This window comes from Ostrea edulis, chromosome 5 (genome assembly GCF_947568905.1).
Source record: "Ostrea edulis chromosome 5, xbOstEdul1.1, whole genome shotgun sequence".
In the NCBI taxonomy this organism is placed as follows: domain Eukaryota; kingdom Metazoa; phylum Mollusca; class Bivalvia; order Ostreida; family Ostreidae; genus Ostrea; species Ostrea edulis.
In genome coordinates this window covers 59,586,019-59,693,518 of record NC_079168.1, presented here as the reverse complement: position 1 = coordinate 59,693,518, position 107,500 = coordinate 59,586,019, and the positions used below count along the sequence as shown (strand labels likewise).

General features: G+C 35.0%; 1 protein-coding gene and 1 long non-coding RNA gene across 2 annotated transcripts; one reads left to right on the top strand and one right to left on the bottom strand.

Moving 5' to 3' along the window:
• The first annotated feature begins 3,435 nt into the window (after positions 1-3,435).
• LOC125650872 (sodium channel protein type 4 subunit alpha B-like) lies at positions 3,436-85,424 on the top strand. The gene is made up of 34 exons (XM_048879427.2): positions 3,436-3,757; positions 11,998-12,069; positions 29,832-30,166; positions 32,939-33,072; positions 33,790-33,864; positions 34,005-34,133; positions 35,118-35,236; positions 41,507-41,740; positions 45,850-45,913; positions 46,012-46,156; positions 46,615-46,779; positions 49,218-49,244; positions 49,624-49,644; positions 51,002-51,190; positions 51,519-51,926; positions 53,884-53,977; positions 57,257-57,316; positions 58,711-58,958; positions 59,300-59,473; positions 60,844-61,182; positions 61,389-61,510; positions 63,786-63,979; positions 66,056-66,088; positions 68,223-68,257; positions 68,843-69,187; positions 69,294-69,467; positions 71,474-71,596; positions 71,841-72,104; positions 72,252-72,305; positions 72,764-72,901; positions 75,434-75,541; positions 78,105-78,375; positions 80,042-80,053; positions 82,048-85,424. The coding sequence occupies exons 3-34, from the start codon at positions 29,891-29,893 to the stop codon at positions 83,280-83,282; spliced, it is 6,009 nt and encodes a 2,002-aa protein (XP_048735384.2). The 5' UTR covers positions 3,436-3,757; positions 11,998-12,069; positions 29,832-29,890; the 3' UTR covers positions 83,283-85,424.
• Positions 37,016-38,326, bottom strand: LOC130054609 (uncharacterized). Its single transcript, XR_008802933.1, has 2 exons — positions 38,229-38,326; positions 37,016-37,356 (listed from the first exon to the last, which is right to left on the bottom strand). It is a non-coding gene; the product is annotated as an uncharacterized LOC130054609 (long non-coding RNA).
• Positions 85,425-107,500: the final 22,076 nt, after the last annotated feature.

Sequence of the window (107,500 nt, the reverse complement as noted above, 5' to 3'; positions counted from 1 at the left end):
TATCGGTCACCTGAGTACTACTTAAAAGTATCACTACTCCCACAGGCCTTATCGGTCACCTGAGTACTAGTTAAAAGTATCACTCTCCCAAGGGCTATGAAATCTAGAAAAAAAATTCCTGTTATGAATTTTAATGTTCAGCAACAGTATAAAACAAGATGTGTTCTTAAAACTTCAATGCTCTCAAAAGTGCATACACTGGTTTTACATAATATAATATTTGTTTCAACATTAAAAAATATGACTAATTTGGACCCATCCTAGAGTCAAAACCCTGGGATGTGAAATTCACCATATTTGTACATCCTTTTCCGCTATTCCTAAGTATGCATTTAGATTTTATACAGTATCAGCAAACTTAAAGAAATCCTTCAAATCGTTATTATAATTTTGACACCACCCTGAAAACAAACCCTTACCCCTTAGGATCATGGAATTTACAATTTTGGTAAAGGACTACTAAATATCCACTTAGTTTCAATTTAGTATCAATAGCACTAAAGATGTTATTCAAATGTTTTACACATAAACACTATATACTAAGTTTGGCCCCACCTTGGGGTCAGAACCCAAACCTCGAGGATCATGAAATTTACAATTTTGGTAGAGGCCTTCCTGCTCTACATCACTATGTATTTCGGTTTGTTGTTGGGGTTTTGGGTTGTTGTTTTTTTGTTTTTTTTTTTTTATACACATGTGTGGTTGTAGAGAAGATTTTTAAAAATTAGTTAATTTTGGGCAGTTTTCGCCCCGCTCCTAGAGCCCCAGGGGTGCTGGAGGCCTCAAATTTACAATCTATGTACACCTGTCCCAAAGATTGAAAAGAATTGGAAAGGTAGCTATCAAGAAAAAGTTATAAATTTCTATTGTTCAGACTGCCCATTTTGACCCCACCCTGATACCCCTAGGATCATCAAATTTACAATCTTGGTAAAGGACTAGCTGCTCTATATGAATATCCATTTAGTTTCAATTTAGACTGAATAGCATTAGAGAAAATGTTATTTAAGTGTTTAACACATAAACACTATATACTAAGTTTGACCCCGCCCTGGGGAAGAACCGCTACCCCAGGTACCATGAAATTTACAATTTTGTAAGAGGCCTTCCAGCTCTACATCATTATGCATTTAGTTTTTCTTTCACATTTGCGGTTGTAGAGAAGAAAATTGGTCAATTTTTGGGGAGCAGTATTTGCCCCAACCCTAGGGCTCCAAGAGTCCTGAAATTTTCAATTTATGCCCCCCTTGTTCCAAAGATGCTTCATACCATATTTTTAAAGAATTGGAATAGTAGTTATCATGAAGTTAAAAATGTTCAATTGTTAACGCACAACGACGACGGACAACAACTAATTCCAATAGGTCACCTGAGTAAAGTCAAATGACCTTTTAAAAATCCCACAATATGACAATAGTGTAGCTCAGGTGGAACTGATAATCAAATCATCCATTTTTGGCGTTCGTATATTGAATGTACAGACGAAAGTCCAAAGGTAAAGAAGCGGAATTAGTTTCACTCCTTTGCCTTCGCTTTCTTGCATTCCCGTGGGCATCCGGGTTAGAATAGGTCCTCAGTATCCCTTGCTTGTGAGAAGCGACTAAATGGGGCGGTCCTTCGGAAAAACCTAGCTGTCACAGCAGGTGTGGCACGATAAAAGATCCCTCCCTGCTCAAAGGCTGTAAGCGCCGAGCATAGGCCTAAGTTTTTGCAGCTTTTCACAGGCAATGGTGAAGTCTCCATAAGAGTGAAATATTCTCGAGTGGGGCGTTAAACAATATACATTCAATCAATTAATCGTAGTTGCGCTCCGTACCATCGTCGTCCTAAACGCGAAGAAGCGCGTGGCTTGATCAGAACACCATTGGTCTAGGGGACTGTCATCTTCTCTAGCCAAGGGTTCATGAGCCGCTCCGCTTCCCTAGAGCCAAGGGTTTACGATCTGCCCCGTTTTTCTAGAGAAGCGGAGCAGATCTAGCGAAGATGGGGCACTATGAACAATTATACAAGAAAAGCAATTTAAACACAATAGACTTTCACAATGATCTTGGTATTGAAGATGTTCCAAAACTTTCAAATAAAGAAAATAAAGAATCTGAAACACTAGAAGGTAACATTACTATTGAGGAAGCCTCCAATACCCTTTACAAAATGAAATCAAACAAATCCCCAGGATCTGATGGTTTTTCTGCTGAATTCTTCAAAATGTTTTGGAAGTATATTGGTCTTTTTGTAGTTAGGTCTATTAATTATGGGTACAAAAATAACAGTCTTTCTAGTACACAAAGACATGGTATTATTACATTGTTACCAAAAGGTGACAAGCCGAGACAATATTTGAAGAATTGGAGACCAATTACTTTGTTGAATACTGTGTATAAAATTGCATCGGGTTGTATTGCGAATAGAATGAAAAGATACTTAGACAAAATAATTAATCAAGATCAAACAGGTTTCATCCCCAACAGATATATTGGAGAAAATACAAGGCTTATTTATGATATAATGTACTATACTGAAGAAGCAAGATGCACTGAGAAGTCCATGAGTGTGCGTGCTGCAATTTCACAAATGAATTTTTTTTTATGAAACTCAAAAATTTATTTCGTATAAAAATGGTGAAAAGGAAAAGTTTGATGCCCAATGGAATCGATGGAACCTTCTGTTTTCTTAGCCTCTCTCTTCCTCTTCTTCTTTCTCTCTCAAATCCCACATACCCTCAGCTCATATGCTTTGTTCCTTTCTCTTTTTTTTTTCTTCTCTGGATATAACATGATTGTATATCTGATATACCGGTATGTGTACAAAAAAAAAAAATAAAAAAAAAAGAAAAAGATGGGGCACTATGAGCATTGAAGCTTATGGGAAAAAAAATGTACAAACAGTTGCAAACCAGGTTATTTTATTGAAATGAAAAATTTGCTTCAATTCTTAAAATATGTACAGTGGAGTTTATTTTTAGGAAGCTCTAAGTACCATCGTTCGTAAACTTGACAACGCATTGAAAATAATTTGATTTAAAATAAAGATATAGCTGCCGATCAAACAATCAATTCATCATTACTTTTAAAATCAATTGACACAGATTCATATTTCATAGTCTTTTTTCTGGATCAGCTTTCGAAACCCGTGTGTCATAGGTAAGGTATATTACGTGTTCAAAAGTAACTGGCACGACAACGCTTTATAATATCTATGCTATGACAGCTATTTCCTAGTTAGCATACTTAAGCAATTAATACAACGTACTATATTTACATCGTAAGCAGATAATATTTTGTCGTGACGAAATGTATATTCCTACATGGTAGGAAAATGCAATAGAACCTCCAGACATGGACTGAATCCTCCTCCTCTTATACATTATGTAACAAATACTTGATACATTGTATTCTCATTATTGCAATTTGAGAAAATGTGCTAAATCCAAAGCATATGCATTTGCAGTGTAGTAACATGTAGGATGCTTGCAACTAGGGCACTATAAACGCCGAAATGAAAGATTGTTTTGAAAACTCTGCTACTCTCGAGATGGAAATGTGAACTGTGCTCAACTGGGCAATGCTTGTCTATAAATTAGATCATGTGGATGAGAAAGATGCAGTAGCGTCCAGTGCACTGCAATGCAGTGTGTTACTCAAAGTTTTACTTTACAAGGGATAAATTATTTTTTCAGAATGGATTGATGTAGAATAAGGATTACACTTGAATGGCATTGTGTCATCGATTCGGGGTTTTACATCGACTTTTGATTAAAGTAAGATCTTTTTTATTCTTGGTGAATCACCGGTTGAATATTTTATGATATCATCAAAGGCATGACATTGAATTGTTTTATCAGATTAATAGTCTCTTGCAATATCTGTATAAGCTTTTTCTTATAGGACGTTCTATGACTTCCTACAGTCTCTCATGTTAAAAAAAACTATTTGGTATACGCCCTGTGTAAATTAATTAAAAGACTTTGTCATGAAATTCATCATCAAACAAGTGCTCGAAGAGTGATTTAGTACAGTAAAATGATCCTGATAATTCAGATATAAATTCCAATAAACCTTGATTATATTATCAAAGAGTGAATAATTAGACCGTTGAATTTCAAAGAGATCGAATCACGTTTTTATCCACGCTATGTTTCCATGTTTTACTAATTGTGCAATTTTCTATAGTGACTATTTACATAATGCATACAATTTTATTTCATAAGAATAAACTGTTACAATTAAATGGTTTATAGAAAAATTCTGATGAATAATCGCTAAATATTTCTGCTTAATAGTTGGGCAACTATATAATCTTCTATCAACTATTTTGTGTACTTTATTCATTACTAAAACAAATGCTCATCTTTTTCGCGTTTTTGCACTTTGTTTGAATACCGAACCCGACCGTTTAACGTTAATTGGTATCAGATCCAATGTACCACGGTTGGCTACAGGCGCTGTAATAAGTTTTGGCATGACCATGCTTGTTTCTATATACACATAGGGTACACTCCGCCGCTCTGCTGCCTTAATGACAACATGGCAATGTGTAATTTATTTACTATTACACGGATAAGTGGATCCAGGTGGGACTGAGAATTCTCGCACCTAATAACAATAAAACAGAATATGTTTTGCTCTCTCACACACACCGCAGACAAATAAAAAGGGGCATGTCTACACGTCGTTAGTTACTTAGCAATGTCCAGCGACAAATGATCACTCTAATGAATGTATTTCTGCCAGAACGTACTCGTGATGAAAAAGTGTCAAGGTCCCCCCCCCCCCCCCCCAAAAGCGGACTCTGTATACATATCACATCACATGATATATTATATACTTACATTTAAAGGTAGAAAAAGTATATGGACACAGTAATTTCTTCCATTTTCAAATATTGTTAACGTCTTTAAATTCGTATCTTAGTATTTCACGGTACCTTGTCCAAATCTATTTCCTCGCAGTTTAAATTGAATGGTTTTAATGCCCATTAGATACATAAATGTTATAGTTAGGTTCTATTTAGTGTAGTTTAGATTTTACAGTTTGGGTCTATAGTGGAAATACTGAAATCAAAACTTTAGTGAAAATAAAGTACTTGTTATTTACAGTACAACAATCAGAAGAAAATCAAGCATTAATTCAGTTCAATATTCGGCGCTTGTGAGTGTCTTGGCCAATACATGTAAGTTTATGGTTGATTGCCGAAACGTACATTATCTACAAATGGAGAGCTAATGCTTTATGGAGACGTATAGTTCGTGAAAAAAATACTATAAACTAGGATTTGACGTTGTTAAATTATTATCAGGACTCAGGACACAATGCGTGACCGTTATTAAACATTTTGTGATATATTAATTTGTGAATGAAGTAGTAATATTAACGGTTTAGAGGAACTAATCTCAGGTAACTGCGGTTAACTCCCATGTTTAATGAAACAATCGCAAAACGACACTCACAGGTATCAGCTTCAAGTTCGTGTGTAGTAATATTGTGAACATTGTTTTTTAATCATTCATGTGGTCGGAGAGATGGATGGTATGTCATTTTTCCGTTTTGTAACACTAAGGTGCACTATATGGTAGTGCTTCTGACATCCCGAATGGCGACAACAAAGCGCGTGACATACTGAATTGTTACATCTGTCAATTAAACATTATCATGAGTTATTCAATCGCAAAACTACTTGTATGTAGAAGCGACCTTGTTAATATACTAGTATCTTACTCCATTTGCCTTTAAAATCTATTTCATTGAAAATCATACAGCAAAAACATATTTTTATTCCTTCAATGAATTAGCCAATTTCGAATTCAGTTTACTAAATTTCTAATTACTCGCCATTTAACTCTTAGAATATTAGGGTCACCAGGTTTGACACATGGAGGTAGTTGAAAACGAGCGTTACTTTACAGTTGATTTTTTTTTTATCCCAGACTTTTAATTCTGACGGATATTGAACAAGTTATGAAACAAATACACTTGTGATATAACCATTCCATTGGTTGGGAAAGAAAATTATCTACATGTCGTGTTGGTGGAAGTTCGATTTTAAAATCTTTTTGAATTAATTTTATGAATATAGTCAAGAACCATATTGATTTCTCTCTTAGTGTTGAGCCATGAATTTCAGATCTAATCTAGAAAGCCAGCGAGACTCCTACGCATTGTACAATACGTGTAGCGCCCTGAAAATGAAAGATCTGGAAGGCAAGGTGTCATATAAGCCAACAAGTGTCGGAGATGGTAGCTACATGTAAATTGAATTGTTTTCTCCAGTTCTCTGTTTTGTTGCGAAACTTTTCTTCTCCATTAAACTTAACCTTTTGGAGAAAACTTTCTACATGATTAGCATCACATTGGTGTTCTTACTATGTAGAGAGAGGGAGAGAGAGAGAGAGAGAGAGAGAGAGAGAGAGAGATGCATGTAGATAGAGAAAAATCTACCTACGTCACATGATTTGACGATTTTTTTTTATTTCCGGGTTTGCTAAGAATCAGACGACTTCGTTCATTTAAACCATTTATTGGTTTTGATACCGTAATTAAGAGCCAGCGTTATTGGCGTGTGGCAGAGGGATGCACTGCAGATTTCGGGAAGAGGAGAAACAGGCACATACATGTAGCAACGTTTTTCAAGGATAGGGGAGGGGCATTCGGATGTTTAAGATTCTTGACAAGTAAATTGTTCTTTTGGTCGATATCCTAATACGCGCGTGTGTGTGTGGGGGTGGTGGTAATTAATTAATTGCACACTACTCATTATACATGTACCTCAAAACATATTACTTTCATTCATAACCTTGATTGCTGGGGGGGGGGGGGATTAGCATTCCATATATATTGCGTCAAAGATTTTTTTCCCAAACTTCGATTTCTTAGATTAGGGGGGGGGGGGGTACATGGATACAATTCATAACTTCGACCTTACCATTCACTTCTACACTTCTACGAGAATCACCAAATATATCTTTCATTTGCATATAGAAATAACAGAAAATGGTGGTGGTGAGGGGGAGCCCCTCTCCCTGATTCTACGTGCCTTGGAAGCATATCCATGTAATGTTCATTCTTTTCCTTTTGATGATTTCTAATAATTCAATCATTTTTATTCATGTTTAGAAAGGATCTCCATATTTATATCAACGACAAGCTTACATAGCCTTTGTAAGTTACTTTCACGGTAGAATGAATATGAAACACCCCTCTCTTGCAAAAATTTCCTCGGTTCGGTACTTGTATAGAGTCCAAGTCCCTGATAGGCGGAACATTCAATTATGTTAACGACGATAGACCGGAAACGACGGTGCCTAAACGCGATGGTGATTACAGCCAAGAATAAACACGGACATACAGAACTTAAAAACTCCCCTATTGTATTGTTAAATTTTCGGGACGACCTGTCCCTTCTTCAAGACAAACGGAAAAGTTTTATATAACTGAAATACGGTATGTACAATAAAGGCTAGCAAAACAGTGGCGCTTTTATACATATCTTACTCATGAAAAACTAATTTGTTTAATTCTTTCTAACTAATCTGTTTGTCCTTAGGAAGGGACAGAATCTCCCAAAAATGCTAGTGTTGTTGGTCATTTCAGTACTTTTTTTTTTTTTAAATATCTGTCCTTGCATCGGCTTTATGGATTTGACATTTTTAATTTAAGTACCTGTATCTGGTCTTGTTGGAACTCAATGCTTCTCTCTCTCTCTCTCTCTCTCTCTCTCTCTCTCTATATTCAAAGCTTGTGTACATAATTAGGAACTGTTCTGCATATGCGCAGCACAAGAAATCATTCGTATTCTAGCAATGACCCAGTGAGGACGTTCACGTGATATAAAGGTATTGTTTTCAGATACACCATCACAACAGGAGGAATGTTTGACTGTACCAAACTCGGTAAAAATCAATGAGACCTCGGGTTCTCCCGAGCAACCCCTCCCATGGGTATAATTAATGCGTTTTATTGAAATCGATGCATTGTTATTTGTGATTCGCCGACGGTTTTAAGTGTACTTCGTAGACAATACCAGTTAGCGCGTATACTCAACCGATGATACACTGTTGTAGACGTGGACAAAAATTGGGGGAATTTGATTTATAAATACTTAAATATGATCAGAGCTTAACAGCATTCTTTAAGTAAAAACCCCATTTCTGTCATCTCTTTCAATAATTATATAATTCCTAAAACTTGGTGTTTCCATAATGTATTCTAATTGGCAAGCTCCTATATGCATTGCAAATTCTATTGTATTTCTCCATCCATAATGCATGCCTTTTTACCCGATCAACACTTATTAAGGAACCATTGTCTTAGTATTGCACGATATGTCCAATCGAGTTATAGAAATAAGATACAATATGGCGGTCTGGGGAAAAGATCACGTGATCTGAACCTCGCTCATGTCACCCAAGAGAATTGAATAATTATTAAAACCTATTGATTTTCGTATTTAGGAGTCGCAGATAAGTATATTTGTATCGGCACACCACAAAAATGCGCAAATTAATCTCGGTCCAGTTTGATTTCGATGAATTAGAATTGTAGAAACGACGGTAAATGATGAAACATACAAATGTTGTAAAACTTAATTTTTGTTGGGTGTTTTGTTTTTATCGATGAACATCCATTACTGATTACTAAAAATTAACAATCAAGATTAAAATTTTGGTACTTAAATTTTTCCCTTTTCTTGCTTATATTTAAAGAATAAAATGTTAAGGAAAGTATTGCATTGTGAAGTAAATGTATTCCGTAATTTTAGCAGAAAGGATATGCTCCTTATTAGCAATCGATACTCTGAAGACTTCTGCCAACCTCTTTGGAATAGTTTGTAACGATAACGATATAATGAATGGGAATGTTGCATGCACTGGCCAGAAGCGAGAGAGAGAGTTCGGGCAACAAGAGCACGTGTTCGCCTGTTGAGACAGTATATTGTGTGCAAAGTCTACTTGGGTCGGTCCTGTAGTTCTCGATATGTTCCGAATCACTGTCGATAATGGTGGCCTAAGTCAGAATTATCAGACTTGTAGCATTTTATCACGAGATATTGGAACACATCCTTCTGAATTATTCACAACTGCCAATAACGAATGGACTTTGATTTTCCTCACCATTTCTCCATGAAGATAGGGAAATATCTTTGTTCACCAAGTTATTCATATTTTCCTGGAAAGTTTCTTATAAGGTGAAAATCTATTGCTACATTCATTCTTATTTGTCGACCGAAAATTACATGTACATACTCGCGTCACGAAACAGGTCTATATCACATGTATATGTAAGTGGATAGCAGATTCTTACACACGTACATGCTTAGAAAATGGTTAAATGAGTACAATGATAGTTTGCTCTTAAGTGAATTACATGTACTTCATATAAAACAAAGTAATTAAAACATTTTACTGTAATCATTGATTATCGTTATTTATCCGCAGAAGAATAAATTATTTGGATCATGTAGCGGGCAAATTGCCCTCTTTGTTTCATTACCGCTAGACAACTCTTAAGAAATTCTCCAATGAGAGGTACATGTATACCTCTCTCTGGACTTTGTCGTTTAAGTTTTCCCAACGGGACACACTGTGGAATATATTGACGTAAAGTAAGAGGGTTTTTCTTTTATTTCCGGACACATTGCAATAATCAAGGACCATTTCTGTAATATATTTCTCGGCTTCTTCGGTCCCTTGTATTACCCTTGATTAGTTCTGGTTTTGTGTTGTTTATGTCATAGTATCTGCAGTGATGTTTTAGTTCTGAAACACTACTGATATACATCTTGGTGAAGAATGAAGTTCGCTATCAGTATAATTGGACCCTAATTTTAGTGAATATATCTTTGTATAATTTTTTCGGTAAATAAAGTATGCGGAAGTACTTATGATTTTAGCAACGAATCATGAATTTACTATGTACATTGTGGCATTTCACACATGTGAAGTCGCCGCCATTTTCTTTCAACAAGACAAGAATCACTATATTTTCAAAAAGCTTTTCATATGCACGTTGTAGACATGGTGCTGTTCATCTTATCTACATGTATCTGCCTGTCAGTATTCTGTGGGTGAGATAAAAAAAAAAAAAAAGTACTATCAGACTTTGTACACATATTCCCATTTTTTATCAAGGTTGTAGATCAAAGGTTAAGCTTACATGGTGATTTTGTGAGCATGCAACAGAGACTATCAGTTTTTATATACATGTTCACAATTAGAAGTTGATAAAGTCAAAATCGAACTTACATGGGAATTGTTTTGGCACAAAGCAAGATAGAAACTACTAAAATGGCTAGGATAACCATCGGTCACGAGTTGCAGTATGGTATGGTGCGCTGTTTCTATGTGTATGTCTGTTGTTTATCTATTCCTCCATCAGTACCTTGTGGAAAGGATTAATGGAGTTCTAGTAAGGCTAGGTGTACATATATATTTCCCTAAAAAAATTCTCTTCATAACATCAAGTAGTTGTGCTTAGGATTGTCAGTGATGTGTGCATGTATACTGACATGCGATCCCTGGTATACATGTATACAACACACATCATTTGGATACATACTTCCACCCTACCCGGGTTTGAACTTACGATCTGCGGAACCAAATCTCTTATCAGCATGTAACCAGCGCGCTAGACCGTTCGACCATATAGGCAAACTTGCTTTTGATGACGATGGAATTCACGCCACATTGTCACATATTCATTGGAAATGGGACACAGTTATTTAACGTAAATTGAAGAGGATCATACACGATACGCATTGCATTTGAAATATTTTTTTATATAAAGCACCGAAATAGCAATGAACTCTTAAATAAATATAACTGCTCTATAAGTGAAGAAATATTTAATAGAAAAAAGCACAGAAAAAAGCACTTTATTTTCTCTGGATACACATTTCCGTCCTTACCCAGGCTTGAAATTACGACCTACGGAACCAAATGCGACCAACACGCTAGACCGCTCAACCATTTGGGCAAGTAAAAAACCCGATGCTTTTTTAATATATATAGATGTATAAAAGAATGGCATATTTGGATGTTAATCCTTTCCTTCATTATCTGCTGAATATACTGGGCAGACTTAATTTGCAGTGCGAGTGTGGCTGTTATGGGTTTTAAAAATAGTGGACTGAAGAATATGAATACAAATTAATTTGTAGTTCGGAATGATTTAAAATCGACTGGTTTCGTAATAATGAATCACACCCTGTAGTATATTATTGATAACCTAACTCCTGCACTACAATGGTAGTTCCTGTACTATAATTCACGAATTAATATTATATAATCTTACAGCTATGCGATATCACTTATGTAATAATCAATGAAGAGGTTCCATCCATAAACTGATGTTCTTACTCTATCTATAAGCAAAATGTATGGTCCACTGTAGAGAGGTCTTGCGTTTCTAATTGGGCGGTGTCGTTACATATTCTCGTGAGATTTGACGAGATGTCAAGAGTTCCCACACACCACGATAGCGTGACGCTACACAAGACTCCCGGCTATTTGAAGCAGCCTCAGATTGAATTAAAACCTAACTCTAAACAAGACAGATGACAGTTGCGTTCTTTTTAATGGTGGTTGTCTTCTTATCCACATTTTAAAGAAAAGATACATCTACATAACGTATAGGTCAATCATTGTTTCATAGGAAAACATGTCATCATTGATAAGTTGACAAATTTTTACAGTAAAGCATTCGTACTCTGTTACATATATTTCTTATCATTAACAACAGTCAGACCATGGGGTGTCTTTTTTGTTTTTTGAAATACTTCTTCTTGAAAGACTTCTGTTGGTTGCACATAAAGAGAACTTGATTAATTGTGAGGTCTGCTGTACTAGTACTTCCATAATGAAATTGACTGAGGTTAATGTATCTTTTTTTTCATTTTATATTTTTTAATATACTGTGTTATATGATTTGTTTAGTGAATCAAACAAACAAAATACCATTGTAATGAACTAAGTGATTATTCACATGAATGTTTCCATCTTTACAGATTCCGAAGATGACATAGTAACTGACTGTTAGAAACCATGCCCTTTTTACACGATTACAACAAACAATTCAGGTGTGTATGAATTTACCAATAAACCATGTTGTAAGATTTGTATCTAATGTAATAACAACAATTTCGTAATACGGAGAAAAGCTCGGACGGGCCTTCCGTTCGTCCTTGAAGCAAGGCTCTAAAGGTAACACGTACATGTATGTAAGAGATGAATTGAGGTAATCTCTATATACATTTCCTGAAAATTATGTGATCCATATGGGCGCCGCAATTTTGTTTTGTTCATTAGTTGCTTCTACAATTATTCGTGTTTTAATTTTGAATGCCAAAAATACAAGACTGACGTGTAATTTGTAATTCAAACATTCAGTTTGTTAAAAATTAATGGTATCATTATTATTGTTACAGTCTTTCGGCAATCATCAAATAGAAAAACAGTAACAGCGAGCGAAGCTCACGTTGCAACGAACTCGCTTTAATGATTACACATTTGAGTCATGTAGTTTGCAATTCATCAGCAATCGGATCACGAGCTCGTCCTTTTTCTGTAACTGGTAAGAAGACTCGGACGTGGATCGGCGCAAGAATTGCATCAAATCGATGCATTTCTTCGCCGGAAGCGCGCCCATGGATAAGGTTAAAATGTCAGAACCGAATCCCTGTACATGTATAATGTATTATTTAGATTTTCACCACAAATTCAGTTTTGGCATCATTAGCGTCTTATTCATTATATTTCATAAATATATAAGTGGAAATTGGTAGTGGTAGAATACCTTAAATATTAAAGATATGATCTTAGATGCATTTGAAAGCTCGCATTTCATATCGTAACATACGATTTTGACGTCATAGTTACATTTGTATACACATAGCAACTCGATCTACATACGAAGTTCATTTGCAATCGGAACTCCTCGAATGTCTCGCGCAATGGACATAGATTTCATTACATCCGAGATCTCAATCGGATCACACGCTCGTCTTTTTCCGTAATGTCGAACGCGCGAGACATTCGAGGAGTTCCGATTGGGTTCATTTGCGGTTACGGAAATAGTCGAGTAATTACAATTGCTTCCTCAGCTGAAAAATGACGAGTATTACCCGTAATGCTTCTGGTAAAATGTTGCCGCCATTGCGGTATACTTCATGGACAACCCGTAATCGTAACTACTCGGCTATTTCCGTAACCGCAAATGAACCTCGTATGTGGATCGACGCTACAGTATGTTGCCATGTGTACACAAATGTAACTATGACATCCCAATCGTACGTTACAAAATGAAACGAGAGCTTTCAGATGCATCTAAGATATCATACATATCTAAGGTATTCTACCACTATCATTTTCCACTTACAGTGAATAAGACAGCTGAAAATATAAATAACACATTATACAGGGATTCGGTTCTGGCCTTTTAACTTCATCCACGGGCGCGCCTCCGGCGAAGAAATGCATCGATTTGATGCATGCTTGCGCCGATCCACGTCCGAGTCTTCTTACCGGTTACGGAAAAGGACGAGTGCGTGATCCGATTGGGACAACCCCGTAGATAAAACAAATAAATAGTTTGGAAAGTACCATAAACGTTTTTAAATTCTAGAGAAGCTTTCTCATACCTTCGTACGTTTAGTTGCTGTTAGTAATTGCGTTGCAAGAAGTAAGGTTCTTCGCTCGACTCAATGGTCACACCGTAAAACATATTACGACTAAATAGAAGAACGAGTTCATGAGTTTCTTTAAATAAAATTTTACAATAGATTTAAGCTTACTTTTTTTTTTTCTTTTTTTTTTTACCTCTTTGGATTTGTTAGTTAATTTTGTTTAATTTTAACTGTCTTTAAAATACGGAACTTTCGGTATGTGCCGGAACGACCGATTATATTTGACGTTTATACACCACGGTCACGTGATAATAACCAATTGTAGGACAAAGTTGACATCGATACAAATGATGATTTGCTAGCAGGCGGTCCGTAAAGAGCTATGCGCAGTCCCATCATGACGACCCATTTTGGTGCTAAGCACCTGGGTGTAAATTAGATAGAAGGGAAAAGGTGTATCATTGGATGCATTAGATAGAAGGGAAAAGGTGTATCATTGGATGCAAGGCGTGAAGTTTTACCGATATTCTCAAGACATTCCCTAGATTTATTTCCCTCACCAACTCGCATATTTTAATCAAATGCATTTTCCTATAATAATGGTTGTAATGATTCCTTTCTTTCAAAGACAGCATTTAAATGCAGGAATTTGATAGCAATTGAAGAATGGCATGCTTGTTTACCTGGTTGTTATCGTAATCCGGAAGTGACATGCCCTACAAATGACGTTCAACGCGCGATAAAATTCCTCGAAAGTCCCGTATTTCGAGTGGGATCTATTGTTGTTGTTTATAATTGTTCAATTTGAAATAGAAGGAAAAGATCAAGGCTAAATGTGACGTCACAATGAACGGTGGTATATTTCCTGCGTTAAATGGATAGGCGGATCGTATAGTTATCCTCATGTATCCTCCTTTAATAGTTATATGTTACCGGGCGATTAGCGCAAGGGGAATTCCATAAATAATATATATTTTTGAATAAATTATAATTTACCATACTTAACGGAATTATGATTATCACTTGGGACACGCCAATGACCATTTCATGCTTCGCTCGATCTAACGGTCACACCTTATATACATACATACATACATACATACACACATATGAGGTCTTTCTCTTAGGTGTGAAATTCACCCAACTTCCCCAGCTTTTTTGGAGCGATTAGTTGATTGATTGAATATTGTTTAACGTCCTTCTCGAGAATATTTCACTCATATGGAGACGTCACCATTGCCGCTGAAGGGCTGCGAAATTTAGACCTATGCTCAACGCTTATGGCCTTTGAACAGGGAGAGATCTTTATCGTACCATGTCTGCTGTGGCACGGGACCTTGGTTTTTGGGTTGCTCCTTACGACAAGCAAGGGGTACTGAGGACCTATTCTAACCTGGATCCCCACGGGAATTTCTGGAGTGAAAAACAACAATAAATGTTCCAAGCACCTGCGTACTGATGCAGATGACAATGTTGTGTTACATAACAAAAGATCTATGAAATGAGTACATGTACTTTTAATATATTTAAGTGAATGTTATCCAAACTGAAGCATTCCAATCTTTTACTAACTCACATTTCCCCATTACTTATGCAATGTTGCAGCTGTAACACATTCTAATACCTAGCGCACCTTGGACAGGACAAAGGCCCGTCCAAGAAACCGAGCGCACCTCGGACAGGACAAAGGCCCGTCCAAGAAACAGGGCACCTCGGACAGGACAAAGGCCCGTCCAAGAAACAGGGTACCTCGGACAGGACAAAGGCCCGTCCAAGAAACCGAGCGCACCTCGGACAGGACAAAGGCCCGTCCAAGAAACCGAGCGCACTTCGGACAGGGCAAAGGCCCGTCCAAGAAAATGAGCGCACCTCGGACAGGACAAAGGCCTGTCAAAGAAACCGAGCGCACCTCAGACAAGACAAAGGCCCGTCAAAGAAACAGGGCTTTAAACATAATATGTGAAAGGGAATTAAAAACAAAAAACAAAATCGGCAAAAGAAAAGAGATAATCTCTACATACAGTCACTGAAAATTCTGTGAGGCAAATGGATATACTCGGCTGTCTCCGTTTTAATTCGTACGATGCCATACAAGGAGGTCTGAGTAATTGATTCATTAGTTGCTTAAACAGTTATACGAGTTTTTAATTTGATTGCCAAAAATACAAGACTCGGACGTGCAATATATAATTGAAGCACTTAATTTGTTCATGAATTGTATAATTATTATCGAGCAAAGCTCGAGCGGACAATGCTCTAAAGATAACACGTACAAGGAAAGAAATCAAAATCATCAAAAGAAAGGAGATCATCTCTACATACGTTAACTGAAATTTTCGTGATCCATATGGACAATCGAAAGTACTCGGCATGTGGGTGAGAAACTCTCGAGTGGGACGTTAAACAATACACAATCAATCAATCAGACAAGTGTTCTTATACCTTCATTCGTATTTGTTGTTGACATGACGCCACAATGTACTGCTCACGTCGACTGTGTTATTTATATTTCCTGCGTTAAACGAATAAGCGAAACAAATGCCTATAGTAAATGCGGATGTTACTGAGCGCTTAACGCCAGAGGAATTTTATGAATACATTTAGATCACCAGTCTGCTAATGAACGATGACATCCAAACAAAGAGTCTCAACGTGTACCATCACATGCTTTAGCATCCTCTCAAGCCTTAAGTAGTGGACCCTTTTCCTGTAACATCACATGCTTTAGCATCCCCTCAAGCCTTAAGTAGTGGACCCTTTTCCAGTTTCACATGAAAGCCAACTCAAAAACTATTTAATGTGGCATGGACACGATTTAAGCTGAAAATTTTCAAATTCTATTTTCCATTTTCATTGCTTATAATACTTAACTGAAGTATTCCTAATCGTCAACCAAATTTTGAATATCAGTCGTTGAGTTACAAGTGAGATACAGCACTCAAAATTCTTTGTTACTTAAACAAGGCTCGTGCTATGTTTTTGTTTACATATAGATTGCTCAATAGAAAATATCATGTTTAAAACAAACTTAGATGTGTCAAACACTAGAAAATAACTTTAACCCAAAGTGCTCTGGAAAAACGTCGCCGTCACTGCGGAACTATCATGTTTTACTAACCTAAAATTCGTTTTAAGGATAACTCCCACAAACAATACAAAATAGAGAGTTGGGCAAACACGGACCCCTGGATATACCAGAGGTGGGATAATTTACCGATTAAATGGGGCGGTCCTTCGGATGAGACCGCAAAAACCGAGGCCCGTGTCACAGATGATGTGGCACGATAAAGATCTCTCCCTACTCAAAGCCGTAAGTGCCGAGCATAGGCCTACATTTTGCAGCCCTTCACCGACAATGGTGACGTCTCCATATAAAATTCTCGAGAGGGACGTTAAACAATATTCCATCAATCTCCTGCTTTGAAAAATATAATCTGAAAGTTTCCTGACATAGTGCAAATTCAGGTTCGTTCAAATCATGGGCCCCGGGGGTAGGTTGGGGTCACAATAGGGAATGAAAGTTTTACATGGGAATAGATAAGGAAAATCTTTTAAAATATTCTCAAGAACCACTGAGCCAGAAAGAATAGCTGATATTGACATGAAAGCTTCCTGACATAGTACAGATTCGAATTTGTTCAAATCATGGCCCCAGGGGTAGGATGGGGCCACAATAGGGGATCAAAATTTTACATACTTATATATAATCTTCTTATCAAGAACCTTTGGGCCAAAGAAGTTTACATTTACATGAAAGCTTCTTGACATAGTGCAGATTCAAGTTTGTAAAAATCATGGTCCCCGGGGGTAGGTTGGGACCAATATAGGGACCAAAGTTTTACATGCAAATATATATGGAAAATCTATAGATATGGACCAAGGTGACTCGGGTAAGCGATGTGGCCCATGGGCCTCTTGTTTAATATTTACTGTGCCGATTTCTGACTGACTGGAATTTGATTGATTGAATATTGTTTAACGTCACTCTCGAGAATTTTTCACTCATATGGAGACGTCAACATTTCCGGTGAAGGGCTACCAAATTAAGGCCTATGCTCAGTACTTGCAGCCTTTGAGCAGTTTGAGATCTTTATCGTGCCACATCTGCTGCGACACGGGGCCTCGGTTTTTGTTGTCTCATCCAAAGGACCGCCCCATTTAATCGCCTCTTACGACAGCCAAGGACCTATTCTAATCCGGATCTCCTCGAGATTGGATTGATTGGGTATGAGATCATTACTATTTAACATATCGGGAATTTGACTGAACAAGTGAACTGTCATTGCATGTATCTTTACATGTAGCTGTAGTTAATAAGTACAGAGTATCATATATTTATATTCATACAAGTATTCTTATACCTTCGTGTGTTTTGTTGCTGTTGATAATATTGCTTTGTACGAAAGAAAAAATGGCGAAGCTATATGTAACGTCAATACACTATTTACATCAACTGCGTTTTATTTTCCGCGTTAAATGAATTGGCGGATCAAATGACTAAAGCCGTGTTGTAAGATGTTTGAAGGTCTCAACGGTCACACCATAAGACATCTTACTAATTTAACGGCAAAACATCCGTTTTACATGTTCCGCTAACGCGTTGCCGATAAAACTCCGTTTGCGAAAGTTGATTCAGCATTAACGGTCGAAAATAACAAATGACAAGGAATTAAGAAAACATTTTAATTAATGCAGGTTGATTTTAATTTTTGTGATGCCCTTCGTTTAACGTGTAAGGATCGCAAAATTATGTGTGGCCTTTGGGAAAAGTCCAATATGCTGATTTTTTAAATGCATGAGTTTTAGATATGCTGTAAAAACGCACTGCCGACGTTTCCCATTTTGCAGCGTGATGAATCCAATATAGATTTTTAAATTATGAAATTCAAAATCCCTTTACTGAACAAATCAATCAGAGCACAGGGTATGGTCGTATAACACGTGAGGGAAAAAACTGAAACTATATTATGGACTTATTATAAGCATACTATGTTTAGTTCTTCGGATTCGTGTGGTTAAGGTTGGAGATTAAATACATTTCAAGTAAAACCATGCGGTGTGTGATTTCGTTGAAGCCGATATAAATGCATCTGCAATGGAAACCATGCTCACGAACCATAACAAAAATCTAATAAGAGGGTAGAATGGTTCGTATTGGACAATGAGACTCGTATATAATCAATATAAACCATGTTTAGCTTGTGAGTATTCAATTGTGTCTATCGCTAACTGTTTTACCGAATATCGACAGTGACGCTCTCTATCACTCACACCAGTTTTGCCTTATCGGGAGCAGCATGGCCGAGTAAAAATAAGACTTTGTGTCATAGTAACGAAGCATCTGTATTATGCGTTGATTCTATCGAACGTTTCTGCACATCATATAATAAATGCTGGTTAAAGTCGATAGAACTGGAATTTCAGACTTGTTGGATCTGAACGGTACATAGACGCCCACTTTATGAAGACCAAAACTTAGAGCTTAAGGTTTCTAATGTAGATATAAGATGCAGAAAATTATATCAAATCAACTTGAAACGGGAAATTCAATTCTGTAAAATCATCTTATGATCACAAATGTTTATTTTGCACATCATTAACAATGTGTCGATTAGAATATGGAACTTGTCTGCTGTTTTCATAGATCCAAGCACAAATCGAGTACAAAGTAATAAAAACTGTAATTTGTTACATACATGTGATTTAATTTTTATTTGTATGCAGCAGCATCCAAGTTGTAGCTTATAATTCCATGTTATTTAATTGTTTTCGAGCCCAAGGACGACTGAAACTAATTACAGACCGCGCGTTCTGTTCTAATACGGGTTTCCAAACTGTACATGCGTTTCTGCTGAATTAATGTTTTCATTTCTCTGAGGGATTAATGTGAATGTTTTTTTTAAAAAGAAAAAACATATCCAAAATTGATGTAATACGTACTTAATTTGGGATTGAAGTTATTGGGCTTCGGGTTGTATAATCTCTAGAATAAATGAAGCATATCAACATATAGAAAATGTAATAAACATTAGAACTGTCAATTTGTACTGCGATTGTGTCGGGTTCATTTTTTCTTTCATTTTATTACTTTATATCTATTTTTTCATTCATGAAATACAAAAAGTGTATGCAGTGTTTTGTGGATGCAAGACTATTTTGCTGATTCTGACAACTAGTCCCATATTGAAGTGGTCTTGAGGTAAGGGGAGTTGCGTCTCACAAGTGAAAACTCCGAACATTTATAGGCCTTTTTAAGTAGTTATCCTTCTGCGAATGACTCCACATTTAAATCTTTGTCCTGAAGGGATGTACAAAATGCATACCATCAGTGTAGTCTGATAAAAAAAAAATGAATAGAATGACGTCTTTCATCTTCTGCGGCTTGATATATTTGACGCTTGCGTTAAGTTGTTTTCTTATTTTTTATTGTGACTCGATTTTAAATAAGAAAATGTAATCATCAATAATATGTGCCCCCTGTCTTAAGGTGGGCCACTCGTCCAATAAGATCGAAGTACAAAAGCCAACGAAATCCAATTCTTTTCCGTAGACTGCTATCTATACGGAGGCGCGGCTTAGACTGTCAAAATCAGTGAAAGAGAACGAAACGAAGTCTCTTTTATATTGTTTTGCTTTACCGTTTGCATATTGTTGTGTTTAATAATTGATTTTATCTTCCACAAAAATTATCAATCCCTTTGTTAGAATGCTAAGCATGGCAAAACTTCAATGAAATATAATATTTTGGGTTGTTTTAATTCGGCGGACTTGTCGCTCTGCTTTATCTATGAATTAACTGCTGTCTAAATGGTCCTTAATTTTAAAAAAAACGGGTGACGTCACATTTCCACGCTTGACTTCGCGTCCAGAGTATGATTAAATTGCTGTAAATTTAAAAGGAAACAGAAATCTTAATTTCTACTTACGTCCACTTTATTGCTGACCTCAGATTTAGCGTTGATGCAGAGTGCGATATTATTAGATGAATGCGAAATCAACAAGTAATGGAATCGTTTGTGCATAGGTGAATTCGGATTAAAGCAAACTACATATTTCATGTGCATCTATTTTTGGCAAGGACGATTTGACTTTCCGTGTGTAATTTACATATTAAGTTATAAAAGTGCGTCCAACTTAAGAAATGGTAAGTTCTAAATTTTATTAAAGTATTAGATAATTAGTTGTTTTTTTTAATTTTGGATAGCAATTAACGATTGAAAATATAGTAGCTATAGGTCCATGATGATTCTCTGGCGAGGGCTAAATATTTTAATCGGTGCATTGTTAAGATTCATATCTTATATCATTAAATGCAACTACAAAGCTTAAATTACAATTTACAACGCTATCTTGGGGAATCATCAACTGGTTTGATCTTACGTTTACAGAAGGGAATTATCCACACTAAGCTAAATACAAAATCTACTTCAGGACACTCCACATTCACATCGATGATTTATTACTAATTAAGACCAAATTAATAAAATTATACTCCGACGTGCACGTTGCTACAATTACTAACGCAATATTTATCTCTCACCAATCATAAAAATTCATATCTTCGACCTATGTTTTTAATGTAATGTGAAAATCTGCAACCCTTTGTGGAATAACTTTTCTGTGAATAAGAACCACCTCTTGCAAGTTTTACGGGAGCATTTTTGGTTTGTTTGTTATTCATCAATTCTGTTAGTGAAAAAAAAACTTTTGATAAATGAGACAGTTGTGGTTCGTATTTAACGTTTATTAATAACTGCCCGCTATTGTAACAAGAACCACTAACACTCAGTCCACTTGCAACATGGTCCATTGGAATCAACGAAATATGTCAATTTATCACGTTTATTGTCTGTGTACGATGTCATTATTGTGTGTATTATAAATATTTAATTAATCGTGATATTATGTTATTAGATTATACAATGCAAGGGAGGAATGCGATGTATACTGCGTGTATCATCTTATAGAAACGCATACCTGTCAAGGCAGTGTCTTCAACACGGGTGTAGATTTATGCGCATGTTAGAAAGAGCTTAGACATTTTAAAGAAGTCATGGTTTTTTCCGTATTGTTGCATGTTCAAGTCATTTTGTGCAGAAAACTGAATACTAGTGCTAGGGATTATATTGAAGTCTTGTCAAGATTCTCATAGAGCTACGATTCCTTACAGAAGAATGGTCTTTAATCTTCCCATAATTAAACTGTATTTTGACAGTTTCATGTCTAATCATGAGATATAAACTTCCAACAATGACATTAAAAGAAAAGTTCTTCTTGCTGAATGCTATTTTGCTAAACAACTTTGGTTCGCTATAGAAGACCAAGTACAAGCTTGCCAGCTTCAACACACAATTTTATTGGGTAATTTTTAAAATAGACCATTACTTGAATTAGAATATCTCATCATCTTCATTATTGAACAGTATACCCGGTACTATTGTATATGACAACTAATTAACTTTTTTCTGTAATGAGTGGAAAGTTGTTAAAGAATAAGGTAAAATAAAAACCAGTCATTCTTTCTATAGATTACTTTCGTCGATACAAAGAAGACAAATTCTGGGGTGTTTTTTTTTAGTCTTACACCTAAGGATGAGTCTTAAACAGATACAAAAGCAACATTGTGCAGGATACCCACCCTTACGTAATAGTCTGTTGGAGTTTACCTTATGTAATAAAGTTAATGAGTGATTACAAGACCCCGATAACCTGATTGGTTTGCAACAATGCATAATTTAAGAGGAGAATGGAAACAATGTCAAGGTGTAAACATCTAATATATCTGCGGATGACATTATTTATTTACATCCCGATACAAGGGATACAGTAAGTGGAACTAATCTAATTATTTCGATGTCTATATTTACCTTTAATGACAGTGATTAAGGCACTAATCAACCGGAACCTAATTAGCAAATCTTACACACCAGACCCCTATAGTCTGCAGAATAGCGCGAATATAGCATATACATAAAGTAAACGAAACACTGCACAAAACACTCTGGCAACAAAACACTCTTTTCTGAGCACAAAACACTCTTCGCTGGGCATAAAACACTCTTATCTGGGCATAAAGCACTCTTCTCTGATCACGCTGTTTAATCGTTTCCTAATTGCTATTGCTATTGCCTAGTACATATGTACGCATGGAATTTGAGTTTGCTGATTTGATTTAACAACTTACAATGATGTAATAAAGTTATGCAGGTGTATAAGTGTAAAACTAAAATTGTAATTTTCTCAAAAGGACCATCTGCAAAAAATGTCGGTGGTTTGGGTTTTTTTTTTTTTTACTTTAACAATCTTGTAAAAGAATTCATATACCAGGCATGAAATTCTTCCGGTCATGATCATTGTGTAAAACAATAAGGAAAAAACCCATATAAGTGACAGACTTAAAGAGCCATGTATGGAGTAATACTGAAATATAGACAATTTAATTTGCCGATCGATGACAGCTTTATTTCTTCGGTAAGGTTGTAACACATATACTTAAAAAATCTTGACATATTGAACGTATTCACTTAATTTTTAAAAAATATATTTCAATTTTGAATAGTCGCATTCCTAGTTATATTGTATATAGAGAAACATGTCGTGTCCCTCTATCTGTCAGTGTTTTCGAGATTGATATTCCACCCGGGGGGGGGGGGGGTGCTGAAAGTAAGAATGTAATTTTGTACAATTATAAGAATCCTTTGCTTTCATACATCAAGAATACATATACATGTATTCTTGATCAGTGCAAGGATAATTCTGGATGCAATTCCAGATTCCTCCTCTAAACCAGTATTTGAGAAACTTGGTTGGTTCACAGTTTATCAGCTAGTTGATTTACACAAATATATTTGATTATTTAAAAAAAAGTTGCGGTTTGGCTCCCGGTTATCTTCGTGATTTATTTTAATCCTCTGCTTCTTATCGTCTGCGTTGTGAACCAAATCATGATCTTCAATTACAAAGGTTTAACACGAGTATTCCTAACAGCTTTACAATACTCAGGTGTAAACCTCTGGAACAAACTACGACAACACATACAAATGTAAGGCTCTCTCAGTCTCAACATATAAAAATAATGTTGAGAAATACATCGTCAGCTGCCGCACCACTATTTAAACATACTTTTTTTCTTCTCGTATATAAATTCTATACATCACAATCTGGAATATCAAATATTGTTATTTGTAATTACTGATATTCAATTATATTAAGTGATATAGACTAAATCTTGTTACATAACCTTATCAGGCCACTTTCTTGAAATAATTCATCATCATTATTATTATTCATTTATATGTATGGAATAATCAGACCTTCATAAACATTAAATGGTTAAACGGTACTATTAAACAACGTCTACAGGATGAGTATAAATATACATGTGTATATATACACACATGGACAGTGATACAAGTAATTCCTCAATGGACCAGCTGATATATGATACCTTCAAAACATGTGTTGGACTTGAAGATATTTAGCTGTGTTGCATCAAAAAGTTAGAACAATATTAGATTTAGAACTGCAAATCCTAGTCTCCCAGTCGAGACATGAGAGGACTTGCCATATCTGTAATAAAGGTTAAGTAGTCGATGAACACACTATTGTCTAGTGTTGGGTTTTTTCCTGAATGTAGGAAGAAATATCTGCATAAAAAGTTTGGAGACAAACACGATTTTTACCAATTTTCCGTTTTATTGTCCATTGCTGACTCCACTGAATGAACAAAGTGTATAATTTTATATTAAAATCATACGAACATGGCTGTTTTCTCTGTTAACTCGCATTTCTCTTTTTCACGTGCACTAAGTATAATAATACCATATTTATATAGCACCCTTTTCATACACTATGTACGCAAAACTATGTTTGTTTGTATGTAATATTTTGCACCTTACGTACTTTTTTGTGGTTTGGGTGAAATAAATTGATTTGAGTTGAAAGCAGAATATATTTCTAACACGAGGATGGACTTTCTGATATTTCTGCTTCAAATATCCAAACCAGAATGAAATCAACGTGATATAGAAAAGGCACGTGTTTACTCTAGTCTTCTGTTAGTCGGTATTTTTTGTATTGTAATCGATTTCTGACTTGATCTACTGAGTATTGTGTATTCTTCAGTACGAATGCATGCTTCTAGAACATATACTATATTGATCGCTTTTCCATGTGAATGGACATCTGAAATCAGTGACACACGTTCCTATTCTTCTCTGTGAATGACATTGAGTTGAAATGTTAATTTAAAGATTTCGCTTTGCTTTATGCCTCTGACTTCCTATTTACAAATAATTTTTTAAACAAAACGTTTCGAATTTTGATACCAGCTTTGCACTTCTAAAATTTTGAATAGTTTTTATTGAAAAGTCTCTATAATACTTTTTCTTCTATGCTTGCGTGAAGAGACCATTCAAATTCAAATACATTTTCGGGATTTACTCTTTGTTACAATATACATATATGCACAATTTATATAAAGACATTGGCAACATAGAATGGAGTAAAGAGTCCTATCTTAATTGATATAGAGTGGTCAACACTTAACTATTCACAGATACAATATATCCATCATAAGAAAACAATGTTTATCACCAAAAAAATAAGTCTCAAAAATATCTTCACTTTTAAAAATATAATGAATTCAAACAAGCAATCTTTTCTAAGAAAATTGTGTTCCTTTATAAGAAATATTAATAAACTATGCTCCCCGACCCAATGACTACTCGAATCTAAAATTGCATATGTGGCCTATCTCGATACTCACGCATGCCTTAAAATATATTACCATCACTTTTATATAAAATATATGTACTAAATCTCTGTATACAATTGTGTAATTGTGATGAGAAATAAATTCAGTTCTTAATTGTTCTAATCTTTGAAAAATGGTTTTCTTAACATTCATGATAATTTATATATTCAATATGAACATGATCACATTTAATCATCACACATATATAAATGTATCGCGTGTTACACGCGTTGTCTCACCGTCAATTATCTAGACTTAGAGGTCATCCTCGCGGCGCTGTTGTACAATTTTTGTGATTACTGCTGCGATGGATAAGTTCTCTTTGGAGTCCAAAATAAATAATCAACAAGCCTTGGTAACTTGAATACTTTCCACATTTGCCGTCTGGTGGTCTCTGTCGCGAACGCTTCAGTTTTGCACTTTTGTTTCTGTAACGAAATGCAGTTTACGAGATTTGATTAACGAGAGAGAGAGAGAGAGAGAGAGAGAGAGAGAGAGAGAGAGAGAGAGAGGGGGGGGGTCATGATTTCTATTTCATTCTATTTCAAACTTTTACAAATGGGTAACTCTGTTGATTCATCGTACATATTTTATTTCATTTAGATATTACGCAATTTGTACGCGCGATTTCATTTTTCATGTTAAAATTGCAATAATTCCATACTATTGGCACATGTCATGTCATTGAAGAACGTGTATACATGTAATACTCATAACCGCCCTAAGGTAAAATAAAGCACAGAGAAATTCACTATACATGTACATGAATGCCCCCTTCTGTCCCAGACCAGAGTTGAATTCACGACATGCGTAATCACACTTTCAGCGCGTGACCAACACATTATATCGCTCGGCCATTTGGGCAAGTTGATGTCAGTTGCTTTCGATAACTTTGGAATATACTTGTTAAGCCATCACATGCTACACAGTAATTACTACGCTATCAAATGCTACACGGTAATTACTACGCTATCACATGCTACACATTAATTACTACACCATCACATGATGCACGGTAATTACTACCCTATCATATGATGCACGGTAATTACTACGCTATCACATGATGCACGGTAATTACTACACTATCACATGATGCACGGTAATTACTACACTATCACATGATGCACGGTAATTACTACCCTATCATATGATGCACGGTAATTACTACGCTATCACACGATGCACGGTAATTACTACGCTATCACATGATGCACGGTAATTACTACGCTATCACATGATGCACGGTAATTACTACGCTATCACATGATGCACGGTAATTACTACGCTATCACATGATGCACGGTAATTACTACGCTATCATATCACATGCCAATGTGCCAAGAGGGTAGTAAATGATACGCATTACATTTGAAATACTTTATAAAGGATATAGATTACAATTAACTCTTAATTAAACATTGCCCTAAGAGTATTTCATCACTTTCGCCTCAGTCCGGGGTTGAACCCAAGACTTGTGGAACAAAACCTAGCAGGTTATATATAGATACGTGCATACTTATAACATGCTACATGAATAATTTAATCATTGAAAAAATAAATTAGTTTGATTGTAAGAGTAAATAAATCAAAATGCGTTTCTAGGTAAAACTTCGTCAGATAGATAGTATGGTTTACACTATGACCCTTGAGCCTGGACGTGGCCACAAAAGTACGATTTGTCATATCAATATCCATCTCCATATACTGCATATTCAAGTTTTTTTCTTCAAAACATTACCCCAGGCTCGTGGTATGGTCACAGTGGGGTTTAAAGTCTTAGGGATGAATAAATATGTAAGCATCCATATGTAGTTTAGGTTCATGAGACCCAGGGCCACAATAGGATCATAGATATTCATAGAGATCTTTAAGAGTCTATTTCAAGAACCAAGTTGCACACGGTTAGTTAACTTTAACAGACAGTTAACTTCCCGTTAATGCTTACATTGATATAGAATTAACTAGATGTTAACTGTCAGTAATTGTCAGTTAAACTTGACTCACCTTCGAGCAACTCGACCCAGGTGAGTGTTGTGGTCTATGGACCTCTTATTTATATTTTGCATTGCAGCAAACGAAGCAAGAATCATTGACGAAATATGATTCTAGAGTCTCGATCTACAAAAGGTCAAAATTGAATTAGGCTATTGCTGCAAAAATACACAGAAAGTGTAAGAAAATAATTATGAAAAATAAATGGAAGCCGTATTATGTGTGCAAACCCTATCTCCCGGCGGTGAACGACTTTTATGATAATACATTTATGAATTTTTCATTTCCGAATATGACATTAGTATTGTACGTACAAGGTAGTCTCAGTGTGTCACGGTGGTTGTAAATGTCACAATATACAGGAGTGAAGACAAGCTTTATCTCAAGTCAATGCGTGTACACCAATTCTGAAAATTCAACTGAACAAACAAAATGCGTCGTTTAAATGTACATTATGCGAATGGAGAAACAGTTACCAATTCTATATATCCAACTTTGACTTTTCATGTCTTGAAACATGACATAATCAATATGATCCAGGTAGGCAATATGTTCAAAGTATGCATCAACTGCGTAACTCGGTGTATTGAGGAAAACAGTGTCTCCTTCGTTATACATGTATAGTGTTAGGGTCCACTTTCACACAAGGGGTGAAAAAGAGGTTACTTTTAACAAGACATTTAGCATCGGACAAGGCTGTATTTCAGTCCATTCATTTAGCATCGGACAAGGCTGTATTTCAGTCCATTCATTTAGCATCGGACAAGGCCGTATTTCATTCATGCACATGACAGCTCGTTCACGTGGTCTACATTTTACAGGTGTGTTTTTCAAACGAAGGGGCATTTTCAATTGCGAAAAGGTGAATTAATGCAAATTGGTTGGAACTTGTTACTTTGGAATTTTTATTCATTCCAATCTCTGTCACATTTCACATGATATTTACCTCCAGATATTATTAATATTTACCTTCAGTTATCATTAATAGAGAACGTCACTTGTTGATACATCCGTTGTAAGAAAATAGCATAGCCAGACAAATCAAAGGAATGTATTATCATCGTAAATATTTTCATATACAAATATGGAGTTTAGAAATGTCCAAATTTTGTAAAAGGCAGTATCAAATTTACATCATCGTTAAAAAAAATTTCTAGTTTTATCTTTAGTCTTCACAAGAATTTGTATTTTTTTTTTTTTTTAAATAATATTGGTTTTTAAAAAGTTTTAGCTCTTTTTAATTTCCAATCTAAATCTGTTACTGAAAATATACAATATCATGGATGAAGTTTTAATTTTATTTAACACCCAGGTGTAAACAAATTATGCGTAAATTTTAAAACACACATAATAATATAGGATTTCAATATGATATGAATAGTAAAGGGTGCCAAATTTTTGCACGAGTCGAATTTAAAAAAAATATTTCTTTGGCAAATTCACGACTTCATATTCTGTGTAAAAAGAAATGCAATTATGTAATCATCAAACAGTAATTTTGTTTATTGACGATTTTCACTGTGTTCTTGCGAGGCTTTCTGAGTATTGGTGAATACGAAATAAGGTAAGACGGTTAGGAAATTAAGGGTGTGTCATGTAAATTTCCTATTCAAGCCAGTGAAGGCATTGGGGACCTGCGGGGATTTACGTATTTGGATTATCCGGTGCATATTTGTGCCAGTTCTTCAATGGGGCATGAGGACACCTCATTGATTACAGTATTGCATTCCACATTTCATTGTTGCTTCCATAATGGCCACAATATGGCAGTTATTTCGTTGCGGTTCTGCAGCAATATTTCCCCCCAATCGGTTTGTTAAGTTGCACGCCTTGCTGATTTTAATTTCAAGTGTTGAAGATGATGTGTTCAGTACCATCGATAAAACCATCGCTAATTAACAAACGGAATGTAAATGCATCATTTTAGAAGGATAGTTTTTGAATAAAAGGTCGACTGAGGTCAGGTCAAGTGACTAGAATTGCTTTGTTCAAAACACGCGAAAGCATAGCCCTTGATGATATTGAAAAGCTAACATATTCACAAAAATGGGTTAAAAACGGCATTGACTTACAATTGTTTTCTGACGATTCGCTGATTTGATTTGAGAATTTGAACATTCAGTGACAATGCTCGGTTACCTGATCGGTTTAAAGTACACCCCCGTATAGAAATGTATTTAATCGTCAGATAACATGTGATTCCTTTTGTTTCAGGTTTGTTCAAGGGATAGCGATCCGTTCAGTTAATAAAGTAACACAGGGCACATTAAATAGGCTTTGTCATATAGTTATGTAAAATATTCATATCTCAATTTGTGGCCACAAAATAAAACATTCTATTTATTTTAGAAGCTAAACATGTGGGTAGGCCTACATAAACAATGTTTCTTTTGTCGGAATATTTATTATTAAAAAGCTAACTACATGTGCACGCTTTGATATATTTTGTATTTTCAATTCATTGTAGGTACTTCGATAAATGCACTTCATTAAATCGGTTGGAAAACTAAGTTGCGTACGACTAAAATGGAGGAAGAAGAATTTTTCAGGCTCTTGACCCCCCAGTCACTTGTACAAATAGATGAGCGGATTGCGGAAGAGAAAGCATTTAAGAAAGCAGAGAAACAGGCTCATGAGGAAGGCGAGGAGGAGGAACTAGCCGCCCATGAGGAAGAAGAACCAAAACCCAATCCAAAGTATGAAGCGGGGAAAAAGCTCCCCCTCTCAATGAAGGACCTGTTTCCGGTGGAGTATACCAGCAAACCTCTTGAAGACTTCGATGAATTTTACGAAACACAAAAAGTAAGACTTAATACCAAGTATTCGAGAGAGAAAAATCTTATACTTTTGAAATGAACAATGATATTTAATATAGAATACTGAAACTCTATCTTATCTTATATAATAAAGGAAATTTAGGATTGTCTTTGTGGCGTAGTGGATAATTCTTCTTGTGTTTTATTCAGATGATTATAAAGTTGCTCAGAATACATCACAAAACATAAATTCTAATGCAGCGTCCCTGTTGGTTGTCCTGACATATGATATATAGCTAGTAAAGACGACTCCAGCGTGTAATGCACAACACGTCTTATCCCGTGAACACTAGCGAACCCAGTGTTATGTATCAAAATATATAATTGGAACATCCATCACATGTTATCAATTAATAAATAAGAACATAATAAGAACAGCAGTGTGTTTTAACTCACATGCAATCATAAACTGGCTCTCGATCTTCTCAACACCAAACAGTATTTGTAGTGTTCTACCGTACATAAATACATATGACACCTGAAATCCATGTTCTTCTTGAAGTAGAGATATACATGTACCTTACTTTGATCAATCAATTAACTAATCTGCCAATCAATCAATCAATCATGTTATATTTAAGGAACAAAAATCTAGTTTGTTTTTATGGGTGTATGTAAACAATGGACGCATAAATATCTCATGTTTTCAGTGCTTTTGCATAATCTATATTACATACAAGCTAGACCTTTATTCCTCATTCAACTTAAGTTGAAAAGTCACTTGCATGTTCCGGTTTTTAGCTCACCTGAGCGGAAGGCTTAAGTGGGTTGTTGTGATAAAAATTTGCCCGGCGTTTGTTGTCGTTGTCGTCCTTGGCGTTAACTTTTCACAATTTCACCTTCTTCTCAAGAAACCCTTTGTGAATTTCAATCAAACTTGTCACAAATCAAAGGGGATTCAAGGTTTTTATTTCAAATGATTGATTGGGGTTTTACGCCGTTTTGGCAATATTTCAGCCATTTTGCGGCGGTTAACTAATTGAATTATGTTTGATTGTGAGTGTTTGTGTTTCCCTGACGACCCTAGTGAGCCTACTCTGTTTCGAACATCAGGGAAACGATCTTTTGCGTGCCAAAGGGGTTGTGATTCTTGACACGGGACACCCTTTAACGTCCCATCCGACGGATATAAAAGTTAAAAATATATAAACAGGTTAAAAAACAAAGAGGCATACCATCTTCCATGCATTCCAATTCTCCTGAACTATTTAAGGTAGGGTTGTCATATAATGTAAACAGATTTTTATGGCAAGACCTTTCATGGGATACCAAGGTTTTGATCTTGTGAGATTGACATTGAAGTCTGACATACTTTAAAAAACCCTGACTTATTAAATATTTCCTGAAGTATATATAAAATAGAACTTTCATATTTTGTATATATATATATATAAAGCACAAACAAACAATTATAACACCCAACCTTACGTTTACCCCTAGGATTTAAACGATACATGTGAAAATCAATTAATTAATATATAAAGCACTAAATAATCACAACTAGGTACTGAAAATTTTCGCCCCAGCCCGGGGTCGAACCAGCGTCGTACGGCACCCACCGCCTAGCAAGATTGTCAAACCAGTGCGTAAGTCCACTCGGCCACAACGACTTCCCTTGTGTGACACGAAGACGTTTAGTAAAGCTTTAGCGCTTACATTTCAAATCTTCAAAAGCTTATATATATATATATATATATATATATATATATATATATATATATATCTTATTGCAAGTCTTTACATTTCATACCATGGTCTTTGACCTTATGACCTTGGAGTTTGACTTACTTTAAAGAAAATATAACCTATTTGATATCTCCTAAACTATTTAATGAAAGGCTTTCATATTTTGTATATAGATTCTGTATGAAAAAACCTTGTGATACCTTGGTGTTTGACTCTGTGAACATGACCTTGGAGTATGACCTACTTTTAAAAAAAATCTTACCTATTCAATATCTTTTGAACTTTGTAAGGTAGAACTTTTATATTTTGTATATAGATTTCATACGGCAATACCATGATCTATGTGATCTTGACCTTCTCCCAGAACAGCAAGGTCATTGGTGTTGAGGCATCCCTATGTTGTGTGAAATCATGTTCAGTTATGTCAGGACCCTTCGAATATTTTTGGGAATAAAGATTGCATTTTTTTAAAATCACAACAGCTGAGTCAATGTGACTCAGGTAAGCGATGTGGCACATGGGCCTCTTGTTATCGAGAACTATGAAGAAAAGTTCAATGTTTACGAAACATTGCTTTATGTAAATGAAAAAATATACCGGTATATTTTCATTGTTTTTATATTCCATTATACAAACACTACTTCATACATTAATCTGTGAAATTCAAATTTTCGGAATATAAGCAATATTACATGTAGTGCATTTTACATTAAGAATTATCAACAATGAAATATCAATGGTTTATTGCTGATATAGGTACATGTAATTTTAAATAGACACATATATGTATGTATGATAAAATGTATTATATTTGACAAAAGATGTCACTTGCAACTACATGTACGTACAAAAGCTCAAATTCAATTATAGGCATAGATATGCTACAACATACAAACGTTTATACACTTAGTAAATGTTCAGAAGACATGCACGTACCCACAATACCCCCACCATCAAACACATCCAATTCCCTATCTATGATACTTTTCACTGAAAATTTTCCACATCATAATTACAACAGCAGAAACATGTTTCCTGTTAGGTTTTATCATGAACCTATTTTTTTCTATAGACTTTTGTGGTTGTGGGAAAGGACATGTCCATTTCCAGATTCAGCGCCACGAATGCCTGCTATCTTCTCAGTCCCTTCAACCCGCTGAGGAGAGGCGCCCTCTACGTCCTAGTTCATCCATATCCTTTTCCAATGTAGTTGTTTTCAGAATAACACACGTTGTTCTCAAAAACCCAAACTGCATTTGTTGATTTATCTGACTAAATTTGTACGATTTCGAGTCAGTCCGTCCTCTCGTGACTGCTCACCAATCACTATCGTTTTTATCGTTTAAGATATGGAAGTGTTAACCGTTGCGACGACAATTTATCAAGAAGTCATTGCTCTTCGGGGTAAAGGAAAGCGTATTAAGAACGTTGGAGCATTTTACACATTTACACATGCAGTGTGCCATTAAAACAAACCAGGATCAGACCTTAACGTAAATACTTTGTTCAGTGTATTAGTGACATTGACAATCATTGTCAATTGTGTTTTCATGGCCCTTACTGGGATCGAAATCGAGACCGTGGAGTAAGTTAGATGTGCCTGCCGTGTACGTAATTTATCCTTGTTCCAGTTGATGTGTGAGTGACTACATGTTGTCCATTTGGCGCCTTTGCTGCCAAATGAGCGCATATTTGCGAAAAGTGGAAGAAGAAAAAAACACTAACGAATTCAGATTGACTTAGAACCGAAAAGTTGTGATGCATGTTCATGTGTTGTTCCGTTGTATTGTAGTTTTAAAAGACAATGTGTTACTGTCCATTTTCAGAATAAGTGACAAGTACACATTAACAGCGTATCTTTGTTGTTATATGTACGTCTTGACTTATCTAACAGTTTGCCTTAACTTTTCATACATTATTCAGCGCTTTAATCATCATCACCATTATTGTAAACTGCGCTTTCATGGCCATGACTGAACAACCATTCGATTGGATAGAGTAAGTATAAATTCATTTATAAAAGTTTTACATCTGTGTAAGTTTTTTTTAATTTCGATATACAGCCACAGATAAATGCATACACTTTTGAAACAAGAAATATTTATAATCAATCAATCAATCAATTTTTGTCATGACAGGTATGTCTTCACTGGTGTCTACACGATGGAGGCCTTCATAAAAATCACCGCTCGAGGATTCATAATCAATGATTTTACCTACCTGAGAGATCCGTGGAACTGGCTTGATTTCGCCGTCATTTCCTTGGCGTATGTGTATCACGTTTTATACATAGATGATTGTCACAAAAATTATATGCATTCAAATTATTGAAAAACATAACCCTACAAAACTGCACACCTCCATACACAAGATGACGGATTGTAACTATTACACGGAGCGCACGTTCCGTTTAGTTATGAAACTACTTGTGTGCAGATTATTATAAAATCACGATAGTTTGATACCTTGAATTCATACTTTATTTTAAAGGACTGTATTACCAGAAAAGTTCTATGGTGGTTGATACGATGGATTTCCCCCGTTTTTTGATAAGGGCAGACAACTCTTTCATAGATTGATGTACACCATGATTCGTATAACTCAGCAACATATACATAAGAACTTCATTAAGTACTATCATACAGTGGATATCTTAATCACTTATCTTGGGTCAAGATGAGATGGTTTATATAATATAATAATTTGTTACTTGTTTTGCTGTTCACGTGCACCCTTTTCACATTTCTGAATAGCCAGCACCACGATTTGCACATTTTCATTTCTCTGTAACTTGAAATTCTATGTTAACATCAAATTTTCTATTTATAATCTTGCTATCTAGATTCCGTGTTGGAAGAACGAAATCAGTGTCAAAGAATTTCAATGATTAAAATCTATAACAGGGACTATTTCATGAGATTGATGTATGTAAAGAAAATATTAACTTCATTTTTGCGAATAATGACTACTTTAGACCACAAGCCGATTAAAGCATGCGTACTTTGACAATGAAAAGAGCAATCTTATTATACATGACAATACTGGTACTTTTCTCTAACACTATAATACTACTACTCTGTACAATATGTATATAAATTAGATTTTCCAATTTACATGTACTCTAATAATAATAGTTGGTAAATGGCGACCCTGTCTCCGCTCAGGATCTCTAGCTAGAGTGGTTGTTTGATCAGTATCTCTGTCTTTTCCATTCTTTTCACTTTTTCTTCTACTTGTTTTTCCACTGTTAGGTACGTTGAAACTCTCATAATTCAACCGCTTGAGTTAACGAAGGACGGTCTGGGAAATTTAGCTGCACTACGGACATTTCGAGTGCTCAGAGCACTTAAAACTGTAGCTGTTATTCCAGGTAATTTATGTCAAATATTGTCTTATCTATATGTCATGTAAACCATGTTACCTTTTCATCACTAGGTATGTAACCGAGGTGGTAGATCTAGGAAATTTATCAGCTCTCAGGACCTTCAGGGTATTGCGTGCCCTAAAAACAGTCGCTGTTATACCAGGTGAAAATTGCACGTTAGACGTGACTTTGGTTTTTTACTCACGACAGAAAGCACACACTAAAGTAAATCGTTTTAAACCACTAACATCACGAAAGATATGTGTTTTTATGTGTTTTTTTTTCTCGAAATCAGCACTAATTATTTTGAGTTTTCAGTAAAGTGATCCTAACTCGCAGCTATACATGTTTCTTGAATAGTATATTTCATTTGATACTGGAATTCGGGTATTTTATGAATTACTAGTTAGAGAAAAATATGTTGTGATTTTTCACAATTGGTGCAGATTTGGTTCAATCTAATGATAGATGTTAAATTAAAATAGTATTTGGAAGAGGTTAATTTCAAACAAAAAAACCCTTTGATATGAATGCTTTTTTTGCTATATATAGTTGTGACACACTGAAAACCTAAACTAGTCAGTTTGACAAAGTAACATGGTCATTTTGACTGTCCTCTAGATGACAATGTCTTTCATCATTTTGACTATGTATATGGTCGTTTTGACTAATAAATTAGTCATATAATGAACATGTTGACTATACTTTTTAATCAAAATGACTATCATGAATTAGTCAAATTGATTGAATAAAAAGTCATAATGACTAATGAAACTAGTCAATCTTGACTATATCGATTTGTCAATATGATTATATTTAACAGTCATCACGACTAGTCCTGAATTGTCAAATTGACAATTAAAGGTTGGTCAATTTGACCAATATCTGTAGTCAATATGACCAAGCAAAAGGTCACTTTGACTATTTATGTAGTCAATGACACCTTCACAGCCAATTACACCCTTGTTGAAGACCTTGTGGAGACCTCTTTTTTGAATACCCTCTAATTTTGTTGTGGATGGAGTGCAGTCTCTGGCATTTACCCTGTGTTTTTTCACTTTCGTAATTAATCCATTGATTATATGTCAGTATCTCTAAGGAATGACCATGCTACTGTTTCCTTGTGTCTTTTTCATTCAGATTCCAATCAATTTATTTGAATTTACAGATTAATTCCTGTTGTCCAAGATTTAGCTTAAAGTATTGTTTTCCTGTAAACAATTTTTTGCTTGTTTTGTCATGTTTGGTTTGGAATTGCCATCCTTTAGAAATGGTGACTTTTACTGCATTAAAGTTTTACAACTGGGACTGCTTAACTCATAGTTAAACTACATTCAGCTCACAGAGTTTGAGAACAATACATATGATATTCTTTCATTCAAACCAAAAGGAACCAGGGTTATTAACTTATCTGTGAAGTTAATCCAGATAGTACCTTTAACACTATAAATTATATGATGAACAAAAACCTGACAAAAGAAAGGCGCAAATGAAACAGATGACTTCATCTCTGCTTTTCATGGAAGAAAATAAGAAAACATTATATGTTTTTTTTCTATAGATAAGGTTGATTTTTGCCTTTTCTGAATAATTTCACATCTTTTATTCAGGGCCTTTTATAGCTTGCTTTATGGTATGTGTTTTTGCCTATCATTGAAGACTTTGTTGTGACCTATAGAAGTTATATTGTTTGTTGCTTGGCATTTGATGGAAGGCTGTCTCATTGGCAATCATACCATATCTCCAATTGTTATATCTGTTGGCTGTCAAAATCGTACACAAAAATAAGAGCTAATTTATTTTTATTCATAAATTTTCTCTTCTCCACTTTTATTCTTTTAAAGTCAGTTTAGCTCTTGGTTCAGCATGGCAGTAACATTTAGGATCTTTCGATCCAGAGGAGCTTCATCATCCAAGTTGATGAAAACTCTTTGACAGAAGAGCAAAGTCTTTTCCAATTTCTTAGGATAAGCCAAGTTGAAGGCATAAATTGCCATCAACAGTCCAACTAAAGCAGTCGGGAAATCTGCTGATCTGCAGACTATAACGTTTTCCACTGTCACTTTGAAGGAATCATGTTCACGGGATAATGTATCCCCCTCTTTACAAATGACAATCCTTTGAGGCTGAAAAAGAACAAAAGGTTTAAAACATTTTCATTCAACAAAACTTTGTTACAACCAACACAAATGATTCAAGTATGACGTTTTGCAAATACCATACTGTCCCTCATTCCTGTGTTAAAATAATAGTCTGAAGAATTTTAACAATATACCAGTTAACTTTAAGCTATAAACTGACACAATATGAAAAAGAAAAGATATGGGGTAAGCGTCAGGGAGACCACACTCTATCCACGAGAAAAAACAGAACAAAACGACTTCTCCCTATCGTCTGCTTATGTCTACATGTCGTATTAAAGATCCAGTGACCCGAAACATCCTCGATACCTGTCCCTACTTATCGAAAGCAACGGAAGTTTGCATCGAGTGACACGACGCCTACCGGAGCTCTCCATATAATCACTGGGGTGTTCCGAATGCATACGATAAATCTAGAGAAGTCTAAGTTGAAATAAGCACTAAATTTAAATTGAATTTAGAAAACGAATGTCGTTGGATCTTTTTCCAACATAGATCTCGCCAGAAACCGGTAGGCAGAGAGTAGAAATTGTTAAAAACAAGCCGTGAATCGAGGGCCCCCTAGAAATCCAAGATGGCGAGTGTCGTCCCTTTACTTTTTTTAATGTACACATGATACACCTTTTTTAAAAACCTCTAAAAAAGCGGATTTTGGTGGTGGATTTTATTTATATAATTTAATATTCGGACACAAATCATGCAAAACTTCAATTTATTATTCGGGAACAAATAATACAAAACTTCAATATCTGACAACCGAGCCCCTGTGAGGTAAACTATCAAACAACGCATGTGAAACAAGGTTTCAGGAGAACATCAAAATAAGTAAAAAAGCACTTCAAACAAAAAATACTCACCAAAATGATAATATAGAGAATTCTTCTATTGTTTTTAAATCTTCACTTGACCCACTTGCTTCGAGTATGACTTCTATGTCTGATTTCTTTGTCTAACTGCAACCACGCCCAAAATACCGCCAAAAGCCGCACACGCATTTGATCATTTGATTGGCTAACTGCTGACTATCAGCATGGTCAATTTGACAAGACAAATTAATCACGGATTATCCTTACTAACCGCTTGGTCAAAATGACTAACTGGTTGGTCATATCCTTATCTGACTACCCAGCAGCGAGAATTTGATCATGCAGATTGTCATTTTGACAACTTTAGGTTTTCAGTGCATGAATGAAGCGCATTTTGACACATTTTTGTATTTTCTTGTTTTGCCAACATTATTTTGAATGTCTTTGTAATACATGATTATATTTCACTAATATCACCAGGGTAATATTGTTTAACATGTTTTACAAATGATCAAGCTCAATCCATATATCATTACTATTGAAAATAGTCTTATATGTGAATTTCTCAAGCTTTTCTAAAATATCTGCATGCAATATACTAACACCATTCATTAGTCATAAAAATACATGTAACGATAGTTCTATAATTCTAGATTTATAAATTCATTTCAAGAATATGCATACAGACTAACATATGGTTATGGATTTTGAGTTTTAATACCCCCAGCTTGCATTTATAAATCAAAGTGGAGGCTGAATGTTATACTGAAGTGACTCTATTTTCTCATTTTTGTAAAGATGTCTTGTATATTTTTACAAAGTGGATTTCTAGGGACATAATACAATTTTTTCAATTCCAAAATAAAATGATACTTTACTTCGACATTAAGCTCATTAAGAGGGTGGATTATGAGGATACACAAGTTCATCCGTATCAGTCAATATGACAATACATATCAATCGGATCACGCGCTCGTCCTTTTCCGTAACCATTTACGGAAATAGCCGAGTAGTTACGATTGAATACATATGCATATTCTGTTCTAATACTCTGAAAGGAAAATGAAAGTAACACTAACAGTGATAAACGTTGTCATCTTTACATTGACATTACATCGTCAAGCAAGCAATTTTCTGTTCGTACATCACTTATTTATGTGGCATGACCATGGCTTGCACGCTTTTTGATTCAACTTTAAGGCCCTCGATGATTGGGCAGCAAGTAACAGTGGCGTAGCTTCCATTGAGGCAACCGAGGCAGCTGCCTCGGTTTAAAAAAAACACCTTTTACGTTGTTAAAATGTCGATAGCTTCTGGGGGGCACAACCCCCCCCCCCCCCCGACCCCCTGCCTGGGTAATATTCGAACCCAAGCTACGCCTATGAGTAACACCGTTCCAATATAATGTCTGACATCCTTTCATATGATATTTACATATATATTATCATTTCTTCAAAAATATTTTACTTTATTTAAATGAAAACACTTTCTTTGAAAGTAATGTCTTTCCTACGGAAGCCTGTTGAGACCAATATACATGTAAAGAAAGTTTTTTTTTTATTACGTTAAACGCTATAACCGAGGGGCAATCGTTTTGACTGTTTCCCTAGTAGGCATGAAATATTTGTTTTATTACCTAATCTGCTAATGGGCAACAGTTTCTCACGTGACCGGGCAACAGTTCGTCACGTGATCGTGAAACAGTTCGTTATGTGACCGGGAAGCAGATCGTCACGTGATCGGGTAATAGTAGATCACGTGATGAACTCTTTCACCCCTTCTCATTTTGTGTACCATTCTCTGCTAATTAAAGTTGGAAAACAGAAAAAAAATGTAATATCAATTTTTATTATATAGCGTCGTCATTCGTGCTTCGGCGTTCTAATAGTTTGCGCTTAATCGTAATCTTTTAAATGCAATAAAGATTTTTCGTTTAAACGCAATAATGTTTTTACGTTTAAACGCAATGATTATAATAATAATTTTTTATGTATTGATGATTAGGTAATAAAATTTTGGTACGTAGCGTGGTCATTCGCGCTACGATTTGCAACAATTGTTACATACCTTGCTGCAGATGGCAACGGTATAGTATATAAATATTGCATGTAGTTGAGGGTAACATTGAAAATTTTCACCCCGAGAAAACCATTGTCAACCGAGGCGTCATGGTCTTGTAGATCAAGGTCTTTAAAGGTAATTTTGAAAAGGTTATGGTCACTCAACACATATAAATGTTCCTTATTTCAACAGTTTTTAATATAAAAGTTCCCATCTCATAGACTAGTCATTGATGATCAAAAAAATTCCTTGGCACATGGTGCTTTTGGACAAAGGCCATTGCGAGGGTAACTGGGGCATAGTATTAACCGAGAGAAAATGCCAACAATTGTTTTATAATATGATTGAATAATTTAAAACATCGAAACTGGCTATTAAAGCTTACAAAAAGATACCTGATCGGCTACCAGTAGTTGAAAATGAATAGAGACGCGAATTAATGTTTATCATATGACTAGATAATTTAAAACATCAGATCCGGCTACTAAAACATATAGACCAAGCAATACCTGTAGGGTCATCTTTAGATCGTAGTTGATGTTACTACATGATTCAACAATTTTTACTCGAGTTTGCGATACAAACCACCCTTTTTATTTTGTAATTCTAGTCAAGATAGTCAAAAGTGAGAAGAGGCGCGTGTTTCAATTGAGTGACCAAAATGTTTCAACTTCGAAATTCCTAATTTATTTTTGGCCCGATATTGGAGAAATCAAATGTGATTGTTCACTTCGAAGGCACGTAAAGGTGAACATAGCATTCTATTTTATCCAAGGTACTTAGATTTCAGCCACACACACACACACACACACACACACATTATATATATATATATATATATATATATATATATATATATATATATATATATATATATAAAGCCATATTTACGATTTACTTTAGCATTGTTTATTTGATTAACTTTTAAGGACCGATTGGCGTGGTTTTTTTTAATTATAAATTATATGTATCTTATCGTCAAAGACAAGTACTAGAAGTTGGTCAATAATAAAACAAATTCATTTCTGACGAATAACTTTCAAATAGGTCTAATTCAACTATAAACAGTAGTAGAAAATAACATAAATACCCTTTATTGATGAAAATTGAGTGTTTATATGCAATCTTTAAAAAGTCGATGGTAAGTAAAACATTTCCCCCCTAAACGGACACTACTATATATAGTATTCATGAGTATCTCCGATGAAAATGCAATTTACCAATTCTTGTAATATTTCATTTAAAATTTTGCCCTGATTTTTCTCCAGGCTTGAAGACCATCGTTGGTGCCTTACTGGAGGCGGTGCGGCGACTGCGGGACGTCATGATTTTAACTGTTTTTATGCTCTCAATTTTTGCCTTAGTCGGTATGCAATTATATAAGGGTACTCTCAGACAGAAATGTGTCACTTTTGCCAACTTCACGTACGACAATACAACCGAAGGCAATGAGACTTTCAAGACTTTTGACGAGGCGTGGTTAGAATATGCCATGGACACAGGTTAGAGATTATGTTCATGTACATGTAGCTAGTAGGGTTTCATCTCTGTTCATTTACCTTATCCATTCTGTAAACTGAAACAAGAGGACCATGGGCCTTAACCGTCACCCGAGTATGCACATTTTTGGTCTTTAAAAATCACCCGTGTTACCTTTGTGCTATTTATACTTCTCCATTTTCATACTTTTTACTAGATGATAGATATATTGGTATCACTATCATACACAAATAAGAGAGCACGTTTCATCACATCACAGCAAAATGCAATTTTCTATTTGAGTACGAAAAGATCATTTGTTTAATGCATCTCGCCAATGAATTTAAAATTTTTTTGTTGTTGTTTCATATACTGTTATAATTTCCTTTATCAAATGTTGAAAACTTTTTGACAATAGTGCTCAGTATGTCCTAGAGTAAATATGTTTTGAAACGTTTTGCATTTTTATACCCCCCCCCCCCCAACGAAGTTCTGTGAATCACTCTGTCTGTCTGTCTTTCTGTCTGTCTGTCCGTCCGTCCGTCTGTCTGTCTGTGCAGATTCGTGTCCGGGCCATAACTTCTTTGTTCTTTGACTTAGGCATACCATATTTGGCACACAGGTAGATCACAATGAGAAAATGTGTCGAGTACTTTCATGACCTCTATATGACCTTGACCTTTGACCTCAAGGTCAAAATTAAAGGTTTTTACAATGGATTCGTGTCCGGTCCATAACTTCTTTGTTCTTTGACATAGGCATACCATATTTGACACATGAGTGTATCACAATGAGACGATGTGTCATGTACCTTCATGACCTCCATATGACCTTGACCTCAAGGTCAAAATTAAAGGTTTTTACAATGGATTCGTGTCCGGGCCATGACTTCTTTGGTCTTTGACATGGGCATATCATATTTGACACATGAGTGTATCACCATGAGACGATGTGTGGAGTACCTTCATGACCTCTATATGACCTTGAACTTTGACCTCAATGGCAAAATTGTTTATCGGGTTTTGACATAGTCATACCGTAAGACATGGGTGTATCACCATGAGACTATTCATCATGTACATTCATGACCTCTTTATGACCTTGAACTTTGATCTCAAGGTCAAAATTATAGGTTTATGCCATGGATTTGTGTTCTGACTATATCTTCCATTTTCTTCTACAAAGGCATACCATATTTTTACACTCAGAAAAGAGGTAATTTATACCTATTAACAACACCCTTTGGGAGATTGGGGTAAGTGCGGGGGGGGTGTGTGTATTCTTAGTGAGCATTGCTCACAGTACATCTTGTTAACATTTGACTAAGACCTATACTGGTTAATAAAGGTATAAGATATTCAAGGATATGATAGGCCAATGCATCTAGAGGTGCAGAAATGTTTTTGTTTTTAGGGTTAGGGTACATTTGGGGGGGGGGGGTTCAAAGAGGGGTGGGGTTTAACATAGAATTCTGTGGGAAAACATTAATTCCAAAATCCGACAGATATAACTTGGCAAATATGGCAGAGTCCTGGGGTCTTCGGAAATGAAAAGAGAATGACAGGGCCTACAAATTAGTATCAATGTCAAGTGACCCCAGTAAACTTGACCTCTGACCATGAACATAAAAACTGGTATAACTTTAAACCGGGACTAATAGCAACATGGGATCTTCAGAAATGACAAGAGGATGACAGAAACTACAAACTAGTATCAAGGTCAAGTGAATCCAGCGATCTTGACCCCTGACCATAGAGCATAAAATTTGTATTACTAAAGAACTAGATCTGTTAGAGACATGGGATCTTCAGAAAATATGAAAGGATGATGGGATCTACAAGTTAGTGTCCCGTGGGAATCCGGGTTAGACTAGATCCTCAGTACCCCTTGCTTATAGTAAGAGGCGACTAAATGGGGCGGTCTTTTGGATGACACCGTAAAAACCGAGGCCTCGTGTGACAGCAGGTGTGGTACGATGAAGAACCCTCCCTGCTCAATGGCCGTAAACACCAAGCATAGACCTAAATTTTGCAGCCCTTCACTGGCATTGGTGACGTCTCTATATGAGTGAAAAATTCTCGAGAGGGACGTTAAACAATATACAATCAATCATACAAATTAGTAACAAGGTCATGTAACACCAGTGACCTTGACCTCTGACTTTGAACATACAAACTGATATTAACTTTAGAACTGGAATTGATATACATTGAATCTTCAGAAATGATAGGAGGATAAGATCGACAAACTAGAATCAAGATTAAGTGACCTTGACCTTAGATCATAAAGTTGGCATTACTTAAGAACTAGGTCTGATAAAGAGATGGGATCTTCAGGAATAATAAAAGGATGATGGGATATACAAATTGGTATCAAGGTCAAGTGACTCCAGTAACCTTGAACATTAATCTTGTATAACTTTAAGACTGGGACTGAAAGAGTAAATGATGAGAGGATGTTGGGACCAACAAACTAAGATCAAGTTCAAGTGAAAAGTGGAGATTTTTTGAAAAATTTCAAAATCAAAGTCTTCGTTATCTAGATTTGTCAAATGAAGTTAAAATTGGCTTGGATTTTCTCAAGGGAGGAAAATAGCAGTACTCAGCCACTTTTATACAGCTAGTACTTTGTTTGGGAGACTTCATGATCGGCATATTATAATCATATCTTGTTTTTAATAGAGGGCTCATTTCTCATTATAATAATGCTAAACGTTTGACTTCTTGATGCCCAGAAGTAAAGGTTTACTAAGATAAAGAACAGTGATCAATATCATAATTCCTTTTACGAATACAATATTAATTAAAGAGTTGGACAAACACGGACCCCTGGACATACCAGAGGTGGGATAGGTGACCTAAGTCGTTAAAACAGGTAGTGAGAGTTCCATCGCCAAACGTTCGGCATCATGTGTGAATGTCACAGGTCCTCTGAGATGACCTTAAAAATGGATGTCCCGTGTCACAGTAGGTGTGGCACGCTAAAGAACACTCAATTCTTCAATGGCCGTAAGCGCCGAGCAAAGGCCAAAATCTAAATTTGAAGCATTTCACCAGTCTTGGTGATGTCTCCATATGAGTGGAAAATTCTCGAGAGGGACGTTAAATAAGATACAATCAATCGATCAATCGGGTGGTACGTACTTTTGAGTTGTGTCTTGTCTGATACGTGATACTTCTCTTATACTTTTTATCCATTCTGACAAAGAGTCAAGCTCCTCTTCTTGATACTTAACCTCATCGTCTGGCATATTCATACTATAATAGAGATTAAGTTCTGTCGCCAATTGAAAAACCGGGGTTCTTTGAAGTTAGGACCTTTGAAAATAAGTTATTTCAGGTACTCATTTTCAACTATATCGACCTCACCAGTAAAGTCCAGCTGGACTATAGTTGAAAGAACACGAAGGTGGATTACGTAAAAGATGGACTATATCTACGCACTGTAAAAAAAAAATTGTATGAAATTAAAAAAGGTTGATTGCAGTGGTAGAAGTATATTTGTAGGAAATACGGAGTGAAGACTTGAACTTTGCTGGAATACAAGACTGAACATTTTTAACGAAGAATGTTCCTTATGGTGTATCTATTCCTGTGTTAGTAAATTTAAGTTTAATGAACTGAAGACATGATTCAGAGGGAGTATCATCCATAACCCGCCGTGGTGTAAAGAGACCCTGAAGAGCAACATCCACAATCATAGAATATAGTCATAAAACATAGTCTTTATTCTGGTGTTGCAAAATCAAAGTATGGACTACCTTATTATATTCGTGTCAATAGTGAAACTGCTTGTTGTTCAGGAGTAAAGATACATGTATTTAAAGATTACATTAATTTTGATGGTTTTGGCACACCCCTCAGGTTCCAGGGAGGCAGACACCATGAAATTCAATTTTTTTGTTCCCATTGATTCATAGATGTTATATACCGAAAATACGTTCAAATCAGTTCAGTCTTTCCAGAGAAAAAGTTGAAAATGTTCAAAACTTTACGACCAACGCACGACGACGAACGAAAACAGATTGCAACAGGTCATCTGAGTGACTCAGGTGACCTAACAAATGAAATTAATATTTGCAGTATTTACATTACAGTTCGTATAAAAATTGTATCTATATATATATTTATAGAAAATTGGAAAAAGGTGGATGGGTCTGATGATTTTCTTGTTTGTGGCAATGCATCAGGAGCAGGGTAAATATTAAAATCTATCATAATTACTGCATATTATTTAAGCTAAGAAATTAAACATCGACCACATTTAAATTGATGATGCTTATTCAATATTTTAGACAGTGTCCACCTTCGTATGTTTGTATTAACGATACCCACTCGAACCCAAACTCTAACTTTACTCACTTTGACAACTTTGGGACTGCCCTTCTATGTACATTCCGTTTGATGACACAGGACTATTGGGAAAACCTTTATCAAATTGTAAGTATATTTTTTGAATTATTTAATTTGATGATTAATTTTTCGATCAAAATATATATCGCAGGACGTTGTTGGTCGTGTTCAATAATTCTCGGGCTGTATGATTTTAATGGGAAAATTAAATCGATCCATGGAATTTCGGCCAGTTTCTGCAAGAAACTAGATCCTTCTCTCAAATTAAAGGTTTTCTTTAAATCTAGTGTAAACAGTCGTGTTACTTACTCTGAAGTCACTGTGTGAATTTCTAAACTGGACATACTGTTGGAAACAGATGATTTCATAGATTGTAGACACTTTGAAAAAGAGCCTTTGGGTGATTCTCCAACTTTTTCAAATGCTAATTACATTATGTACAATTTGTAGTAAATTGAATTTCTTCTAGGGGAGAGGATATACAGTATAAGCCAGCAGCACAACTTACTCGATGCTTTAAATATTGTTTTACATATTGTTTACAGACATTGAGAGCCGAGGGCCCCTACCATTCCGCCTATTTTATAATTGTGATACTGCTGGGGTCGTTCTACCTAGTGAATCTTATATTAGCTATTGTCGCCATGTCTTATGACGAAACCCAGAAACAGGACCAGGCCGATGCTGATGAAGAGGAGGAGGAACGAAAAGTAAGGGAATCAGCCTCACAAAAAAGCACTTAAGTAGCAGTCTGTTTAAGAATCATGCAAAAGAAGTTTTACTGATGAAAAGAATTGATATTTTGTTCAATAGTTGGCCCTGGGAAGTTTTGAAATAGCAATGAACTTATATATATATATATACATGTATATATATGTATGTATATATATATATATATATATATATATATATATATATATATAATTTGTTTGAACAGGAAATTAACAGGAACATTTTAAGTAGACCTTTATCTGGTTTGTGGTATGGCGGCATTCGAATAAAATATATTGAATCTTTTCTGTCAAATATAATGCATTATCACAATATCCACGATATACAACCATATTACTTAGAAATTAACTTTTTTGTGTCGGCTCATTTAGGATAAATCATACTATTTTGCATGATTCTTAGCTGGATTGCTAGTTAAATTTTAAAATGATTTTCAACCGTCATCTAAAACCTGGATTTTTATGACCGATATCAACATCAACAAACTATCATTATCAGGTAGTTTACTTATCACTGTGTTGATATCACTGTAGGTAATAACAGATATACAGGTAACAATTGCCTTGTACTTTGGAGAGAAAAAAAGGAACATCGCAAAAAATATTGGTTTGAAATTATTTGACTCGGTGGGCATAGTAGTATTTTGATAAATTGTGAAAACGAGAAGCAATAGTTGTGTTTCAATATGGAGTGCCACATTGTTTCTGCCTCAAGATGGCGTGTTTAGTTAGTTTGTGTAGCATGTAATGGGGATATAGTTACCTCTTAATTACAAGCAAAACTACTAGACACCGTACACACACACAACCATATGTTTACTGAAAGGAACTCCCGGTATGAGTTCATTTAGAAAGGTTTTGTTACAGACTATATTTAGTGGCAGATGGATTTCTAAAAGAATGCTAAAACTCAATTTTGGATTTGACAGTGAAGTTTTCAATTTTGAAACTGATTATGAGTGTTTTGATTGTCTTTATGTGGGTGTTATATGATTCCATTAATGTCGTGAAAGAATTTCTGATGAACGTAATTACGTATATGCGTCAATAAGAAACAAATGCTAACTTTCGTTATGTCTAAAATGCCATTGGTTTTTGTGATAAGCTCTAGTAATATTTCATGAAACTGTAAAACGAGAAGACAATGTTCATTATAAATTTATATTTAGTTTTCGCATGCTGAATTCCTTAAATAAACATATATAATGATGCTGTAATATGTCCCAGTTCTTCCTTCATTAAAACATTGTTTTGGAATACGTTACATTGAATTTCACTAGTATTCTATATTTGGGTAAATGTTTAAGTCTCGTTCTAGATACCCCTTTCAAGACTGACATGATTACATATCGTTTCACAGATTAAGTTCCCTTGCTCAGTCATACATGTAGGTATCCCACGTTTTCTCTGACTGAGATAAGGGTATTTTCCCATTGTTTGTGGAAGAAATACTAAATTTTTGTAATATTTACACTTGGCAATCGTTTTCAATAATTTTTTTTTTTTTAAAAATTGCCACTCAGCTTGACATGATAACAATAGTAATTTATTAAACAACTAAGAAAGGTCTATGCTGTTTGCATAAGTGGGTATATAGAAGGATGAGGTACGTTCTGAATAATGGCTTCGGTGATTATACAAATTATCGAATGTGTCCATTGTTTATGTACCCCTAGAATACAAATAAATGAGACATTTATTCCTGAAGTAAATTCAATTCGATGTAGCCTAGATCTTCTTATAGTGAAATAACACTACCATCATCTTTCTATTCCTCACCTTGTTTCTTCTTTGAATTATATTTATTCAATATAATAGGCTGCTCACGTGACTATCTTTGTAGTTTTTGTGGGATATTATGACACGCGCCAACAACCAAAGGCTTCAAAATCAGGGTTCATGTTCACATCAATATTCTAGAAAATGAAAAAAATAAAATAATATACATGTATATCAATTATGACAAATATCAGTGTCATATTAATTTTGAAACGGAGTTACCGTGGTATATCAGGAAAAGTTATGATTGGTTTAAAGCTTGTTTGATTATGTAAAGCTGCCATTTTTCCGTTTAGACAGTCTGCTATTTGATCAAGAGATCCCCCTTTTATAAATGTATATAGCAATTATGCAAACATTATCAGATTGCTTTAAAAGGTATCTCCTATTCAGTAATATTTTGTATTTATTTTAAGTGCAGACAGGTTCATTTCGATAGGTTCTAACCCGCAAAATCCCACTTGGATTTCAATTTTATTTTCAAAGATCAAATATTGGCTTCATTTTAATTTCAGTAATATAATTTTCACTGCTTCATACTTTGTAAATTCTGTTGTTGTTTGTTTATTTTTAGTTCATTCAGCTCATTTCATGTATTATTTTTAGTTCATTCAGCTCATTTCATGTATTATTTTTAGGATGATAAATCTTGTGATCATTCCAGCGTAAGTAACAGAAGTCCCGCTTATAGTGACGTCACAAACAGTGTATAGTCATGTCTGTTAGTACTAACATATGATAGAGTCCAGAAATTTTGAGAGCTCTCCAGGAAGTAAAATAGCAACCATGTAGTACAATTAATGTGGTGTGGGAAACATCCTATTTAGAAGATTAACCAACTCACAATATGGAATGATTAAAATTATCCAAGGTATTACTACATGTACATTGTAGCGAGAGATCTATGTCTGCTCGTGTAAGAAGATGGCGTTTGTACTTGTTATTGTATAAATGGAGTTATATATGCATGGGTAGATTTTGGGCAATAGAGAAAGAATTTATTTTATCTACTTCAAAATCATATGAGAAACATTGTTATTATAGAAGGCATTGCAAATCCATGCGGTAAGTAATCGCACCGCGCACGGATGGAAAATCCAAATCCGATATACACACGATTGCAAACTTTATATTCAGATATTACTTATTCAAAATATATAGCTATACTTTTCTATATACTAATTTGTCCGAACTGGTCTGGCATGGTGGTATTTTTCATAATTATGCATGCTTAAACGTGTAAAGCTTGTGGAGTATGAAATCCAAACTTCATAGTCGAACACCATGAGAAAAATATTTTGAACCTGTTGCATACATTGGACGATCCTTTTGGCAAACATATTTCAACTGTAGAATTCTTTCTCTGTTTATAGTTTTATACTCATACATTTTTTTCTTATGCATACAAGTTTACTTCACCTTAGCTAAAGGGTCAAGTGAGCTTTTCTTATGAAGTTTTATTAATTGTTTATCTACCGCCCTATTGGTATGTTTTCTAGACTCTTTATAGAAAGTTATAGGCGTAATGACCAAAATATCCTTTGATTAAGGGAATAAGAATTGTAAAATTCAAAAGCCATGGATACGTATTGCAAAATCATTTGGCCATGAATTACACAACTTTCATAAAACTCATATCGTGAAATGTACGAATTAGAAGAAACACACCATGGACTGCGAAACATGCGGACTTCCTCACTTCTATTTCCCAGGGAACAGGATTACGCATTGTGAAAATTAAAGTTTTATAAACGTTCCTCCAACTTCGAAGACAGTATGTATTAAAAAAAATAGGGAAAACATGAGATCAGAAAGGCAACAATTAGATGTGCATGCATCATCATTTATTGTACATCAGATGTGTTCAAATTATAAGACCGGGGCCGGCTGAAACTGCACTACAATGTACTTAGTATATTTGGTAGAATAGAATTTTTTTTAAAAATCTCATGGAGAAGGGTACACTTCACATTTATTTTGATTCAAGGTCTTCAAAACAAAACTCTCGCCATAGCTTTGGGTTCACATTGAAAGGTGAAGCAGGGCATCAAATATGAGCGTTATGACCCATATACAGTAACTCTTATTTCTTATATAGGCACACTTCAAAAATTTGATATGCACGTTTGTGTTTTAAACCTTTCCATTCTAATAACAGTTCTCCAAAATAAAAAATCAATTTGATATTCCTCTGACCTTTAAACCTCGTTGTCACAAACCCCCGAAATTCTAACAAATTTGCCAACTATGTTTGTACCGTTTAATACTGCGCAGATACCAAATTCAATGCAAAGTTATCTTCGACATATATAAATGGCTGCTATCAAAATAACAGGAATTGTTTAGTATACGTATATTAGACTTGAGATGTAATATTCACATTTCATTAAAGATAGTAAACCTGTTGATTTTATGTACACAGATTCAACAAACTATACACGATGGTCTAAGGGAGGATTATGAAGAATATTTGGCAGAGAAGGCTTCCCAAGCCAAGAGCCAATCGGAGACATCATTGAGTGACCATGGCAATGATGACAATGCAGACAAATTCAGCATAAGATCTAACAAACCAGACGAAAATGGACAATTTCTCAATGTCAGTAAAAAGGTAATGTTAGATGGGCTGGCCCTGTGGTGACGGTCAAGTAACTATCGTACCAAAATTACTAACGATAACATTTTAATAATAGTTTGTTCTTCCCCTCACACAACACATGGTTAGTTTGTTTTGAAAATTTTGCATGGATCCTGCACCAAAGTAGCAATCAGAAAAAGAAAAGAAAATTAGCTTTGAATGATGAATTAACAATACATGTTTTAATGTGTGGTGCTCCTCGCCTATTAATTTTATGCATAGAGCACAGCAGAACCAGGCGCTAATGCATCGTCCTAGTTGGCTTCCGGCTTTGTTGACTGTGTATGTGCATTTTTTGCAGCAACCTAGCTTGAGTTTACCCGGCACTCCATTTGTGCGGCGAAACACTAAGAAGGCCAAATACAATGCAAATCATGGTGACCATCAACCTTTAATGCTGGACAATCTACCTTATATAGACGACCCAAATGCCGTTACTCCATGTTCGGATGACCTAACAATGAATTTGACCTATAGACAATTTGTTGCGTCAAGAAGAGGTAGCTATGCGTCATTGTTGAAACGCACTGGCTCCTCTAGGCGCAGTAGTTTCGCGTCACGTGATAGTAGACGATCCCTTCCAAAGTCACCTCGGTCTCCATTAGAAAAACCCGGGAAATTAGATACCCCGTGGGACTGGAAAAAACCAAAGGACAGCTCTCATTTACATCCTCTTGACGCGGGGGATCGTGGTAAACATGTCGAGAATGTAAGTTTGGAACGTCATCCATAAGATGTTGGTTTTGTAGACTTCCCTTGTGTATGTATTATTTTGCCTTCTAATTACATTTTCTTCAATTCAAGCCATCTTCAAAATATCCCATACCGCTTTAGCTGATTTTCAGTTCTCCGGCACACGTTATCTCCAATACCACACTTCTATGCTGTAAATTACTCAAATTACTCAATCTTAGTACCATCACCTTTTATGCTAATTTGGCACCTATATGTAATACTACGATAACTATGAATTGATTTTTCTGAACTGGGCGCATATTAAAGCGATATGGTTGTCCACATACACGTAGTCAAATGTTTAAGTTTATTAAAAACTGATACTGTGCTTAGGTGTAGCTTCTTATTGAAACAATTCCGTGTGGTTTGTGACAAAATCAAAAGATAAAACAGCGAGCACACATCGGGTTACATCCCGCCATAAAAAAGTAAAAGTTGTTCGGTATTCATGGTGATTGTAGAATCATGCCTACTTCCACTCAGGGTACTACCAGCTCGATATTTTACCAAATGCATCTGATACACGTTGTAAACATCAGACATGTTATGCTAGGCTGATTTTGATACACGGAACAGTGCTAAATTACATCGAATTTTGTGCGCTATCGGAAATATCTGCCAATGGTCTTTGAAAGATTAAAAAAAAACTTGATGTCTTCGTAATTTCTTTATTAATTGATGTTTTCACCCATGTATATGAGTGAATTTTGCGACCAGTGACATAAAGTATACAAAGACCATTTATGACATACCAAGCGATGGGAAATCACAAGTAATATCGCTTATAAGTGGTTTTTCACAATCAATTTTATTTTTGCCCATTTCTACCTCATCCTAAACGGGCAAAATACAATCCGGGCGAATTCAAAATTCTCGATATCCTAGAACAGTAATACATGTACATTGTTCTCGATATCCTAGAACAGTAATACATGTACATTGTTCTCGATATCCTAGAACAGTAATACATGTACATTGTTCTCGATATCCTAGAACAGTAATACATGTACATTGTTTTTCAATGTGGATGGCTAAAATAACTCGGTGTGAAATTTTTCCGGAACAAAGTACGGTATATGCCGATATGTGCTATAACTAGTCACTTTGGGACTCTTTCTCGGAGTCAGTGTTGGTACATTTCTAATCTTTACAATGTTTTTGATTTGCTTGCAAAGATTATGTTGAAGAATTTGCATTGATGAAAACAGCATAGAATTGTGGCTTGCTATATATTTGTATTGAAGAAAACGTAATATAAAACAAATTCCTAATTATTGCAAATGGTATCTGGAAAAAATACATACATGAAAGCAACAAGAAAAGGCTTGAATAATCCACATATATTTCTTAGTCCATGCATGTATCATTTGTACTTTTAACCTCTACCCATGCATTTCCATCCCTTTTCCTTCTGATATCTTGCACAAAAAAATCAACAATGGTGACTGTAGCATGTTTCTAAAAACAGTTGGTATTACATTTCTTTCATAGGTAATTGTAAACCGTTTTACTCTCTATATATCTTTAATGGATGTATATTTATATTCTATGATTTATGGATTTGTGTTTGGGCGTATGCAGGTAAAGCTCTTTTTGTCTAATTCGTAGAGATCTAAGAAACACAAAATTATCCATGCACTGGTACACAGGTGTGTTGATTATTGAAAATAGTGACGATGAAGGCCGGTATTGTCCTCACCTACATGTGTACCTCTAGTCCAGTTACTCTGATGTCCAAAAACATGTTACACTTTAAACTACAAAACGATATTGATTAAGTTCGTATGTAATTCATCAAATCAGAATCGTTGACAAAAGCAAGATTACAAATGTTTGTCCATATTTTTATCCGAGTAATTTTCATTTTATTAGTTTTCATTTCTTGAATAGTATAAGAAAAAACCGCTAATAAAAAATCAAACCTCTTGTAGGGGTCTATAGTCGGCTCCCGAATGGACATTGAAAAGAAGTCTCATGACGAAGAAATTTGCCACCCTCATAGTGGAAAACATGTCGATCCAAGAGGTAATACATACCAAATCAAATGTAGTAAAAGTAATATCTTGCGTTGTTTAAAGTTTTTGTATGTCCTATATATGTATGTCGGAATTCCCTTGGGCACAACTTGCAATTGTGTTTCATTATTAGCTAACCTGTTTTGTTTTTCTTATAAGACAGAATTTAAGCTACGTGGGAAGAAAAAATCTCTTGTGGCCTTCAACTCGACATTAAAGGTCATAGGAAACGGTTTTTAACAATACGTTTTCTCTCCATAATTATCAACTTTGTTTCATAGACTCCTCATAAAAATACTTTTTAAAGATTAAAAACGATATTAACTCGAAGAAATTGAAGTGCAAATGTAGTCGGAATAGAAAATCGTTACACGATTATCGTTCCTGATTTCCTGAATTTGTGACGTCATAAGAGACCACACTCAGATTTGCGAATTAAAACAAAAGCACATCCATAGACGATTTATTCGCAACTGGAGGAGTTTTTGAATGGGGAACCATAGTTTGTTATACAAGGATATCACTTTGAACTCATAATTAATGTAAATGCCAGCCACATCGACGATTTTTCATCGGAGGACGAACAAGAAAATCGATCTTGAAAGATCCTATTTATTCCGAATTGGTTGAAACAATACTGACTGGTTAATGATAAATGTATGATAATTTCAGAGTACATTCTCTGGTGACAATAAGAGAAATATAGATAGTTATTACTTGCGCTTTCTAATCCCATGCAGACACAGCGACGCAGCATCGTTTTTTCCCCAAGGGGGTGGGGGTGGGGGGGGTGAAGGTTGACTAACAAAAAGGGTGGGCACCCCCTCATCCCCCTTTGGTTTTATGTGCCCAAGTTCCACCCTGACTCGGATATATTTTATAGCCAGATCGAAATTTCCTTTACACACATCGCGAGCGCCGTTTTTTGAATTTATTTTCATAGGATTTTTACAAGTATCGTGTACAGCTATTTTAGTTTAACAGGTGAATCTAATAAATATAAATGGCTTTAACATTCTTTTACAATAAAATTTGCGACATTAGGGCCTATATGAATAATAATTTACCATAACATTAGACGCTATAAGGGCTCTTTCTTGCGTATAATGGTTGGAACTGGAAGCCAGAGGAAGAACGAATTCTTCGTCTGGACCAGTTATTGAAGGAACTGTCGAAAAATCCGAATGTCCTGACTGTTTTTGTAGGCCATGCGTTATGGACGAGTCACACAGACAACTTTAGGTAGCCAAAGAATTCTGGAATATGTTGAGTCATCGTGGGGTGTGGGACGATGATCGGTTCATAAGCTGTACATAGCCAGAAAATCTGCACAGTATGCAGGAACTCACGTCGGAAACTGTATGTTTGGCTGTCATACATCGTCGGATACTGGGTATCCGACGAAGGCAGTCAAATGGATACAAGAAAACGTAGAAAAAAGAATAATCTGCCTAATTTATCAATGGCTAACGTTCTCATTTATACAAAATAAATTTATCAGCTTTAATTCTTACATGTTGATTCATTCAACCGACAGGTTGTTCAAAATCCTCGGCCTTTAACGTTATTATTTGTTTAATTTTTTTTACCCTAATAAGGAAACCAACGTGCAAATTAGTGCTTCATTTAAAGAAAAAAAAACCCATCCCCCAACTCTTGCATGACCGTAAAAATTGGTTTATTTCACCCGATACAAAAACTTGTAATTTCAATATGTTCCATCATTTGCTTTGGACATTCTTTTTCAAACAGAAAAGAGGGGGGGGGGGGGGGGGGGGGGTCTGATAATGCAACTTTCAACATATAAAGTTAGACCTATTCATCTTCAATTTATTTACTTATGTATTCAGAGAGAAAAATTCTGATCAGAAGAGCTTCATATAACTATTTTATAGTCAGATTTCATTTCTAAACTAATCAGATCATACACGTTTATACTAAATTATGAATATCTGTACTACATGTAGTCTACCGTCATTATATACAGTCAACGTTTTCCAGGATGTTCTCGTCTTCGCCGTGCTTGCCGTTGGTTTGTAGCCTAGTCGAAAATAGTTAGAACTGCATCTGGTCGAAGATTTAATTTCATAAACCCATTAGTTTTTGCCAAAGTAGAATGAATACAATAACGAAACTGATCCTCATCAACCCCCGTAATCGCGTAAAATGATTGTCAAACAACTTCGAGTTCTGTGTTCTCGGTGTAGATTTCACACCCAAGTCTTTCTGAACGTTGGATCATTTAGACAAAAGTATATAGAAATACCTGACTTGCTAAATTACAGTTGAATGTAAGCACATTGAACATTTTGACGGCAAAAACCCGCAGTTGTTAGTATAAACAAATACACATTTGCGTCAGGCTGGTCTCTTTTGACGTCATCAAGCGAGGGGGATAAGTCATCTTACTATTTTGATACTTCACACCACGGCAACATTTGACGGTCTGTAGCGCCTGTTACCTTACGATTTTTTCTGAATGACTTCTTTACATATGTTAAGTAATTAAAGAAGAACACATTTTCGTGCAAAACAATTTTTTTTTGAAAATCATCTCCTATGACCTTTAAGATGGATCGACGGCATTTTACATATTGTATCTGTTATTTTCATTAATTTATCGATTCGATATATCACAGTGAACTTGCAATAAAACACACCACAGAGTCTTCCATATCTGCTTTATATTTGGATATTTTCTTGAACATAGATATCCAGGGCAAACTAACAACATAACTTTATGACAAACAAGATGCCTTCAGCTTCTCCATCGTCAACTTCCCATATTTGTATGGTGTTTATGTCACTCAGCTGATTCGATACGCGAGAGCATGTTCTGTGTATAATTAATTTTTAAATCGAGGCAGACTACTGACAAATAAGATGATGTAGCAGGAGTTCCAACAGTCTCGTTTAAAGTCAGCATTTAGCAAAATATATGGTCTTTACTATGATTGAATTTGCAAATCCAAGCTATCACTGAGTCGGGTGCTATCTGACGTATTTTATACCAATTGTTAGGCCATTTTTAACATACTCACATTTTACTACGGATGACTCTGTTTACCTGATAAAGATATATAGGTCTCACATCGGATGTGACCGGTTAAATGGGATGCTTAAACTTCCTAGAAACCTGGTACTACTTCTCTTACATTTATGTCCCGGCGTCCGTGTTTACCCTTCTCTTAATTTTCTATTCTTTATAGGATTTATGAGGTTGATCACTGTTATATTCACTTGTTGGTGTATTAGAGAAAATTGTATACACTAAATTTATTATCTGCAGATATGATGGTGCTAAAAAGTCTTCTGGCACATGCTGAGGGACATCGGAACAGCAAACACAGTGAGTATTTGTAGAGAGAGAGAAAAGCGGGGGGGGGGGGGGTCCTGGGTTTTCTTTCTTTAGATTTATTCATTTTACATTTCACACGATTTTGGTAAGAATATTGAATATAAGCACATCACACAGTATTTCATGTCCTTTCATTTTTGATTGAACAGTTGCTAAAATTAGACAGGTTCTGAACTCATCTGAGCTGAAAACTCAAGTCAGCTTTTCTGATAATTTTTGACAGGCGCCCGTCTGTCCGTCCGTAAACTTTTATCATTTTAGACTTCTTCTCCAGAACCACTGGATCAATGCCAATCAAACTTGGCACAAATTTGCACCAAGGAAGAGCCATGTTCCTGTCAAAGGGGAGATAATCAAGAAACTGCAAAAATAGGATGGGGTCATTTAAAAATCTGCTGAAGAACAATCAGAAAAGTTGAAACTTACATGAAAGCTTCCTTACATTGTGTAGACTCAAGTTTGTTAAACCCATGGTCCCAAGGAGTAGGGTGGGATCACAATACGGGATCAAATTTTAACATGTGGATCTATAGCTAAAATCTTTGAAAATCGTCTTAAGAACAACAGGGCTATGGTTAGTCATGTTGATATGCAAGAATTCCCCAGTACATTTAGTGTAGATTCAAGTTTGTTCAAATCACGGGAGTAGGGTTGGGCTTGAATAGGGGATCGAAGTTTTATATGGAGATATATAGAAAAAAACATCCTCAAGAACAACAGGACCATGATTAGTCTATCAATATGTAAGTATCTTCAGGTATTGCAAATTCAAGTTTGTTCAATTCAGGGGTCCCCGAGACGGGGAGGGACCACTAAAGGAGATCAAAGTTTTATTTGGGAATATACAGAAAGTTAATTAAAACAAGTTATTTGAGTAGCAGGGCCACACTAAATCATATTAAAATACAAACATTCCAAAGTTGTGTGGATTCAAGTTTCTTTATTCCCCCGATTCTAAAGTCGTAGGTATATAATAGTTTCGTCCTGTCTATTTGTCGATCTGAAACTATAACTTTGCTCATAACATTTGAATGGTGCGTGATAGAGCTCTCATACCCCTATGTGCATTTCTTGTGACAAGGCTTTTGTATTGCTACCGAAGTTTTCATCTTGTGACATTGACATTAAAGTTTGACCTACTTTTAAGAAAATCTAACATAAACAATATCTCCTCAACTATTTAATGCTAGTTGGTTGGTTATTTGTTTGTTTTATGTCCCGTCGAGAATTTTTCATTCATATTAAGCAGTCACGGTAGCTCAGTGGTAGATCGTTCGCTTCAATATTTTCTAATTGTTTTTATTTTTATTTTATCTACTTTTGGGGTGCATTTTCCTATTATGTCTTGATATCAAAGACTGCATGGTATGTTTTTTGTATTTCAGGTGTCATCAGTGATTTCCCCTTCGAGGAAGAGGAAGAGCTTCTTAAGGATCGACTGTACAGACGGTTCTGCAGTTGGACGTGCTGTCCATGTTATCTTAAATTCCAGGAATTTGTTAGCTTCATTATTTTAGACGCCTTTGTGGACCTCTTCATCACCATCTGCATCCTTGCCAACACAGCCTTTATGGCGGCTGACCAGTATCCAAAATCAGATGACCTGACAGAATTGCTTTTTTATGGGAACTACGTAAGAGTTACATGCATTTTAGGATCGCCAGTATGTCATGTACTATAAACACATTCTTTCGCCATTTCGCGTACAACGCACATCTCCAATTCATGACTGTTCTTGCAATACATGTAGTTTACACTATTTCCAAAATGTATTAACTGGCGATTTTATTACTACATGTACGTTTATGTTAGAATATGTAAAATACTGATTTCGCCATTATAGATACCTTCACAGTGTGGCATGATTTATGGCATACGTCATGAGTAACTGATTTATTCATACCCTGGTATATAGGGTCTGATAGCTGCAATTGATACGCATTGTTTTATATATTATATCGTATCTCTTTTCAGGTTTTCACAGCTATATTTGCATCCGAGGCTTTCCTTAAATTAATCGCCCTTAGTCCTATGAACTACTTTAGGGATGGCTGGAATATCTTTGATTTCTTGATCGTGTTTCTCAGCTTTTTAGAAATGGCTTTAGATGATGTTTCCGGGTTGTCGGTACTAAGGAGCTTCCGTTTAGTATGTAATTCCATTCTGATGATTTTCCTAATATATATATATATATATATATATATATATATATATATATATAAAGTAAAAAAATAAAATCCAATACTCAAACTTTTATCTATAGCGCTTTCGCCCTGCGGGCTCGTCAGTAGATTTATTTTTTACAAAGTAAAAGAGGAAAATGAACAATTACGCAGAGCCAAGGACAACTATTTCATAAAACTGTTTAAGCCGAAACTAAACTGTTAATATTTTTACTTCATGTTATTTAACATGTACATTTTACATAGAATGTCTCCTTTAATGTACAGGAATATTCAGAGGCGCTTAAAACTTATAGACTGAACTATTTTAAATATGTCTGTATTTTTAAAAGTGCCTAACATTAACATTGTATAATGTTCTGACGTCACAATCATGACTGTATTATGTTTGACGTTGCCCACATAACGTCACGAGGATGACGTCATAATGGAACTTGTTTACATTGTTTAAAAATCTACTGACGAGCCCGCAGGGCGAAAGCGCTATAGATAAAAGTTTGAGTATTGGATTTTATTTTTTTTACTTTATTCTACCTCGATACCAAGAAAAAATAATTTATTGAATATATATATATATATGTATATGTATATATATATATATATATATATATATATATATATATATATATTATATACTTTCAATTTCATCTCTTCTTTTTTCTTTAAAAGTTTGCGGGCATATATCACACGATATATGCCCGGAAACATTCCGGCCCGCAAACATTACGTCACAATCAAATTTCTACGCCGTTAATTTTCAAATCTTTCGTGTTTTTCATCTTTTACTCAGTTAAACCGATAAAGTTATTGTTAAAAATAAAATTATTGTTAGTTTCTAAATGAAATTGAAAGTATATAATAAAAAGGTTATAGACTTTGTATGGGAAATATGACGACCTCGTTTTTTGTCGCGAACGGACCTCGCAAGCTCGGTCTGTCTACGCGCCAAAAAACTCGGTCGTCATATTTTCCCATACAAAGTCTATAACTTATAAATATAGCACTATAAATGAGGAACGTCAAGACTCGTTCAGTACAGACGTTGTTATGGCTTAATTTCAAATTTGTAGACATTCTGATTTTTTTCTTAGCCTTTCTAGATGAGTTTTAGTTTTAGTTCGCAATTTTAGAATTTAATTTTCATTTCTATGTAAATATTCTGTCGTCCTGAAGAAGGGACAGATCATCCTAAAATTTTACAATTTAATACTGTTCGTGTCGTTGGTCATTTTATTGGTGCTAGGTCGATACGGTTGAATAAGATTTTTTTCACATAAAAAGAGGGCTACATACTTTAACATTGGTGTTAAATTTGTCATCATTTTATAATTACAGTTACGAGTGTTCAAACTCGCCCGATCTTGGCAGACGTTGAATATGCTGATCCGCATTGTTGCTGGTACTATGGGAGCATTGGGAAACCTCATATTTGTTCTTGCCATTGTGGTCTTTATTTTTGCCGTGATGGGACAGCAATTATTCCGAGATGGATACATGAAAGTCTATGAAGACGATATGCCGAGATGGAATTTTACAGACTTTCTTCACTCATTCATGATAATCTTCCGAGTTTTGTGTGGGGAATGGATTGAGTCGATGTGGGCATGCACAAACGCTAATAGTGCAATATGTATTCCGTTCTTCCTACTCACATATATTATAGGGAATCTTGTTGTAAGTTCCTCAATATCACATACTGTTAAGACGGGATGGATAATATCTAATAGAAATCATTGTCACAAAATTAAAATCATACTATGTCTTTGAATTATGATTATTCACGGTGTGGATACTTAAATAATTATTTGAAACATTAGAAACACATATCTTTATTGTTGGGATTATTGACGATAATTGAATGCTGTAAATTGTTACTGTAGGTACTTAATTTGTTCCTTGCCCTGCTGCTAAACTCGTTCGGGGCTGAGAGTCTGAGTGGTGGAGAAGGCGAAGAGGACAAAGAACCTAATAAACTGTCAGAGGCCATCGGAAGATTTAAAAGGTAATCTTCCTTGACAGTGTTCTACGTGCCCTTTCATCTAAGAAACAATATTACATTCACTTCGTTTTACTCTAGATATTTTTACTAACTGAAACTGTGGGTTAGTATGTCATAAATTTTCGACTTTTGAAATAGGCTAATCACTGTGTATCAATATACTTAACTCAATCTCCAATCGACATGTAGGCTCGCCACCGTGTGTAAAGATTACAATGTAAAGATAAGAAATATCCTCCAGTTTCTAAAAGTATGGGATGATGTACCTCTAATCTCTTCACGATGGCGTTCATTTCGTGAAGCAAGTTAAACTGAAAGACATTTCGTAAAGAACTGAAGATATTTTTAAAAATAGATAACTTTTGATATGAAAACGATAAAGCACGTATTTAGGTCGTCAGATGTCTTGTTAACTACCCATAACTTCTTGCATATAGGCCATGTTTACTTGTGAAACGCCGTCATACACTATGTAAGACACAGAATTAAGCATTTATGGGAAATTCGTAATAGAGGAAAGTTCAAGATAAGTCAAACTTTAGAAAAGGGGAGAAATAAGCATGGAAAAAAAACGACATTTTGGTGGATAAGAGCACGCAAACTGTCTTAATATGCATGTTTACGGCATTCTTTATATGCATGTGTCTAACAATGAATTAAGTTAAAGTACATAATTAAATGATATTGTCCTAAGTAGTGCTTTTCTCTAAGATGAAAGGTGAAAATAACAAACAATGATCAATCTCAAAACTCCTATAAGCAATATAATATAGAAAGTTGGACAAACACGGACCCCTGGATACACCAGAGGTGGGATAAGGTGCCTAGGAGGAGTAAGCATCCCCTGTTGACCGGTCACACCCGCCGTGAGACCTATATCTTAATCGAGGTAAACGGAGCTGTCTGTAATCAAAATCAGTGTGCCAAGAACGGTCTAACAATCGGCATGAAACAAGTCACGGTGCATTTGACATATGGTGTTACATGTATATAGAACATGGGGAGGCGAATGGATTGAGGGGGGGAAAGGGGGTTAGACCAGTTCAGATTTCCAACAACATCTTCATAATATTATTTTTAATTATTGAGAAGACACCTACTTATCATCATTCGGTGTAGTGGTATACTTGTATCAAATTTTATGTACATGTAAATGATTTTCATGACCAGAAGATATTCGTATAGAATGTTCTTGGATATAACATTTTGAATACATATATATCATACACAAGCACCAATCGCAATTGATATAAAAACATTAAAATTCAATTTGTTACTTTCGTTATGCATGTAATAGTGCAGAAAATAAAATAGAGAAAAATGTAAAATTCAAAGAATTGCAAACTACATGTATCTTTTAATTTGTTTTAGTTTATTTTTTAACTTTTCTCCAAGGTTGTAAATATACTCAAACTTATTTTATTTCAAATGTTTATTTTTTCAAGGATTTTTTTTAGCTCACCTGAGCCAAAGGCTGAAGTGAGCTTTTCTGATCAAAATTTGTCCGTTGTCTGTCGTTGTCGTCGGCGGCGGCGTCGTGAACTTTTCACATTTTCGACTTCTTCTCAAGAACCGCAGGGCCATTTTCAACTAAACTTGCCACAAAGCATCCTTGGGTGAAGGGCTTTCAAGCTTGTTCAAATGAAGGGCCATGTCCCTTTCAAAGGGGAGATAATCGCAAAAATAGGTTGGGGTCATTTAAAAATCTTCTTCTCAAGAACCACTGAGCCAGAAAAGCTGAGATTTATACGAAAGCTTCCTGACATAATGCAGATTCATGTTTGTTCAAATCATGACTCCCAGGGGTTAGATGGGGCCACAATAGAGGATCAAAATTTTACATACAAATATATAAGGAAAATCTTTAAAAATCCTCTCAAGAACCACTAAGCCAGAAAAGCTGATATTTACATGAAAGCTTTCTGATATATTTCAGATTTCAGTTTGTTAAAATCATGGCCCCCAGGGGTAGGATGGGGTCACAAGGGGGATCAACGTTTTGCATACAAAAATATATAGGAAAAATCTTTAAATATGAGCCAAGGTGACTCAGGTGAGCGATGTGGCCCTTGGGTCTCTTGTTTTCTTCGTGTACAAGGTGTACTTGTTGTAGAGCTTATAATTTCTAAAGCAATGTGACCACTAGTAAATTTACTATTTACACACACTGTACAAGAGTCAAAAGAATAACAAAATATGATAATTCTTAAATTATTTTTTTTATTTTTTTTTTTGCTTCACTGGTTAAAAAATTCATAACATTTCTTTTTAATTTTAGGTTTGGAAGGTGGGTCAAGGTGAAGATTATCGTTTGTCTAAAGGTGAAGATAAAATCTCAGCCGAAACCAAACGGAAGAGACTCCAGTCCCCGTCTTAATGGAAAGGAGACGATGCTTGATGGTGGACAAACGTTCAGTAATGGTACTCTTGAAATTCAGGCTAAAACTGAAGATGACGAAAACACATTTCCAGGTTTTAGTTTCACCTTATCCTCTTTATTTCGACAGAAATCGAGGATACTTTAAGAAACCTATATACACGCATCGAAGAGTTCCTAAAAGTCTTTTTTCATCAATAAGCTAGCAAGATATACTTGTGCTTTGGTGATATAGTCACTAAATGTTAAGACATTAAATGTCTTGATTGTGCTTCGAGTGATCTGTGTTAGATAGTATTAAAAAGTTGCATTTGTAGTTTATTTTTTGCTAACTTAATTTCTTCTTTTAAAACCATATCGTATACTGTATAGATAAAGCTTCCTTCTCTAGTCACGTAATTTTCTTCTTAATAAGAACATTACATATTACACACTTTTTAATGGGATATTTCTATGCTTACCGGTACCATTAAATATATTATAGGATTAAACATTCTTTTTGAAGAATTTATCGATGTGTAAACTCCGGCCATTTTACTCACAAACTGAATAAAAGTGCGAAGCACTTTTATGTTAAGTTTGTGAGTAAAATGGCCGGAGTTTAAACATCGATAAATTCTTCAAAAAGAATGTTTGATTCTTATAATTCCAATTCATTCACTTCATTAACAATTGCAAAAATTTGAATAGTTTCCCCGCACTATGTTATTTGTTTTCAGGCGTGTATGAATACATCACGTTTTCGGATTTACATGTATTGATGTGTAAACTCTTGTTCAGCTTTATTTTTGTCCAATCAAAACACTTGTAATAAATAACATTGGAATTATATATATATATATATATATATATATATATATATATATATATCCAAATTGTGTTTTTAAAAAAATCACAGTGCCCGGTATAAAATATTAAAAGAAATAGAATAAACAGTACACAAAGTTAAAAATTTAACGCAAGCGCTTTCATTTTATAATCCTCAGGCGTTACATTTTAAAATAGTTTTATTTTAAAATGTAACGCCTGAGGATTATAAAATGAAAGCGCTTGCGTTAAATTTTTAACTTTGTGTACTGTTTATTCTATTTCTTTTAATATATATATATATATATATATATATATATATATATATCAGCAGTATTGTCTATTCTTTTCAAAATTCATTGCATAGCTTAGTAGGTTAGCACGTCGACTGCTGAATTGTAAATCGCGAGTTGCAGTCAAGCAGGGGCCTCCGTGGCAGAGTGGTTAGAGCATCGCGCTCAAAATCACACAGCCTCTCACCTCTGGTCGGCGCGGGTTCGAATCTCGCTCGCGCCGGTAAGTGAGAAAGTTTCCCAGTTTACTTTCAGAAGGTCGGTGGTCTCTTCCCAGGTACATTGTATCTGGATTATCTCCGCCACCAATAAAACCTGGGTGCCACCAGATAACTGAACAATTGTTGAGTGTAGCGGAAAACAGCAAAACAATCGAGTGTAAGAGGTTTTTAAAAAAAAAAATCGATTTCTTTCTACTAAAACTGCATTTCTTGACTAAATAAAGTAAATTTGAAAGTTTTCAAAATATTGTGGTACATACCCTCCACTATTCATCTATAACAAATTTCTCTGCTGTAGCATACTTCCTTAAAAGTCTAAATAGGATATGATTAAAATAAAATTCAGTTTCCTAAAATCTGGACTGTAAGAATAGTTTTGTACGGTGCAAAATAAGTAATAAGTGATATTCTAAATATCTGAAGCAATATCGTTCAAAGCATAAGGAATTCATACTTATTGTTTTGATTTTACCTGTCCTATTGTTACATGTATCTTGTAGTTTAATTGAATGTGTGCAAATTGACAGTAAATCATGATATTAGGAATATCTTTAAGGAAGCAGAATTCCTTTACTATGATAATGATTGTCAACTTATGGACGGATATAACACATGTTTAAGAATTCAAGAATATATATAGAGACACCCGAAACACAATCAAGTCATTATAGAAATACTTGGGTTAAGTGAAATGTATCGTTGATGTATTCTGCTACAATACAGGTATGCATGGTCTATAAAGGAATGTGTATCCTCAATTTCTGTTAAATATTTGACTTTTAAATTACCAAATGATCGACTAATTATTTCATTATATCAGTTATAATTTTCCTTTTTTGTTATTAATCAGGAGAAGTAGTACTGGTGGAAAACCATTCACCTGGTAATATTTTTTCCCATTATAATTTTTTCTTGTATGGGTGTTTTGTATTACCTGGTACATGCTGTGTGTTGTTTGTATTTCCAATCTTTCTGAATAGTTTCTAATGAGTACAGCTTTGAATTTACACCTATTTATTTCCGTATTTTATACAAGGATATGATTTTCATGTGATCTGGCATTCAATCAATATCTATTGTATGATAAACGGAGTTTATTTATTAATTTTGTTTGACTTATTCTTGAATATGTAATAATATCGAGAAAGGAAACATGTTTGTAAGGTTGGTCGACCCTTATAGGGCGTTAAATCTCCATGTGTGACTGTCTGCTTTAAAACGTTGTCTACTCTTTATATTTTCTATATGAATTAGAATCAAATTGAATTTTACTGAGGCATTCATGTGTTTTACAAAATTGTAGTGTTTCTAGATAGCTGCATTGTAATGGAATATACATGTACAAGAAAAAGAAAACCTTTAGATTTATAGTCTTACGTTCTACCACAGAACTAAATAATCATCATAGATAAGCTCCGTAGATAATAGAAGTGGTAGTGTACATTAACTCAAAATATAAATGCCGGTGTTGTAGCATAGACTTTCCCCTCGCATAGACTTTCCCCCAGGAAAAACGGGCCCGGGATAGATCTTCCCCCATAGGGGGAAAAAGCGCCCCAGCATATAATTTCCCCCTATATACAAAGTCAGTATAGAATTTCCCCCTTGGCGGAAAAACCGCCCTGGTATAGAATTTCCCCCTCCTGTTTCTGGATTTCATTTTTTGTTCTCATGTAGAAGCTTTTGAATAAATATAGAATGAAGCAAACTCTTGCAATTGAAGATAATAATCAATGAAATTTGTTATTATTGCTATAAAGAGTTGAATGTTATAAAATAAAAATTACAAAAAAGAAACAAATATTTGCTGTTAAATTGTTATAGTTTAATGAAATAGATATGCGCTCATTAATATTACGATATTCATAAAATAAAGGAATTTTGTTGGGTTTACACGCTGAAAACTTTAAATTGCATATAGTAAATACAATATGCTTCCCAAAAGACTTTAACGATGGTCAATATCATTAGGGTTTTTCGTAAAAAGTCGACAAAAAGATATACAATTAAGATATCTGAAAAGTAAAGTAGATGCACTGTATGAATAAAAGTAATTTAATTTTCCCGTTTATTTAAATTCGAAATTTTAAATTAAAAACACCCCATTAACTTCTTCCCAACTTCATTATTTCAGATGTTAACAGCAAAGACTTGAGATGTCGGAATGAATTTTGATATACCATTACACGACTTTAATAATTTCCTTTAAAAAAATAAGATGATGATTGTGATACACAAAAGACCCTACTCAAAATTAAAAAGAAATGATAAGAATGCCTGGGTCTAGATAAGCAAGAGAATTCTAGTAATAGAACTGGAAACGGATACATAGCTAAAATGTAAGAAGGGGGAAAAGCGTACTGTCATTTAGGGGGAAATTCTATACTGGGACTGTTTTTCCTAAGGGGGGAAATTGGGCCCGGGTTCATTCTTCCTAGGGGGAAATTCTATGCTAGGCCCATCTTTCCGGGGAGAATGTCTAATCCGGCCCGTTTTTCAGGGGGGGGGGGGGTCTAAGCGGGGGAAAATTATATGCTACAACACCGGAATCGTTTACGATATGGAAAGAATGTTACAGGATAAAACGAAGTTACCGAACCTTGCTGAGTGATGGACATTGTTAAAGGGATAAGAAACATGAAATGTTTATATAAACGTTTCACTATCCGTTACATTTTAATGAAGTTTTCAACAACTGTGTATGTTGCCTTGTTGGCATGTTTTATAGATATGCAATAGCATAACTGTTATTTGTTATCTTATATACCTAGAAAAGACAAAAAAGCATCATTTCGTTATGATATTGATGACCTCTGTTATAATGGAATCGAGAATAGATTGCTAGGATTTGCAAGTAAACTTGAAAGCAAATAGAAATGAAAACAAAAAAATGTCAGATAGTTGAATTCATGAAATCAATCAGCATGAAATTGATTGCGATAGTTATTTGATCTTTATAACCTAAAGCAGTTATCACATCCAACGAGAGAAAAATGACTCTTTTTTTTATTTTCCAGAGAAATCTACAGAAATTATGTTAGAGGACGAAAAAGTATGTATCTGATGTTATTTAGTATGGTTCGGCAATTTTAAGATTTTCGATGTTTAATATAAAAGTATCCCACGTACTTTTCATCAGTGGAATATTTGTTTGAAACTGGATATCATCACAGAAAATTAATACAGTTGCCCAACCGATTACTGAAAATAAGAAAATAATTTTATTTCAAACAATCCTTTCTTTCTATTTAATATCAAAAGCGATCCGAAATGTTCTTTTAGTTGAAAATACATAAAGACGTTTCATAGTGAAAACGCGCACAAAACCATTGTATAGCAAAAGCCATCACGAAAAATGTAAGTCATTATCAACATTTGATGAAATTGATATTTTTTATTAAATAGATTTAGATGGATAATGTGATTGAATATCATTAAATTTTATAATCTTTTCACGATTATGTGAATGACCTAAGACGTGCAAAATATTGGTATGTGCATTATACATCGGAAATCTTAAGAGGTTGGAAGTACGGTGATCTTTATCACTTTTTTTGAAATAAATGTACAATGTACTTATTGAATGACCTCCTCATTAACTTTACGTTAATATTGATTTTATTGAAATTTTGCACAGAAAATGGACGACAATACAAGACCTAACAGTCGATCAAGTCAAAGAGAGTCCTTAAGTTCCAACAGTAGAAACTCACTGTCCGATGACGACACAAAATTAAGTTTAACAAAAGTGGATGCAGACGGCGAGCCCGAGATAAACGAAGTAAAGGTCACGTATGCAAATTATCCAGATGATTGTTTCTGCAAAATATGCCGTCGAAAGTGCCCATGTTGTATCCGATTTGAAAACACTAGTTTGGGGAAGCGGGCTTGGAAAATCCGGTGTCTAGCTTTTGCCCTGGTAGAACACAAATACTTTGAAACTTTCATCATTACAATGATTCTCGCCAGCAGCGTCGCTCTTGTGAGTAGATAGCATTGTTTTCATGTTCGCTTAGAAATTAAAAAAAAACATTCTTGAATTTTCTTTATACAAAAGATAACACACTCTTGATAACTGTCATTTGTAGGCAATCGAAGATGTATATCTGTCCGAAAGAGCTGTCCTTCAGCAGATTCTGGAAATAACAGACAAATTTTTCACAGCTATATTCATAATAGAAATGTTTATCAAGTGGACGGCTTTTGGATACAAGAAATACTTTACAGATGCATGGTGTTGGTTGGACTTCGTCATTGTTGGAGTACGTGTTCTACAGTTAATTATGTAACTAAAGGATCCCCTGGGGATCCGGGTTTGAATAGGTCCTCAGTACCCCTTGCTTGTCGTAGAAGGCGACTAAATGGGGCGGTCCTTCGCAAAAACCGAGGTCCCGTGTCACAGCAGGTGTGGCACGATAAAGATCCCTCCCTGCTCAAAGGCAATTAGCACCGAGCATAGGCCTAAATTTTACAGCCCTTCACCGGCAGTTGTGACGTCTCCAGATGAGTGAAATATTCTCGAGAGGGACGTTAAACAATATTCAATCAATCAATGTAACTAAATGATATTTGCAGAAACAAATTAACACATTCAAATTTCATATTGTCCAATTCATATAGTCTGGTTAGGTAAGATACATGTATATTTCAATTTTGATACGGACGACTTTACTCAATTTGTAGCAAAGGTAAAGTCACCACGTGCTTATTTTATCTTTTGGATACCTTTACACGCGGCTCAACAGGTGACCAGCTGTGTAGTAGTACAACACAAAATAGAGTCTTTTATGCTACCATTCGGGAAAAGTGAATATTAAAAAAAAATGAATCAACATCATTTCTCTTTCCATATATGTATGCATGTATGTATATATATATATATATATATATATATATATATATATATAGTACATTTACCAAGCTGATTACAAAACATAAATAATATCTTCACCCTTATCATTATTTTTTGATAATATTTGAGCAGATACTTTTAATTCTTCCACATACATATAAATGCGTGTATGTATTCTATTTTTATTAGTCCCCTACCGACGGAGTCGAAGGGGACTTTAGGTTTGAACTACGTCCGTCTGTTCGTCAGATCAGTTTTTAAACTTTTTTTCTTTGTTGTAGATATTTATTTGATATTTCGTACATTGCTTTGCCATAACAAGTTACAGATCAAGTTTGAATATCGTCTCGGTCCGTTGATTTTTCACTAAGTTATGGCCCATGGACTTAGAAAAATACCATGAATTATCAGTTTTCGGGACTTTTTTGTTGTTGTTGCTGCAGATATATTTTTTTTTTATATTTAGTACATTAATTGCTTTGCCATAACAAGTTACAGGTCAAGTTTGAATTTCGTCTTGGTCTGTTGATTTTCACTAAGTTGTGACCCTTGGACTTAAAAAAAAATTAGCATGATTTATTAGTATACATCCAATTATCTTATTTCTGTAGATACATTTAAGAGAACTACACTCATTAAAACTTCTAGCATAGTAATACAACACTGTAGCTAAATTATTCATGATCACCTACATTTCATAGTTCATTGACTTGGTTAAAGACTTAAACCTAATTATAAATTTATCTATTTTCCTGGTCTAGTCTTTGTACCTGAATGAATTTCGATCCAACCATTCCTATCCCGTAACCTACATAATGAACTTTGAATATTGTTGCGGTTCTGTAATTTTGTGACCGGTAGGGGACTATGTATTGCAATGCAATACTCTCAGAATGCTTGTTTGTACTTGGATGAATTTTAGACTCTCCCGGGTCGCGAGCGAAATTTTTAGTTGGTTGGTTGAATATTGTTTAACGTCCCTCTTGAGATTCTTTCACTCGTATGGCGACGTCACCACTGCCGGTGAAGGGCTGCAGAATCTAGGCCTATGCTCGGCGTTTATGACCATTGAGCAGGGAGGGATCTTTATCGTGCCAAACCTGCTGTGACACGGGTGTTGGTTTTTGCCGTCTCATCCGAAGGAACGCCCCATTTAGTCGCCTCTTACGTCAAGCAAGGCGTACTGAGGACCTATTCTAACCCGGATCTCCACGAGATTAACGAAACTCCCCTATCATGTACTTGACCTTACTGTGAAAATTGTCTTCGATACTTTGCATGTGTCCAGCGTTTGTATAATCATTGTTACTAATTGTCTTTAAGAGCCAAAGGAACAATATTTGATAGATGGTTTTCCGATTTGCAAATGAAAAGAATTCACGTATTTTTATATTGCGAATTATGAATTTATTATAGATATCCATTGTGATGCTTGTTTTTGAGATCCTTAAAATGCAGAAAATGAGTGCAATAAAGGCAATGAGAACTCTTAGGGCACTGAGACCGCTTCGTGCTGTGTCTCGATGGGAAGGAATGCGAGTACGTATCACTACTGTTTATCAAGGATATCAGGTCTATAACATGACCAAAAAAATAATTTAAAATCACAGTCATATTTTGACTTTCCAGTATCTCTTGATACATTAATGGCATCAATTTTATAAAATAAATGGAAATTTAAAAACAAAGTTTAAAACATTCATATTTAAGGAACTTAGACTTTCGTTAATTGAAGAAATAGCATTTATTTTCACGAGTCTGAAAATATGTTGGTATTCAACAGGTAGTTGTCAATGCTTTGATCAAAGCCATTCCATCTATTGCCAACGTCATGATGGTTTGTCTGATATTCTGGCTGATATTTGGGATTGTTGGGGTACAGTTTTTTGCCGGGAAATTCTTCAAGTGTGTAGATGAGAATGGAATCACACTGGCAGCAAATATTACAGCCAATAAAGATGATTGCATAGCCCAAAATTACACGTGGGTAAATTCAAAGATAAACTTTGACAACGTAATGATGGCATATCTCGCTTTGTTTCAAGTGGTGAGTACTCGTGCTTTCTATATATTTCCAATGAATGTTCTCTTGATATACATCTAATTCATGCAAGGTTAACATTTATTATCTATTAATCATTGGTGAATATAACGCTTACCTGATTCATGCAAGTTAACTGTATTGTATTTATAGGCCACCTATAAGGGGTGGGTTGAAGTGATGAACGACGCTATCGACAGTACGGAAGTAAGTTGGGTTAACATCCATTTTTGTGAATGTTCCATATCTTCAATCTCATCTTCATGGTCTAAAATCATAATCCGATTCCTAGCATTGGCATATTTCATATGTAGCCCTTCAACGTAAAATTTACTTGCGTAAACTGTAGGGCCGTGTTTGCCCTACTCTCTATTTTGTATTCCTTATAGGTGTTATGAGATTGATCACTGTTCGTTATCTTCACTCAATAGTTTTGATATGAAATCAGCTGATAATGACCATCTTTAAGTCACTGTCTGTTATTTTTACCCTCTTTCTATAATACATTTGAATGGATAGACTGGTTTCAGACCGAAAGGTTTTATTATGATTAAGTAAGCTATAATATATTTGATTTTTGTCAATTTTAACCCATCTGTATATGATATAACGTCCATTTAAGAATGAGAGATGCCATACATTTTTGACTTTTTAAATTTTTACAGATTGACCAACAACCAGAGCCAGAGATCAATGTCAACATGTACCTGTATTTTGTCTTCTTCATTATCTTTGGTTCGTTCTTTACTCTGAATCTATTTATTGGTGTCATCATCGAAAACTTCAACCAGCAGAAGAAAAAGGTAACACTCATTCATTTAAAGACAGTTAGACCGTAAACATGAGGGAATTCGATTTGTATAAGAGCGATCTATAATAAACATATTCGGATATGTATTAATATTTTCTATTTCATATAGTGTGGTATATGCATACTTTTGGGAGTTGAACTTTGTTCAACTTCCGTAGGCCATCACGCACTGTGAGCATGAATATATTATAACGAACAATCATATCCTCGTTTAATTTGAAGCAATGCATGTCCCAAAAACGTTCTCCAAACAATATGATCCTGAATTCAAAAGTTAAAATCTAAAACAAAGAGAGCTCATTTCAATTTATGAGCACCATACAAACTAATAATATAATATGCTCATTTTACAAGATGTATCATCTTGTAAAACGAGCATATTAGTTTGTATGGTGCTCATTAGCTGCAATAATGTAGCCCTATCCAATTTTTTTAATTCTGACGTTTTCGGGATAGGGCTACAATTCCATAGGATCTCCGTAATGGTGCAAAATAATTTTATGAATAACCGATAATAAACTCTGTGTATTAGTCCCAAATGTTGTTTACACCAAAAGGAGTACCAACTTTGTGCTCGGACATGTCTAATAAAGGTGTTTTTCATTAAATATAATGTACAGCATGCAAAAATTCTTCGTCTGCTCCGCCATGCTTGTTATCGCGAGATCTCGTAGGTGGATCTAATGAAAAACCTAAACATTGACAATCAGCGCGAAAATGTAGTTACTCGAGCCACTTCGACAAAGAAAGGAAAATCATATTGTTGCAGAAAGAATTTACACTCTGCTGTTCGGTTTTTAACTTGATATTAAATTCAAACCTTTTCAATACCGACGAAATAGATTTCGCCTCCATACTTGTCCATTGATGTAAATACTACCTTATATGGCATATGCAAATGACTTGACAATCGGAAGTTTATACTTCAGTACATCAAACATGGCGCACAAATATGAATCGAGAAATTGGAATTTATCGAAATTGTTGAAAACGGTAGAATAGAGCCTCACAAATCTTAAGTTGCAGGTTGTAAATTTATATATTGACTAAGAAACATAGAATATCATTTTATTTACGTAAAGAAAGTCAGGAAATGTTTAGAATGAGCACAAATGTTGCGGGAGTGAATTACTCCCGCATTTGCACCATTACGGAGATCCTAAGGAGTTGTAGCCCTCTCCCTAAAAAAAAAAAAATCAGAGAGGGCTACATTATTGCAGCTAGGTGCTCATATGATATAAGAGAAAAGATATATTCACGGGAGGTTTTTTTTTTTTTGTTACACTTGTAAACGAAAATCACACGCTAGGCACTTTATGGACGAGTTCATTATTGAAGGTTAGGGCATAATCCATAACACTGTTTAGTCTGGTTGATTGTGCAAGCACACTTGCACAATCGGAAGTCCCCGAGAACCAGACTAAACACGCCGGAATGTCTGCATATAGCAAATGAATAAAGAACCAATGTTAACTGCGCACATTTAGTAAAAATAAAATTATATCAAATTTTAAAAACCACCTTTGATATATGCATTAATTATATTTTAAGATTTGAAAAAGTTCAGCTCCCAGGAATATATTCTGTACTTCGATTTTCCACCTATCAAACTTCTCTAATAATTCACATTGATCCTGTATTTGATGGTCAGAATTTGTTTCTTTCATTTATTGTTCGTTTTGCAGATATCCACGTGCCGTATTGTATACAATCTTGTCAAAATATACTGAATTTTAATTTCAGTTGTTTAGAATGGAATTGTTGAAAAACGCAAATCATTATTTATAATACATTGACATTAATTTTAGTTTATGGTAACAAATGTCCAATGATATCATTGTTCTCATGTATTCCTCTACTCAGTCTTAATGTCAATTTACTCCAATATCAACGTATCTGACTGCAATGTTGTATTAGGCTGGAGGATCTTTAGAAATGTTTATGACGGAAGACCAGAAGAAATACTATAAAGCAATGAAGCGGATGGCGGCCAAGTCACCACAAAAATCTATCCCGAGACCAGGAGTTAGTTCCCTTATAATTAGTAATGCGTGTATACTGGCTTGTGATGTCACTGTACACCTAGCTGTGTGACATAACTATCTCCTTGTCTCTCTGCCTCTGTAGCGTGTTTATAGCTCATAGCTTACTGTATCTACCAATGTATACATAACCGGTGTTTGCTTTATCGGTTCTGCTGTTGTCATGTTTTACCCTGGGTACATGTATAGTAATGGAACTTGCTTTTTGTCACATGCAGAATATACAATGTTTTATGATGAAGTTATAAAATGATTTATTGAATGAAAGGAAGGTTCTAATAGAAAGGCAAAACATGACGACTGGAGAGGTTAGTGGGTGGATTGCTCTTTTCCCGGTGTAATGCCGTTCCTTGTATTATGTGTTGCATCGTAATAGGAATGATGGTGTTGGGTGGGACACTTTTCCATACAAAGAGACTACGGCTCAGGGAGTAAATAGTTTTTCCCTAGAGAAACATCACGGTAATGTGTCTTTTATACAGGCTGGTGGCTCGCTGGAGATGTTTATGACAGATGACCAGAAAAAGTATTACATGGCCATGAAGCGGATGTCCTCTAAGTCCCCACAGAAATCAATTCCCAGACCAAGTGTTAGTTTTGATATCACTGACAAGATTAACAATTTATAGATTGGACACTGGACATAATATGTCACGTGGCCTATCTATATAAGGGCACAGCATGATAGAAAAATACCGTGGTTCGTCAAAAGAAAGGCTAAATGTAGCTGATCTGAAATGAAATTCAGTCTCCATTTTGTTTTTATTTTTTGAACATTTGAAAAAGGGACACTTACTTCAAACAACAAATCTTTCCTAAGATACGGTGTATTCGATATGTTTCATACAAAGCTAATCGTTTCTTCATTTTAAATCCATAACAAGGAGGGGGGGGGGGTGTTTTTCATTATAGACGATTACTTTTCAGCCACCTCTCGACCACGCCATTTTTTCAACAACGAAAATTTGACTTATCGAAAATAAATGATTCTACAGTATACGAATGTTTTGATGATTGTATACAAACATATAAATACATATTAATTCATAAATCATTATTTTTTGAAGTAAGTGTTTCTGTGCATACCTAAAAAGGACCCAAAGACAATAGCTATTGCAATTAAGTAAAAGAAATAAATTTTAAAAATCCACGGTATTCTACTTCTGCACTTTTATCAATTTTTTTTAATTTAAAATCCATTTTAATATATCCAGGAACCCTTTCCAGATGTGATCCAAACTTAATTAACATCTATTAATATTGAACGTGGAATATGAATTGTGTATTAACTATTTTTATTTACGCAGCATATTTAAGATCACCCGAATACAGTGAATTGAGAAAAATATGATACAAAATACGCATGTATATGTTAATACGTCACAACTATATGTGCCAATATCTACACTGTAGATATTTACAGTACATGTAGTAAGACAAAGTTCAGAATACTTAACAACTCCGTGATGACTTTTATTCTCGCCACAAGACTCAAAATCTAAACATTTCGAAGACTCATTGATGCAAAATGCCATTTAATCGAAATCTATCTTAATTGCGGAGATAAACCATATCAAATTAATATTAAAATTGCGGAAATAAATCATATCAAATTAATATAAAAATCGCGGATATAAACCATATCAAATTAATATAAAAATTGCTGCGCAAGGTATCTAATAGCGGAGTTGTTATTTACCGAAAATATGGAACGTCGTGATAATTTGGAATATTTTGATTTTTATACACAAGGATCAATTTAAATTAAAACAGCAATAAATTGTTTGTTTGTATCCGTTTTTGGCAGTTTCAAGATCTTAGAAAATTTGGAATATCAAAGTAATCAATAACGAAATATTTGAAAAAGTTGATTCATACACGGCATTAAGGTAGTGAATAACGCTATTTCCCGCTATACAGAGAAAGACGAGACTTTCGTGGTGTATTGTTTAACTGTGACGTCATATAGTGTGAAGGTTAGGTATCAAACTTCCACCAGAGTTCGTTTGCTCACAAACTATTCGTAGGTGACGTAATGAGGCCTCGACGGGGAGTTTGGGTTAGGTATATGTTTTTCTGTATGGCATAGCAAATTTTCTCGGTGAACCTTAGATATACTGCGTAATAACTTGTGGATGAATCAATGATTTAACTGCAAGTTATTGACCTGATCAATCTAATTAGAATGATTAACGAACTACACTGAAAATTAGATTGGCACCTACGACATAAAACATATGAAACAGCATTTTCACTTATGTTGATCTTGTCAGATTTCAGTGGTAATAGTTTCACTGTATCTTCTAAGCACCTAGAAATCTAATATACTCAGAAAGTCACTTTTCAGCATGATGACCTTTCAATGGGACAGTTGGAAGATCGTGGACAATTCTGTATATGCATGTGTGTTGTGTATTCATAACAATGATCTTAAAATGGATATTTATATATGTCACCATTCTTATGTAATTTTGCACTTTATCATCATATATCGAACATCTATTTTGTTACATGAAAATATACTACTATTAAATTTTGCATTTTAAGACAACAGTTATCAAGCTATGAAATTTTACATTTTAACTTCACAGCAAAAATATGTATGTTATGGCATGTGCTTGAATATTTGACTGATTAGCTATTGAGAGATTGTCCATGGAAATATCAGACAATGTCTATGGTATAGCTGGCATATTGTATCTGAATAACAACCAATGCAACAACAATTCTGATTTGCCAGTATTAGCGACATTAAAAATGAATTTATCTATGCAATAAGCTAGATATTAGTACATCAACTTAAGTTACACACCCTTTCTGGATATAACGCACTATGTATTTTGTAAAAACATACATTTTAAATGAATTGGGTAGGATACCCTTTGGCTGATGTTTACTTGGACCCTCTCTGATCTTGTAGCTTGTAATTTCTATGCTTAATAGTGGTTCTGCAGAACTTTCAACTCAATAACGTTATCTCAGTGTAATATACAAGTTTATTTCATGTATGTAATTAATAAAGATATCAAATACTGTAAATTAAAATAAGGATTTATGATAATTCTAAAAATGTCAGAGAATTGTACTCTCAGATCAAAATACGATCATTATACATTTAATTGTGAGGATTTAATTATCATTTTATTTTGATAGAATATAATCATGGGCTGGATATTTGATGCGGTAACAAATCAGAAGTTCGACATTGGGATCATGATCATTATCATGCTGAACATGTTGACGATGGCCTTGGAACACTACAAACAATCAAAAATGTTTACCACTATATTGGATCACATCAATATGTCATTTATCATAATCTTCACTGTTGAGTGTGTTCTAAAACTGATAGGACTGAGACACTACTATTTCAAGTTTCCTTGGAACATCTTCGACTTTGTGGTAGTGGTTCTGTCTATCTTAGGTAAGAATATCTCTCGTTATTGTACCTTAAGGCGGTTTTTTTCCCGACGATATTATTTTTGTCTGTTTTTATGAGTGTGGATGATAGTTTAGGACACAATGCAAACTCTAGTTGTTTGGGGTTTTTGTTGTTTTATTTTGTTAATAAGCAGTTCAATACTAAATACGCTTTCATTTTCAGTTACTATGCATAGATATTGTTACATCGTACTAAAACTAAACTATATTATCTTATTATGTGCATGACGTAGAAGATAACCCAAGTCATCGATTATTATTTTGTATATTTCTGTTAATTATGACCAGGAAGTAGTGAAAACAATAGATCTGATTCTTGCTGTTTGTTAATAGTTTGGGGGCGTTTAAATATTATGGGGAATCAATTGTTGCATGCATAGACAGCGTAACATTGATATGTATACGTTGTCCGACCAATGATGAAACCACTCTTAACAGCAGATAACCACTATGGAATTTCAGGCCAAAACGTCACATCTGACGGGCTTTCTACCATGCATATACCACCGATAGCGAAAACACTCTCTAGATTACTGTAATTAAACTTCATAGAAATGCTATTCTTGGTTGCCGTTTTGTTTTTTAGGCTAGAAGGTTAAAGGTTACCATAATTTCTACTATACATACACATTGTTATCTTTATGTAAAGGTTATAAAACTTGATAGGCACAATGGCCATACCTGTTGCCGTTCAGGTCGAAACTGCATACTACAATAGTTGTGTGACTGATAACTACTCTGTATGCCAGCAAAAATGTCGCCAATGTTTACTTTCACCCTCAAAATTAAAACTATGAAATCTAGGATTTCTCATAACTCTAAAACAGCTATAAACAATTTGGAGTGAATTCAGAACGAGACAAACTCGTTTTCCCCTAATGCGTCTGAAAGCAAATATATAGTCATCAACTCAATAGGCAGGATGAACATGGCTAGCAGACGATCCTGAACAATTTTCAGGTCAAAATATGAACTTTAAGGTCAAAGGTCTTTCTGTATGAACATTTCAATATGGCAGAATGGGTAATGGTTTGTTTTATAAACATGTTTTATTCCTATATATAGAAGAAAAAAACTTTCTGGGGTGTGCTTAATTTTTCCAGGAGACAATATCTGTATACTACTTGCTGTGTACATCTAGGAGACAATATCTGTATACTACTTGCTGTGTACATCTTGGTGTTGTTCTGTTTTCTTTTAATGCTATAAAGGATTCAGACGCTTTTGAACTAATACCTATGTAAACATAATAAGTCACTTGGCTGTAAAGTGTGTTGTAACTAAGAATGCGAATGCATATTTCTTAAAAGTTCCGAACCGTGGGTCATTGTTGTTCTTTTTAATATTCACAAAAAGCTTAAATTGCAAAATGATTATACGCCATTGTCGGTTCTAATATTCCCAACATTTTACACACGGCTTTTTGTGAATTAACCAGGCACTTATTTCATTCTTTTTCTTGCATGTTTTATCACCCTCTAAAGTATACTGGCATTTGATTTATATAAATCTTACTGCTCAGTGGGCATGAAAACCACAGCTTCTTAGATAAACTTGCAACTTTGCATATGATTTTTGCTAATGCATTTGTTGTGTAATATATTCTTTATGCTGCTTCTTAATGTAATTTACTCTATTATTATATATAGGAGAGATTGTCAGTGAGTAAAAGTGTGCTGGGTGACCTTTCCAGTGGTGCATGGAATAATATTACCCTTACCAAACCAAAGTGTTCACGATATAAAAAGTTATCAGTTCCAGTCTCCAAAATCTGTTTGTTTAATGATTTAGAATTAATCGTCCAATTAAAAATTTGGAGTGATATAATGATTTGATTTTGACGTGTGAAGACCTTTTAATCATGTTTGTTTCTTTGCATTGAATTTTTTTATATACTAACTTCAGTTTCTCTGTTTTTTCTATCGTATGATATTTCGTTCGTAAAATGTGTATATAAAATCTTAATTATACAATAAGTTGTTTGTAAAATCAACGCAAAAAACCCAAAATGTAGAAATATGCATTTTTCCTTCACTTTCAATTGAACTATCTTCGTTAGCGAAAAAAAAATCAAATTGAGAAACTTCCAACAACCAGAAGAAAGTCATTGTCGTATGTCGGCACAATAACAGGAAAATGGTAAATCACTAATGAAAGTTTTCCAGTTGTACGTATTCACACCAGATTATGCTGCACTTGCGTAACTCCATTGAGACAATTATGACGTAGCAAAGTAGAAAGCTTGCAAACTATGTAAAATATAATTATCGTTTTACTGTCGCAGGTTTTACTGAAAAAATATGACGTAAAATTTTGTAAGTACGACGCTTCTGTTTTACTAATGTGTTCTTGAGTAGTTTAAAATTCGACGACGGGGAACTTTGTCTTCATTTTCCTTCAAAATATCCTGAAACAGCATGAGGGCATCCATTTCTATTTACGTGTAGATGAAAGAAAACTTAAGAAATACTTGTATATCTTAACTTTCGATAGTCCATAGCTTGTCGTAAAGTTATGATGAGCTCTTAACTGAAAAAGTTTAATACAACGGATATATTATAGTAAAACTCAACCCTGACCTTCAAGAGCAGAATTTACTGACACAACGTTCATGTTTCCGCCACCATTTTGATTGTTTTATACTCTTTCACGTGTCCGGATGTTAGACATAGTTTTATTAGGTTGTTACTTCTGGCTGCATATATCAACATTCAGTTTCCTTAGGACACGAATTCCCGGCTTAATTTATCTGCCTAGAGTAAAACTGAGAATTTCAGATCGGAACATTTGGCTAAAGAATGTGAAAGTTATTATACACTACAATACTTAGAGAGAATCACTTGGAACAATCTCAAATGAATTCTCTTCCATTATAAAAAATAATATGTTACTTTCTAACTTTTCCGAGTCCTTTGGCGTTCCACTTGTTGGGGAACTTGGAGTATATTTGACTGAAACATTTCACCATCCACGGAGAGGAGGCACTTTATAAACATTTTAAGAATAACCGATACGAGCAACCAGCAAAAAGCGGTTGAGTTTTGGCGTTATGCACGTCTATACATTTACAACAGTTGTTTTCTCTAGCTCTACAGGAAAACTTGAGACTGAAAGAATTTGTACTTCCTTTATCAGATTCTAAAAATTGCATCTTGACAATTAACGAAATTTATACAAGTTATGCGTTACCATTCATAATGATTTAAGTATTATACACACATTATGCTGAGAGAAGTGACTTATACGTAAATGTAGAGATTGTCTGTTTAAATTTCATTTCTGCATATTTTTTGCATGATTGATTGCATGTCATGTGTTACTAACTGCTCCAGATACGTGTTTATGTTATGGAACCAGGTTGTGATTGAATGCTAACTTTTATTGTTATATATATTCTAAAAAACAGTCCGTTTTTACCAAAAAATCGACAAAACCATGAAATATTTGGCATTCAAATAAATGTTTTCATAAATATATTTTGCTGTAAGAGCAAATGAATGCGATTCACAATATCCAAGTAAACTTATGTTTTCTACATTGAATTTCATCCCTTTAAATAATGTTATCCTTGCTGCGCATACATATATATATATATATATATATATATATATAATCGAAAAATAAATGATACAACTGTGACGTTTATCTTTTGCAGGCGTGGCACTTAGTGACGTCATGGATCAGTTCTTGGTCTCTCCTACTCTTCTTCGAGTGGTTCGTGTGTTTAGGGTGGGAAGAGTGCTTCGCTTAGTCAAGTCGGCGAAGGGAATACGAACTTTGTTGTTTTCTCTTGCCGTGTCGTTACCCGCTTTGTTTAATATCGCTTTACTGCTGTTTCTTGTGATGTTTATATATGCCACGTTCGGAATGAGTTTCTTCATGCACGTTAAACATTTATATGGTATAGATGACTGTTTCAACTTTGAAACATTCTTCCGTAGTATAATATATCTATTTCAAATGTGCACATCCGCTGGTTGGAACAGCGCCTTGGCTGGCATCACAAACGAAGAGGATTGTATAAAAGAAACAGTGACATACGACAATGGGACAACAATATATGCAGACTGTGGTAATTACAAGATAGGTGTTATGTACCTATGTTCCTATATAGTAATAAGTTTTCTTGTGGTGGTGAACATGTACATTGCTGTCATATTGGAGAACTTCAGTCAAGCGACAGAGGACGTTCAGCAAGGCTTAACGTCAGACGAGTTTGATCTTTTCTATGAGAAATGGGAGAAATTCGACCCGGAAGCTACTAAATTTATCCCACTTGGTCAGTTGTCTGATTTTGTGGATTATTTAGAAGAACCTTTGCGACTTCCAAAACCGAATCACTTTATGCTGGTGAAACTAGATATTCCAATTTGCGAAGATAATAAAGTATATTGCAGAGACATTTTAGATGCTTTGACGAAAAATTTCCTGGGCACGGCGGATGCCTCAGGGGAATTTGATATCAATGAAGCTGAGAAGGATAAAGAAAAAGTTGAATACAAAGTAGTTAGCTCAACGCTATTAAGACAAAAGGAACATTATGCGGCAAGAGTAATCCAAAAAGCGTGGAAAAGATATCGAAACGAGAAAGGCAACTTACCATCACCACCGCCATACGATATGGTAATCAGTAAGGAAAGTGATATGGTTACGAGCAAAGAAAGTGAGATGGCAACTAGCAAGGACAGTAAAGAAACAGCGACAACAGTTCACGAGGATACCGCTAGCACAAAAAGTATGAAGAGTGATACTTCCAACAGACAGACTGTAGGAAGTTCTGTAGATGTGCACATAGAAATTCCGGAATCAGAAATCACAGAAGAAACAGCGATGCTTTCACCGGAAAATAGAACAGTTGAACTACGCGCAGATAGTGACGTAGTTGCATGAAGTAATACATGTACAAAAAATTCAAATTCGGCAGGAAAATTTGAATTGTGCAGGGCCCGGTGACTGATGGGACTCTGACTCAAGAACTTTAAGATACTCAAAGTGTACTGCATGTCTTTCTATTTATTGGTTTCAGGATGCAATTATTTACTAGTACCTACTGCATTGCGCATGCTTCGTAATGCTGTGATGATTTTATTGGTTATTTGATACCTAGAACAGTCTTGCTGTGTAATTATACCTTTTGCAAAAAAAAGTTGGCTACACTCGATGTGGATAGAGAATGAAATTAAATATATAGCTAAGTTTATTAGGAGAAACGAATTGCTGATATCTCGGTATGAGAAATGTACTTACAGGACAGTGTACAGATTTCATCTTGAGTGTCCTTTGATAAAGTCTAAAATGAAATGTGCATGTTGGATCGTTTATGCATTCTTGACAGAGAAAGCACCGCAAGCGCAATATCAAAACATTTATTAATTAGTCTGTGCCTAAAAAATGTAGATACAATGTAAACGGTTTGGTATCAACCAGTGCGTGTGAAAGATAATATTATATGATTATTTCCTGTCCGATTCATGCAATTGTAAATTTGCTGTAGACGTATTTAGATAGAGTTGAAATTTACAACAATAAAAAAACCTTTTCCCATGTCATTTACCACTGCCGTTTATAAGTAAAATGGATGAAATACTTCTAGCCTAAAGTAATTGTTCTGCCTGCCCCTTCCCCAGAGAACCAACGTGAATGATGTCATTAATTTGTTCTATTGCGTGATACACTTTTAATGGTAATTGTTGCTCAACACTATTTGTAATTATGCTTGTATACTTTCATGTATATAATTCTGGTTTGGGGTACATCATGCTTATTTGCAAAAACCATATTATTCCAAAATACGCCCGATTCCATACAGTATTGTCGTATTTGTATTTTTTTTAATAATGAAGTTTTTTTTAATTATTGTTTTGAATTTATCTGTTTACCAGGAAGCATGTTAATATAAGACATATATGTATTTAAAGACTTAAACTGAATTCAAATTATTTGATGTTTCAATTTCTTTAATCAGAACATAATTGTTACAGTCTACTCGGAGTTCGTTTAATGAAAAAAAATATTCTAACTTATCAATATCAAATAGTAACTAAATGATAACACAGAGAAGGCATATATAAATTGTACAAAGTGTATGTATGTTTACAAAATAGTCGTTTAAGACGCTAATCGCGAGATCAGCATAAGATTTAGATAATACGGGTACCTGTTTTAGATACGTAATACCAGTAATATGGCATATAGAACATGATATTACACCAATTGTATGATAACTAATCATAGCTTATGCAAATATGAAATTGTTATGAGTTACTCAATTAATGATGTAAAACATCTAAAATGCAGTTGAACTACATATTTTGTTTTGTTGTACATGTTTAAAGATATGTATTGGTTGAAAATTGTTTTGGAACTTTTTCCTTTACATCAATTGTATTGTCTAGTTGATTTCATGTGATATTTTATACGAAAACTTGGCTTTTCTTGTTGCACTTAACTTTGCCAAATTAATGTTGAATTCTGTGTAGTGTCCGCTTCTTACAAAATTGTATCCATTTTATGCAGTTGCTATTTTTATTGTGCATGTTGTTAGTAAGAATCCAAGTGTTTCAAATTATCCTAAACATCCGTAGAAAATTCCAATCATAAAAATCTTTGGGAAGTCGAATTCACACACAAATGAACGAATTGTGTCAAGTTCAGATGTATTATGAAATGTCTTCTTTCGGAGATAGAAATTGGGAAGTATTTAGATTTTTAATAATGATTGATGCTTAGAATTTTAAAACAAAAGACTTGCAAAATAAAAAAAAAAAGCATGCAAATTGAAATGAATCGTTAACATTATATCTGTATGTTTTTGATCAGAATTATCAATATCACAATGTATGGTTTAAGCATTTTGAATGACACCATAAATTTGGAACTGTTGAGTGTTAGAGAATGGATGTAACTGTGAACATTTTCAATCTTTATATATATGCACAATAATGAGTTAGGTATAAGGGAAGAGATGTGTATGAACATATAACAAAAGCTTTTTCATTTGCAAATTTCTGTAAATAAATTTATTACACAATTTATCAAATATTCATTATTTTTCAAACACTTTAGTAAAGTCAGACTTAGCGCAAAAGTCAAAAGAAGTGAAATCACATCATGTTTAGCTATGTGCTGTTCCATCAGAATTACGTACAGAGTTGCAGGTCGGTGTCATCATAGATCGACAAGTCGCTCAATGCATCCTTCTATTTGTGAGGCACAGGGCACTGCACACACACACACACACATATATATATATATATATATTATTATTATTATTACTACAGTAACTTGATCCGAAGAGTCGGATCACGTCGAGTTGACAGGCGCGGATCATCAGATCACACGAGACGCGAAGCGTCGAGTTTGATCTGATGATCCGCGCCTGTCAACGATACGTGATCCAACTCTTCGGATCAAGTTACTGTAGTAATGATAAATTTATTATATACTCCCTATGCATTTTAAATCCACATTTATATGATACTAAATGTAATCGAAATGATCAAAAATACAGACATACAGTGAAATTATGTTTTGTGTTTGCAGATTTGTTTGTGACGCGGCCAATATTTTAAGCAAAAAATGTTGCGTTGATGCATTGTGACGTTATCAGTTTCAGAGGATACTGATACGGAATCAGAAAACCACAGGGTGGTGATCCGGAAAACCGGATCACACGCTGTGAAATCCACAGTATCAAAGAACGATACATTGATAGGTATATAATAAATATATATTATTAATACAGTAACTTAATCCGAAGAGTCGGATCACGTCGAGTTGACAGGCGCGGATCATCAGATCACACGAGACGCAAAGCGTTAACATTATATCTGTCAACGAGACGTGATCCAACTCTTCGGATCAAGTTACTGTAGTGATGATAAATTTATTATATAACCCCTTTTGCATTTTAAATCCACATTTATAAGATACTAAATGCAATCCAAATTATCAAAAATACAGACATACCATGAAATTATGTTTTGTGTACGCAGTTTTGTTTGTGACGCGGTCAATATTTTCCACACGAAACGTTGCGTTGATGCATTGTGACGTCATCAGTTTCAGAGGATACTGACATTCTCTCACCAGAGGGCGCGCTACGCAAGCTTCACTTTGTTGTGGAGCGTAGCGTAACGCCCTCTGGTGAGAGATTGAGGATACTGATATGGAATCAGCAATCGTAACTACTCGGCTATTTCCGTAACCACAAATGAACCTCGTATGTGGATCGACGCCATCAGAGTTGGTTGCTACGTATATACATAAACGTAACTTTGACGTCACAGTCGTACGTTACACTATGAAACGTGAACTTTCAAATGCATCTAAGATATTATACACATCTAAGGTATTGTGCCACTATCAATTTCCACTTACATGTTCATGTATTAGAGTGAATAAGACGTTAATGATACCAAAACTGAATCTGTGGTGAAAATATAAATAACGTATTATTCAGGGATTCGGTTCTGGCCTTTTAACACTCATCCACGGGCGCGCTTCCGGCGAAGAAATGCATCGATTTGATGCAATTCTTGCGCCGATCCACGTCCGAGTCTTCTTACCGGTTACGGAAAATGACGAGTGCGTGATCCGATTGACGGAATCAGAAAACCACAGTTTGGTGATCCGGAAAACCGGATCACACGCTGTGAAATCCACAGTATCAAAGAACGATACATTGATGGGTATATAATAAAATGCAATATGTGCAGTTCCAAAATATATTTAAATCACTAGCGCTTTCTGGATTTTAACATCCATCCTCAAGTGAATACAAAAAATGAATACAAAGTTGTTTATCTTAGAGACGTCTATTGTGACGTCATGACATCATGATAGTCTTTGCCAAACTTCCACCAGAGTTCGTTTGCTCACATAGGAGAGGTCTATTCGTAGGTGACGTAATGAGGCCTCGACGGGGAGTTTGAGTCTTTGCAAGGAGGGAATAGATACATGACGTCATAATACAAAAGTTCGGGAAAGGTGACTTGGACAAAATAAGCATGAAAATTTACATGATAAAAGTTGATGAATGAAAAGGTTTAACAATCAGAATTTTTCATATATGCATTGATTAAAGTTTGTTTAGTCTAGGAGAAAACAGTTTAAGGAAATAATTTTCTTTAGCAAGTCTCATGGACGTTGATTCTGTTTTAAGGATATGCAAGACGATGATCACGTGATGGTTGCGAATTTATTATAAATTTAGAACCGGACGCAGCGTAGTTAAAACTTCCCGAGAAAAATCACAACACTATATGACGTCATAATAAAAAAGTACGTCACGACGTTGTATCGCGGGGAAAATGTCATTATATTTTGTCGTAATTTGCTACCACTGTCAAGTGTCATGTGTAAATCTGTTGATTGAATTATTGTCAAATGATAATTTTTATTTTATTTCATAGTGTTTACAAGTTTCCTTTTCATATACATTGCATATATTAGATGCAAGGTGAAGATAACGAACAGTGATCAATCTCATGTACATGTATATATATAGTATGCACCACATTAACAGTAATTTTGATAGTATCGCATATAAGTCACCGAAATCGCTCCTACATGCACATGCAATTTGCATCTCTAGGCATTTACAAAAAGAAAGTCAATCGTCTGTAAACAATGACTCAGTGTAAGTGTAAGATGATGATCGTTTGTTGATATTCACTATAGTAGTGTGAAACTAGAACTGAACACACATTTCTCCGAATCTTGCTTGGGAAACGTACGAACAATTTAGGTGCTTTTATAATCGATCCTTGTTTGCGAAAAATACCCCCCCCCCCCCCTTTTATGACGACAATCGTTACTTTTGGTCAAATATTAACGTCCATACTAGGAATGTTTAATTTTCGCAAGCACTTTCATGTAAATATAAGTACGCTTTATCTCTCAAACTATTTCATATTCCAAATTATTTTTACTAACTTTACGAAACACTGCTGCGGAAATGGTAACAAATGTAAAAAAAAAAAAATATGACACACATCGGAATGTATGCGAGAAGCAGACGTGTGAAAAAGAAAAAGGGGCAAAGTCACAACATGTGCGACACATAAATATCTTGAAAAATAGCACGGAGATGATCGAGTCAAGCGACATTAGCTACCATGGCCGCGGAAATGCTGTTGATCCTGTAAAGGAAGTAGTAGCTCATATTGACGTTAACGAGACCTAACCCGTGGTTTGAAAGAAGACGTATTGTATAGAGCTAGACTACACGTTTTGTTCGAAGCCATGTTTATTATATACATGTATATGTATATTTAAAAAATTTAAATTTTTTTAAATTTGTTTTCATTAACTCAATTTTTGTTCCATAACCATGAAAATTCTAAATATTTCAATAGGTTCAAAACAAATATAGTTTCTAACAATGTACTCCAAAACAGGCACGAAGAATTAGGCTCCCCCCCTCCCCCTCCCCGTCTTTGACAATGAGCATTTTTTCTTTATTTTGTAGTGCAAAGAAATTGAGACTGTCCCCTCCCCCATTACTTTTAACAGTAGCTGTACATGAAAAGAATATAAGCTTGAAAGTTATTAATAACAAATATTTCGCTAAACCTAACCCCAAGTAAACATATCAATGTATAACTTCAAGGAGGCCTACCTCAAAATCAAGATTAGCTTCACCCCTTCATATTTCTACAGTAAGTTAGGTATATGAATAGCTTTTAATTGCAGTGTTTGCAAAAAAATTCATTGACAGGTTTTTGAGCAGTGCTTCATTTAGTATCTGGACTACCCTGTTTTTGAGTACTAATTTCCACCCCAAATCCTAAAATTTTCCCAATTTCTTATGATATGGTTATGTTTAAGCATGTTTTCATTATATATTTTATATTTTGCATATATTCTAAAGATTATTGTAAAAGATATCAATAAAAATTCCATCAAATTATTTTTTTGAATTGAAAATCGGAATGATCTTGTAAAATTCACAATTTTCGAAAAGGGGGGTAATTCAAAGCTTATTATCTCCCTTGTATACCTAGAAAGTGGCCATGAAATTTATACACATTGTACAGGACATCCTGATGGTGCTTCATGAAAAAAAAGAAAAAATATTCATTGACTAGTTATTTTTAACCACATCGTCCCGCGTGTCCTTAAGTTTATAAAATGGAAATACGCTGTAGTTGCCTCTAGCACAGGTGCCAAAGTGTTCGCTGCATGGGGTATTTCTTGTACTGGGATCGTTAATTTGTTGGCGGTGGACACGCATCCTAGCTGTTAGTTGTGTTCCGGTTTGTCCAATATATTCCTCACCCCACCTGTTGCAAATAATGCAGTATAAGTTTTTCGACTTGCTAAATGTTATCATTTACAGTAAAATATTTTCCGCATTTAAAAGTAATAGAAGGTCCTGTTTTTAGGAAGGGGCATGTACCACACCTTGAGTCACCACATGTAGAAACTGCGTATTTTTCAGGCGTTGAATTGAACTTGGCTTTTGTTAATAATTTTTTCAAGTTAGATGGTTGTCTTAGGCTGTGGAGTAGGTCGGATTTGGGAATAATTTTCTGAAGTTCTAAATCACGCTCGATAACTGTAAAATTCTTCTTAGCTTCCTGATAGATATTTGTTTTGGTTTGTAAGTTGTCATAAATGGTATTAGGAAAGGATCGTGGTCTTTTTCTCTTGTTGTTCTAAGTGTATGCTGTGGAATTTTCTTTGCTTCATTTATGGCTGAAAGAATGAGTGTTTCCGGATAATTCTGTGCAGTAAGAAATATTTTCAATTCCGCAAGTCTTTGGTCTTTAGTATTTTCATCTTTAACAATAGTGCAAATCCTTCTGGCCAAATTGTACGGGATATTCCTTTTAGTGGGTGTAGGATGACATGATTTCAAATTCAAATATTGGTGTGTGTCTGGGTTTTTTTTTTTGTAAAATATATCAGTTAGGATGTTGGTTTCATGTTTTATCACCTTCATGTCCAAAAAGGGAATCGAGGTATCACTATATTCCATGGTAAACTGGATATTTGGATTCAGCGTATTCAACAAATTGTGAAACTTGATCAGATCTTCTTCGGATTTTCCCCAAAATATAAAACAGTCATCTAGATATCTTTTCCATGAATTCCTCAGATTTTGTCCAAACTCTTGACTCATTTCCTCATCGACTTTTCGATATAACATTTCTTCGAAATATCCCATTAGCTGTATGCAGGGGCCATTTTAGTTCCCATAGCTGTTCCTTTGATTTGTTTGTAGAATTCGCCATCAAAATGAAATGTGTTGTTTTCCAAAATGAATTTTATGGAATCTATAATAAATTCCATTAAGAAATTTCTTGGGATAAGCTCCGGGTGATTTTTCTATCCAAAAGGTTATAGCTTCTATTCCAAAGTCATGTGGGATATTTGTATATAAACTCGTTACATCAAATGTTACAAGTAAGGTATTCTGATCTACAATTTCTGGGAGTTTGTTAAGAAAATCCATACTATCCCGAATGTAGCTAGGAATGACTTTATGAACATTCTTTATATCTTATGAATAAAGCAAACTTCCACCAGAGTTCGTTTGCTCACAAACCAATCTATTCGTAGGTGACGTAATGAGGCCTCGACGGGGAGTTTGATGAATAAAGTTGCCGTTTAGTTCCACTACATGACGTCACAATACGTTTTGACTGTTCAGTTTCCATTTTATTGCGACATCAATATTGGTTCACGTCATATCATTTAATAACTTTTAAAGTATTGACTTAACAACGATGCTGATTGGATGAAAACTTCATTTGATTTCTTAGTCAAAAAAATTTCTTTCAGAGTTCACTAAACACGCGGGACTACTTTTCTCTGGAATGCGTCTTCCCCGTTTTAATTTTAGCGGTATTTATAGAACGGGAATTTCCACACAAGCATTATAAACGAAATGCATTCGTTTGATTTTTGTTTTTCGTTGCTATCAAAAATAAACACATCCAAAGATATGAATAAAATACAAATTAATTTAAAGAAACAACATCATAAGCTATGATGACGTGGCAGAATAGTCAACTTGATGACGTAGACCACTGACTGGTAGAAGTAGACAGATTACACGAGTTCCTGGTATGTAGGCTTATCGTCTGCTCTACGAGTTCGATAACATGACGGAACAAGCGGCGACTTTTGAGCTGGGAGATATTAATGAAATTGAACTGCGTTATATGGGGCTCAGTCAACGAGTGTGTTTTTGTTGAAGAGGTGTTGAGCTTTTTACTTGATATTGAAATGGAGCCGAGTTGCATTCCACCGTTCCTACGACACAACCAGTGTTCAACGTCTTCTCCAACACAATGCAGCATACACCCAATCACCACTTGTTTTCTTCCTTTATTTCTAATTCAACTTTTAACCATCGCACCTTTAATTTGGCGTATAATCCATTTAATTCTGCACAGAAACTGTACCTGACCTGAACGCACAGCCATGCCGTTTTGTTGTTGTTTTCATTGTTACATATACATGTATATGTATTCCTACGCGCCCTTTCAAAAACGTTAATTCAAGCTTTTTGATGGGAGAACCTATTTGTTTTTTTCTATTTTAAAAACATAATTAAATGAGAACAAATAAAACTTATAATTCTTTGTTTGCTACACGCATTGATGAAGTTTTCCGTCCAATTTTTCATTTGATACATGCATCAAACAAAGAATTATAAGTTTCATTTCTTAAATAAAATTCACATTTTTTAAAGAATTATTCATTAAATAATATCAAACGCGATTTACTAAATTACGTTATAAGGAATGAAAGTAATTTGTGGACAGTTGACGCTATTTCATAAACAGAAAAGCGGTTTATAATGCGTAAACTGTCCCAACTAACTTTATATCGTACAAAATGAGTAATTTTTTTTTACTAATTTCAATGCATGAATGCATGTACTAACTAGTCACTGTCGTCACCGTACGTACATGTATGTAACTTGTCCCCAATAGAAGCCGCTCCAGTCTAATATTAACATTCTCACACTTACTATTTCTACGAAAGACAAAAAGGAATCTGCATTTTGTTTTCTCTTGTTTTTGCTACATATTTATTAGCTGCAATAATGTAGCCCTCTCTGATTTTTTTTTTTTTTTTTTTTTTTTTTTTTTTTTAGGAGAGGGCTACAACTCCTTAGGATCTCCGTAATGGTGCAAATGCGGGAGTGATTCACTCCCGCAACATTTGTGCTCATTCTAAACATTTCCTGACTTTCTTTACGTAAATAAAATGATATTCTATGTTTCTTAGTCAATATATAAATTTACAACCTGCAACTTAAGATTTGTGAGGCTCTATTATACCGTTTTCAACAATTTCGATAAATTCCAATTTCTCGATTCATATTTGTGCGCCATGTTTGATGTACTGAAGTATAAACTTCCGATTGTCAAGTCATTTGCATATGCCATATAAGGTAGTATTTACATCAATGGAAAAGTATGGAGGCGAAAGCTATTTCGTCGATATTGAAAAGGTTTGAATTTAATATCAAGTTAAAAACCGAACAGCAGAGTGTAAATTCTTTCTGCAACAATATGATTTTCCTTTCTTTGTCGAAGTGGCTCGAGTAACTACATTTTCGCGCTGATTGTCAATGCTTAGGTTTTTCATTGGATCCACCTACGAGATCTCGCGATAACAAGCATGGCGGAGCAGACGAAGAATTTCGCATGCTGTACATTGTATTTAATGAAAAACACCTTTATTAGACATGCCCGAGCACAAAGTTGGTACTCCTTTTGGTGTAAACAACATTTGGGACTAATACACAGAGTTTATTATCGGTTATTCATAAAATTATTTTGCACCATTACGGAGATCCTATGGAATTGTAGCCCTATCCCGAAAACGTAAGAATTAAAAAAAATTGGATAGGACTACATTATTGCAGCTACATATTTATGTAACAATATTCCATTATGCACATGGTGTTTATATCTCTCAATTGATTCGATACGCAAGAGCTTGTTCCACGCATGGTCAGTTTTTAAATCGAGGCAGGCTACTGACAAACAAATTGATGGTGCAGGGGTTTCAACAGTCTCGTTTAAAGTCGGCATTTCGCAAATTCCGTGGACGTAATAACGATCTAGTTTGCCAATACAACATGTCATTGCGTCAAATGCTGTCTGACGTGTTTCATTCCGATTGTTAGGTCGTACTTGGCACACTGATCTTGACTACGGATTACTCCATTTACCTGATCAATATATTGGTCTCACGGCGGGTGTGACCGGTCGACAGGGGATGCTTACTCCTCCTAGGCACCTGAGCCCATCACTGATCTAACCAGGAGTCTGTGTTTGCTCAACTCTCCATTTTGTATTGCTTATAGGCGTTATGAGATTGATAGCTGTCCGTTATCTCCACCTTTCATGTATGTTTTAATGCTGAATATTTTGTGATCCTAACACCATTAAGAAATGATATAGAGATGATCTTTTGACATATTTTAAAAGGGAATACCTTTGTTTGACCCTTCTTAAAACAAAACCTATAAAATAAAAGAGAAATTGAATTAACAACTAATCATTATATTCTGAAATTTCATAAAACAACAGAAATAATCGTGTACTAGATTTTAAAATCAGTGTCACTTACCCACCTCACTATTCATATGTAAACCTTTGAATACATTGTAACTGAAGTTCATACTAATGATATGAAATTTGCTATAGCGAGTTGTCTTTCTTGGTGCATTTATTCCTGCATTGCATTTCGAAACGGTTATAAATGATGACTGTATCTTTTCTCCTAAGGAAGAAAAGTGAAAATATTTGCAATCGTTTTTTCTTTAGGCAGATATGCTAATTAGAACACCTGTGTTAGAGGAAAATCATTTTACCTCTTTGATCTTTCTGCATTTTAAACCCTATAATGGAGCCCATGATTCTGCTAATACCTGTACCACAGGTACTCTTTGTGAAATTGTTTCTTATTGTTTTAAAGATATGGCGATAAATTACAACAAAAGCGTCATGAATAGATGTAATACCTGGAGACAAGGAACGCCTATACATGTCTGTGTTTAGTAGGCTTTTAGAAACATATCTACGTAAAAAAATCATTTCATGATGCAGAGAATACTTTATCAAGATCAGTTCTTTTTGTGATTGCTTTTAGATTTAAGTGGCCCCCTTTTTATTTTACAAGTGTCGGTGCTAAAAAAAGAAATAGTGTGTTATTGCATATATCGCTCTTACATCTTCCTTGTCATAAACAGAAATACACCATAGCTTTTTTATAAGACTTTTACAAGTATGACGAGTTTAATATCATATCAATGCCGATATCAGATCTTACATTGTATATATCAAATGTTTGCTATTGTAAAGTTCAATACACCTTGAAAAGATGCTGGTAGGATTTTTGATACTCACTTTAATCTCTGTCCGTCAGTCTGTCGCACTTTATTTTTACTGGAACTACTTTTACAGTATAAAAGATGGCATAAAACATATTTTGTATATGATACATCATATTATGAAAATACACGGTAATGTTTTTGAATTTCCTGGGAGTCCGATAGAAACTACACATGACTGCTGGTTTATTGGAATTCCTTCTACAGTTAGAGATTTAGGATTCTAATTTTGCGATGGAATGGTTGTGTTCAGCCTGTAAATGTGCAGTAGTTTCTGATGCAGTAATTGACTGGGTAGGCAACAAATTAAAATTTTTGAAGGCAGGTAAATCGTAATTACATGTAACTATGTTACAGAATAATGAAACTTTCAAGGGTTGAATTTATAAGGATTCATAAGATCGAACTTGCTTCTGATGATGGAAATAGTCTAAATTGTTCAAATGGTTTGAATTTCAATTCCTTAAAAATGCCACTGTATGTTCTACAGTGATGAGCCTTACCTGCATGCATGCATTCAAACAGTCTCTTTCTGCAATATGCAAGTTTCAAAATACATGTAAAAACGCTTTTGTACCGGAGATGCAGGTCGAGGTACTCTTAACACCAAAATGGATCTAAGTAAACATACCATCAGTGAGGAAACTGACTACTCGTTACAGACGTAACTGTAGGAAATATAATCAAAAGAAATGTTTTAGAGATAACATAATCAATGCCCTGATTGCAAGTATGTACGAGCAACGCAATAACATGATACAATAAGCATTTTTGAGTGGCTTTTGCTCCCTGAATACTATTACTTATTTGGTCTATGTATCAAATGAAACTGCCTACAAATCGTGTCCATGCCGACTAAGTAGCCAAATTTAATGAGAGACTCCACAAATTGGCAGAAATTCTCAAGAGTTCTCAAGCCAAAATAAAAATATGGTTTAACAATGAAGCTAGAAATGCTAGACGTCTTGTTTTTAATCCACGTGATAACGTTCTTGGGTTTTCCCCTATTTCTGGTCATCCTTAACGGCCAGGCATTGGGTACTCCCGATGGGCTGTTCCAATGCAAAATAATATCTTTTCCCATAAAAAATGTCCCAGTTGACATAGTGACAAAGTAGATAGAGTTGTTTGTTTTTTCTCATAGAAACTTACAAAAATGTTAACAGAATTATTCAGCGATTGAAAAAGAGTGTCTTGCTTTGCTGTTAGCTTTACAACATTACATTTTGTGTTTATTTGAATGTTACTGTGCATCCAATTCTTGTTTGCACAGATCACAATCCCCCCACTTTTTTTCATAAAATGTCAAATAAGAAGCAAAGAATCACAAGATGAAGTTAATTGTCACAAGAGTATATATGATTCTATTTTTATAACGATTTTGGGAGAGTTGCATAGAAAGGTGATGAAATAGCATCGTATACTTTCTAGAAATAGAATTCTTTAGAATTTTGTTCAAGTAAGACTGTTAATTTATCATATAAGCTTTCTACAGAATTACATTATATATTACAGTATTGGGGACTGGACTTTACAGCCAATTTTGACAGCGCTGTAAACAGGCTTATAAGTTTTCCCAATACAGTAATTTAAGAAATCAAAAGATTTTGTCATTTATTTTTCCGGGAGTGGAAGAAATTATTGCTTCTTTTATCGTTTAGTACATTTTTCTAAACAAGATACCATGATTTACCTTAAATTTGAAAATTTATGGGGGAGGGGCGCCGGCTGCACACACACCATCCCCCCCCCTAAATCCGCCACTGCTCCTTGCTAAAAGGCCGTAAACGCCGACCATAGGCCTAAATCGCAGCCCTTCATCGGCATTGGTGACGTCTCCATGAGTGAAAAATTCTCGAGAGGGACGTCAACCAACCAACCTAAAATAACCTACATGTACTCCAATCTTCTTATGGAATCAATACGTCTAAAAAAAAATTTTAAACGGTTTTAGAGAGAATCAAAGCAAATTACTTGATGCTGATAAGAACTGTGCACTTGAGTTTGAGCCTAATAAAGAATACCCTGTCTTTTTTATTTCTAAAACTGGAAATTTTCGTTAAGTGAGGAAAGTATCATTTTAAAGTACATATGTAATATAATTTCAAACCGTACTACCTTTTCACTCTGCTAATTTTGACTCTAATTTAATTGATCTACAAAGATAACGGCCATGAATCTTGCTCAGTAAATATAATCTACTTCTAATGATGACATAACATGCACCCTAGTTCTTTTATACTCCTCAAACTGCCGCTATCTATGGAAATTAAGAAAGGGATGTTAACCTCGTTGGTTTCGAGTTTTAAAGAAAACTCGTCGACACCGGATAGGCGGCAGCTGAAAAGTACAAGTACTCGTTATGGGCTTCTTGGCTGCTGGTTAGTGACTTCAGTCTTGTTATCAAAATACACAGTAATAGCTTCTGCGTCTATAAAGTGATTTAGGCGTTACTCATGAGATATTTTAGTATATCCCATGCACCTACACTAATATTAAAAACTGCTTGTGATGGTCTGTTATGTGTTCAATTTAAAAGGATCAAGTATACCCTAATATATGTGTTTCTTGATTGCTCTCAAAATTTCATGAAGGAATATCATAGAGTATATTTGAATGAAGTAAAGGCTTGGAAAAAATTTCGGTCAGTTCACATGGTCTAATATTTTAAAGTATAAAATACGTCCTTAATGATCTGTTTTCATGGTCACTGTTGCCATACCTCAAAAATGAGAAGTGAGTTGTCGTCGTCGATCAATTTAAATAAAACAGGACTAAGTAATATAGCATAGTACATGGTCTTGAAATGCATTGACCAATCTCAGTTGGTGACCGGAAATTCACATCCCTCTCTGAGATTGCCCGGGCCAAAAATAAACATTTTCCCCATTTTCTTTCTACAGTTTCGGATATAAAATCCTAAATATTTGACCCCTAGTATAATCTATACAAACTGGAAATAATATCAGGGGTGGATCCCTTCTGGGAAAATTTTCTGGATCCGCACATAAAATGTGTGCTTGGTTGATAACGTGTAGAACTGTTCCAAATTACCAAACATGTATTTGTGCTTAAAGAAATTAGTTTGAATTATGCATCACTAATACTTTTAGAGCTTGTCTGTCTTTTTCAAAATTGCTTCAAAACCTAATTTCATGGGTTTGCAATGTCGATTATGTATTGTTTGCATTACTTTCCAACATACATCCCATTCCCGAGTTTAATTTGTGACATGTTTCATCTTAAATGTTCGTGTAGACAGAACATTGTGCAATGACATCTTTTGTTTTTACACAATGCATTAACAAAGCTTTAAGCTTAAGGGGATGTAGTGATTGTCTTTGTGAATTTTAAAATAATTTGCCTGCAAATAATCATGAGGAGTAAAACATCACACAGTATTAGACACGAAGCCAAAATGACAAGATTTGGTTGAAGTCCGGAATAATTATTTCTGTAGTTATTGATTTTAATGTGCGTGTCTAATTCATTATTTTTCAAATATCCCTTTTCAACAAATTGAATCTAATAATGTAGCTTTTAAAAGTTGCTTTCACCAAAGGCTATTCCTGATTTATCGTGTAGCGAAAACCGTACCCCGACCCCAAACAATCATTTAGCTTTGTTTACGCAACATGAAAGAATAATTTTCATTTAACGCTTTCCCCACTCCGGCTAATAGCTCATCTTCGGCTCCAGGGAAAGAGATAAAAAGCTTTCATTTCTCTATGAAGTTGTAATTCAACAAATACATGAACTAAATATCACAAATTACGAACAAACTTTCAACAAATCTGGTGATGAATTCATTTTATCAGGTACTTAATCAACACGCCTAACTGGAGAAAACCAGAAAACCATACGACACGATCTGCTGTGACATTTGACTCAGGAAAAGGAAATCAAGACAATTTGTCGGCGTGAATACCGTTTTCGATTATGATAGATTCAGGGTTACAAGTATGACGTCAAACAAATAGCAAAGGGCACAGACAGCGTGAACATTGGTGCTAACCTTGCAAGGTGCTGAAACAAAGGTCTTCATCGAGCTATGCCGAATGATTCCAACTGATCAAACGTCAATCCGGAAGTAAACACGAGGGTAACTCCCGCTAGCAGGAAGTATAGTTGTGTAGACATTGGTTGGCATCAATCAGACTCGGGATCAGACAAGCGATTTAGGCTTTAAATTGAGATGATATATATTTCAATGTATGTGATCATGGTCAGCTAAACGTTTAAGGCTGAAATATAAATGAGATTACATGTTATACTTGTACTAGCATCATTCATGGTGAAGATAGCAACAAATGCAAGCAGAGATCTTTCACATCAAGTAGAGCAAAGTCACGTCATTTTTTAGAATAAAATTTTACACACTGATCATAAAATAACTAAAGGTACTTCATTTCATGTAACCAGTGTAAACGTAAAATGTGACAATCATCATAAGACTCGCTGTTGCTGTTTAACGCTCAAAGAAACAGAATTCAGCTTTTGGATCAGCATAGCTTTTCACCCAACTTAAATATGAGCATATTGGTGCCGATGTCACTGGTCAGCTGACAATACTGATACTCAAATTTGTCTTGCTGGAGCTACATCTTTATTAATATAAAACTGTTGGAAAATGTTCATGTCATGAACTGGTGGAATCAAAATAATAGAGAGAGAGAGAGAGAGAGAGAGAGAGAGAGAGAGAGAGATAGAGTTACTGATAGGAATGTAGCAGTTATTATAGTACTACACACTTATGGACCACGACCTACATGTACATGTACATACCTGGGATAGTTTGAAAACAGTCCTTTTGTTTCGACATTTTTTATTCACCTGAATAGGAACAATTTTATCACATCTTGATTTTTTTAATCATAATAGTTAAAAATCTTCTTCTCAAGAACCACTAGGCCATAAGAGCTGACATTTACTTGAAAGCTTCATGACATAGTGCATATTCAAGTTTGTCAAAATCATGAGCCTCGGGGGTAGGATGAGGCCACAATAAGGGATCAAAGTTTTACATACAAATATAAAGAGAAAATCTTTAAAAAATCTTCTTCTCACGAACCACTGGGCCAAAACCTGGAATTTACATAAAAGCTTCTTGACATAGTGCAGATTCAAGTTGTCAAAATCATAATACCCGGGGTAGGATTGGGCCACAATAGGGGATCAAAGTTTTACATGCAAATACATAGAGAAATTCTTTAAAATCTTCTCAAGAACCACTGGGCTAAGAAAGTACAAATTTACATGAAAGCTTCCTGACATAGTGCAGATTTAAGTTTGTTAAATTCATGGTCCCTGGGGGTAGGATGGGGCCACAATAGGGATCAAAGTTTTACATACAAATCCATAGAGAAAATCTTTAAAAATCTTCTCAAGAACCATTTGGCCAAAGAAGTTTACATCTACATGAAAACTTCCTGACATAGTGCAGATTCAAGTTTGTAAAAATTATGGTCCCTGGTGGTAGGTTGGGTCCACAATAGGGGTAAAAGTTTTATATGCAAATATATAGGGAAAATCTTTAAATATGGGCCAAGGCGACTCCGGTGGGCGATGTGGCCCATGGGCCTCCTGTGAATTGCATGGTATCATACACATTTCCAAGCAATTCAAAATTGATTGCGGTCGACCATACTACGCGATCCTGCGAGACATCAATATATACATGTACCACGATTAGCACGTGCATGGATACACGCGACAGCATTTCATGCCTCTCAGATCTGTTCAGATCAGGTATCTGCTAAAAATAGTCTTATATATATTAAGCTTCGTTTCTCATAAAGGATGTCCTGGCTACCTAACTATGCACACAACAGGATACAGTAGTTGCTGTTAGCTGAAACACCCAAATCGTTGTGTCAAAAGCTCTGAATGCCTTAGACCGACTGGCACAACATCGAATTGGTTGGCCGAAGGTTACGACGCCATGTCAGGACCCTTTCATAAGTTGCAGTACTTACACGACCGTTTTAAAACTGCACAAACTCTGCAAATGAAACACCATATACACATAATACATGTGTGAAAGAATAAGCTGAGATATTTTGCTGAGGCGTCTCCACTTATATCAAATTGCACCAAGCGTTACAGTGGGATGTCCCTTATTCGTCATCCACGTGGCGCCAGACTCAAATGAATGCGACGACACCGTCCAAATGTGTTTCCTACGCAAAGATGGCGACGAGTACTGTTTTCTGACGAGTCACGCTTTATCGCTGGGACGGGTGAAGGCGTGTTTTTCGACGTCGCGGTTAACGCTGAGAGTAGCATGATGATAACTGCATGTGACAGGTGGTGGTTACGTTATGGTGAGGGGCGAGATCTGTAGTGCCCGCTTAGTTATCACTGAAAACAAGCTCAACAATATATTGACACAGTGCTGTTCTGCAGATATGTCGTCGTGCCGTTGTCAGTCAATGCCACTTAATTTTTCAACAAGACAATGCCCGGTGACATGTAGCGCGATATGCAATGGACACGTTACATTTCACCTTGGCCCAAATACAGTCCTGATCATTCGCCAATAGACCATGTGTGGAACAAGTTAGATCGGCGCATTCAAATTAGGCACTTCTGCAAGATTGGCAGAATATCCCTATATATAGCACAAATATATGGAGGGATATTTCTACTTCTTATCTTTAATTATAACTCCTTGTTTTAATATATTTATTCTTATTTCTTATTTTTATTCTTGCTTCTTTTCCCCCCCCCCCCCCAATTTTATTTCAATATTTTTTATTTCCTTTCTTGATTTTAATTCTACACAGTAATTTCCTGTTCCCTCAATTCTTTTTCATTTCTACATGATAAACAATTAGAAAATTATACTTAAAATCTTAGAATATCCAAGTTAGAATTTGAAAGTTGGAATAGGAAAGTGGGGATAAGAAAGTAAGAATTAAAAAATAGAAATAAGTTAAAATGAGAAGTTAGAATTAGTTCACCGGATGAAATCTTCTTGACAAATTAAGACGCCAGTGGACTCTACTAGCACAGTTACAGATGAACACAAGCTGTATAGTCTCGAGATTTAACGTACTTGGGTGACACGTCACCAATAAACAATATTTATACTTCCAAGTTTTATAACCCAGCCAAGGAAACCTTTGCTTAGTTTTTTGTTTAAGGCGGTCAGGAAACATTGGACATCAATTTAGCATCATACTATGCGAGCTGACTCCCTATTCCAACAAAATATAAAACATTGATAAAAATAATAAAAGGATGTAAAATGGCACGCACAAAATAGCTGCCTCCCCACAAAAAAGGTGGACAACAACCAACGGAAAAGGCCACAATCGAATTACCAATTGGATCCGCCCACCCAAAGGTTAATATATTTCCAGAATCATTATTAACGTCTTAAAATACGAAAAATGTAACATTATAGCCATTTCCATTAACTCTAAAATACCTTTCATATCTAATTACATAACAATTTTTACTAGGTAAAACTGTAATCAAATTACACGTTATTTGGTTTTACCTTTTTACGATACAATATCATATAAGAAAGTTTTCAGAAATTTGACTGAACTTCATTTGTGCTGCATGTAATAATCAGAAAGAGTATCAGCAACATAGCGTGGTATTTGTAAGGGGGTGGAGAAGTTGTCTAAAATTCTTGACAATCAAGGGGGTGGAGGGCTTTGTCCTTCAATTCATCAGTTCTTACCATTTACTTTATAGTGGATGGGTGGGTGTCAGCCGGTGTACCGGTATCTCTGCATGTAAAAATAACAGAAAATTAACGTTATCAAAATTAAAAGTGACCCATGCCTGAGTATAAGCTGGACAGGATCACGTGGTTTATAAGCGTGAACTTCCCCATACCAATTTATATCGTATAAAAGAAAAAGAAGATTAAATCCCTTAAATGAAATAAAAATATCACCAAAAATATTGGAGGTTGGGTTTCTTTGTGTTAGTAAAACTGTGTAACGGTGATGCACACTTACAGTAAAACATCGATCATTTTACTTTAATCTAAGATATTTTTCTTAAATTTCTGCTAAATGCCTATTTTTGCATTTAGTAATGAGTTTATACCCATGACGAGTTTATGTTTGCCAGTCATGCGTAACCATGCATAATTAACAATTTCGAAGAAGTCACAGATGGAATAGAGTTGCGAGGTAACAAAGCAAAGCTTTTTTGAGCGATGAATCAGATATAGCAAAATTTAAGACACTTTAAAGTGGCATTTCCATTTAATATGCTCCCATTGTTTAGGCCATCATTTCATCAATTAAATATGCATAATATGTAACATCAAATTTACACGTGGCATTGCATGATAAGTTTCTTTGATGTTTTTTACAAAAACAATCTGGATAGAAATGGAGGAATATAATGTTAATGTAGCGGAGTGACCTACACTGGTATAAATGATTATAAGAAAGGGTTTACCTCACGCTACATGCTATATTTTCCACTTTCATTAGACTGTCTATTTCACAAGTCCACAGTAAAAATGCCACACACTTTCATTTCTACCACTTTAGACTGTATTGATATTGCCTGGGCTCTCGTTTTCTAAATCTTTATGTCTAGAAATTGTTCTCGGTATTGGAGGTTCGAAGAATTCAATGTGATACGGATTTTTTCCCCGACAACTCAACTTTATGACAAACGGGGTGACTTCAGCTTTTCCATCGTCAACTTCCCATATTTCTATGCCAATACTCCATTATTACCTGCAAGTGGTGTTTGTCACTCAGCTGATTTGATTCGATATACGCAAGAGCTTGTTCAATTTTTTTTTTAATAGAGGCAGGCTACTGACAAACAAGTTGATGTTACAGGAGTTTCAACAATCTCGATTAAAGTCAGCATTTCGCAAATTGTATGGTCGTTATAACGATCTAGTTTGCCGATACAGCCTGCCTTTGGGTCAAATAGTGTCTGAGGAGTTTCATACCAATTGTTAGGCCGTTCTTTACACTGATTTTGGCTACCGATTATTCCGTTTACCTGATCAAGACACAGGGCTCGGCGGGTTCGACAGGGGATGCTTACTCCCCACCTCTGGTATACCCAGGGGCCCGTGTTTGTCCAGCTCTTAATTTTGTATTCCTTAAAGAAGTTATGATCACTGTTCGTTACCTTCACCTTTTCCTTGGATTCCCATACACCATACAATATCACTGTATATAGCTTTATGAAACTGTCACCAGGTTAGCATCGATATGAAGATGACTACGATGCAAAAGCAGACGAAACAGCTTTACGCTTCGACATTTTGTTAAAAGATGACAATCGTTACTGGCCACGTCAAGGTCACTGGAAGGTCGAGCAGATTACCATCCAAATAGATTTTTTGGTATTTTTGTGTTGTTCTTGTAGACAAATTGAAGCGGATTATTAGCGAGAATGTTTTTATTATTATGATTATCTGTGTGACCTGATAAAAAAAATCTGAAAGGACACAACACAAGTTTCTAAACCTTTTTTTTAAATTATTTTTTCAGCAAAATTAATTCTTTTCATGCTTAAAACTACTTTAAATGTGTTTTTAATGAAATATGTTGCGTAGTTTTCGAGTCTGAGAGCGATGAAATTCTCTTGCGATATGCATATTTACTTTCGCTATTTTACGCGCCATTATGTGTGACATCATATGCGCCCTAATGTTTGAAAACATCTATTAGCCATTTCGTAAACAGATTAGATTTAATCGACAAAAAAACAAAACAATTATCACGTTAACTGCTTGTAAATAATAGTGCATTAAGGTGTTTTGTGCCGTTGAAGGGTGTACTAGTGGTCGGTAGGAAGGATTTAGACTGAGTATTTTTCGAAGGAAGGTATGAGATAAAAGACGTGGATAATTTTTTCTTGGAGCAGGAACTTTACCTTTAATGGTACCTTCACACTCACGGATTTTTCTTACGGATCCTTGCGTATTCCACAAATCCGTAAAAGTACACGGATTATTACGATTTAGACACTTCAAAGAGCTGTTTAAAAACGTTTTAAGAGTATTTACGGGCCATTTACGGTTTATTACGAGTTCTTGCGATGCATTTACGGCACACATTTACGATTTGTTCCGAGTGAACACGGATAAATACGAGCAATTTACAACATTTTACGAGCTTTTTAGGGATTGTTACGAGTATATTAAGGTAATTTACGATTTCGCTTAGCTTTTACGTGTAATCACGATCTGTTAACGTGTTGATAACGTGCTGTTACGAATAGTTAGGAGTTAGTTACGATTGTTTACGTTTTTGACTCAAAAGTGTTCGCAATTGGCTTTGTATCATCATTCGACAACTGACATTACCTGTAACAGCATGTATGTATATTGTATGCAAGATGTGCAACTTCTTTGATGTCTTGATAACAACTGAAAGAAACTGTTAGATTTTGCGTCTTTTATACCTTTCCTTAATCGTAAAGTTTAAGTATGACTCGTAAAGTAATCGTGTCTATACGTAAAATGCTCGTAATGACTCTGAACAATCCGTAAAGCGATTGAAACCCGACGTAAATGAAATCGTAAATATCAATTAGGCATTCGTAATAATCCGTAAACAACTCGTAAACTATCCGTAACATATCGTAAACTAACCGCAAAGATTCGTAAAAAAAAACTTTTTACGAGTGTTTTACGGATTCTTACGAGCAGTTTACGTGTTCTTGCGACCAGTTTACGATACTTACGGATTGTTACAAGTTATTCATGGAAAATGAAATCCGTAGACAATCGTGAATTTTTTTTTGACATGTCAAAAATTTGTCTCTACTTTCACGGATCCTTACGAGTTGTGACGAGTTATAAACGGATACGAACGAGTGATTTACGAATGCTTGCGATTGACTACGAGTCGGAGATCCGTAAGGACTCGTAAGAAAAATCCGTGAGTGTGAAGGCGGTATAAAACAACACCCAGTCCATGTACTTTTTCAAAAACCGATTGGACAGAGACCCAGAAAAACTGCGAGAAAATGGATATATCGAAGCTAAGCACTACAGCATATACATTTTGTTCTGGTCTTCAAATTCAATACACACTCGGATCAACTAACCTTCACCTTGTAACAACATATAACTTCTACCATCTGGTAGATTTGCAAAAAAATTAAAGATACAAAATAATTGAACTTTTATCTAATTGTAACGGGGACTATAATTGTACTTATGATATAAATGAAAACAATTTTTATCTGAAGTAAAACAAAGACTACAAGATGTGTTTATACAAGAAATTAATAGTGTTTTTGAGACGTCACCAAAATGTAACTTATATAAATATGTCAATGAAGGTTTTAAATTACAATTGTATCTTACAAAATCTATTCTAAGTATGTATGTTCAAAATATTAGTAAATACCGATTATCCTCACATAGATTAGAAATTGAAAAAAGGTAGATTTAGCAATATTCCAAGAAACGAATGAAAATGTAAATTATGTTCAGAGAGTATTGAAGATGAATGTCATTTTATATTAGTATGTCCTTTTTATAATGATTGTAGAAAACAGTATTTAAAGAAATATTATTATAAACACCCCTCCACTTTCAAGCTTGTCCAACTATTTATCAACTGGAAATGTTACGGAATTATATAAACTTGGTAAATACCTATATAAATGTTCATCTATTAGATCTCAGTTATTATAAGATTATCCGCAGTATATATCATGTCCATGTACATCAGTATGATGTATTATGTTCTGTTACTATTTCATTGTATAAGTTGTTGTATATACTTTATACCTATGAACTGTATGATTCTTGGTCAATAAACAATACAATACAATACAGATGTTCCCCCAAACACTCCCCCATTTAAAAGTGGTGTCATTGACCTTCTGCACAACGAATTATATTTCATTCTTAGTTGTTTTAGTATGACCTATATTGTTGAAAATATTCCATTTTCCTCATTCATAAAGATATACAATATAGATTAAACAAGTTAAAAATTACAATGCACGTGCATTCTCGCTCATGCATCTACATGAATTCCCATCGTTCATTAAGAATACATATTGCAAATCTACATAAAAAATCAGTTTGCTATAGCCTTTAATTACAAATGTACATGTATGACCATTTGAGTACCAAATGTTGAAATAAAGCAATGCACGTGCATACACATGTACGTGAGTATGACTCTACACTTTTATTGATGTCATTCAACGTGCCTTTGTATCATATACTACTCAAAATTTGATAAGGATCACTAGGTTATATGTGTGTAATTTACCACTAACATAACAAAAGACATAAATTTGACTCAGAAACGTGTTTACTCAGGTTATGAATGAAAATTCATGAACGGCATGAACTTTCATCAATACGGAATGCTTGAAATCTGATAACAACACCAAAAGGCATTTCATTACAAAAAGTTAACAGCAAACCAGAGAAAGAATTACACAGTTTTTGGGGATAGTCCATCATTACACTTAGTCGATGAAGTGTCAATACCTGGTATGGCCTCCCCTTGTATCAATGACGGCTTGACAACGTTGAGCCATGCTGTCAATAAGCACCCGGATGTTTCCAATAGGAAGGTTGTTCCACTCTTCCAGGAGGGCGTTTCCGAGCTCTGCCAAAGTCGTGGGTTGTGCTCTACGGCGTGAAAGGGCAACCTGCAGCATGTTCCATACATGCTCAATCGGGTTCAAGTCCGGCAAGCGCGCTGGCCAGTCCATACGGACAATTGTCTCCTGCTGAAGGTACTGCTCCACCACCCTGGTGCGATGAGGACGG

Coding starts and splice junctions, on each gene's coding strand:
- LOC125650872 (XM_048879427.2), top strand. CDS start 29,891: ATGGAGGAAGAAGAATTTTTCAGGCTCTTGACCCCCCAGTCACTTGTA. Junction 45,914..46,011: donor GGCAATGCATCAGGAGCAGG/GTAAATATTAAA, acceptor TCAATATTTTAG/ACAGTGTCCACCTTCGTATG. Junction 51,191..51,518: donor TTCTCAATGTCAGTAAAAAG/GTAATGTTAGAT, acceptor CATTTTTTGCAG/CAACCTAGCTTGAGTTTACC.